General features: G+C 43.0%; 6 protein-coding genes and 1 pseudogene across 10 annotated transcripts; 5 read left to right on the top strand and 2 right to left on the bottom strand.

Annotated features, from left to right (window-relative positions):
* Positions 1 to 3,226: 3,226 nt before the first annotated feature.
* LOC115170923 (cathepsin D) lies at positions 3,227 to 12,109 on the bottom strand. Its single transcript, XM_029727305.1, has 9 exons — positions 11,531 to 12,109; positions 10,909 to 11,089; positions 10,484 to 10,607; positions 6,269 to 6,387; positions 5,823 to 6,022; positions 5,000 to 5,122; positions 4,538 to 4,682; positions 4,225 to 4,323; positions 3,227 to 4,013 (listed from the first exon to the last, which is right to left on the bottom strand). Exons 1-9 carry the CDS (start codon positions 11,620 to 11,622, stop codon positions 3,852 to 3,854), a joined length of 1,245 nt encoding a protein of 414 aa, XP_029583165.1. The 5' UTR covers positions 11,623 to 12,109; the 3' UTR covers positions 3,227 to 3,851.
* A 20,224-nt stretch (positions 12,110 to 32,333) lies between these two features.
* On the top strand, positions 32,334 to 46,199 carry LOC115170921 (uncharacterized). 3 transcript variants are annotated; one of them, XM_029727301.1, is made up of 12 exons: positions 32,334 to 32,546; positions 33,650 to 33,763; positions 33,839 to 33,967; positions 39,354 to 39,527; positions 39,630 to 39,770; positions 39,850 to 39,969; positions 40,068 to 40,205; positions 41,625 to 41,834; positions 41,955 to 42,050; positions 42,638 to 42,677; positions 44,665 to 44,719; positions 44,869 to 46,199. In XM_029727301.1, the coding sequence occupies exons 1-12, from the start codon at positions 32,538 to 32,540 to the stop codon at positions 45,608 to 45,610; spliced, it is 1,968 nt and encodes a 655-aa protein (XP_029583161.1). In that variant the 5' UTR covers positions 32,334 to 32,537; the 3' UTR covers positions 45,611 to 46,199. The 3 variants fall into 3 exon arrangements, with proteins under 3 accessions (XP_029583161.1, XP_029583160.1, XP_029583162.1); XM_029727300.1 differs by having other exon boundaries at positions 42,635 to 42,677; XM_029727302.1 differs by lacking the exon at positions 33,839 to 33,967 and having other exon boundaries at positions 42,635 to 42,677.
* Positions 46,200 to 46,971: 772 nt separating this feature from the next.
* LOC115170922 (cyclic AMP-dependent transcription factor ATF-4) lies at positions 46,972 to 49,950 on the top strand. 2 transcript variants are annotated; one of them, XM_029727304.1, is made up of 3 exons: positions 46,972 to 47,191; positions 47,994 to 48,404; positions 48,604 to 49,950. In XM_029727304.1, the coding sequence occupies exons 2-3, from the start codon at positions 48,101 to 48,103 to the stop codon at positions 49,554 to 49,556; spliced, it is 1,257 nt and encodes a 418-aa protein (XP_029583164.1). In that variant the 5' UTR covers positions 46,972 to 47,191; positions 47,994 to 48,100; the 3' UTR covers positions 49,557 to 49,950. The 2 variants fall into 2 exon arrangements, with proteins under 2 accessions (XP_029583164.1, XP_029583163.1); XM_029727303.1 differs by having other exon boundaries at positions 46,973 to 47,191; positions 48,601 to 49,950.
* A 7,340-nt stretch (positions 49,951 to 57,290) lies between these two features.
* LOC115170920 (GTPase IMAP family member 8) lies at positions 57,291 to 63,502 on the bottom strand. Of its 2 annotated transcripts, XM_029727299.1 has the most exons (4): positions 63,299 to 63,502; positions 62,240 to 63,181; positions 61,309 to 61,893; positions 57,291 to 59,377 (listed from the first exon to the last, which is right to left on the bottom strand). In XM_029727299.1, the coding sequence occupies exons 2-4, from the start codon at positions 63,036 to 63,038 to the stop codon at positions 59,301 to 59,303; spliced, it is 1,461 nt and encodes a 486-aa protein (XP_029583159.1). In that variant the 5' UTR covers positions 63,039 to 63,181; positions 63,299 to 63,502; the 3' UTR covers positions 57,291 to 59,300. The 2 variants fall into 2 exon arrangements, with proteins under 2 accessions (XP_029583159.1, XP_029583157.1); XM_029727297.1 differs by having other exon boundaries at positions 62,240 to 63,502.
* Positions 63,503 to 77,157: 13,655 nt separating this feature from the next.
* Positions 77,158 to 95,162, top strand: LOC115170919 (adenylosuccinate lyase). The gene is made up of 11 exons (XM_029727296.1): positions 77,158 to 77,394; positions 80,258 to 80,461; positions 82,139 to 82,183; positions 82,367 to 82,446; positions 83,906 to 84,124; positions 84,287 to 84,377; positions 84,527 to 84,596; positions 84,962 to 85,200; positions 92,020 to 92,109; positions 94,468 to 94,644; positions 94,917 to 95,162. The coding sequence occupies exons 1-11, from the start codon at positions 77,260 to 77,262 to the stop codon at positions 95,001 to 95,003; spliced, it is 1,437 nt and encodes a 478-aa protein (XP_029583156.1). The 5' UTR covers positions 77,158 to 77,259; the 3' UTR covers positions 95,004 to 95,162.
* A 3,837-nt stretch (positions 95,163 to 98,999) lies between these two features.
* LOC115170917 (modulator of macroautophagy TMEM150B-like) lies at positions 99,000 to 104,769 on the top strand (annotated as a pseudogene).
* Positions 104,770 to 105,447: 678 nt separating this feature from the next.
* LOC115170918 (modulator of macroautophagy TMEM150B) lies at positions 105,448 to 107,986 on the top strand. Its single transcript, XM_029727295.1, has 7 exons — positions 105,448 to 105,938; positions 106,055 to 106,138; positions 106,321 to 106,380; positions 106,641 to 106,708; positions 106,871 to 106,998; positions 107,190 to 107,367; positions 107,658 to 107,986. Exons 2-7 carry the CDS (start codon positions 106,074 to 106,076, stop codon positions 107,870 to 107,872), a joined length of 714 nt encoding a protein of 237 aa, XP_029583155.1. The 5' UTR covers positions 105,448 to 105,938; positions 106,055 to 106,073; the 3' UTR covers positions 107,873 to 107,986.
* The last annotated feature ends 10,379 nt before the right edge of the window (positions 107,987 to 118,365 follow it).

The following is a 118,365-nucleotide window of genomic DNA, read 5'->3' as shown; positions in this document are numbered from 1 at the left end:
ACTAGGCAAGTCAGTTAAGGACAAGTTATTATTTACAATGACAGCCTACCAGGGAGCAGTGGGTTAACTGCCTTGTTCAGGGGCAGAATGACAGATTTTTTTTACCTTGTCAGCTCGGGGATTTGACCCAGTAATCTTTTGGTTACTGGCTCACCGCTCTAACCACTAGGCTACCTGCCACCAAGCTGACATATGACAGAAATATGTCATTGACATAAGTCTTCACACCCCTAAGTCAATATATGTTAGAATCACTTTTGGCAGCGATTACAGCTTTGTCTTTCCAGTTAAGTCTCTAAGAGCTTTGCACACCAGGATTGCACATTATCTGCACATAATTAAAACAATTCTTCAAGCTCTGTCAAGTTGGTTGTTAATCATTGCTAGACAGCCATTTTCAAGTCTTGCCTAGATTTCCCAAGCCAATTTTAAGTCAAAACTGTAACTAGGTCACTCAGGAACATTCAATGTTGTCTTGGTAAGCGCCACCAGTATACATTTCGCCTTGTTTTTTAGGTTATTTTTCTGCTGAAAGGTGAATTTGACTGTCTGTTGGAAAGCAGACTGAACCAGGTTTTCCTCTAGGATTTTGTCTGTTTCTTTTTTTATCCTAAATAAACCTCCCTAGTTCTTGCCGATGACAAGCAGACCCATAACATGATGCAGCCACCACCATGCTTGAAGATATGAAGAGTGGTACTTGGCAATGGGTTGTTGGATATTCCCCAAATATAACGCTGTGTATTGAGGACATAAAGTTGATTTCTTTGCCAAATTTTTGTAGTTTTGCTTTGGTGCATTATTGCAAACAGGATGCATGTTTTGGAATATTTGTATTCTGTACAAGCTTTCTTTTCCCTCTGTCGGTAAGGTTAGTATTGTGGAGTAACTACAATGTTGTTGATCCATACTCAGTTTTCTCCTATCGCAGCCTTTAAACTCTTAACTGTTTTAAATACACCATCCAAAGTGTAAGTAATAACTTCACCATGCTCAAAGGGATATTCAATGTCTGCTTTTTTTTTCTTTACCCATCTACCGATAGGTGCCTTTCTTTGCGAGGCATTGGAAAACCTCCCTGGTCTTTGGTTGAATCTGTGTTTGTAATTCACTGTTCGACTGAGGAACCTTACAGATAATTGTGTGTGTGTGTGTGGATTACAGAGAAGAGGTAGTCGTTCAAAAATCATGTTAAACACTATTATTGTGCACAGTGAGTCCATGCAACTTATGTGACTTGTAGAGAACATTTTACTCATGAAATTATTTAGGGTTGCCATAACTAAGGGGTTGAATACTTATTGACACGAGACATTTCAGCTTTTCATTTTTAATTCTGTCTGTAACACAAAATGTGAAAAAAGGCTAGGGCTGTGAATATTTTCTCAAGGCACTGTATATCGTCTTCTGTGGTATGTTAGTGTGGATATTGGAACAAAGGTATGTTCAGTTTAGAGAGACATTTCCTTTATTTATGGTAGTTCCATTAACTTTACACTTACAGACACGGGTGGGTAGGTATTCATTTTGGTGCTCAGTGTGTGCATTTAAGGGTGCTGGTCAACCCCATTGACATATAAGATCAACCCACATTGAAAGACAGCCAGGGTTAATCTGGTGTTGACTGAGTTGACGTCCAGCAGACAGACAGGGATTTAAACCAGGTCAGGTAGCAGCTATAACCATCCCATGCCAAGATGTCCAGTGTTCAATCACAAGCCTTCTTCAAGAGTGGGCTCCTGAGTGGTGCAGCGGTCTAAGGCACTACATCTCAGTGCGAGGCATCACTACAGACACCCTGGTTCAATTCCAGGCTGTATCACAACTAAACCGTGATTGGGAGTCCCATAGGGCAGCGCACAATTGGCCCAGCATCTTCTGGGTTTGGCCAGTGTAGGCTGTCATTGTAAATAAGATTTTTTTTCTTTACTGACTTGCCTAGTTAAAGGTTAAATAAAAAATACAAAATAAGTGTTGTGCAAATATGATAAAATATAAATCAGCACTTTGCTCATCTGTGATTGAAAAATATATATCTTCCCAATTAACGCAATATTGTCTCACAGGTATTTAGTGTCTATCCTGGTAGGAGTGGAGGGTGTGCTTGGTACAGTAGAGCATTATACAAGAAAATCTTCGACATGTAATGGAGATAGTTTAGTATTTTTGTATTATACGTTTGTAACCAAAAAAGCAGAGTATGTTTGCAATGCTACCACCACAACCACACGTAGTGTTCTGAAGTGCTTAATTCTGGGTGTACTGATATTAACGGCTCAATCCGTGATGGGACTACTTATAAAGGATGTTTTTGTGTGCAGATTTGTCTCTGTAGACCTGACTTAAACTAGAAACATTTCTGTGCTGTTGTTGGGGTCATTTTGCCATGCAAAGTTTGCTACAACTGTTATGAACCACAATGTAGACAACTACATCTACCTTGTGGATTTCAGCCTAGCGACGATATGTTTGCATGTAATGTATGTTTAGTTTTTTTGTTGACGGTTTTTTCGATTTAATTTTAGCTACGGAACTGAATGGTACACAGCACTTTGTATACTCCGATAATAAATGTTGCGGCAGATGTTTCTTGTGGTTATGTTTATGTGTAAATAAAAATTGGTAATTTCAAATGAGGCTTGCAGGGAAAATAATATTTGGGTAGGATACAGCAGCAACAGGTAGCTGGAAGAGATGGAAATTAAGCTAGACAGAGGCTAGTAATTTTCAGCCCTAGCTAGTAGAAAATGTGGTCAACTAGTGAGTTGTAATATGTTGTCTAGTCAAAGTCAAATATCGCACAGCATAGATTTTAAAACTGGCTAGTCAATCTGGTCTACTAGCCCAGTTGCCCAGTGCATAAAATCCTTAAATTCAATCCCTAAATCTGTAAGAGTTAAACATGAAAAGAAAGGGTGGTGTTGAGACGTTTGGTTAGGTCAATTTCCTTCCCTGTACTGAACACACTAGTATAGCTCCTTTGAGGGCACTTACTCTTAAAGGATGTCTGCTGAAGCATACAACTACTACCATAAGCTTTTGAAAAGGAACAAAATGCCAGTTCATCCTGGACAAGAATGACTTGATTTTTATTTAATAAAATACATTTCGGTGTCACATCTTTTGATTGTTAGAATCATCAGATGCTGTAGTGCATGACCATTTTATTTAGGCTATAACGGAAGCATCGTGGTCTTGGGGTCAACATACAATAAGAGTTCAGGTGTACACATCAAAACAAAGAAAGTTTATTTGATAAACCTTGATACCATTACTGTACCCTGGTCCTTGGTACATAGTCAAATTCACTGGACATCAACACTGTTTTTGTTAAATCAACCGGAGAGTTTAATCTACACTGATATGCATTCCGTCTTCTGCTTCATCTACAAAGGAAACGTATTTAGAGTAAAGATATGCATTCAGTAATCTGCTTTCCAAAAACAAAAGTGGTTGCATTGTCAGATAGGAGATACAACAGTACCACTTTGTCTTAATACAAAACACCAAGCTGAACTGCATACAGCAGCTCATACCAGTTTTGATCTGCAACTATTTATTAATCATTCACCAAACTCACACGGGAACACTTTTATTAGTCTTAAAAGAAAATTTTAAAAAACAGCCAGCCCTCCCCCCAAAAAAGAAGCAAAATAGGCAAAGACAAGTTTCTTTTTGGGGTTTTTGTTCATTTTGGTGGTGTGCTTTTCCTCCTATAATTCAGCATGATCTGTGGGGATTTGATTGGTACTAGCTCCACCTTGGTTTGGTAGGACCCCTATATTGCTTATACCCATCAAATCCTTTCAGATCTCCACAAGTGGCTAGGGGTTGTTTGTGCTTTCTCCCCTCTACTTGGCAGGGGCGAACCCCACGCGGTCTGCGTCTCTATCAAACACGCTGTAGTAGCGTCCAATGAACACATCTCCCAGGATCCACAACGGTCCAGCCGGAGGAGGGATGTTCATGGCCATGAAGCCTGACAGACAGATTTTCTGGCCCATCTGGGACTCCTGCAGCATGTAGGGGGAGAAGCTTTGAATGATTCTCAATTGCAGGTATGTCCACAGAATTAAATATTATAATACATTTGAAGATGTAGTAAAATGCATATATGCATGCGAGCTGTGATTAACCGTTTAAGTGATGATTGAAGTTGTCAGATTTCAGACTTTCTACTGGCAGGCAGGCCACATTGAACACTGGCCATGAGGTGCAATTTACCATTATGATATAGTCGTCTCCAGTCAAGTTGAACATCTTCCCTCCCAAGTTGAATGTGATGACGGGGAGAGAGGGAACCTTCTTGCAGTCAATCCAGTACTGAGTGTAAGAAAAAAAATTAAGTGCACGTAAGTTAAAAATAACAGCATGTACTTCACAAATCAAAACGTAACTTCTGTCACTACAATACATGCGTGCATGATTTAAATCTTTTGTTGGCCATTCGGCAGAACTAAAACAGAGGTTGAAACTGATAGAATGTACTTATACGCTACAACAGGTAGACATTTAGTCTACAGACTCCTGTTCCTACCTCTCCCATCAGTAGAGGCAAGGCTCCGATTGCTTTTTGCAGCGCCCGGACCTCCTCCGCAGGCCCGGTGATGAGGGACGTTCCCGTGTCAACAATCGCCTGGCAACCGGCCTTGCACAACGTCAGCTGGTTTCCCACTTCCACACTGCAGAGCACCAATTAGCTGTGATCACTCAAGACTAAATTATCCATAACATCTGTGTGCGATTTCTTAATAAATCGGTTCATGCATCTGGTGTAATAGAAGCAATTATTGGTACAATGATTGTCTTTGATTATTTATTTACACAGAGATAGTTATTTTTTCCATTGACTATAATGGGGGATCCTGCTTTCTGGAAACAGCAGCATGCAGTACCCCATCAGCCTTGAACTTCATGGCTTCAATGATGGGGCAGTTGTTCTCCTCTGGTATAGATATTATAAAAGAGCCTCTGTGTAGATGAGAACCAAGTTGCTTACCTGCTCATCTCAATCTGCCAATAGGCCTTGCGTGTGACATTGACATAGTGCAGGTCTCCAGTGTAGTACAGTGGGTCTGTGCCTCCCAGCATCAGCTCTCCTCCTACAGCAGCAAATGGATCTCTGAGGAGCAGGATATTGAGTTTAGTTCAATCTACTATCAGATATGTAATTGTATTGCCTTAACCCCATTGAAGCTAGTGACAACACAAGAATACAAGGTTGTACAAGTTATGAAAATGAATTTAATTAACCTGTGGTTTATGTTCATAGACTTTACCCACAAAAATAAATACATTTTAAAGCTGCAATATGTAACTTTTTGGGTGACCCAACCAAATTCACATAGAAATGTGCGTTATAGATCTGTCACTCATTGAATGCAAGTCTAAGCAGTAGATGTTCTATTTCTATGCTTCCCATTAAGTTTTGTTTTTGCTCTTTTACTTTCAGTTTTGTACACCAGCTTCAAACAGCTCCAAATACAATATTTTTGGTAAAATGGAAAATATATTTTAGTGGTGTAGATGGCACAATGATTCTCTACACTATAAAGTGCGTGTTGTCACAAACTGAAATTAGGTGAACTATTTCACTTATTTCCAAGGAAATATGACAGCAAGTGTGGTAAAGAATTTCAGGATAACAGGAGCTAAAAATATCCCAGTTCAAATAAAAAGAAACTCCTTTCAGTTGACCTCCAACGGTAAACAGGACTTTAAAAAAATAAAAACAAAATCACAAGTCAACAAACCACACATTGACCTACGGCCCTCAGTAGGAATGTATTAAAAGGAGAAGAAAAGAAATCCCTAAAACCAACCTGCTAATATAGAAGGAAAATATGTTTTGAGGCAACAGCTTGGCAGCCATGGCGGTGTCAAACACAGGGGTTATCTTGTTGACAGATATGGTAGGGTAGCCCATGCCCAGCACCCCGTCAAAGCGTGCCACTGCAAACGTGATGCCAGGTTGCTTCACGGCCTCACCAAACTGTTGACCAGTGACCTGCATGCCAGCCAACTGAGAGAGAGATGGAGTGAAGAACGGGAACTGATATACAAAGCAGATTGTTTGTGAACACAAACAGTGAGGTTTACAGACAATACACAGTAAGAAATGGTATGCAGACTATGCTCCACATTCAATCACTTAAAATAGACAATGGTAAAATTACAGAAAAATGCTGTGGATTTGTCCACTTAAGTGAGAGGAATGCAAATAAACAATGGACAACATGTGTGCGCACACACAGAACAGTCCACTTACATACACAGTGTCCCCACTGATGAACCCAGACAAGCTGCCTCTGCCATACTGGATGGAGAATTTGGTGCCATTCTGAGCATAAGTGCTCGACTTCTTGGAGTTATAACGATGGTGGAGCCCTAAGCAGAGGTGTACATAAAGTTGACAACTCTCTCATTTTCATACAAAACAAACCCGTCCCTCATGCCGCCTTAAAACGATGAATATGACTTCCAGTACAGCATGCTAAAGCATGGATGAGCAACAACAAAAAAAGAAAAGTATTTGCAACTTTAGCTTTTGCACCCATCTCATGATTATATGATAAAAGGGAGATACCTAGTCAGTTGTACAACTGAAATGCATCTTCCGCATTTAACCCAACCCCTCTGAATCAGAGAGGTATGGGGAGCTGCCTTTAAATCGATATCCATAGGAGACTCAGCAGATAGTAAAACCATATAATGTTATGAGTGAAGTGCATAGCCACGGTAAGTAGTTTGGGGCACGGGGTGCTACGCCGACAGGGGGATGCAAAAAAATGCCCGCGCTGAAGACCGCCAATACAGGATTAGTGAAGACCCAGTGCACTAGTGAAACAAAATAATTGTATTTCAGTGTTTACTAGCATTTGTAACTTGAGTCTGATAATTCTCTACATTTGATACATGTTTTCCAGTTTCTTGAAATACTTTGCAAATGCAACTTATTTCTGTGGAAACTGAAATGATCTATTCATTCCTTTTACATGTTAGTAGATGCTCTTATGCAGAGGAACTTACAGTAGTGAGTGCATACATTTACATATTGGTCCCCCGTGGGAATCGAACCCACAACCCAAGCGTTGCAAGAGCCATGCTCAATCAACTCGGCCATGTCACAAACCACTTGATGTCTCAATGTACTCAAATACCGTATTGTGCATTTGTGATGGAAAGTCTACAGGTACAAACCTAGATGACCAGCCAATGTACAATACAGTAATGTTCATTTACATTAAGTTTGTAAGGATGGTAATTAATACTGCACAAAATGTGGTTGTTTTCCATGTTATTTGATCAAGAACATTATTTTTTTTTTTAATTGATGGCTGTTTGCCCATAACTTTGCACCTTTTGATGTAAATGTTTAAGGAGAGGGTTTTGTTTTTTCTGGATTCCATTAGAATGGTCGCAGAGAAAGGGACAGGGCAACAACTCTTACAATTCCAACTATTGAACACCACACAATACTGTTCTTAATTATACAACTACCTTTTTGCAAAGCTGAGATGCTGGAAAAAATGTTTTGCCCGCGCTACAGATGTCTAGATTGGTCCACTAATACAGGACTACTAATGGCCCAGTGCACTATTCATGAAGGGAAAAAAAAACACATTTCCACAAAATATACAGTACCAGTCAAAAACCTGGACACACCTAATCATTCAAGGGTTCTTTATTTTTACTGAAGACATTATTAAAAACTAATGAAATAACATATGGAATCATGTAACCAAAAAATACATATTTTAGATTCCTTAAAGTAGCCACCTTATGCCTTGACAGCTTTGCACACTGTTGGAATTGTCTCAACCAGCTTCACCTGGAATGCTTTTCCAACAGTCTTGAAGGAGTTCCCACATATGCTGAGCACTGGTTGGTTGCTTTTCCTTCACTCTGCAGTCCAACTCATCCCAATCTCAATTGGGTTGAGGTCAGGTGATTGTGGAGGCCAGGTCATCTGATGAACTCCATCACTCTCCTTCTTGGTCAAATAGCCCTTAGACAACCTGGAAGTGTCGGGTCATTGTCCTGTTGAAAAACAAACGAGTCCCACTAAGGGCAAACCAGATGGAATGGCGTATCGCTGCAGAATGCTGTGGTAGCCATGCTAGTTAAGTGTGCCTTGAATTATACATCAATCAATCACTGACAGTGTCACCAGCAAAGCACCCCCACCTCCATGCTTCATGGTGGGAACCACACATGCAGAGATCATCCGTTCACCTACTCTGCATCTCAAAAAGACATGGCAGTTAGAACCAAAAATCTAAAATTTGTACTCAGATCAAAGGACAGATTTCCACCGGACTAATGTCCATTGCTCGTGTTTCTTGGCCCAAGCAAGTCTCTTCTTATTATTGGGGTCCTTAAGTAGTGGTTTCTTTGCAGCAATTCTACCATGAAGGCCTGATTCACACAGTCTCCTCTAAACAGTTGATGTTGAGATGTGTCTGTTACTTGAACTCTTAAGCATTTATTTGGGCTGCAATCTGAGGTGCAGTTAACTCTAATGAATTCGTCCTCTGCAGCAGAGTTAACTCTGGGTCTTCCTTTCCTGTGCCAGTCCTCATGAGAGCCAGTTTCATCATAGCACTCAAAGGTTTTTGCGACTACACTTTTTTTTAACGGATTGACTGACCTTCATGTCTTAAAGTAATGATGGACTGTCATTTCTCTTTGCGTATTTGAGCTGTTCTTGCCATCATACGGACTTGGTCTTTTACCAAATAGGGCTATATTCTGTATACCGCCCCTACCTTGTCACAACAACTGATTGACTCAAACGCATGAAGGAATGAAATTCCACAAATGTACTTTTAACAAGGCACACCTGTTAATTGAAATGCATTTTAGGTGACTACCTCATTAAGCTGGTTGAGAGAATGCCAAGAGTGTGCAAATATGTCATCAAATAAAATATTTTTTGATTTGTTTAACACTTTTTTGGTTACTACATGATTCCATGTGTTTTCATAGTTGATGTCTTCTACAATGTAGAAAATAATAAAAAGAAAAAGAACATTCTGGAATGAGTAGGTGTCCAAACTGATGACTTGTACTGTATATACACTGAACAAAAATATAAATGCAACATGTAAAGTGTTGGTCCCATGTTTTATGAGCTGAAATAAAAAGATCCCAGATGCTGAAAAAGTTAGATTTTGGGCACAAATTTGTTTACATCCCTGTTAGTGAGCATTTCTCCTTCGCCAAGATAATCCATCCACCTGACAAGTGTGTCATATAAAGAAGCTTTATGTGCTGGGGACAATAAATGCCACTAAAATCCGCAGTTGTGTCAAGTTGAGGAAGCGTGCAATTGGCATGCTGACTGCAGGAATGAATGTTAATTTCTCTACCATAAGCCGCCTCCAACGTCCTTTTAAAGAATTTGGCAGTACGTCCAATTGGCTTAAACGCATATCATGTGTAACCACGCCAGCCCAGGACCTCCACATCCAGCTTCTTCACCTGTGGGACCGTCTGAGACCAGCCACCCGGACAACTGATGAAACAGAATTTTCACAAAGAATTTGTGCACAAATTGTCATGAACAGTCGCTGGGAAGATCTGTGTGCTCGCCGTCCTCACAAGGGTCTTGACCTGACTGCAGTTCGGCGTCGTAACCGACTTCAGTGGGCAAATGTTTACCTTCAATGGCCACTGGCATGCTGGAGAAGTGTGCTCTTCACAGACGAATCCCAGTTTCAACTGTACCGGGCAGATGGCAGTGTGTTCGGTATTGTGTGGGTGAGTGGTTTGCGGGTGTCAACGATGTGAACAGAGTGCCCCATGGTGGCGGTGGGGTTATGGTCTGGGCAGGCATAAGCTACGGACAACGAACACAATTGCAATTTATCGAAGGCAGTTTGAATGCACAGTATACTGTGACGAGATCCTGAAGCCCATTGTCGTGCCATTCATCCACCGACATCACTTCATGTTTCAGCATGATAATGCACGACCCCATGTCACAAGGATCTGTTCACAATTCCTGGAAGTTGAAAATATCCCAGTTCTTCCTTGGCCTGCATACTCAGACATGTCACCCATTGAGCATGTTTGGGATGTTCTGGATCGACATGCATGACAGTGTGTTCCAGTTCCCGCCAACATCTTCACACACCCATTGAAGAGGAGTGGGACAACATGCCAAAATCAATAGCCCGATCAACTCGATGCGAAGGAGATGTTTGCACGAGGCAAATTGTGGTCACATCAGATACTGACTGGTTTTCTGATCCACGCCCCTACCTTCAAGGTATGTGACCAACAGATGCATATCTATAATCCCAGTAATGTGAAATCCATAGATTAGAGCCAAATTATTTTATTTAGATTGACTTATTTCCTTATATGAACTGTAACTAAAATCGTAGAAATTGTTGCATCTTTTTTTTTTGCACCCTCTGCACCCCTACTTCCCATGGCTATGGTGAAGTACAGCAAAGGCAATAATAGACTGACTCACAGCATGCAACATCCAGGAAGGAGCAGTGAATGGAGGGCACCCACAGGTTGGAGGAGCCGGTGTCAAACAGCACAGTAAAGTCCTGGGGTGGTGTGCCTATGCTGATCACCCCATAGTACTGAGCCTGTAGAGAGATTTGACAAACACCACATTCATACGATAAATAGGCATAAGTCTATACTACAGTTCTATTTTCCCAACTCCTGGGGAGAGAGATACTGAATGTGCAAGCTATATTAAACCAAATAAATAAATTACACACACATCTCATGATCTTCAATCTGGGCTATGATTAGCAGATTGGGCATGTTATGAAGGGTTGGAACAAAAGCCTGCACATCCAACTCCTGGAGAACCCTGGCTTTTCTTATTGTTGTTTCAGTCAACCTAGAGTTAAACCAGGCCTAGTGACAATATCCACTTACATCCATGAAGTTAGTGAGTCTCTCAACTGGCACTTTCGGGCTCTGAGTGGTTGCTGGTACAGATGTTGGTGTGTCAGCTCCTGCACCACCAACGGTCTTGGCCATGTCCTGGAGTTGTTCAAAACTCATCCCATTGTCGTTCATTAGGCGGCGCATACTGCGCGTCTTGTGGAGGGGAATTCTAAGGGCCCATTGATATGATAACGAAGAGAGAGATACATTAGTTTATCTGTCGTAATTTGTTTAACAAATAATCCAGGACTCGTGCGCTCTAACGTACTTCCTGTATTACACTGATGTTCCCATACATTTACGAGCAGCTTGGTTCTATTTTACAACTTAATTGCTTCGTTATTATGTACAATCTATGTTAACTTCAATTCAAACTTTAGGAGATAGATGTCATGAACATGCCAGCGTTATGGAAACGTTCTGTGGGTGTACCAAAATTCGAACCACATGTGCCTAAACAAACATGCATGTACAATTGGCAATAATTGCCTAACGTCAGGAAATTAAACTACCCCAGAGATAGCCTATTCTGTACTCATCACGAGATGGCGAAAGAATAATTACTTGCGTTATTCAAAAGTTAATCAAGCAACTGACGAAAATATGTTACCTTATAATAGCAGAGCTGTGCGCTATCAACAGCGCGACGCTTATAGACAATATTTTAAGACACCTCATATTCTGTCTTTGATAACTCATCATCCAATTGGTTTTTCTTTCACTTTAGACAATCTTGGCCAAACCGTCCGTCCACAGAAGACTGAGCACTATCAAATCTACGCAGTAAACCCAGTTATATCAGTATGCCTTTCGGTGGTTTCCGTGCACACTCGCTTTTCTTCACTCGGTCCAATCCTGATTGGAGAGAGAGCACATACATTAGACGGTCTTATTGGCTTGAATAATGTCCATCGTTTTAATTTGGTCACTGCAAGCTGGTATCCTTTGGACGTCTAAAGTGCACCTTTTTTTCTTTCTTTAACACTACACAGTTGATTGAAATTATAAAAGATGAGTGATTATTTAAATCAGGTGTGTAGTTCTAGGGCAAAAAACAAAACGTGCACCACTTGGGGTACCGATTGTGGGGAATCGCGGATAGCACGGGTCATTTTAAATCAGACACCCTACTGCGCACTTGACAAGTCGCTGTCGCAGGATCTCGAGAGATGGAGAATGGTCTGATTGTGGCCCGCAATTCGGGGCGTTACTGCATCTGCAGGAATCCCTCTTAAAGAGCGACTGCCTTTAAAAAGCAACGAATCTCTTTGAAAAATGTTTTTATGGGCATCGATATGAGTCGTAAAAAGTTATTCTAGTGTCAACATTTACTACAAAGTGTAAATAGGATAATTCTGGTCATAAAATCAGTCTCTCTAAAACTGAGGTTGGATCATTCGTGTGTCACAACTGGTAAATGAAGGTTGGGTTTTCAAGATGTCCATTTTCCCACTTACATAATAATAATATATTTTTTTACATTTGTAAAGAATAAATTAAATATATATATATTTTTTTATCCAAAACACAGAACACAGACAACAATCAAAGCTATAGTCGTCGCCAGATCCAGAGAACATGAGAACAGAATTAGCAGAGGTTCTTGAAAGCTTTTCTGAACAGCACGGTCTTGAGCTGTGCCTTAAAGGAGGACAGAGATTCTGCAGCCCTAATGGTGTCTGGAAGTGCGTTCCACAGCCGTGGAGTAGCGCAACTGAAAACCGCCACCGATAGTTTTTAGTCTGCTGCGGGGAGACGAACCTGGAGGAGCGAAGGGTGTGTGTGGGGCAGGAGGCTAGAATGAGGTCAGACAGGTATTTCGGTCCAGAGTTGTGGATAGCTTGGTACGTGTGAACCAGGTTGAACAGCACTGGAGTAATCTGCTTGCGGTGTGGATGAGGACATGTGCATCACAGTTCTGGACATATTGTAGCCTGTTTAGGCACTTGGCAGATGCGCCAACAAAAAGGGAATTACAATAGTCCAGACGGGATGAAATAAAGGCGTGGATGAGTTGCTCAAGCTTCCACGTCTACAGTGTCTCATGAGGGACAAATATCATTAACCAAACATGAAATGATCAGGAGACCCAGTCCGTGTGCTTATGGATAATTCCTATTTCCTTTCATCTCAGCGAGGCCAAAACGAGGAAATTAATAGTTTTGTAATTTTTCTAGTTGAAAACCAAATCGAAAATCAGGTATCAACTTATTTTATCTTTTATGGTATCCAAATTGGGCAATGGACATTGAGAAACAGAAAACATTTATCAAATTTGTTTTGTTCATACCTGGAAGTACATGCCCTCTAATAATTTACCTTTATTTAACTAGGCAAGTCAGTTAAGAACACATTCTTATTTTCACTGACAGCCTAGCAACAGTGGGTTAACTGCCTTGTTCAGGGGCAGATGACAGATTTTACCTTGTCAGCTCGGGGATTTGATCTTGCAACCTTTCGGTTACAAGTCCAACCACTAGGCTACCTGCCATCCCGTAATATTCATGGCACATAGCTGGTGTATGTTTACAGTCTGTTTTGCTTATCATGAAGTTAGCATGAAATAGAATGAACTCAACAACAACTTAACCAAGTTGGCTTGCACCACCTGGCTAGCTGGCGTTAGCCGGCAAACATTACTGCTGACAAGCTAGCAAGCTGGCTAACTGACTAGCAGGTTGGCTAGTTAGCCCTACCTGGCTACTGGGTATAGTCATGCTAGCTAGTTGTAGCTAGTGGAAGTAATTTAGTCCATGATGCTAGCTAGTAGTAGCTAGTGGAACTAAGTTAGTCCCTCAACCTGCTTCATGATTAAGCTGCCTGGCCATAGGTACCTGCTGCAGAAATGTTGAGATTTCTTTATCCAGATTTCTTTCTCTAGATCTTCTGTCTGGCTGATGCTGGTGCTTATTGACTGAGTAGGCTAATGATGAACTGAAATGACTACAAATGGTTACCTATCTTTCTCTTTGCATAGCTATTTCTTACACATTAAATACAACAATATCCAATCAGGCAGTACATTGAGGGACCTGATCAGTGATCCTAGATCAACAATGCTAGCCTGAGACACTTTGTGAACAGACTTAGATCTTCCTTGAATAGTATGTGTCTAAGTAAGTGGGGGCGGGGAGAGGAGTGTACTGCAGGTGTGTGTGGTGGCCTGGCTGGTCATTTGTTAGTGGCCTGTAGCCTCAGGCCTTTGCATCTTAAATAGTAAACATATGTCTGTGGCAGTTATTCCCAAAAACATCTCTATTTTATAGCAGAGAGAACAAATGGGAACATCTGTGCAATCAAAAAGGAATGTTAACAAGGTACAGACCACACCTTCAACTTTATATGTTTAAAATATTTAATGAAGTGAGTGACAGACAGGAGTTGGGGCTCAACATTGCCTACCTTGTATGACACTTAAACTTTGCATGTCACATGTGTCTGGATCACAACCAGTCATATCTAGTATCCATTAAAGCAACATTCACAGGGAATTTCATTAATTTGGACATTTGCTCAGTACTTGAAGGGTAGTGGCCAGTAGTCAATGGATGTGTAAAGACAAAGTAATATCATGAAATCAAAATTTGTCTTAGCTTGTAACTTATAAAATATTTAATTTTATTTGATTTTGGATCACAGGTAAAATGCAGAAATTATATATACTTATTACTTAGCAAGAGGAGGTAGGGGGAGAGGGGGTTTCTTCAACTAAACCCATCTATTCACTCTCCCCACATCCCTCCATACATGTGCCATCTGTCAACTGTCAGTAAAAACCACACTGGAAGCAAAACATTGAACATTGAATTAAACCAATTTAATCAAAGGGCAGTTGAATAAGAGTGAGCAAAGTTTAGTATGAGTGGGATAAAGTAGTTGATTGGGCTGCATGGGATTGGTGCCAACAGAAAAACAACTTACCCTAATGAGAGAGAGAGAGCGAGAGAGCGAGAGAGCGAGAGAGAGACAGAGAGCGACTGGGGAAGTTCAGGGATCATTTAAATTCTGTGAGATGGATGCAATTTTAACACACAGGTTAAAAGTAAATAGCATAATGATGTGGACAACCATTCACAGGCAAACAATTTGAAAGTGTTTAGGGGTCAACTATAGGTAATACCACACAACATGAGAGAAATGGAGAGACACCTTTAGAGCATCATGCCTAACAGGAAGTGTAAAGAAGAGGCTTTCATTGAAGGATGGGGAAGGAGAGGAGGTTCTCAGCTGAAATCCAAGAATTATATGTTCTGTCCAATTGTCCCTCAAACAGGCCTGCAGGTGCCATCAACCAGGCTACATACCATCTGTGAATGATGTCATGACTGTCCTGTGAGGATCCAAATAAGTCAGATCAGGTTTGCAATGAATGACTTCAACCAGACCCCCTCTCACCTGCAGGGGGGGGGGGGACTGGTGGGGGTTAACCACTCACGCCCTGTTGTAAATCAGCTCTCCCTCTCCAAATTCACCAAAGGAATGTGCTTTTGTTGTTTCAGGAGATTTTTCCAGCCGAAACTCTAACACGTTCAAAGGCAACTACTGGAACAATGTTTCTAACATAGAATGTGGGGAATGGTCAGAAGCGATCTAGACAACACTAATGTCGTGTTGTTTGTTGTTTTGTGATGTCATTAAAAATGTTAAAGGAAATACTGTAACTTGGAAAGTATTCCCACTACGTGTACGAAGTTTCCATGCTATGCATTATGCATGAAATATGAAAATGTTTTTGTTAACCTCTTACATCTAGACGTTCCGCTAGCGGAACACCTGCTCCAATATCCAATGATAGGTGTGGCGCGAATTACAAATTCCTCAAAAATCCCAAAACTTCCATTTTTCAAACATATGACTATTTTACACCATTTTAAAGACAAGACTCTCCTTTATCTAACCACACTGTCTGATTTCAAAAAGGCTTTACAGCGAAAGCAAAACATTAGATTATGTCAGCAGAGTACCCAGCCAGAAATAATCAGACACCCATTTTTCAAGCTAGCATATAATGTCACAAAAAACAAAACCACAGCTAAATGCAGCACTAACCTTTGATGATCTTCATCAGATGACACGCCTAGGACATTATGTTATACAATACATGCATGTTTTGTTCAATCAAGTTCATATTTATATCAAAAACCAGCTTTTTACATTAGCATGTGACGTTCAGAACTAGCATTCCCACCGAACACTTCCGGTGAATTTACTAAATTACTCACGATAAACGTTCACAAAAAACATAACAATTATTTTAAGAATTATAGATACAGAACTCCTTTATGCAATCGAGGTGTCCGATTTTAAAATAGCTTTTCGGTGAAAGCACATTTTGCAATATTCTGAGTAGATAGCCCAGCCATCATGGCTAGCTATTTTGACACCCACCAAGTTTGACCCTCACCAAACTCCGATTTACTATTAGAAAAGTTTGATTACCTTTCCTGTTCCTTGTCAGAATGCACTCCCAGGACTTCTACTTCAATAACAAATGTTGGTTTGGTTCAAAATAATCCATAGTTATATCCAAATAGCGGCGTTTTGTTCGTGCGTTCAAGACACTATCCAAGGGTGACGAAGGGTTACGCGCCCGCCGCGTTTCGTGACAAAATAATTCTAAATATTCCATTACCGTACTTCGAAGCATGTCAACCGCTGTTTAAAATCAATTTTTTTGCTATTTTTCTCGTAAAAAAAGCGATAATATTCCGACCGGGAGTCGTTGTTTTCGTTCAAAGACGAAAGAATAAAAACATGGGGTCGCCTCGTGCACGCGCCTCCAGTCTCTGTTCTCTGATCGACCACTATCTAAATGCGCTAATGTTTTTCAGCCATGGCCTGCAAAGCCACCATTCAGCATTTTGCCGCCTTCTGAGAGCCTATGGGAGCCGTAGGAAGTGTCACGTTACAGCAGAGATCCCCTGTTTTGGATAGAGATGATCAAGAAGGCCAACAAATGGTCAGAGAGGGCGCTTCCTGTTTGGAATCTTCACAGGTTTTGGTCTGCCAAATGAGTTATGTTATACTCACAGACACCATTCAAACAGTTTTAGAAACTTTGGAGTGTTTTCTATCCAAAGCTAATAATTCTATGCATATTCTAGTTTCTGGGCAGGAGTACAGCTTCACGTTTAAAGTGGTTTGCACTCTGAATCTCAACACAAGGTAGAGATGATAAACTCACCTCCCGATCAATCACTGGTACGGCTGATTAGCTGTCCTAATTAATGTATCTAGAACAGCGAATTTAAGTAGGACCATTCTATTACTCTGCTCAAACCATCGGACTACACTACTCTCATCACACCACTGGGTACCAGCGACACGGCTGGCTAGCCTATCTTCAATGAAGCATCTTCCAGAGCAAATGGAAGTAGAATAAACTCTGTAGTTCTGTTCAGTACTACACGACAAGTCACCGGATACCGGACGACTGCAGAGGAGAACAACAGTAGAAGAATTGTTGGAACCCCTTTTGGACAATCCAAGCCTTACAAGTGTGCCGCAAAAAGGCCCAACCCCCCTTTCCAAGGCGGCCCGGTTCCGAGAGAGACACAGAGAACAGAGGAATTTCACAGAGAAATTACACATAAATACACTCATGATTTCTTACTCCAAGCGGGCAGCGGTTTGTGTGCAAAGTATAGGAGTACTATAAGTGAGAGTAGTTTCAAAAGTACCAACTTTTAAGTGTCTCTGTCTTTCTCTCTCGCCCTCTCCATGTCTTTTGTAACAAGCAGCCATATTGTTGTCAGTCCACTAGGGACCTGATTTTAATGTATTAAGTGTGTATGTTTATCCTGTGTTACCATGTAGTTAGCTAGTAAATAATTAATTAAACCAATTTGTGTAGTATTGAATCATAAGTAAGGCTCGGGTTTTTGCAGATGCAAGGAGGTTATGACTGTTCAGAATGATGATATGATACGAGGTTATGATTAATAATTTGACTGTTTATAAATGTGATAGGTAAACACCTTTAGAGTTTAATTGGTAACTCTTTAAAGAACCACTCTCGTGGTGCCCCAGATTCTAATGAGTTAATTGTTACATGATTAATTTAATCGGGTAACAATTAAACATGTTTAGGAAATTAGATAAATAAGTCTTCAGATTGATGTTAAAGTCAAGTCTTGAAATATTGGAGCCCCGTGCGAGGAATCTAAGACAAAATTAGGCCTTACTGTTGAATTCAGTCTATAGGAATGGTGAAGCAAATTATGTTATACACCAAAGAACAGTAGGCAGGATTGTCATTGAGATTGTGTGCGTTTCCTTTCGACCCAGATAGCAGGGAAAGATTGTCAGGTGTACAACACCGGAGTCAAAGGGTCAGAGTGTGTAGGGTAAATTATTAATTTCCAGAGCTAGGACATAAGAGCAAGCCGATTAAGGAAATTTGTGAACATAATTTCCCTTTTTCACGACCCAGTCTTTCAAAGATAATTCGTAAAAATCCAAATAACTTCACAGATCTTCATTGTAAAGGGTTTAAACACTGTTTCCCATGCTTATTCAATGAACCATAATCAATTAATGAACATGCACCTGTGGAACGGTCGTTAAAACACTAACAGCTTACAGACGGTAGGCAATTAAGGTCACAGTTATGAAAACTTAGGACACTAAAGAGGCCTTTATACTGACTCTGAAAAACACCAAAAGAAAGATGCCCAGGGTCCCTGCACATCTGCGGGAAAGTGCCTTAGGCATGCTGCAAGGAGGCATGAGGACTGCAGATGTGGCCAGGGCAATAAATTGCAATGTCCGTACTGTAAGACGCCTAAGACAGCACTACAGGGAGACAGGACGGACAGCTGATCATTCTCGCAGTGGCAGACCACGTGTAACAAAACTTGCACAGCATCGGTACATCCGAACATCCCACCTGCAGGACAGGTACAGGATGGCAACAACAACTGCCCGAGTTACTCCAGGAATGCACAATCCCTCCATCAGTGCTCAGACTGTCTGCAATAGGCTGAGAGAGGCTGGACTGAGGGCTTGTAGGCCTGTTGTAAGGCAGGTCCTCACCAGACATCACTGGCAACAACGTTGCCTATGGGCACAAACCCACCGTCGCTGGACCAGACAGGACTGGGAAAAAAGTGACGAGTCAAGGTTTTGTCTCACCAGGGGTGATGGTCGGATTCGCGTTTATCGTCGATGGAATGAGCGTTACACCGAGGCCTGTACTCTGGAGCGGGATCGATTTGGAGGTGGAGGGTCTGTCATGATCTGGGGCAGTGTGTCACAGCATCATCTGACTGAGCTTGTTGTCATTGCAGGCAATCTCAGCGCTGTGCGTTACAATGAAGACATCCTCCTCCCTCATGTGGTACCCTTCCTGCAGGCTCATCCTGACATGACCCTCCAGCATGACAATGCCACCAGCCATACTGCTCGTTCTGTGTGTGATTTCCTGCAAGACAGGAATGTCAGTGTTCTGCCATGGCCAGCGAAGAGCCCGAATCTCAATCCCATTGAGCACGTCTGGGACCTGTTGGATTGGAGGGTGAGGGCTAGAGCTATTCCCCCCAGAAATGCCCGGGAACTTGCAGGTGCCTTGGTGGAAGAGTGGGGTAACATCTCACAGCAAGAACTGGCAAATCTGGTGCAGTCCATGAGGAGGAGATCCACTGCAGTACTTAATGCAGCTGGTGGCCACATCAGATACTGACTGTTACTTTTGATTTTGACCCCCAACCCTTTGTTCAGGGACACATTATTCAATTTCTGTTAGTCACATGTCTCTGGAACTTGTTCAGTTTATGTGGCAAAGTAATTTGGCCAAGTGCATCTGTGCTCTCTGTTCAGTGCGCTCTCTGCTTAGCAGCGGTCTCTGCTATCATCAAATGTACTCATGATAGCCACAAGGTCTGTCTGAGCTCAAATGTCATGAAACGCAAATACAGGGATGGGTTTCTCTCTCTTTCATACAAACTTTGAGAAATAACGAGGAGCGCCCACAATGTGTTTTGTGCGGGGAAATGCTTAACGTTAGTAATGAGTCTTTCAAAATGAACAAATTAATAAAACGACACATACTGACCAAACATACAGCATGATGGTAAACCCAGGGAGTTCTTTCAGAACAGGGCAGAATGCTTCAGGAAACAGTGCTTCGACAGTAGACAAGTAAATCAGCTAGCAAGGCATTGTTGTAATTTTATAACAGGCGATGATAAACAGAAATAAGGGAGTACTTACTAACTCTCATGGTAGTAGATGTGAGTTTCGCTTTCAAACAATCCTGTGGCCTTGTAAGTTACACAGCTAATAGCTCAAATTAGCCAAAGCAAGCTAGCTAGCTACTTACTTAGTGCAACTCTAAGTAACAGTACAGATGAAGATGCAAAATGATCAGGCCTACTGCACATCTTACTGTATAAATTATTGTTGAAAACTAGTCTTCGTTGGAACTGTTGCTGTTAAAATACAAGTAATAATTTGTATTCTGAACTGGAATAAAGTGATTGATGCAAGATGCTTTTTGAGGCAAACACACTCACACAGTTCTGGGTTGCTCATCTACAGCAGGAAGCGGCCTCCTGCCTGACTGAGAAAGCAGTAGATGTTCTGATCCAGTTTGGCACCATATATCTATGCGAGTCTCAACTCTGTTTCTGTACTTGGTCTTTAAGTATGTCAGTCTCGTTGCTGAGTATGACCTCAGTGTTGCACTGTCAAAAACTGAGCCCAGAATAGACATGCTTGTTGAAAACTTCAACCAGTCACACACATCTCATTAGGACTGTGTGCGTGTATTCTGGTCTACATCTGTCTGATGTGTTCAATCAGTATTGTATTTATTGTATTGTATGTATTGTATTTTAAACAGCAACAGTTCCAACCTAGATTTACCTTTTAACAATAATTTGTACAGTAAGATGTACAGTAGGCCTGATAGTTTTTTATCTGTACTGTTACTTAGGGTTGCACTATCAAAAAGCCTGTGTGTGCGTTCTGTTACTCATCTGTGTGATGTGATCAATCAGTTCATTCCAGTTCAGAATGAAAATTATTTATTGTGTTTTAACAGCAACAGTTCCAACCTAGACAGATATGTGTGTTTTTAATGGTGGAAAATAAACATGAATATGTATTTATATGAATATTTAATTTAATTGTTATTTGTTTTTGTCTATATTGCATTTGTTTTCGGCATAAGGGAAATGAAATGTACCGATATTTACATATTGTTGCATATTTTCCTAAGCTTGGGTCCCAGGAAAACACAACATTTCTAATTTGGGTCCCAGGCTGAAAAGGTTTAAGAACCCCTGCATTATAAGCTAAGATAGCAAACAGAGAAAAGCCATTCTCCTTTGTTTACAGCGGAAATCCCGCGCTTTGGGTGACGGAAGTACCGCCTTTGTTGGAATCCCGTGTGATTTCAGCTTTCAAGGGTAAATCACCTCTTGTGATAGAATCTGCACTTTTTCTCACATCTGTAACAACTGGTTACACTTTATAGTATCCAACCAATCTCAACTGATTGGATGTCATTGTCTCATTTGATTTAACAAGGAAGTTAAATTGCCAAACAAACATTTTTACCAGGTTGATCATTCAGATAATGACCTCAGTAGCGATGCAAACCAAAACTATGCCATAAGCGAAAAAACTGCAGAAATTGAGATAAACACCCTCCAAAATAAACCATCAGGCGCAGGCCTTGTAAAGGTTATCTCCAGTTTAGCCCTGAAGTATGGGCGACAGCAGAGATTGACATTGGTCCAGTACCGCAGTAGAGACCCAAAAAAAGGATACTGCTAGCCGAGGAACTGCGTTTGAGAACGAAACAATTAAAAGAAATGGCAAAAACGTATGATGACGAACGAGCACAAACTCTTGAACAAAATCGTTTTTTACAGCAACTACTCAATTTAGGCAAAAATAAATAGGACAAAGTCCACACCAAACTAGATAAATCTGCAGACCAAAGACGATCAGTTAATGAACACAATGACCAAGTTGGATGACAAAACTCCTATGCAGCAGAATACCACTCTTAGATACCACCTGGAGGAACTCCAGAACAGTCATGCGCTACAGCGTGACTAACGAACAAAGCAACCAAGCTCGCAACTGGACCTCGGTACACAAAAGAGAGAAGATGACAGAAGGTTTCAGACCTTACCTCTCTCAGGTGTCCCTCAGTCTTTTCCTCTTGGCCATCCAGCACAGAGTAATATGGCACCTCCACGCCAACAAAGCCAAAGCTTGGCTTCTCCTCTTGGCCTTTCGGCCCAAAATTTCCCACAGGATGAAGCCAACCCTTTCCACGCACTTGACACGGAACGCCTTGACAAAATCGTCAAAAACTTCCGCACCTTTGACCCCGTTCCAGGGAAGCCAAACGACACGGATGTTCTTAGCAGACATAGAGGACGCCTTGGATGGCTACCCTAACGCTACGGGTACTGACAGGCTTTACCTGTTAAAGCGAACGTTGAATATTGTGACGCACAAGGTAAACAACAACGCAATAGCCAATTCCACTCAAACTCTGATAAGTTGATCTGTTTTCACCATGAACACAAATGACACATCACGCTGTTCCCAACAATCACTCCACTTTGTGGGGAATATGACCACAGAGTGCAACTCTGAGGGTCGCTGCCTGGAAACAGTCCTGGAGGACTGCTTAAACTGTGATGTGCTAATTGATTTGGGCTCGACAATATCGCTCATCTCTCAAACATTGTTCAATGATCTCAAAAGGGCTTTGAACCCAGCTAAATGTTGGTTAAAAATGGAACGATGCGACACTAAACTTCGAGGCTTCACTGACACTACCTCGCCTCTCACAATGGGGCTCATGCTGAAACTACACTTCCAAGACGTATTGCTTGTTCACCCTGTGTATGTTACCAGCCTCGACACTGAACACCTGCTACTTGGAGCAGACTTGATGGATCGTTTGATCCCACTATTGGATTGGAAAAACATCCAAGTATGGTCACAAGTAACTGTGCCGTCTCCACTTATTACACTCTCTTCTCCTAACGCTGGCTGTAACACAGTCACCCACAAGGAGTATCTGTCGACAGGACCCCTTGGGAAAAAGACGTTTCGACACCTCTTGATAAGAGAATTATCTAATAAGGGTAAATTAATCAATAATCCATCATTAATTAGTAGTTATGGAGCATGGATAATTAATAATGAATGTACTGAATGTTAGTCTCATAAAGGTCTAGTAGAGGCTGGAAAGGGAGAGAAATGTGTGTGTGTATTTAGAAATCCCGGGAGTAGCCTTCAAGGTTCTCCTAACCTATGGGGAAAGGAACAGGCAGTGCTGGAACAGTGGTAGCAGGTCAAGGAAGAGATACTGTTCACCTACTGTCTGTGCGTATGTGTGTGCATAGGTTATCTACTTTTGGGTGTGGATGTGTGTGCGTATTGGAGAGAGAGGATAAAATGAACATCTTTGTTATTCGGACGTCAGAACGTTCTCATGAATAAAGCCGAATGAAACTTTTGCAGAAAGCTGAGTCCTTGCCTAATTATTTAACCCATTGTCTTACAAACCTTGGGAATTAGTCAAGGCTTATTGATTGTTGATTATTATCATTAAGATATAAAATTCCTTTATCACCTCTTGGTGCAGAATTTGACTCAAGCAGATATTACGATATCTCGTCACATTCAATCAGCAAACCAAATAGACTCTTATTTTCATGATTTCGAACCAGCAGTCTCTGTGAGTGAGCCACTTCCCTCCTCCTTGGAGACATGCGATGCTGTGGCTAAGATGAACTTCTCTGGTCCTTCAGGTCACGACAGCCACTGAGCGTTTTGAAGCACAAACACCAGGACATTTGGTTGAAAGGTTACAGCCATTCTACTAACTATGCGGCTACTGACAACTCGTACAAAGGGCACAAACTTTTTGTTTGGGGTGGAGGGGGAGGGGGAGGGGGGGGGGCTTACATGCAACACTGTATGAGGCCGTCCGATCAGGAAACATACCAAGTTGTAAAATTCCCCACGAAAACAGAGAGGAGCGGACAAGCCCCTCAACGAGGATAACCTTAGAATAAATCTCAGATACCACAGTGGTCGTAAAATAAGTCCAGTGGACTTTCCACCTCCCCCCATAAAATGGTAACAATAATCACTTCTTGTCATGTGTATTCTCAACTACAATGCAACTAGTAAAATGCTCTAATCATGTGTTCCGATAGGATAACATTTTGGGATAAATTGGTAGGGTAGCTGGCCCCCTTTAGTACCAGTACCAATGCCAGCAACAGTCAGTCCAGCCACAGTCCGTAAGAAGGTTAGAAACCTAATAATTTGAATTGCCCTTGATAACAGCGACAGATGAGGTAGTAGTCGCTCAGATTGCAACACGTGGAAGAGAATTTCCAAAACACTCTTCTGATGGTTAACACACATGCCACTAATAAATAAAACCTTCCATTCAGGAGGAAAGTTATTAGAAGTCATGAACCATGATCAAACCGCATACGACTGGCTCAGCGCTTATAGCGTACTTCCGTTGTGAGGTTAGCTCCTCCGTGGATAACATAGCTATGAAATAGACTCCTTCATACCTATCGCCACTACAATGGTGTAAGACACATTGACTTTTAGTAAAACCACTACAGGTCCCTTTGGCATATGGCTTGAGGTCGGCACTGATTCTTACTGACACACGGTCATTGACATGGAAATTAAATGATGACATCAGACTCACTCTACCCAGGTTGCAGCCTACCAGGATACTTGGTTTTCTTGCCCTTGGCATGTGTACTTGTGCAAGCAGAAACACACATGCGCAACAAAACATTTAATCAGGATTTATACTAGGATCACTTAAGGGTCTGAGCAAAATACCAGTCTTGGTAAAGTTGAAAATAGACCCTGAAGCCCCTTTGACTCTACAGCTACGTTAATCACCAGTTTCTCTCCAGAGGTTCATAGATCATCCCTGTAGACTGTCTGAAGCTAGCGCCTTATAGCTGTAGACTTATCATGTAGTAATCAATTTAGGATTGTGCCCAAAGCAACACACCACTAAGTAGGATCGCCCTAGATATGACATTGGACAAAATGCCATGATAGAGTCATTTAGTCAAGAACGTGGACGTATATAGAGTCCAATTAGATTATTAAGGTGTGGTAACTATATTTTGTATATCTTTTTGTTCATGTTTTTATTCTTATTTATGAATTTTTTTTACACATAGGAAGTGATACTGTCACAAACAAGTTCCCAATACGACCACCAGTTAGTGCTACAACGCCGCTCATTTGGGGAAGAAATGTAATGATGTATTGCGTGCGTTATTAACGTCTGTCTAAGTTACTGCCCAGATCCACCAACCTGGACAACCGGATGTCGGATCCAGAACAACAATCCAGAACATCCTATGGCCATGCTTGTGGGGGTCTGCAGCTTGCAGAAATCCTACATGTACAAAGTTTCCATCCTATGCATTATGCATGAAATATGAAAAATTATGAAAGTGTTTTTGTTAAGAGAGGGACGTGATTTTAGGAGCCATAAGAGATAATTGTTTTGCATAAACTTTGCACAGTGACAAGTCCCGGCCCTGAGTGAGATCAGAGAGCGTGTCAGCCTGATGGAACCGCCCTTTTGAACAAACTGTACAAAATGATGGGTTAAGAATTAACATATCAGACCAGAGAAATTGGGGCAGGTAACGTTCTCCTGGCATCCGCCAAACCCAGATTAGTCCGTTGGACTGTTTGCTGGTGAAGCCTGATTCATCACTCAAAAGAATGCGTTTCCAGAGTCCAATGGCGGCAAGCTTTACACCACTCCAGCCAACGCTTGGCATTGCACATGGTGATCTTTGGCTTGTGTGCAGCTGCTTGGCCATGGAAAACCATTTCAGCTCCCGATGAGGGATAACTCTAGCCAAGTTATCTACAGAAAGAAATGGAGAAATCAGACTTTTATGATTCTTTTCATAATAAGTTCTGCATCTTAGCTAACATGAGTATTTATATCTTCCTGTCAGACGTGCACAGTCTAATCCTTTTTTTGTGCAGCCAACCTAGTCTGTAAACCCCCCCCCCCCCCCAAAACAGAAGTGGACACAATTACACAAATTCCAATAAAATTCCTTCCCTATAAATTCCATCAATTAAATTAAAATTCCAGTAGGGTTGGGGTCAATTCCAGAAAATCAATTAAATTCCTTCTCCCTATAAATTCCATCAATTTAATTCAAAATTCCATAACAGTTCTTCAATTTGGAGTCATTTTAAAACTACAATACCTAATTCATTATTCTGCTACAACAATTCACTCAATTCAATTGATCTCAAATACCAATTCTAATTCAATTCGATTCAAAACTACAATTCTTAATTCAATATTCTGCCACAACAATTCACATAATTATATTCCCTCTCTAGACCAATTAACTGAATTTAAATTCCTTCACTTCATTCAACTCAAGCCAAACTTAACCCAACCCTACCTCAACTCATTGCAGATTCCAAAGACAAACTTAAAACCTCTTAACTAAGAGAGAATATTCCTGGTGATCCTCGAAATGTCCCCTGAATTCTGAACATTTCAAGGATTTTGGGTGATTTGCTTAACATGTAAAATTTATAAAATAATACGGTAAGATGCTTTTCAAATTATAGCATACAAACATAAAGAAATAGAACATTGTCCTAAATATAACCCATCCAATTAGTGAATATCATAGATAAGTTAAAGCTGTTTAATATGAACAGCATGAAATAATGCAGAAAATGCTAAATAATCTATTCCACTCAGTAGTGGCTACTGTATTATTCCTTATTACGTTATACAGTTTATTCCCCAATTGGTTTTGGGACATTGTGGGGAACAAAGCTCCATGCTCTAAAAACAATTACAATAATCACCAAACCGTTTTTTAATGAGATTGTGAAACACCTAAAACATATTTCCTACACATTTTTAATATTCAAACAAAACCTTTTGTAACATACCCTTTGTATAACATTTGCGTATCATCCTAAATACTAAAGGTAGAGTGGAATTCCACTCTGCATAAAATTAATGAGAATTTTATTAATTCAGGAGTTAAATTCACACTCTGCTGTAAAATATGTAGTAAAACATTCAAACACTCAAAACCACACCCCCATCATTATCATATTCCTAGGCATGCTTTATTGCAGGTAGATGTTTAGAATTGTTTGTTTCAATATCTGTATTTTTTCATGCACATTGATTGATTAATCTAATTCTGATAAATACACTATATACAAAAGTATGTGGACAGCCCTTCAAATTAGTGGATTTGTCTATTTCGGGTGTATTAAATCGAGCACACAGCCATGCAATCTCCGTAGACAAATATTGGTAGTGGAATGACCTTACTGAAGAGCTTAGTGACTTTCACTGTGGCACAGTCATAGGATGCCACCTTTCCAATAAGTCAGTTCGTCAAATTTCTGCCCTGCTAGAGGAGTTGGAGTGGTGTAAAGCTGGCTGGCATTGGACTCTGGAGCAGTGGAAACATGTTTTCTGGAGTGATGAATCACTCTTCACTGTCTGGCATTCCAACAGATGAATCTGGGTTTGGCGGATGCCAGGAGAATGCTACCGGCCCAAATGCATAATGTAAAGTTTGGTGGAGGAGGAATAATGGTTTGGGGCTGTTTCTCATGGATCGGGCTAGGCTCCTTAGTTCCAGTGAAGGGAAATCCTACATTTACAGCATACAATGACATTCTAGACGTTTCTGTGCTTCCAACTTTGTGGCAACAGTTTGGGGAAGGCCCTTTCCTGTTTCAGCATGACAATGATCCCGAGCACAAAGCAAGGTCCATACAGAAATGGTTTGTCGAGATCGGTGTGGAAGAATTTGACTGGCCTGTACAGAGCCCTGACCTCATCCCCATCGAACACCTTTGGGATGAATTGGAACGCCAACTGCGAGCCAGTTTTAATCGCCCAACATCAGTGCCCGACCTCACTAATACTCTTGTGGCTGAATGGAAGCAAGTCCCTGCAGCAATGTTGCAAAATCAAGTGGAAAGCCTTCCCAGAAGAGTGGAGGCTGTTATAGCAGCAAATGGGGGACCAACTCCATATTAATGCCCATGATTTTTGAATGAGATGTTCGACGAGCTGGTGTCCATACTCTTGGTTATGTAGTGTAGATAAATAACATACAGAATACGTAATCTCAGCAGAACTTTTAGCAACTTTGCTTTTAACTTCAAACTCTGATACCCTCTGGTGGCATTTTCTAAATGAGGCATTATATTTTATGCTACCCTCTAAGTAATTTTTGGTTTCAAAACTGTAAGTCCTAAAACACATGCTTAGTACTGTTAGAAAGGTAAGAACTGTGGGATTCTGATAAAGGTATGTGTGTACTACAGAGCCTGAGATACAGCAGGCCAAGATACAACAGGGGAGGGTTCCCCCAATTGTCCCCATGATAGGGAGAGATTTGAAAGGTTTCAAATAAGAAACTATGAAATAACACATATGGAATCATGTAGTAACCAAAAAAGTGTTAAATACATTTTGAGATTCTTCAAAGTAGCCACCCTTTGCCTTGATGACAGCTTTGCACACTCTTGGCATTCTCTCAACCAGCTTCATGAGGTACTGACCTGGAAGGCATTTCAATTAACAGTTGTGCCTTGTTAATTTGTGGAATTTCTTTCCTTAATGCGTTTGAGTCAATCAGTTGTGTTGTGACAAGGTAGGGTGGAATACAGAATATAGCCCTATTTGGTAAAAGGCCTTTAGAACATTTTCCACATTTATTTCAAATAAAAACCTGAAATACGACATTTACATAAGTATTCAGACCCTTTACTCAGTACTTTGTTGAAGCACCTTTGGCAGCGATTACAGCCTCGAGTCTTCTTGGGTATGACGCTACAATCTTGGCACACCTGTATTTGGGGAGTTTCTCCCATTCTCCTCTGCAGATCCTCTCAAGCTCTGTCAGGTTGGAGGGGGAGCGTCGCTGCACAGCTATTTTCAGGTCTCTAGAGATGTTAGATCAGTTTCAAGTCCGGGCTCTGGCTGGGCCTCTCAAGGACATTCAGAGACTTGCCCCGAAGCCAATCCTGTGTGCTTAGGTTCGTTGTCCTGTTGGAAGGTGAACCTTCGCCCCAGTCTGAGGTCCTGAGCACTCTGGAGCAGGTTGTTTTCATCACGGATCTCTCTGTACTTTGCTCCGTTAATTTTTCCCTCGATCCTGACTAGTCTCCCAGTCCCTGCCGCTGAAAAACATCCCCACAGCATGATGCTGCCACCACCATGCTTCACCATGCTCCAGACAGACTTGGCATTCAGGCCAAAGAGTTCAATCTTGGTTTCATCAGACCAGAAAATCTTGTGTCTCATGGTCAGAGAGTCTTTTAGGTGCCTTTTGGCAAACTCCAAGCGGGCTGTCATGTGCCTTTTACTGAGGAGTGGCTTCCGCCTGGCCAATCTACCATAAAGGCCTAATTGGTGGAGTGCTGTAGAGATGGTTGTCCTTCTGAAATGTTCTCCCATCTCCACAGAGGAACTCTAGAGCTCTGTCAGAGTGGCCATCGGGTTCTTGGTCCCCTCCATGACCAAGGCCTATCTCCCCCGATTGCTCAGTTTGGCCGGGCGGCCAGCTCTAGGAAGAGTCTTGGTGTTTCCAAACTTCTTCCATTTAAGAATGATGGAGGCCACTGTGTTCTTGGGGACCTTCAATGCTGCAGGCTTTTGTTGGTACACTTCCCCAGATCTGTGCCTCAACACAATCCTGTCTCGGATATCTACGGACAATTCCTTAGACCTCATGGCTTGGTTTTTGCTCTGATATGCACTGTCAACTGTGGGATCTTGTATTGACAGGTGTGTGCCTTTCCAAATCATGTCCAATCAATTGAATTTACAACAGGTGGACTCCAATCAAGTTGTAGAAACATCTCAAGGATGGTTAATGGCAACAGGATGCACCTGAGCTCAATAATTTTGAGTCTCATAGCAAAGGGTCTGAATACTTATGTAAAGAAAATATTTTGGTTTTTAATTTTTAATACATTTGCAAAAATGTATAAAAACCTGTTTTCACTTTGTCATTATGGGGTATTGTGTGTAGACTGATGAGACATTAAATACAATCTATTTTAGAATGAGGCTGTAACGTAACAAACTGTGGAAAATGTAAAGGTGTCTGAATACTTTCCAAATGCACTGTATCCATTGATGCAAATACATCCGCTGTCTGATTCTCAGTTTGTTCACTAGATAGCAGTAGGAGGTCACATGATGTCTCGGGAAGTTCTTACTTGCAGGTGTCTGAGCAACTGGGCAACTGGGAAAAGGCTGCAGACAATGGGGGAACCACAGGAACTTCTGTCATGAGTGTGGTGATGCACTGACTCTAACTAAGCTGGGGGACACATCCTTCTGTTTTGAATGTGTGGAATGGAAGAGAGAAAAGAAGGTGCTGAAGAGGTTGAGTTTGAATTTGATGAAGATGGGGATAAAAAGAGAGATGGGGTGTCAAAGAAGACTGGTGGCAAGTATAGAGTAAGAAGTACCCCAAACCTAGTCCTGGGAGTGAATGAGGGTGATTTAATGGAGATGGAAAGTGTGGCGAAGAGCTCTGAGTCCGAGCCTTGCATTGATGGACATGATAAAGAAGAATCTGGTCCAATAGGAGTCACATTTTCTTTTTTTATGGATTCTTGCCTTTTGGCAGATCCATTTATGGTTTCAGAATGGGTGAGTAAGGAGTTGAGTGCAGCTGAATCAGTGAGGGTAACTCATAGTGGACTTGTGATATTTGTTTGTGTTTCTTCTGCCCAGAAGGAGCTGGCGCTCCGTGTCACCTAATTTGGGTCAAGATCTGTTTCTTGCTTTGCTTTTAGGAACAGAGCGCCAGTGAAAAGAGTGATCTCTGGGGTAGCGTTAAGTGCAGAGGTGGAGCAATTGAAGTTGAAGATTCCCGGTGTGTGTGTAACGCCCACCATTTGGTGTGACGCAGACCTGGTGGTGAGCATGGTGAAACAGAGAAGTCACTGTCAGGCCTTTTGAGTTTTGAGTCAGTCTTTACCTGACAAAGTCATGATACGATATATCAGTTATCCTGTTAGAGCTTTTGTGTCGAACCCACTGCAGTGTTTCAGGTGCCATGTTTATGGTCATGTTGCAGTAGTGTGTAGGAGGGAGATTCCAAGATGTGGGAAGTGTGCAGGAGGGCATGGGACAGAGGAGTGTGTAGTGTAGTGGTGGCAGTAGCAGAGAAGTGCTTGGGTGTACAAAATTTGACTTCAGAAGAGTTACAGGGTGTTGAGTGGTGGTGTTCTGTCCTCCCAGGCCATAGGGTTAAATAGTGGAATGGGGTAGTGGGTTTTACATGAGTATATGGTTAGTCCCTTTTTCACATTTTGTATCACAAAGTATGATGGATATATACCCCAGTCTAGTTGGTGGCGGTAATGCAACATATATTGGATGCCAACCACCATTAAACCTCACAGAAGAAGACGTATTTTTGCCACTTGAAACCAGTTGCGTCTGGTTTGGATAGTGAGTCACAACGGATTTGCAAGCCTGGCATCTTAAAATGACCTTAGCCATCAAGTTATGGAGTAAAAAAAAAGCCACAGACAGGTAAGGACACTTCAAACTCCCATTCACTTTTCCTATTGTAAATTATGAGCTAGATCAACGGCACCTGTGGAGGATGCATACAAGGGAATGTGGATGGAGAAGGAAATGCTTCATACTCTATGAAAATGACCATAGCACATGATGTATGGACTTTATGGGGGGGGGGGGGGGGCACGCAACGCAACGGAACCTGAACTCTTTATCATCTTTATCATCATCTTTATCAATCAAACTTCATGTTCATACTGTTTATTTAACCTGGGGGTATCTGTTTCTTGTGTTTATCTGTTATGCGTTTCAGACACAAAGAGAGGGCAGCCACAAGCTATTGGGTGCATTCAAAGAGAAGGATTGTATGCAGCCACATTATTTGTGAGGCCCTGCTGATATGGTTGAATTGCAAGGTCAAGCACACTTTCTGCGGATCATTGTGATGCGTTTCTAGGAGGATGGCTAAAAACAGAGGTTAACAAAGGTGCACATGGGTAACAGTGAGTAAGGTCATACAAAGGCAAATGGCAGGTCATTCCCTACATAGTGCACTACTTTTGACCAGAGCCCTATGAGAAATAGGGTGTCATTTGGGACACAGGACACAGCCCATGACTGCGGAGTCATACGAGGGGGAATACACAGGGGAAGGGCTAAAGAGGAACGAGGAAATGATTATCTGAAGAGAAACAGGTTGCATCCCAAATGGCACACTATTCCCTATATGGTGCACTACTTTTGTCCAAAGTAGTGCACCAAATAGGGAATAGGGTGCCATTTGGGTCAAAGAAAGCTGTCTGAGAGAAGTGGTGCAAAGAGATCCATGTGTTTTCCGTTCCCAAGCAGCAGTGAGAGCACACCTATTTGACATCACAAAGGCATAGGTGACAGAGACAGAGGCACAGACATCATTATCATCCATGCCACAACAGGTGTAAGAGCATGAACATGCATGAGAGAGAAGTGTAAGGGGAGAGACTCAAAGAGAGGGAAAGACTGAAGGTGAGACGAGGCTGAAAGCATGACAACGGTAAGGTCCTACATTGACTTTGGGGAAAACATTCTGTTTTGATGGGGCAACATACAAATTAGCATTAAGGATACATCTAATTGAGGGTGCAATCCATAACCTAACCCTAACCAGAGTGACAGTTTTCTCTGGCCTTACAAATAACAGTGGCTTTTAGAGGATAATATGAAATTAAAATCTAATGAAACAATAAAAGGATTGTAAAATCATGTAAAATGGTTTAGATTATGAAGACGTAAGCCACTACAATATGCCAACCTCATGTACAGCCAAAACCTGCAGTGCCAAAATACCTATGACGTACAGAGTTGCATAATCGAAATGCCACAGACACAAAAGAAGAGGATAGTCCCGTAAAGGCGAAAGAAAGAAACCGGTCAAACCAGTGATATATTCATTATCTGAACTTAGCACATCAAATTGCTTTGACATATTTGACAATTTGCACATTAAAAGCAGGCTTTTCAACATAATATGCAGTCAGAGAGTAGTAGTTAGTAATATAAAACAATCAATCTTTCTATCTAAAAGACCAGTCAGTAACATAAATGTTTAGCAAGATATGTTTTGGGTGTCATGTTACTGATAGTCTGACAGTTGCCAAAGTCAAGTGCTTTTGAGAGACAGGAACTCTCAGGGCCGGTTTCCCAGACCCAGAGAACTTGCTTTTAATATCCTTCTTAGTCCAAGAGTAGGCTTAATGTGGGTCAGCCAGGAAAACATCCTTCGGTTACTCTCAACAAACTATCTGCCAACAATAAAAATATATCGCCCTACCATTTCCAAAAAGGAATGTTGTGAAAATGATATGGTCGGATATCCTATTCATTGGCTGGCTGTTGTGTCATCATTAAAACAGTGGCAACTTTCAGTGTGAAACTAAAGCCTTAACCCAACACTATGGCTAAAAGTATTTGTCATTGCTCATAGTTAGATGTATCTTGTATTTATGAGTCTTGGATGTTCCTCACACAGTAGACTTGATATCAGGGGGAAAGTGCAACATTTCAAAACAAAGCTCTCACTGAAGATTTGTCATGTAAAAAGACAAGCGAGAGTTTGCAGTGATTTGATGTTGTGGTTTCCCATCATTCTGCCCCCAGCCTCCTATACCCCCCAGGAAGTCATTCTTGGTGAAGTCGTCCACGGTCATCGGGTCCTATGACCTCCCATCCTTACAGGAGGATTCAGACAACCAAGAGGAAAACGCATCAACGGTAAGGATGATGCCAGAAGGAAAATTTTTGAAATGCTTCTTTGACAGTGTTACATTTTTGAATTGCGTTTGATAGAATTATAGGGACAGTGGAAGCCCATGGAATAGCCAGACACCAGGGGCTGCATGGTCAACAACCCAGTCTCCCTTTCGGCCAAACTTTGTGACTGCTAGTGACCAGCGGCCTCAGATGTCAGAGCCCCAGGTGAGCAGTAGCCAAGTGAGATCAAATACAGGACAGCACTAACCTTTTCCCCAGGCTCAATTGCTATGACAGCATTAAAAAGGTATGATTCAAAGACATGAAGAAATGCACCTTATACTGTCGTATGCAGGAGACCTGGGTTTCAAAACTCTGGTTGGTCACAATAGCTACATTATCATTTCATTAATCCTAATTGGCTGTAACAGTAAAGTACTTATTATTAATATAATTATAATAATTTTGGGGGGTACTAATATTTGTCCTGTTACACAAAAGTACGTAATGGAAATGTTTAAACATTTTTGTTGCATGTCCCAACTTCCTCTGAGACACCCGCAGGGAGTAGGGTCACCATTGTACAAAGCCCCTGCAGCAATTAGAGTTAAGAGCATTGCTCAAGGGCAGTACGACTGAATTTTTTAATTTTTGTTTTACCTTTAGGTATTCAAACCAGCAACATTTCAGTTACTGTCCCAACGCTCTATGACACCACAACAGTCTATATACCGTTTAACTGCACATAATTGTGACTTTGTGATTTGTATCTCAGCCAAGTCTAACAGGAAGAAGCCAATCTGTGTACAAAATCTAGACTCAGATGGCATTACCCCGGTGTATGTCCCACTCAGAGCCCCTGGACAAGAGACAGAACCCAGGCCTCTCCCCCAGCTATGGCAATGTGATGGATACCCAGCTGAGTCAACAACACTCTCTTCAAATCAAATCAAAATCAAATCAAATTTATTTATATAGCCCTTCGTACATCAGCTGAAATCTCAAAGTGCTGTACAGAAACCCAGCCTAAAACCCCAAACAGCAAGCAATGCATGTGAAAGAAGCACGGTGGCTGGGAAAAACTCCCTAGGAAAAACTCCTGAGAAAGGCCAAAAACCTAGGAAGAAACCTAGAGAGGAACCAGGCTATGAGGGGTGGCCAGTCCTCTTCTGGCTGTGCCGGGTGGATATTATAACAGAACATGGTCAAGATGTTAAAATGTTCGTAAATGACCAGCATGGTCAAATAATAATAATCATAGTAATTGTCGAGGGTGCAACAAGCACGTCCGGTGAACAGGTCAGGGTTCCGTAGCCGCAGGCAGAACAGTTGAAACTGGAGCAGCAGCATGGCCAGGTGGACTGGGGACAGCAAGGAGTCATCATGCCAGGTAGTCCTAGGGCTCAGGTCCTCCGAGAGAAAGAAAGAAAGAGAGAATTAGAGAGAGCATATTTACATTCACACAGGACACCGGATAAGACAAGAGAATACTCCAGATGTAACAGACTGACCCTAGCCCCCCGACACATAAACTACTGCAGCATAAATACTGGAGGCTGAGACAGGAGGGATCAGAAGACACTGTGGCCCCATCCGATGATACCCCCGGACAGGGCCAAACAGGCAGGATATAACCCCACCCACTTTGCCAAAGCACAGCCCCCACACCACTAGAGGGATATCTACAACCACCAACTTACCGTCCGAAGACAAGGCCGAGTATAGCCCACAAAGATGTCCGCCACGGCACAACCCAAGGGGGGGGCGCCAACCCAGACAGGAAGACCACGTCAGTGGCTCAACCTACTCAAGTGACGCACCCCTCCCATGGACGGCATGGAAGAACACCAGTAAGTCAGTGACTCAGCCCCTGTAAAAGGGTTAGAGGCAGAGAATCCCAGTGGGAAGAGGGGAACCGACAAGGCAGAGACAGCAAGGGCGGTTCGTTGCTCCAGCCTTTCCGTTCACCTTCACACTCCTGGGCCAGACTATACTTAATCATAGGACCTACTGAAGAGATAAGTCTTCAGTAAAGACTTAAAGGTTGAGACTGAGTCTGCGTCTCTCACATGGGTAGGCAGACCATTCCATAAAAATGGAGCTCTATAGGAGAAAGCCCTACCTCCAGCCGTTTGCTTAGAAATTCTAGGGACAATTAGGAGGCCTGCGTCTTGTGACCGTAGCGTACGTGTAGGTATGTACGGCAGGACCAAATCGGAAAGATAGGTAGGAGCAAGCCCATGTAATGCTTTGTAGGTTAGCAGTAAAACCTTGAAATCAGCCCTTGCCTTAACAGGAAGCCAGTGTAGGGAGGCTAGCACTGGAGTAATATGATCAAATTTTTTGGTTCTAGTCAGGATTCTAGCAGCCGTATTTAGCACTAACTGAAGTTTGTTTAGTGCTTTATCCGGGTAGCCGGAAAGTAGAGCATTGCAGTAGTCGAGCCTAGAAGTAACAAAAGCATGGATTAATTTTTCTGCGTCATTTTTGGACAGAAAGTTTCTGATTTTTGCAATGTTACGTAGATGGAAAAAAGCTGTCCTTGAAGCAGTCTTGATATGTTCTTCAAAAGAGAGATCAGGGTCCAGAGTAACGCCGAGGTCCTTCACAGTTTTATTTGAGACGACTGTACAACCATCCAGATTAATTGTCAGATTCAACAGAAGATCTCTTTGTTTCTTGGGACCTAGGACAAGCATCTCTGTTTTGTCCGAGTTTAAAAGTAGAAAATTTGCAGCCATCCACTTCCTTATGTCTGAAACACAGGCTTCTAGCGAGGGCAATTTTGGGGCTTCACCATGTTTCATTGAAATGTACAGCTGTGTGTCGTCCGCATAGCAGTGAAATTTAACATTATGTTTTCGAATGACATCCCCAAGAGGTAAAATATATAGTGAAAACAATAGTGGTCCTAGAACGGAACCTTGAGGAACACCGAAATTTACAATTGATTTGTCAGAGGACGAACCATTCACAGAGACAAACTGATATCTTTCCGACAGATAAGATCTAAACCAGGCCAGAACTTGTCCATGTAGACCAATTTGGGTTTCCAATCTCTCCAAAAGAATGTGGTGATCGATGGTATCAAAAGCGGCACTAAGATCTAGGAGCATGAGGACAGATGCAGAGCCTCGGTCTGACGTCATTAAAAGGTCATTTACCACCTTCACAAGTGCAGTCTCAGTGCTATGATGGGGTCTAAAACCAGACTGAAGCGTTTCGTATACATTGTTTGTCTTCAGGAAGGCAGTGAGTTGCTGCGCAACAACTTTTTCTAAAATTTTTGAGAGGAATGGAAGATTCGATATAGGCCGATAGTTTTTTATAATTTCTGGGTCAAGATTCGGCTTTTTCAAGAGAGGCTTTATTACTGCCACTTTTAGTGAGCTTGGTACACATCCGGTGGATAGAGAGCCGTTTATTATGTTCAACATAGGAGGGCCAAGCACAGGAAGCAGCTCTTTCAGTAGTTTAGTTGGAATAGGGTCCAGTATGCAGCTTGAGGGTTTGGAGGCCATGATTATTTTCATCATTGTGTCAAGAGATATAGTACTAAAACACTTTAGTATCTCCCTTGAGCCAAGGTCCTGGCAGAGTTGTGCAGACTCTGGACAATGAAGCCCTGGAGGAATACCCAGATTTAAAGAGGAGTCCGTAATTTGCTTTCTAATGATCATGATCTTTTCCTCAAAAAAGTTCATAAATGTATTACTGCTGAAGTGAAAGCCATCCTCCATTTGCGAATGCTGCTTTTTAGTTAGCTTTGCGACAGTGTCAAAAAGAAATTTCGGATTGTTCTTATTTTCCTCAATTAAGTTGGAAAAATAGGATGATCGTGCAGCAGTGAGGGCTCTTCGATACTGCACGGTACTGTCTTTCCAAGCTAGTCGGAAGACTTCCAGTTTAGTGTGGCGCCATTTCCGTTCCAATTTTCTGGAAGCTTGCTTCAGAGCTCGTGTATTTTCTGTATACCAGGGAGCTAGTTTCTTATGACAGATGTTTTTAATTTTTAGGGGTGCAACTGCATCTAGGGTATTGCGCAAGGTTGAATTGAGTTCCTCGGTTAGGTGGTTAACTGATTCTTGTCCTCTGACGTCCTTGGGTAGGCAGAGGGAGTCTGGAAGGGCATCAAGGAATCTTTGGGTTGTCTGAGAATTTATAGCACGACTTTTAATCTTCCTTGGTTGGGGTCTGAGCAGATTATTTGTTGCAATTGTAAACGCAATAAAATGGTGGTCCGATAATCCAGGATTATGAGGAAAAACATTAAGATCCACAACATTTATTCCATGGGACAAAACTAGGTCCAGAGTATGACTGTGGCAGTGAGTAGGTCCAGAGACATGTTGGACAAAACCCACTGAGTCGATGATGGCTCCGAAAGCCTTTTGGAGTGGGTCTGTGGACTTTTCCATGTGAATGTTAAAGTCACCAAAAATTAGAATATTATCTGCTATGACTACAAGATCCGATAGGAATTCAGGGAACTCAGTAAGGAACACTGCATATGGCCCAGGAGGCCTGTAAACAGTAGCTATAAAAAGTGATTGAGTAGGCTGCATAGATTTCATGACTAGAAGCTCAAAAGACGAAAACGTCATTGTTTTTTTTTTTGTAAATTGAAATTTGCTATCGTAAATGTTAGCAACACCTCCGCCTTTGCCGGATGCACGGGGGGTTTGGTCACTAGTGTAACCAGGGGGTGAGGCCTCATTTAACACAGTAAATTCATCAGGCTTAAGCCATGTTTCAGTCAGGCCAATCACATCAAGATTATGATCAGTGATTAGTTCATTGACTATAACTGCCTTGGAAGTGAGGGATCTAACATTAAGTAACCCAATTTTGAGATGTGAAGTATCACAATCTCTTTCAATAATGGCAGGAATGGAGGAGGTCTTTATACTAGTAAGATTACTGAAGCGAACACCGCCATTTTTAATTTTGCCCAACCAAGATCGAGGCACAGACACGGTCTCAATGGGGAAAGCTGAGCTGACTACGCTAACTGTGCTAGTGGCAGACTCCACTAAGCTGGCAGGCTGGCTAACAGCCTGTTGCCTGGCCTGCACCCTATTTCATTGTGGAGCTAGAGGAGTTAGAGCCCTGTCTATGTTCGTAGATAAGATGAGAGCACCCCTCCAGCTAGGATGGAGTCCGTCACTCCTCAGCAGGCCAGGCTTGGTCCTGTTTGTGGGTGAATCCCAGAAAGAGGGCCAGTTATCTACAAATTCTATCTTTTGGGAGGGGCAGAAAACAGTTTTCATCCAGCGATTGAGTTGTGAGACTCTGCTGTAGAGCTCATCACTCCCCCTAACTGGGAGGGGGCCAGAGACAATTACTCGATGCCGACACATCTTTCTAGCTGATTTACACGCTGATTTACACGCTGATTTACACGCTCTTCTCTTGTGTTTCATTATATCTAGGTTCTTCTAATCCGTTTTCCTGTCAGAACCAGCATAGGAGATGCACTCACTGCTGTGCAGAGGCCGGGGCCTCTTCCTATTTTTCCCCTCTCATCCTACCCTTTCTAGTCTGGCTCACTGTGTTTTGCAGTTAATCTTCCAATTATTGTTGCTAAATGATTGATTAAACTTTTTGACAGACCTCCAATCAGACTGGCTCCCTAACGGACTATCAGAGCCCCCGTTTGAGCCCCCGTCCTGTTCGCCGCCCTCCAGTTCCTCCCAAGACCTATGGCACTCTTCTGAGTCCCTCTCCAACTGCAAGCAGGGACTATAACAATGTTGATAGATCTAAACTTGGAATGACTGAGAAGGTAAACCAAGAGAACCACTGAATAAGCCAGTATATAGTGTATACAGTAAGATAGGTTGAATAAAACAAATCAACCCACTAATCTTCTCTTGGTTTAACACAGGCCTTAGACGTGTATGGCAAAAATAAGCCCTCCCCTCCTCCTCTCCCATGGCCTGTGAGACCCCCTCGGTCCCCCATGATGTCCCGCTCCTCTTCAGAGTATGAGAGGACTCTACCTGAAATGCACCTATTACAACCTCAGGTGAGAGAGAGTACTTCATATTCATTGCAAAGAAGAAAACTGTCAATAAGATATCTTTGCTTTCTATGTATTGGTATAGGATTCCATGGAACGAAAGCACAGTCAGTCCCCTCGCCCTGTTCGACCCCCAGCTCGACCCAAATCTGAAACCCTGTCCTTGTATGGGGGCTATGACGTCAATAGATCCCAAAGTCAGATGGTAAGCACCACTCATTATTAGCATCACTCAAGTAACTTTTTAGGCCCTTATATCAATTCACAACTATCATCACCTCTGGGGTTTTTCATGTTCAATAGCCCTCAAACACAGACAATAAGAGGTCGCCTCACCCTTCACGGCCCCCACCACGGCCAGGAGGGCCCCCCTCCCACACCCTGTCCCGTTCCCCCTCAGGGATTGAAACAACGGCCACACAACTCCAACCCCTGCTGCAGGTGAGAGCAGTACATGCCCCTGTCTCCAACTGGTGCTGACAGAAACACAAACACATACACACATGGTGCAGTTCAAAGGATATAGTACAACATTTATTTACTGTGATATGCTTTCATTGCTTTCATCTGAGGTGAAACAGATACTGTACGTGTGTCACAGAGAAGTGTTCACAATGACATGTGTGAAATCTCTATTTATGTTCCTTCCTTCCTGAAACTCAAAAAGTCCCCTTATGGTTATGAAATGTACTTGTGTCTTGTTGATTTGTTGTTATTTTTCACATGTGAAAATATGTTTTTGGAACACTTCACCTGTGACATTTCATAAGTGAAATCATATGCAAGTGAAATTTCAACTGTGAAATCATTTGCAAACATGTTTTTGGAACATTACACGAGACCACGTTTACACATGTTGTCACGTGTTTAGTTTCATGTTATTACATGTTCCTTTACATGTCGTCACATTAACTTAACTTAAACACTTGATCACGTGAAATTCTGGTCGTTTTTCCATAAGGGTGAGGACCATGATAGGATGTTTGTAAGACATTTGTTTTACAAGTCGTCAGGATGTCACGATGGTCCCAGATGGCTCCAAACTGTCCCAAACCATTATAATAAAGTAATGATATGGTGGTTTTAAAGTAAGTGGTACGCTGTTGAGCTGAAACATGACTCCACCTGGGATTTGAACTCACAACCTCTGGATTCGAGGTGCGCTGATCTTTCTGCTGCACCATCATGTCTGTAGCATTGCCCTTCACATTAATTACTTATAATAAGTCTCTGCACTTAGCAAAATAGTGCTATTTGACCGGCTATTTTAGTTAATCTGACTATTGTCTCATTGATTTAATTTATTTCTCTCAACAATTTGAGGTTTTACTGTTGTCTAATGTTCGTGGGGCATATTATGGTGTTTAATGTTACTCCGGAATCACTATGCTAAATATAATAGTTTATATTGAGTGTATTATACAAAGCTGAGATTTACTTTGAAATCCAAAATGAAGTAATGCAGGTGAAATCAGTTATTGACACAGATGTGGTGGAGTAGCATAAAGATCGGAATGCCGTGAACCAAGAGGTGTGAGTTCAAATCCCAGGTGAGGACAGGCTGAATAATAATTACAGAAAAATACGAAAATGGATGCACTCACTACTGTAAGTTGCTCTGCATAAAAGTGACTACTAAATGACTAAAATATAAATCAACATACACAATGTGTGTCAAAGAAGTAAGTTGAAAATCACTGCGTGTGTTTCATAATGACTAATTTTGGGTTTTCACAAAAAGGAGATCTTCCACATGTGAAATCATGTGGTTTTTCCGCAAGGGAAGGCTATGATACTATGATGAAGTTGCAGCAATAGAGTTGCTTGTGTCTGTAAAACAAAACCAAATTCATTCCATAGCCCAACAACGCAAAAGGAGGATCTCTGCCTGCTCGTCCTCAACTCCCGCCTCCACCCTCGTTCACCCCCCCACCACCACCTGTAAATAGACCATCCCTGTCGTATCGACCTACCACCATCTTCCACTCAGAGTCAGTCTACAGCGAGGTCAGCGAGGTTCAGGACCAATTATCTTATCTAGAAGTACTGCCTGATGAGAACACATTCCAGGTGAGAGACACACACACACTCACGTGCCACACCTTACCTGACAATAAGTGGATATAATCCTACCTACATTGTATTCAATAAAAATAATTACCAATGGTTTTTGTGTCTCTATTATTTCAGGTCAACCCATCTAGCAGAGTCTACAAAACACAGGCAGCACCACAGTTCCAACCTGGTCAACGTTATCAGAACTATCAATTCAATAAAGAAGCAGAGGTACAGATTGAAGTCTAAAATTATTGATTTGTATTGTAATGATTGGTGGAATTTTGTATCCTTCTTTTGTACCAATGTATGTAGTACGTCCTATTCTCGGTGTCTAAGCCAGAGCCAGGCTTCACATGAGGTTTTCCCTCTTTCTGTGCTGTTCATCTGCATTATTAGTGTAAGGGGTGCGTACTGGCGGCAGAGAAGTCAGGTGCAGGAGAGCAAAAACTGTGTTACAACGGAGCAGTTTAATAATAAAAACCACCGTAATCAGAACAAACAATCAATGGGTACAAAACCCGTTGCACACCAGATGAACATGCACTTACAATAAACAATTCTGGACAAGGACATGGGGGGAACAGAGGGTTAAATACACAACATGTAATGATGGAATTGAAACCAGGTGTGTGGGAAGACAAGACAAAACAAATGGAAAATGAAAAGTGGATCGATGATGGCTAGAAGACTGGCAACGCTGACCGCCACCCGAGCAAAGTGAGGAACCAACTTCGGTGGAAGTTGTGAGAATTAGATTATCCATCAATTCAATTTCACCTAATAACCTATTTGTACCTATTTTTGTTTTTCAGCAGGAATTTGAAAATCTAATGACATGGATGAAGACAGTGGGATGTGAGTTAAACATTATTACGACAGATGTACAGTACCGGTCAAAAGTTAGGAGACACCTACTCATTCCAGGGCTTTTCTTTAATTTTACTATTTTCTACATTGTAGAAAAATAGTGAAGACAGCAAAACTATGAAATAACACATACGGAATCATGTAGTAACCAAAAAAAGTGTTAAACAAATCAAAATATAATATATTTTAGATTCTTCAAAGTAGCCACCCTTTGACTTTTATTTTTTTTATTTAACTAGGCAAGTCAGTTAAGAACACATTTTTGATGACAGCTTTGCACACTCTTGGCATTCTCTCAACCAGCTTCATGAGGTAGTCACCTGGAATGCATTTCAATTAACAGGTGTGCATTGTAAAAAGTACATTTGTGGAATTTCTTTCCGTCTTAATGCATTTGAGCCAATCACCTGTGTTGTGACAAGGTAGGGGTGGTATACAGAAGATGGCCCTATTTGGTAAAAGACCAAGTCCATATTATGGCAAGAACAGCTCAAATAAATGAAGAGAAACGATAGTCCATCATTACTTTAAGACATGAAGGTCAGTCAATTCGGAAAATGTCAAGAACTTTTAAAGTTTCTTCAAGTGCAGTCACAAAAACCATCAGGAGCTATGATGAAACTGGCTCTCATGAGGACCGCCACAGGAAAGGAAGACCCAGAGTTACCTCTGCTGCAGAGGATAAGTTCATTCGAGTTACCAGCCTCAGAAATTGTAGCCCAAATAAATGCTTTACAGAGTTTAAATAACAGACACATCTCAACATCAACATCTCAACATCAACTCAAAATCAACAGAGGAGAATGCGTGAATCAGGCCTTCATGGTCAAATTTCTGCAAAGAAACCACTACTAACAGACACCAATAAGAAGAAGAGACTTGCTTGGGCTAAGAAACACGAGCAATGGACATTAGACTGTGGACATAAATCTGGACATAAATGGACAATGGACATAAATCTGTCCTTTGGTCTGATGAGTCCCAATTTGAGATTTTTGGTTCCAACAGCCGTGTCTTTGTGAGACGCAGAGTAGGTGAACGGATGATCTCCGTATGTGTGGTTCCCACCATGAAGCATGGAGCAGGAGGTGTGATGGTGTGGGGGTGCTTTGCTGGTGACACTGTCAGTGATTTATTTAAAATTCAAGGCACACTTAATCAGCATGGCTACCACAGCATTCTGCAGCGATATGCCATACCACCTGGTTTGCGCTTAGTGGGACTAGCATTTGTTTTTCAACAGGACAATGACCCAACATACCTCCGCGCTGTGTAAGGGCAATTTGAGCAAGAAGGAGAGTGATGGAGTGAGCCTCCACAATCACCCTGACCTCAACCCAATTGAGGTGGTTTGGAGGAGTGAAGGAAAAGCAGCCAACAAGTGCTCAGCATATATGGGAACACCTTCAATGAATCTAATTTATTTATAAAGCCCTTTTTACAACAGCAGATGTCAAAGTGCTATACAGAAACCCAGCCTAAAACCCGAAACAGAAAGCAATGCAAATGTAGAAGCACAGTGGCTAGGAAAAGACTGTTGGAAAAACATTCCAGGTGAAACTGGTTGAGAGAATGCCAAGAGTGTGCAAAGCTGTCATCAAAGCAAAGGGTGGCTACTTTGAAGAATCTAAAATATATTTTGATTTGTTCAACACTTTTTTTGTTACTACAGTATTCCATATGTGTTATTTCATAGTTTTGATGTCTTCACTATTATTATACAATGAAAAAAATAGTACAAAGAAAGAAAATCCCTGGAATGAGTAGGTGTGTCCTACTTTTGACTGGTACTGTATTTTGTATTATTTTACAATACATTACATTGTATTTAATTCATTTTTAAGGATGAAAGAACATGCAACTGTTCTTCTGTAATTGCTGTATTGTTCTCAGCTGTCTGTGATTCAATAGCTGACCATAGATTACTGAGGGATAATATATTTGGTTTGTAATTGTGTATGTGTTTCTCTTTCAGGCTGGGAAAACATGCCTCCTTCATTTCATGGCCTCAGTCTAGAGGACGAAACCAGGTGAGACCAGACTAACCTCTTACTGTACACATGTGGTTAACACACCATTTCAAGGATAGAGCTTTGATCTTACATCTAACACAGGTAGGCATACCATTTGATCAGCACGTCTTTTATTAAATCCGTCTTTTTTAAATCCATCCCACCAGGGAGTTCAGCCAGAGGTGCCTCTATGTGAAAAATGGCCTCCGTCTGTTCAACTGCCTGCTAATGAAGCGTAACGATACCCTGCGAGGCCACATCACAGAGCTCAACAACCTTGCCGAGAAGCTGGACAAAGTGCAGAAGAAAACCAAAACCATGAGCATCGCAGGGGGCACCACGGGCACAATGGGAGGGGTGGTGGCCATTGTGGGCATTGTCCTCGCCCCCATAACCATGGGTGCCTCCCTCATAGGCACGGCAGTTGGGGCAGGCATGGTGGCTTCGGGAACTGGGATGGGTATCAAAGCGGCCATGGACAACAACAAAATCAACTCTATGGACAGAAAGAGGCTGGAGGAGGTGGTGCAGACGTACAAAGCCGAGATAGCAGACGTGGAGTTGTGTCTTTGCTTCATCCACAGTGGGATGGCTGAGCTGAGGCAGTATAACTTCCACAGGCTCCAGCATGCTGATCCTGAGGCCCTGCGGATAGCCAGGGTGGCAGAGGCAGTGCATCCTGGGTGTAATAAGTCCCAACAGTTGGGCATGAAGTCTGAGATGATCCTGCAAGGGTTTGCCAGAGACATGGACCTGTATTATACCGACAAGGATGGCCAGAGGCTGAAAAAGGGCTCTGAGACTAAGTTTGCCACCAGGATCCGTGGTGTGACCCAAGAGCTTCAGGAGGAGCTCAATGAACTGCACCAAGTGTGGCAGACTTTCTTTCTAGCAGCAAGTAGATTTTGAGGTGTGTGTGTGCCGTCGTTAATGCAGTAAAGGTCTGGCAATGTTTTGGACACATGCAAGATATTGTTTTTTGGGGGGGAGGCCGTAGGGAGGTGTTCATTTTTGAAGTGGGTTGCCCTATGGAAGCCTACATGAAGCCAGTCTTTGCTGACAAGTTGCTGAAATTTCACCCCTTGCGAACAGCCTTGGTTATCAGTGCAAACTTGCAGTGCTAATATTTGGGAGTCTCAGTCATGTACATAGACTGAGAGTACGTGGCTTTCAGATTGCAGGCCTGCATAGGACAAAGGCAAAGCAGCGGTACTGCTCTGTGTCAGCTGTTATGGGCAGCTTTGCTGTATGGAGAAGAAGGTGCTTTCTGTATCCATAAGTCTCCATATATCCATGAACTTTGAAATGTTTTAATCCTCTCGACTGTCATGCGATTTGTGGATTCAAATAAAGTATTTAAAATGTAAGAGTATGAATGTGAAATGTTTTATTATGCAGTGTGTACTGCTGAGAATATCCATGGGACATTTTATCTATATCCTATTTGTGAATTATCTGAATACTAAAAAGGATGTGCAATAAACTTTATTGAAAAGTTGTTGGCTCACATAAATGTGATTAGTATAAGACATCACAGGATGATTTCTAAAACTGTCCCGTTAACCCCCAATGTGCGGAATGATACGGTTCCCACTAGCATCTATAGCCACAAAGTCAGATTCCACAGCCACCAAGTCAAAATTGGCAAACAAAAATGGATTTTGGTCTTAATTCAAATTTAGGGGTTAGGCATAAGGTTAGCAGTGTGGTTAGGGTTAGGTTTAATATCACATTTTAAGAAGATATTTTGTAGAAATGGGTGGGGTTTATGACTGTGCTTACAGAAGCTAGCCAGGACCTGTGGAATTATATCCTAGGTCTACATCTACATCACAGGTCTACATCTACATCCCACTCCCCTTGATAGCTATTTTTATATAGTGGCCATTTAGAGGCTTTGAAGCCACCGGTCGGCCATATTGGTATTCACCAGTAATCTCAGTCCGCCACAGGACTGAATGGAATTCTATTTCAATTAAATGTTTCAAGGACAAAATTACATATATTTAAGTATTTTTTGCTGTAGTTGGGGACAGTAACATTAGTAACCTCTAAAAATGTGACTAAGGAAAATGTTATGTCTTTTTTCACTTTTTATTTGTATGTTTATCTCACATAATATAATTTAAAAGTATGCATTAAGGTGTCAAAAATGAATGTAGATATCAATAAATGCTTTTCTATAAGTTACAAAATATGTTTTACAATGGCGGGGGTACCACGGTGTTGGCCCGCAGGCTTCAACAACACAGCGACTCATATAAGTCATCTAGTGTGTACATATAAATCATTGGTCTTTGGGAGTTGTATATTACACGGCGCTCTAAAAATGCGCCATTTCCTACCAGCACCCAACAATATCAACATTCAAGTGACACCGCTCTCTTGAGCGAAATGGCAGTTTAACGGCTTGCGGCGGTCCTAGCAGCAGCAAATCCAACAGTGCATCAACCCAGTGCACTGCTTCAACTTCATATTTGTGAAAATGACGTAAGTATATATTTAAGGATTTTATTTGTAAGCAATTTGCTAGCTAACGTGAATCTGTGACAGCCCAATGACGTCAATGAGCTCTAACCTCAATTTGTGAAGCTATTATCCTGCTTATGTTGTGTAGCGAAGTATTTTCTAAATACATATAGTATAACATGCCGTAAGGTCGCCATTCGCCAGACAAATCCTTGGAATGACATTGGATACAAACGTCACGAGTCAGATCAGAGAATGTTTCATTATAAATGGTCAGTGAGTTGTTTCATAATTATAGCGCTAGACATTGTCACCAATTGTTAAAACATAAAGGTACGATTTTATGGAATTTTCCAGGAATGCCAACGTGGCAAACAAAATGGTTCGTGATGTTTTTTTTGAACAAAATGGCGATATAATCAGTGTTTAAGGCGGGAGGGTGTACACAAGTGTGGCTGTTGGTTAGGGAGGCGGAAGCAGCCATCTCATTCGCTAGACACACCTCCATTCTGACGATGGTTGCTGTGGAAACTGACCTCATTTGGCGCGTGTACGAGTCACAAGACAAAGGCAGGGAGGGTATTCAGTGCCAGCGTTGTAAAATGGTAGGGCCAGTATTGTGCACAAAACACTACATATATAAACATAAGCTCCGACTTAATGGTTATCCCACCCAACCAAAAATGTGCAGCCAAATATTACATTACACAACGTAATATAATATAAAAATCAACAAAGGAGAAAAAGCTAATTTGCCTACATTATGAGCTACTGTTTACATTATTACATGAACTCACCATGTCTAATCTGGTCTCTTTCCTAGGTCCCTTGTGGAAACCCTCAGCACTGCTGTAGTTGACAGCATAAAAGAATCGCTCAACCTCTTACTGCCATACCTACCGTCTCAGATCCTAGTGACTGAACAGAGCTATGACCATGATGAGCTCACAGTTTGGCCTGGACGATATGGAGGCCCTACTCTGGGGGCCTTCCTCTCTCATGGCTGACCCCATGGGGTCGCTGCGCCACCAAGATGAAGTTACCTCGATAGAGGGGGGGGCTTCACCCCTCTCATCATCTTCCTCTTCTCCACTTCTCCTTCTATCCCCTCCTCCCACTCCGCCGTCACTGCTCCTCCAGGAAGAGAAGGCTGAGGCAGACTTGCTGTCCTTCCCTTGGCTATCTGCTGACCAGCTAGGCCACACCCATCACATTGGTGCAGATGATGAGAAAGGTGAGGACCACAACATCCTAAGTCCTCCACACGTATGTTCATACTGGTCGACAGTGCAGAAATCATAGCGATATATATTTTATTCCCATTGTCTGTTTTTTGCCGTATAGATACAGTAATGACTTATCACAAATTGAAATTCCAGTATATTACTTGAGCTATTGAGCAGCTGATTAACCCTCTTTGTCCTCCACAGAAGATGCCTTTTCTGGCATGGACTGGATGGCCGAGAGGGTAGACCTGAGTGAGTTTGATCTGGACTCCCTTATTGGTTCCTGCAGCCCAGACGGTTCCCCCAGCTCCCCTGAAGACCTCATCACTTCCTTTGAGTGTCCCATGGAGCTGGACTTACTCCCCCTCCCCACTTTCCCTACTCCCACGGACCTCCCCACCACCACTGATCCACTCCTCCCCCCGAACGTGTCACAGCCCCAGGAAGACCCTCAGGAGGTGTTTCATTCACCTCCCCCCTGCGTCCCTGATGCCCAGGAGGAGCTGGAGATCAAGTCGGAGCCCCAGTCCCCAGCTCCCTCTCCTCCTCCATCTCCCACCTTCACCTTAGAGCTGGGCAGTGAGGTGTATGTCTCCGCGAGCGTCAGCAAGAAGCCGCTTCACCTGGAGGTTCCCCAGCCGGTCCCCAGCATTGTGCTGTCTCTCTCCCCGACCCGCATCGTAGTCCTCCTGGCCCCTAAACAGGAGGTCGGCGTGACAACAACCACTATCACCATCCCAGAGATCCTCTCTGACAGTGACAGCAGCTTAAGCTCCTCTGGTCACCTCAACCGGCCCTCCATCGCCACAACTCAGTCAAGGTTTCAAAACGAGAGCAAACCGTACCCAACAACCCCCAAGTCTAGGCCACAACATCCAGACCAGCCATCCACCACCACATCGAGTGGGAAAATGAAGTCCTCCACCGGAGGACCCCCGAAGGAGAAGAAGTTCAAGAAGATGGCACAGAACAAGACGGCGGCCATGCGCTACCGCCAGAAAAAGAAGACTGAGCAGGAGGCCTTGAGCGTGGAGTGCGACGAGCTCGAGCAAAGGAACCACAAGCTTGCGGAGAAAGCAGACTCCATCGCCAATGAGATCCAGTATCTCAAGGACCTCATGGAGGAGGTGCGCCAAGCGAAGAGCAAGAAGGCTTTGTGACCTCTAACTGTATTGTGTAACCCACTATCTAAAATCTATATGCTTTTTAAATGCGTGTATTGTATTGAGACTCCCAAAGCCCAAGTTCTATTGACCTTCCTGCCTGTTTCTTCCTTTAAGAGTGAGACTATTGTTCTTGTAGCTTGAGTTTGACATAGTCCCTGATCTCTTGTATGAAAACCTTAAGTATTTTCCAGACAGAAACAGTATATTGACTTGTGTAATTAGTCTGATCTTTTGTAGTCTTTGTCATCGTTTATTATCAATAGACGTGTCTATATTGTTGTAGATGCATGTCTTAAATAGGCTTTGAAGCCTCTTCATATGTACTTTTACTGTAGTCTGAATCATATCTAATTGTATTCCTTTTTTATCTATTAAAAAGTCAAATCCATTTGGTTTTGTGCTATTCATTTAGCAAACAAACTGGGAATGGGAATATAGTATTCATGATAAAGGTTATTATTGGGACCAATTTTGCCACTTCCATATAGTCATTTAAAAATAGGGCCCTTGGCCTGCCTTGTCATTTGGCTAATACAGGTGTGAATGTTTGTTCGCAAGTGTGGAGGCAAGTTGTTTAAATATAGCCCACATTTGACCCGTTCCAGTGCTCTCCTGAGTCAAGTGAAAACCTGTTCCGTGGAGGAACATTATCAGTGTGTTCTGGCCCAACATAAAGCCCTTTACCCAGATAAGGGTCAGGTTAAACAACCATTGTGTGTGCTCCAACCCTATCAGAAAGGTCTACAGTCCCATGAGACTACAATAAGCAGGTGGTGCTTCTTTCTAGAGAGAACAAGGACTGGGTTCTAAATTGCACCATATCATCTACATAGTTAATTTACTTAGTTCATTGTGGGATACTACAGGAGCCAAGGTAGATCTAAGTTCCAACTCCTTAATTTGTATTTTCTGATCATCCTGTTTTGGACACAGTTTACAGCTACTTCACTGACCTGCTCTGAACAGTGCTGTGTGTTTGTGTGCTGACTTAAGCACTGCTTAAATGGAGGTTGACCACAGTGACACTGCCCTGTATTCAACCTAAAACTGGGACTAGGGTTATAAAACTGTTTTTGCTCAAGGCCTTTTGTCCAGATAGCTTGGGGGGAAATTGTATTTGGGCCTGTACCAAACATTTAGTGCTCAGGCACAATGAATGTCTCTGAAAACACAAGCTCCCCAAAGAAGCTGTGGGCATTGAGAAGCACAACCATTTCCATAGGACAATTAAACCGAATTTACCACAACTTCTAACTCGATGTTACAACTGGTCTGTCTGAAAGCAACCTTTTAATTCCAACCCTTTTGTTGCACAATTTAATAATGGATAATAACCCCCTCCGCAAAGCAGGAAGTCTCCTGGCTCCAGGAGTGTCATGCGATTCAGTCTTTCTTGCGAATCTCATGTGAGATCCATAATGGACATGTGACTGACCAAACTTGGCCTATCTGTTCTTGGCCCGTGACTGAGACAGTAGGCTTTCACAAGTTGTGGGTTCTGTTGATTCCTCAGTTGCGGTTGGTGTCAGCAACACAGTTGAAGTTTATGTTCAGTTCAAAGACATCTTTTAAATATGGGAAGACATGCAATAGACCTACATTGGACATATAGACCTACAAATTATCTTGGGATGATATTGCAAAAAAACAATCACAGTTCAGCGGGATAAGCTCTTCAAAAAAGTAAATAATTCCTTGAATAATTCCTAATAACTTGGTAATTGTTCATTTGACTGGACCTCCAGGACCAAGTCCTCCTCAAAAACAAAGCAGGATCCACAGTAAAGGTCCCCATCAGAGGCCTAGCAGTTACAGGCCCCATGAATATCATCAACACCACACTGTGGTGCCTCCCCAGAGAGACAGAATCATCTCCAAAATGGGAATCTTGTTTCTCATGGTCTGATGATCTTTAGATGCCTTTTGGCAAACTCCAAGTGGGCTGTCGTGCTTTTTACTGAGGAGTGGCTTCCGTCTGGTCACTCTACCATAAAGGCCTAATTGGTGGAGTGCTGCAGAAATGGTTGTCTTTCTGGAAGGTTCTCCCATCTCCACAGAGGAGCTCTGTCAGAGTAACCATTGGGTTCTTAGTCACCTTCCTGACCAAGGCCCTTCTTCCCCGATTTCTCAGTTTTGCCGGGTGGCCAGCTCTAGGAAGAGTCTCGGTGGTTCTAAACTTCTTCCATTTAAGAATGATGGAGGCCACTGTTCTTGGGGACCTTCAGTGCTGCAGAAATGTTTTGGTACCCTTCCCCAGATCTCTGTCTTGACTCAATCCTGTCATGAAGATCTACAGACAGTTCCTTCGACCTCATGGCTTGGTTTTTGCTCTGCATGCACTGTCAACTTATATAGACAGCTGTGTGCCTTTCCAAATCATATCCAATCAATTGAATTTACCACAGCTGGACTCCAATCAAGTTGTAGAAACATCTCAAGGATGATCAATGGAAGCAGGCTGCACAAGATTCTTCAAAGTAGCCACCCTTTGCCTTAATGACAACTTTGCACACTCTTGGCATTCTCTCAACCAGCTTCACCTGGAATGCTTTTCCGACAGTCTTGAAGGAGTTCCCACATATGCTGAACACTTGTTGACTGCTTTTCCTTCACTTTTCAGTCCAACTCATCCCAAGCCATCTCAGTTGGGTTGAGGTCAGGGTATTGTGGAGGCCAGGTCATCTGATGCAGCACTCCATCATCCGTTCACCTACTCTGTGTCTCACAAAAGACAAGGCGGTTGGAACCAAAAATCTAAAATTTGGACTCATCAGACAAAAGGACAGATTTCCACCGGTCTAATGTCCATTGCTCGTGTTTCTTGGCCCAAGCATGTCTCTTCTTATTGGTGTCCTTTAGTAGTGGTTTCTTTGCAGAAATTTGACCATGAAGGCCTGATTCACGGAGTCTCCTCAGAACAGTTGATGTTGAGATGTGTTTGTTACTTGAACTCTGTGAAGCATTTATTTGGGCTGCAATTTCTGAGGCTGGTAACTCTAATGAACTTGATCTCTGCAGCAGCGGTAACTCTGGGTCTTCCTTTCCTGTGGCGGTCCTCATGAGAGACAGTTTCATGATAGCACTTGATGGTTTTTGCGACTGCACTTGAAGAAACTTTAGAAGTTCTTGAAATTTTCCACATTGACTGACCTTCATGTCTTAAAGTAATGATGGACTATCGTTTCTCTTCGCTTATTTGAGCTGTTCTTGCCATAATATGGACTTAGTCTTTTACCAAATAGGGCTATATTCTGTATACACCTCTACCTTTGTCACAACAAAACTGATTGACTCAAATTCATTAAGGAAAGCAATTCCACAAATTAACAATGCAAACCTGTTAACTGAAATGCATTCAAGGTGACTACCTCATGAAGCTGGCTGAGAGAATACCAAGGGTGTGCAAAGCTGTCATCAAGGCAAATGGTGGCTACTTTGAAGAATCTCAAATATATTTTGATTTGTTTAACCATTTTTTGGTTACTACATGATTCCGTATGTGTTATTTCATAGTTAAAAAATAGTTGTTTTTTTTAAATAAAAAAAAACCCTTGAATGAGTAGGTGTGTCCAAAGTTGACTGAGACTCATATTTATTATACTTTTCTTATATCGCCTAGATATAGGACAAACACTACAAAACCTTGTTTCTTATGATAGTAAAAAAAGTATCTTTTTTTGCCATTTATGAGTGTGTTATTCAATGCGTTGCTCTGGGCTATAGTAGTAAAGGCCAAATTCTATATTTTGTAAACAAAAAAAAGTATATATTTTTTTTATATCTAAAAGGGTCTTAAAATTATAAATGAAATAGCAAAATAATCCATAGTGTGACCATCTTAAAACAATTCCATATGTCAGAACTGTCTCTCTCTCCAGCTGCAGTAGGATTCAACAACACATGGATGTTCTGTCGATGTGCCTTTGATCAAGGCCCTTAATCCTCCTATGCTCCAGGAGTGCTGTTCTACTATGGCTGACCCTGTAAAAAAAAAACACATTTCACTGCACCCATCTGGTGTATGTGACAATAAAACATTTTATCATCAATTTATTTATTAAAAATGAAAAGTCTAGTAAAATGATTGCAAAACCAATCTACAAATGAAACAACTACAGCCAGTTGCACTGCAGCAGTGTTTGTCCACAAAGCCAGTGCAGTCGTCCTCTGTTATACACAAAAGAATCCTATCAGGCGGAGCATACTGATGACCTCATGCAAACGTTAGGGTGGTGGTGGGGGAGGTTGAGGTATAGAGACCACATCAACACAAAGACAGAAAGGGTAAGGTATAGTGGGTGTTCGGAACTAAATTTAAACCACAAATGCTGGCAAAAACATTGGATCAGAACAATCCTGTTATCAGCTCAATAGTGCTGAGCCATAGACAAAGGAGAGCAGTTCAGTATCCTCTACTCACCATAATCTCTGTGTACGGGCAAGAAGGCCTCATCACCATTCAGTCCGAATTTCCTTTATTTTGTCCAGCAGATCCAAACTGCGGAACTCAAGCCCTCCCATCTGAATGTGCTCCTCAACGGCTGTGTGGCTCAGCCAAGCCCGGCAGGTGAACAGCACCATGGTGTGGAACCATGCCTCTTGAGGTCAGTGACCAAGGACAGCACCAGGATGATGGTGTGGGTGTAAAGCTGCCTCTATTTGAGGAATTATGCTTGTCATGTGATTTGTATATGCTTTCCTATTGGTCTGTCTGAATGAATTGTTTGAGTGTTCTGATTGGTGGCAGAAGTGGCTCAGCAGAAAGCACCTCCACCTGTTCCTACAAAATGGTGGCACATTTCCTGGAGCAGCAAAAAGGAAAGACAGGGATGGAGCTGTTGCTGTCTCACACTAGACCTATGGTAGCTTGCGAACTTCCATTCACGGAGGACATCTTCTATATACAGTCTCTGTGTTAGCTGTAAGTATCCGGAGTACACTTGTGTTTGGCTGTGTAGACAGCGAGGTCATTCTTGTGTTTGGCATCTATTGTTACATTTAAGGGGCTTGCCTATTTATTGCATGTGCACTTCAGTCTGAAGACCTTAGGATATTTCATCCTTATTGATTACAGTGTGTGCTTTGCTGTGCCGACTAAGATACTTTTAAGACTTGAACATTGCATGTAACCACTAAATTATTGCAGTAGCCATTTTGTGCTTTAGACTGAGACACTAACTTTCCTTTTAGGTGCGATTCCAAGCACAGCCCTGTTTGTACATGATCTTTGTAATAAAACTATTTTTGATAATCCTGTGTTGCGTGTTTTCCATTCCGGTACCCAGTTCAGGTCTCGGACCCTGCCCTATCCTAGAACCTGTCGTGGTTATATGGCGGCTGGGCTGGAGGAGGGTGGCCCTTTGCTTCATTGTGCGCCTCACAGAAACCCAGTTCCAGTTGGGGGTGTCTACTATGGTGACCTTGCCTCCGACCACATCAGCCTGCCTCCTCAGGCTCTGCTCCATCTCTGTCCCCGACTAAAAAGGCCCTCTGACCTAAGATGGTGTTCCCATCAACTTTTTTCCACTCTTTTCCAGCCCGACAAAGCGCAAAGATCATCCGGACCCTCTGCGCCTTCTCCCTCACCCTCCTCAACCACCCTCCTTGCCTGCTCCTACTCCTAGCTGCAAAATATCAGCCTTGGTTGTCTTTAACCAGCTCCTCTGCCTTCTCCAGAAGCTCCTGAACCTGTGTCTTCACCATATTGTCATCCTCACTCTGCCGTGTGTTACTATCCAGGCCATGGTATCTGTTACCACACCTCTCCACCAGCCACTGAAGGGGCTCCCCAGCTGTGATGAACTCATCCACAAATGTTCCTTCAGGTAGCTTGTCCACCCCAGTGAAGAGCACCTCCAGGCCCCTCCTCCTAGATGACCCATCTGCTTCTCTGCAGCCTTCCTGTGGCCCTCTGAAGGGCTGTGACACGAGGACCCCCAGTAGAAGCGTGTGGGGCCCTGAGGGGCAGAGTGTGGCACTGACACACAGTCCCTCCTCTCTTGCCCTCTCTGGTGGGCCCCGGTAGCATTATCTGCTGAGTCACGGGGTGTAATCCAGGGTGGGGTGTCAACTACGGTGATCCGCCTTCCACAGACCTCCCCGTAGCCAACGGTGCTGTGGACAGTCTCTGTCCCAGTCTGGAAGACCTCCTCACCTAGGATGGCATTCCCTGTAGTTCTATTCTCAGCTTCTGGCCCCGCCAGCAACCGGAGCCGGTGCTCCAGGAGATGACAGATGGATTCTCTTGTCGGAAACGACAACAACAACAACCACTGATGGCTGTTTTCACTCTTCATTTGTGCTCTCCACAGCAGGAAGGTAGTCAGGCCTCATCACCAGTCAGTCTGAGTTTCCTCTGTTAAGTTGACAGCAGATGTTGGGATTGTGCAAGAAGGAGTGCGGATGGATACCTGACATTCAGAAACTAAACTCAATTAAGGGTACCAAATTCAAAGCCAGAGAAGACTGTATCCATTTTGACTCTAGCCTGTTGTTTTCTTTCTCACTCCCCACCTCCCTTCTCCTCCCAGTTCTTCAGGGGATGGTCTCAGTGTGTTAGACTGTGTAAACAGAGAGAGCTCCACAAGATGCTGGCAGTCTTCTTCTTGGCTCTCACATTCTATCCCATCTCTCTGACTCCTCCACTCTCCCTTCCTCTTTCTTTCTTCCTCCCTCTCTAATGGTCTTTCCCTCACATTCCCGGAACTCTCTTGTATCTCTTGTCATATTCAGCCTTAAAGAGAACAGATTGTACACAATGCAGACGGGAAGGGAACACAGTGCAGCTCTTCTCTGGAAAGTGACTTGTTATTCAGATGACGCATATTAGGGAGCTGCTCCCACACAGAAAACAAAATGTCGCTGAAGACGGTGGGGGCTGGTTGGAGCAGGACTGGACTGAAGTTACAATGGTTTTCTGTTAGTCCTGGTATATTTGACAGATTCTTCATTGAGCATGCAATAGTCCCAAGTACTAGGCTTAATCTGTGTCCGGGAAACCAGCCCCTAATGTTTTAAGACTACACACTCATTACACATATCACTACACAAGGGATGTTATGATACCAGCTAGCTACCCTACTGATGTTGTTGCGCACGCTATGTCTAGGTGTCCTAGGCCTAGCTACATGGGCTGTAACCTGATTTTTAAATGTGCATTTATGTGAGAAGTTAGAGTATGTGGACCGTGTTGTACACATGTGCCCAGGACACAGCAAACTTACCGGGGTCCAGAGCCAGCTCCGTTTTGACCCCTTAGTTGGCCAGCCCAAGCAGATTATTGACTTGTTCAGTTCATGGTGACAAAATAAATAAATATATACAAAAGTACAAAACTAAAGCTAACACAAAACAAACACTGCCAGGCCGAGAGGCTTGTGGCCACCTTTCTCTGATTGACGATAATCTTAATTGCCCGCACCTGTGTGCTTATCAAGGCTTCCTGGCAGAGCACAGGACCTGACCCGGTTGGGGATTTAGCGTGGTAGTATGCTGTCCACCTACTATGTCAGGGTTAAGCAACCGTGGTCCTGTTTTTTATTTAACCGACCTAGAGGACCAGGTGTGTTGAATTTAGGCAATCACTAAACTGATCAATTAACTAAGTAGCTCAGTGTGGTGCCCAGTTGGGATAAAATCCTGCAGTGCCTGAGGCACTCCAGGAACAGGGTGGCCCAACACTGTACTAACACTAAACAACCACCCCATATCGTAACAAAATACAGTACATACAGTGCAAAATGCTTTAATGTACATGTTTCCATGAATTTCAGTGCAATTGAACATTCACATAACATCATGTGCATGTATTTTTAAATATGTGTACTGCAATGCACTACTAGATAAAACAGTCAGTAAAGCATTTATAAGTGCCAGATTTGCGATATTTAAAATAAAATGATAATGTTAGATTTCAATAATACACGGCAGTGCTGTTACAGAACATCCATTACTACATTCCAGTTTAGTATTGTTCTGACGACACAAACCAAAGCCTGATAAAATGATAAGATTGATGTGATTATTTTAAGAGTGCCGTTTATCTTTAGGATCCTCACCACACATGCATTTATAAGACAATGTATTCATAATGCGTAGTTGCATTTTCAATTACCATAACTCCTTGAGGGAAACAATGACAACTGGGTCGCTCTTGAATTGCAGTGGCATTTGGGGATTTTGGAAACGTCCATTCTCTAGATTTTAAATATTTAAATGTATTTGGGTACATCTTCCCATTTCAAATCAACTAAAAGGGCAGCTTAAAGACTTTAAATAATTTCTACCGTTATGATAGAATTGTGCCACAGTAGGAGTAGTATCACCAATGATGGTAACACCAATGACACATTTTAGGTAAATTAGGATTTTCTTAAATGGAGGCCATAGAAGGTAAAATATTAAGTCTTTAACCCTTTAAAAATAATTTACTAAAGTGATATGATGAATAATTTTGCTCACAATATAATTGCCCTTCATTCCCATTTCAATTGAGGCAACCACATCAGGTGAGGCAACCCCATATCATAGTCATGGTAAGTCTGCCACATTATATGCCAAACGGCCAACATGTATGGAATTATATATGGTTTAGTTGCTAATTGATTACATAAAAATGTATCTTGAATGTTGGCTGTATGGTATATATGAGGGAGGTGTGCCCCTTTCTGTCCAATGAGGTCATTAACGAGAAAGAAAATCAGCAAGTAAAAACATAGTCACACTTCAGAATAGGGAACACGTATTGAGGTGCTATGCCCTTATTAGTCCCAGCTTGAGATAGTTTCTTGTGTAACTTGATATTTATTAACAATAAATATGACTTTATTATAGCAAATAATGAGGTTATTATTACATGCCTTATGTTTGAATAACAAATAACTTAATTAAGGCCTAATATATGGCTAATAACACATAATAAAGGCCTTATAAGCTACTTATATACATACTTATAAACTAGAAATTAGTGGCTCATATGTGTACCTTTTAAATAAACTGTCACCCTTGTTTGAATTGTTGTTATTAATTGGCCCAAGGCTGCATCCTTCGTGGGGGACGACATGTTTACTGTTGCCTTGTATATCTTTGTAATGAGTATTGAGATCAGCTTTAATATTGCATAGAGATTGTGACTTCTATCAATGTAATTATTTGCATCATTTCCAATCCCCCATATATTTTTTGGTAAATATATATTTTTATTATATACATTTTTGTTCTTGGCTGTTGATAGCCTTCATTTGTTTTCATTGAACTATACAATATTTTGTTACTTTCTAGCATTCAAAATAATAGATATCTCTTAATGCCCAAAATATGTCACTACAATGTGCTTGCATTAAGTACTGCATACAGTTTTGCAGTATAAAGGACTTGCATTATGTTTTATCATTGATAAACAGTTCAATATAAACAAAAACATGAATGATGTGCAATTATTTGTCCATTTAAAGCGTTTTTCATGGTTGCAAAGGCGAGGGACGCAAATGCCACAGCAATTCAAGAATGACCCAACTACTTTGAATATATGTACAGTCCCTTCAGAATGTATTCACACCCCTTGAAAAAGTCAAGGGGTGTGAATACTTTCTGAAGGCATTGTATGTGTTATTTCATTTAATTTCCAGTGTAATTCTACACCAGGACACTTTGAAATGTGAATGTTTTGGCTTGGGGTGTGAGAGCGTGTCCACCTTACAGTGTGTAAGCATGTGTTCTTGGCTACTCTCTCCCTTGTCACTACTGGAGCTGGCATCCTCTGCTACAGTCCTCTTCAGGGCTGTTGTTCTCAGATGACTCAGGGCTTTCTTCATCCACTGTCAAACACAAAAGAACCCAATTATCTCTAAACTTATTCTCTAAGGGGGGGGGGGTTTAGAATGTTAAAATAATTTGATAAAATATTGAATTTGGGCTTTACTACTATAGCCCATAGAAACACATTGAATAACACATGAATTAATGGCAAAAAAAAGACTAGCAAAAAACAAATCATAAGGAATAACGTTTTGAAGTGTCTGTCATATATCTAGGATATATAAGAAACCTCAGGAAATATGTTATTTTTTTGGGACATATATTTACCCCTTTATCTTTGTTGGCACAAAGCTGCCTTCATACTTCCCTTCGTTTGTATGGGTTACCTTCAGATGAGTCCCATGACACTTGTGGGGGTTGTAGAGCAAACGGAGAACACCATCTAGTTCGTGAGTTTCCCCCTTCCATACAGTCGTCATAATAGTTAGGCCAAACCGTTCGGATACCACAGACGTTTTCGTGAGAAGAATGATTTTTGGGATGTCTCATGGTGTGACAAACACCGCTGTAGCTCGGCCACCTTCCACCGCAGATGTGGAAGGCCGACATGGGTGTAAGCGGTGAATTGAGACACATCCCATGCAAAAACTGATATTTCTAGCTTAAACTGAAGGATTTTGATGTCCCGAGACAGGATTCTGTTGAGGCACAGATCTGGGTAAGGATACCAAAATATTTCTGCAGCATTGAAGGTCTAAAAGAACACAGTGGCCTCCATCATTCTAAAATGGAAAAAGTTTGGAACCACCAAGACTCTTCCTAGAACTGGCCACCCAGCCAAACTGAGCAATCGGAGGAGAAGGGCCTTGGTCAGGGAGGGGACCAAGAATCCAATAGTCACTCTGACAGAGCTCCAGAGTTCCTCTGTGGAGATGGTTGTCCTTCTGGAAGGTTCTCCCATCTCTGCAGCACTCCATCAATCAGGCCTTCATGATAGAGTGGCCAGACAGAAGCCACTCTTCAGTAAAAGGCACATGACAGCCTGCTTGGAGTTTGCCAAAAGGCACCTAAAAGACTCTCAGTCCATGAGAAACAAGATTCTCTGGTCTGATGAAAACCAAGATTGAACTCTTTGACCTGAATGCCAAGTGTCACGTCTGGAGGAAACCTGGCAACATCCCTACGGTGAAGCATGATGGTGGAAGCATCATGCTGCGCCAGGGACTGGGAGACTAGTCAGGATCAAGGCAAAGATGAACGGAGCATAGTACAGAGAGATTATTCATGACAACCTGCTCCAGAGCGCTCAGGACCTCAGACTGGGGCGATGGTTCACCTTCCAAAAGGACATTGACCCTAAGCACACAGCCAAGACAACGCAGGAATGGCTTCTGAATTTCCTTGAGTGTCTCAGCCAGAGCCCGAACTTGAACCCAATCGAACATCTCTGGCGAGACCTGAAAATAGCTGTGCAACAACGCTCCCCATCTAACCTGACAGAGCTTGAGAGGATCTGCAGAGAAGAATGGGAGAAGCTCCCCAAATACAGGAATGCCAAGCTTGTAGCGTCAAACCCAAGAAGACTTGAGGCTGTAATCACTGCCAAAGGCGCTTCAACAAAGCAATGAGTAAAGGATCTGAATACTTTTGTAAATTTGATATTTCATTTTTTTTTTATACATTTGCTAAAAATGTCTAAAAACCTGTTTTTGCTTTGTCATTATGGGGTATTGTGTGTAGATTTGATGAGGGGAAAAAACTATTTAATCCATTTTAGAATAAAGAAGGAAAATAACTATTTCATAGATTTCAGAATAAGGCTGTAACGTAACAAAATGTGAAAAAAGTCAAGGGGCCTTAAAACTTTACTGTATAACAAAAAATGCTTGACAAAAACAATCATAACAACATATATGAACTTCATCCAGAAGTGAATTAATGACAGCAGGGAAAGAAGAGAGCGGTTCAGTATCATCGGCTGTCTACTCACTCTGTATTGGCAAGAAGGCCTCATCACCGTTCTCTCTGATCATTTCCTCTATTTTGTCCAGCAGATCTGAGATGTTCCTTGTGTCCTTCCCCGGCATCTTGCTGTCCACCACGTGATAATAGTTCCCACAGTATTCCAACAACCTGTGGAGCTCCCGCCCTCCCCTCTGAATGTGCTCCTCGACGGGCGTTCGGCCTAGCCAATCCCCGCAGCTGAACAGCACCATGGTGTGGAGACACGCCCTATCACCAAACAGGCCCTCCAGGTGGGCCTCCAAGGTCCGCCTCTTGCGTGAAGTGAGGGTAGAGATGATGGGCAGCACCAGGAGAAGGGTGTGGGGGCCAGGCCGGAGGAGGGTGGCACCTCGCTTCGACTCCTGTCTGACGTGTTTGGGGGTGCGTCTGACGGAGAACCAGTCCCAGCCAGGGGTGTCAACGATAGTGACCCTGCGTCCGGCCACCTCAGCCTGCCTCCTAAGGCTCTGCTCCGTCTCTGTTCCAGACTCAAAGTCCCGCCGGCCCAGGATGGTGTTCCCTACAGAACTTTTTCCCACTCCTTTCCAGCCCAACAAGAGGACCCTCAGCTCTGGAAGAGACAGGGAGAGATAGAAAGCTTTATAACATGTATGCTATTTATTAAAACCTTTGAACTTTTAGGAACTATTATGCCAAGTATACAAAACTCTTAGAAAATAAGGTTATATTTAAAAAGGTTTTTCAGGTGTCCCCATGGGAGAACCCTGTAACAACGTTAACCGGTGTTATTACATTAAACCCTTTGAAGAACCCTTTTAGGTTCCAGGTAGAACCCTTTCCACCGAGGGTACTACATGGAATCTAAAAGGGTTCTTCAAATGGTTCTCCTGTGGAGACAGCTGAAGAACCCTTTTAAAACCCTTTCTTCTAACAGTGAAGCAATAAGAGCTGGTCACCTCTGGGAGGCCCTCCGACCATCCGCAGTCTCTGCCTCTCCCTTTCCTCCCGCTCCTCTCTCACCCGCCTCTCTTCCACCGCCTTCCTTGCCTGCTCCTCCTCTAGCAGAATCAGTTCGTTTACTGCAAAATACCAGCCATGGTTCTCCTTAACCTGCTCCTCTACCTTCTCCAGCAGCTCCTGAACTTGTGTGTTCACCGTGCTGTCATCCCCACTCTGCTGTGTGTTACTATCCAGACCATGGTATCTGTTACTACACCTCTCCACCAGCCACTGAAGGGGCTCCCCAGCTGCAATAAACTCCTCTACGAACGTCCCCTCAGGTAGCTTGTCGACCCCAGTGAAGAGCACCATGGTGGACCTCCAGGCCCCTCCTCCTAGATGACCCAGCTGCTTCTCTGCTGCCTTCCTGTGGCCCTCTGTGAAGGGCTGTGACACGGGGACCACCAGCAGGAGCGCGTGGGGCCCTGGGGGACAGAGGGTGGCACCAACACAAGGTCCCTCCTTGCTAGCCCGCTCTGGCGGGGCCCCGGTGTTATCATCCTCTGAGTCATGGGGTATAATCCAGCCTGGGGTGTCAACCACAGTGATACGCCTCCTGCAGACCCCCCCGTGGCCAACGGTGCTGTGGACAGTCTCTGTCCCAGTCTGGAAGACCTCCTCACCTAGGATGGCATTCCCTGTGGCGCTCTTCCCAGCTCCTGGTCCCCCCAGCAACAGAAGCCTACGCTCCGGGAGATGACAGATAGGTTCAACTGTCGGTGATGACAACGACTGGCAGATGTTTGGACTCTCCATTTGAGCTCTCCAAGGCAGGAAGGTAGTGAGTGATAGATATTGTCCTGTTTTAATGTCTATGCTGTCAGATGGCGAGAGAAGAGAGAGCTATAACTGACAGTAGCTGCCGTTGGGATTGTCCATGGAAGAGTGCAGATGAATATCTGTAGCGAAACATAGAGGAGCAGAGACTCCAGAAGTAAACTCACCTACCGGTACCAAATTCAGAACCAGTGGAGACTGTAGCCATTTTGTCTGTAGCCTCTTGTTTTCTTACTCACCCCTCCACCTCCATGTTTTTTGCCTCCTGCTCCTTCAGGGGACACCGGTAATCTGTTAGATGGTGTATCCTGACCGGTCCACAAAATACTGGCAGTCAAAAAGGTTTCCTCTTCTAGTCTCTCTCCCTCTCATTCTCACTCTCTTTCAATCGCAGAACATTTCACTCTATCCTACCCTCTCTCTCTCTCTCTCTCTCTCTCGCTCTCTCTCTCTCTCTCTCTGTTCCCCCCTCTCTCGCTCTGTTTCCCCTTTCTCTCTTTGTCACTCCTTCTCTCTCTTCCTCTCATTCTCCCCTTTTCTTTCTCCCTTTCTCTCTGTATGTCTTTCTGTCTTGCCCCCTCTTCCCTGGAACTTAATTTTTTCTCTTTTTTTATTTATCTTCTCAAGAGCGAATATTGTGCAGACAGGAAGTTAACACCATGCAGCTTCAGGGAAATGACTGGTCATATTGAGGGGAAGTAGACAAGGGAGCTGCTCCCACACCGAGCACGACATACTGCTGCAGACAGAGACGAAGTGGGGAGCATCGTTGTAGAGAATTTGCTGTGGTTACAGCTGTGGGAAGTATAACCCCAATGCTGAACACTATTTATTATACAGACATTGGAGGAACAGGTGTGAGAGAGGGAGAATATGAGGGAGGAGGGAAAGAGATGGTGATCATATTGAAATACGGTATTAACAAGAAAAGACAATATTTGAAATGCAGACCAGAAATGTGTGGTTTTGTACATTTTTGGCTAATTATAATTCAAACCAAAGAGTCATGACTCTTATGAATCATTTCAGTTTAGCATGTGAGCATCTTGCGCAAGTCTTACAAACGGAACCACACAAAGCACAGCAAATAAGCTTTGCAACAGCTTTACGAGGAGGAAAAATGCATCTAGGCAGCCTAGCGCGAGAGCAACCACTAGATTGAGAGGCTCCCTCTGCAGGCCGAAACAAGCACAACACCCCTTGACTTTAAATAACAATAAATACAAAAAAATCATCATTACAAAATGCCAAAGATAAGGGTACCATAGCTATAACTCACATTCTCCCACATTTCTAGTTGGCAACACAGGGAACTCAAACATAAGCAAAAAACGGTACTATTAATACAGAAAGTATTACCCCTTTTTCACATCAACTATTTCCCTTTTTCTTTGACGTTAGACAAACCAGGAACAACAATAGTAGCCTAATGCCTCTTGACTTTATCAGAAACTTGTCCATAATGGTATATAAATGCATCATAATACCAACCAACCAACCTCTTTTGACCTTGGTGGGTTTATTTATTTAATGTATTATACTGCTATTGTACCAGGGTAACGCACAATTAATAAAGATTGTACCATTTGTCATAATTATGCGTTACTATGGTAGAATGTGACCCATGGTAGAGTGCAGGTTAAAACCATGGTATTTCCATGATCCACATCTATACCATGGTATAAATGATGCAATATCTTGGTCTTATTTAGGTGCATGACAGTACCATCAGACTTCAAAGCTAAAACCATGGTACATTTCCATGATTCAGATCTATAGCATGGTATAAATGATGCAATAACATGGTAATATTTGAATTGTGCAAATAGTATAGGGCCTACCTATCTGAGATTTGTAAATAGATGTAGAGTCGATGTCCGGAAATGGAATTAGCCTAACAGAAAAATCCCCATAACAATCTGTCTAAGCTACAGATATGTTTTTTTCCCCATGGGCTGCGTCTCAATCCACTACATTGGCCTATGTCGGCCTTCCGCATCTGCGGTTGGAGGTGGCAGAGCTACAGACCTGGAGTCAGAAGACATCCAAAAAATTGGTCTTCTCACGAAAACGTCTGTAGCTTCCCAATGGTTTGGGCTACATCACGGGAAGTCTTGTCTGAAGCTACACACTATGACCCCTCTATGCATATCTGTGGAAGAAGGGGTGCTGAGGGTGTAATTAACAATATCTCCATGTATATGTTTGCTACTTTCTATTTAAGAATGTGCTCTGACATGTTGACTGTGATGTAGCCTACTTGAATAGTCACACAATGGCTGTTTTTGAAGTAATCTAAATGGAATAATTCTACACCATCAGCTACCTACCATTGGCCACACTATATGAGTAAAATATGATTTGCATAACTTAAATTCTACAGAAGTCATAAAGTGTGGAGTTGCTCTTCAATCCATTCAATTGGAGTTGAGACATGTTGGATCTACCATTTTTTTTGCGACATGGGCAATGGAAATATTTAAATAACATTGATTTTAAAAGTAGGTGCTTTAGGGTGGCAAGTAGCCTAGTGGTTAGAGCGTTGGGCCGGTAACCAAAAGGTTGCTAGATCAAATCCCCAAGTTGACAAGGTAAAATTTGTTGTTCTGCCCCTGAACAAGGCAGTTAACCCACTGGTCCTAGGCTGTCATTGTAAATAAGAATTTGTTCTTAACTGACTTGCCTAGTTAAATAATGGTCAAATAAAAAGAATAAGCAGGAAAGGGAAAACAAGCTGAACCAACAAGTATGATGAATGATAAGAGAGAGCTCTTAAGCAGTTTGAAGAACTACAAAAAAATATAGAATATTATCAAAGCTCACGATAGGAATACTATAGAGATTTTGATGAATGATAATACTGTACAAGTATTACTGAGTATTATGCTATCTCTCTCAGAATGACCTTCTTCATCCAAATCAGTCAGGTTTCAAGACTGGTCATTCAACTGAGACTGCTCCTCTCTGTGTCACGGAGGCTCTCCACACTGCTAAAGCTAACTCTCTCTCCTCTGCTCTCATCCTTCTAGACCTATCTGCTTCCTTTGATACTGTGAACCATCAGATCCTCCTCTCCACCCTCTCCGAGTTGGGCATCTCCGGCGCGGCTCACTCTTGGATTGCGTCCTACCTGATAGGTCGCTCCTACCAGGTGGCGTGGCGAGAATCCGTCTCCGCACCACGTGCTCTCACCACTGGTGTCCCCCAGGGCTCAGTTCTAGGCCCTCTCCTATTCTCGCTATACACCAAATCACTTGGCTCTGTCATATCCTCACATGGTCTTTCCTATCATTGCTACGCAGACGACACACAACTAATCTTCTCCTTTCCCCCTTCTGATAACCAGGTGGCAAATCACATCTCTGCATGTCTGGCAGACATATCAGTGTGGATGACGGATCACCATCTCAAGCTGAACCTCGGCAAGACGGAGCTGCTCTTCCTCCCGGGGAAGGACTACCCGTTCCATGATCTCGCCATCACGGTTGACAACTCCATTGTGTAATCCTCCCAGAGTGCTAAGAGCCTTGGCGTGACCCTGGACAACACCCTGTCGTTCTCCGCTAACATCAAGGCGGTGACCCGATCCTGTAGGTTCATGCTCTACAACATTCGCAGAGTACGACCCTGCCTCACACAGGAAGCGGCCCAGGTCCTAATCCAGGCACTTGTCATCTCCCGTCTGGATTACTGCAACTCGCTGTTGGCGGGGCTCCCTGCCTGCGCCATTAAACCCCTACAACTCATCCAGAACGCCGCAGCCCATCTGGTGTTCAACCTTCCCAAGTTCTCTCACGTCACCCTGCTCCTCCGCACACTCCACTGGCTTCCAGTTGAAGCTCGCATCTGCTACAAGACCATGGTGCTTGCCTACGGAGCTGTGAGGGGAACGGCACCTCCGTACCTTCAGGCTCTGATCAGTCCCTACACCCAAAGAAGGGCACTGCGTTCATCCACCTCTGGCCTGCTGGTCCCCCTACCTCTGCGGAAGCACAGTTCCCGCTCAGCCCAGTCAAAACTGTTCGCTGCTCTGGCACCCCAATGGTGGAACAAGCTCCCTCACGACGCCAGGACAGCGGAGTCAATCACCACCTTCCAGAGACACCTGAAACCCCACCTCTTTAAGGAATACCTGGGATAGGATTAAGTAATCCTTCTAACCCCCCCCCCCAAAAGATATAGATGTACTATTGTAAAGTGGTTGTTCCACTGGATATCATAGGTGAATGCACCAATTTGCAAGTCGCTCTGGATAAGAGCGTCTGCTAAATGACGTAAATGTAAATGTAAACGTAAAACATCCTGCAGGAAATCCTATAGGAAACCCTATAACTTTATACCTGTTGAAACAACATGAAACAGGTGGCAGTATGTACCCTTTCAGTTTGTTTGCATACTCATATAAGTAGTAGATTGCCTCAATGGCGTTGCCCATGCGCTCACAGATACCATAATTGGAATGATATAGAGATGCTTTCTCTTTCATTCTCTATGTGCTGCCCATGCTAAAACAGGCTTTGGCCACTAGAGGCCTTTATCATTCTTTATGCGTGAGTCCACTGAGGTATCTCTGGTGAGTCTCATCTTCTACCATACATTGCCCTGAAGTGTCGCAAAAAAACAGTTCTTCTCCATGTGACATTTTTGGACAGCAGCTGCACCATGATATATTTGGTAAATCTTCAAGGACATAAAGTTATATATCCTACAGAAAAGGTGATCGTAGAGTGCTGGGAGCATGAACGAGAAGTTTTGGGTGGATGGGTAATTGCATGGAGAGAGAGATAGGACTGATTGGGAAAGAGTTCAGCCCCTCTGTGGTTCTCTCTGTTATCACACCTTGGTTGCTCCTGCAGCCAAGACCTAGGGTGGCTTGAGAGGGTCAGCGCTGGTGAGGAAGGAGTAGATCCAGTAAGTGAGTGAACATTTAAGAACCCAGTACTCTGCTGTCTTGAATACATTCACTGATAATTGATCTAAGGACCTCTAAATTCTAATCAATAATGAGGAGAGACAAGGTCAATCACCAATCAGGATATTACTTTATTCAAAACTTATTAATAAGGAAAGCATAGAGCAATTGCTTCTATAATGATGAGGCTGGTCGGCTCAACACTTCCAAGTGTTGTGACAAGTAGCTCTGACATACGAAGAATACAAATATCTTTTATAGAAAAGATACACCCTTTTAGTCTTCATGACAAACAACAGATGTATGGAATGGGTCACAAGGTGAAACTTGATATATGAGAAAGGAGTATCCCGCAGCCAGATAGCGTTTGCTATGAAGACTCCGATCCCGTTCCTGGTACTTCATAGCACAGAAACACCAATTGTCAACTCCAGATACTCCCATCTCAATTAAAAACCCCTTCTTGACCACACACCTGGACAAGTTCACTGGGGGGAGTGAGCCTCTAGGTCATACACTAGCCCAGGATAGGTGCAACATCAGAGATTACATACAATGGCTCTACTGTAGACACTACCCCACACATCTTTTCTCAGACCTTATCTCCCCCAAGGCCAAAGGAGGGAGTGACTGGCACACAGACATTGTGGAGACAAGTAATTGGTTCCCCATGAATCACACCATCCCTTCACATGGGTTAGAAAAGCTAAAGACACATTCACATATGAAGACAATGTTCCCTCCTGTCCTCTTCTCTTTCTGATATTCTGCATAGCACCAGATACATGTGAAAAACAAGCCTGACTTCTCCCCTCTCTGGGCCCCAGGTGACTGAGCCCCAGCTGAGGGAAGTATAACCAAATAACTTCACAGATCTTCATTGTAAAAGGTTTAAACACTGTTTCCCATACTTGTTCAATGAACCATCTATAATTAATGAACATGCACCTGTGAAACAGTCGTTAAGACACTAACAGCTTACAGACAGTAGGCAATTATTGTCACAGCTATGAAAACTTAGGACACTAAAGAGGTCTTTCTACTGACTCTGAAAAACACCAAAAGAAAGATGCCCAGGGTCCCTGCTCATCTGCGTGAAAGTACCTTAGGCATGCTGCAAGGAGGCATGAAGACTGCAGATGTGGCCAGGGCAATAAATTGCAATGTCCGTACTGTGAGATGCCTAAGACAGTGCTACAGGGAGACAGGACGGACACCTGATTGTCCTCGCAGTGGCAGACCACATGTAACAACACCTGCACAGGATCGATACAACCGAACATCACACCTGAGGGACAAGTACAGGATGGCAACAACAACTGCCCAAGTTACACCAGGAACACACAATCACCTCCATCAGTGCTCAGACTGTCCGCAATAGGCTGAGAGAGGCTGGACTGAGGGCTTGTAGGCCTGTTGTAAGGCAGGTCCTCACCATATTGTTTTGTATACTTTATTGTCATACCAAAACACTTTACAATGTAAAATACAAAATATCTTATAATCTTCCTTCTGGTGGACATACAACATGTTTATTTAAAAAGCAAGATTGATGCAAGTAAATTTGGTTAAAAAAAAGCATACTTTATAACAAAACAAATATCACAATGAAGTTAATTCAAAAAATTGATCTTCCCCTTATGTAAAAAACACATGATTTCACATGGGAATTTCCACATGCATGAAGTGCCCAGCATCTGACCTCCTGGGTGAATACAGAAAAAGAAGAAAGTCTGTCCTGTTGTTTTTTTATGAAGAGCACCTATCTATGCATATGAAGCTTAGTTATGTAAGATAAGCTGTAAGAGCTTTCATCCCCAAACCACTGCAGTGTAAGAACTGTAAAGGATTTGGCCATGTTTCATGTCTATGCAGATGGATGGAGTATACTGAAGAACGGTGTGTAGAAGGACGACAGTTTCAGTTGTGGTGGGATCATGATCCTGAGTTCCTGGAGTTCTCTGTAAGGGTGAAGGAGATTGAGGTGGCAAAAGTTATGGCGACCAATCGAATGTCCTATGCGGAGGCGATTAAAATAATTGAGAAAATAAGTGATGCTAGTGAAGATATGGTAGTGGATGGAATCCTGTTTCCATCCTGCACAGTAGGAAGAGGATGCACATTCTTCTATGATATAATGGGGGTCCACAAACAAACGTTAAAGGTGCATGCCGCCACCTACTGTGCTGGAGTGTGTGGTCAATCACAGTTTACAACATTAGCTCCACATTTCTAAATCCTCCTACCTAACTCAGTACTGGGATGCACATTAAATTGTGCAATCGCCAATATACCATAGAAGAAGAAGAAGAATCTTTGATGCAGCTGAGATCATGGAACGAGTGGAAAGGTCGAGGGTGGAAGTGTCTATGGCTGGTGGTTGGAAGAGCGCGCTTGTTTGAAATGGAAAAGCTCCTCAATAGCTACTGACAAAGAAGAACATCAAGATGATGCAGCTGCTTTACAAGTGGGATGCACTGTTGAACGTTACATCCCGAGGGGTTTGTGCTGATTGTATGGAGATTGTGACAGCCGGTTAAATGGCGTCCCTTAAGAGGGCAAGAACAGCATGTACGTCAGGAGAAGTGCAGTATTATCATAAGGAGACGTATACTTGGAATATGGAGGACGAATGGAGGGAAAAAGAGAGGCAGAGGATGTCGAAGAGAGAGAGAGGATGAGGGTGAGCTTGAGTTGGTTAAAAACGGCAAAATTAAATGGAGATGATTTGTTAAAGAAGAATGGTAGAAAGTGTAAGCAGAGTGAGCTGTATGCTGGATCGAAGACAGGAGGAGAAATGGAAGTGAATGAGGGCGAAGTATCAGAGGTGGTAGGTGTGTAGAAGTTCTCGGAGCCCGAGGCTTGCACCAAGGGTTAGGATAAAGATGTGACAGTAAAAGTGGAACCTTGCCTTTTGGCTGATCCATTTGTAGTTTCAGGGTGGGTGAAAACAGCATTGGGTGCTGTGGAATCGGTGAAGGTAACCATAAGTAGTCTTGTGATAATTGTTTGTGTTTCTGCTGGTCAGAAGGTGCAGGCACTCCATGTTAAATAAATGGGGACAAGAGACATGAATTGTTTTGCTCTTAAGGAGAGGGCGCCGTTGAGAGGAGTGATTACTGGGGTAGCGGTAAATGTGAAAGTTGACCAACTGAAGGGGAAGAGTCCCGGTGTTTGTGATGCTTGTTTGGTGCGATGCAGACCGGGTGGCGTGAGTGGTGAAACAGAAGAGTTGCTGTCTGTCCTTTTGAGTTTTGATGTTGAATCTTTGCCCAACAAAGTGATGTTAGGATATATATTTTTTAAACATTTATTTAACTAGGCAAGTCATTTAAGAACAAATTCTTATTTTCAGCCTAGCAGTGGGTTAACTGCCTGTTCAGGGGAAGAACAACAGATATGTACATTGTCAGCTCAGGGATTTGAACTTGCAACCTTTCGGTTAGTAGTCCAATGCTCTAACCACTAGGCTACCCTGCCACCCCATATAAATGATGGCTTATGGGCATATGGCAGCAATGTGTAGGAGGGACGTACCTAGGTGTGAGAAGCGTGCAGAAGGGCATGAGAGAAAGGAATGTGTACCGTTGGGGAAAGTAGTGGTATGTGTTAATTGTAGGGGTGCCCATGGAGATCAGAAATGTCTGGTTTGAGAGAGGCAGGTTGAGGTTTCCAGGGTTAGAGTAGTGCAGAAGTTGTCGTATGCTGAGGCAGTGAAGAAATTAGAGGAAGATGAGTCAAGGGGGAAGGATCCTGAGAGGAGTGGTGTGAGTAGTAGAGCTGTACCAGTAGAGAGGGATAGGCCAACAACTGATATACAGTACCAGTCAAAAGATTGGACACATCTACTCATTCAAGGGTTTTTCTTTATTGTCATCAAGGCAAAGGGTGGCTACTTTGAAGAATCTCAAATATAAAATATATTTTGATTTGTTTAACACTTTTTTGGTTACTACATGATTCCATATGTGTTATTTCATAGTTTTAATGTCTTCACTATAATTCTACAATGTAGAAAATAGTAAGATTAGATGTTTTTGTACTTATAACAATGGTTATCAACTGTATTGCAGGGATGGAATGTAAGTCACAGAAAATTGAGGTGGTGGCAGTTGCAGATAGATATTTGGGTGTGCAAGACTTGACTTCAGAAGAGTTACATAGTGTGTTAAGTGGTGGTGTCCCATCCTTGCAGCCTGTTGGCCTGAGGTAGGACTAAATATATTTAAATAGTGGAGTAGGGTGGTGTGGTTTTAGTGAGTATAGTTTTAATTGTAGGGCATTTGTTGATTTCTTTATTTATTAAGTATCGATTTTTTTTTAAAGCAAAGTATAAGGGAGATATACTCCAGTCTAGTAGGTGGCGGTAATGCAACATTTATTGGATGACAACCGCCGTTAAACCTCATTGAATAATAAGAACTGGAAGTACTTTTGAATTGTTGCTGACTAGACGCAGGCAGTGATGCCAACTTAGCAATTTTGTTGCTAGATTTAGCAACTTTTCAGAGTACCCTGGCAACAAATTGAGCTACTTTTAAAAATATATTTGGAACTTATAGCAACTTTTGAAAAGTGACTCAAATGCTAAAATGCCCACATTTTCCCTCTAAATGACACAAAAACGATTTTCTCTGTCACACACTCAGTCATAACACACGTGCCTGGCTGCAACAGTGCATTGTGAGTGACATCAGCAGCAGTCGCTCAGCTCGTGCACAGGCAGCAGCAGGCCAGCAGCAATTTCAGCAAATTGCAAATCATTGTTGGCTGACTGCAGCAGCAGTAGTATGCGTTCGACGAGACAAACCCAATGAATATAGTTAGTCACAAATGTTTGATCTTGAACAGAACTTACAACATCAATCAACATGTCTCAATCAAAATTGTACAGCCAGATGTACAGAAAAGAGTGGGAGTCTGTACCTGAATTTAAAGGGTGGCTGAAGCCAGTAATTGGGAATGATTGTCGGACATACTGTGCGTACTCCAAATCAGATATGCTTGCAAAAATGTATGACATCAAAAAACATTGTGCTACAGCAAAGCATATAAATAAATCAAAACAGTACAACCCCACAACGCAGTCTACATTACCACAGTTGGTTAAAAAAGTGGATAACTGCAAAGCGTAGAAGCTACTATGGCAATGGCCACTGCAGAGCATTGTTCGCTGCTAGCATGCGACCATTTAGGTATGGCTTGCAAAGCTGCCTTTTCAGATTCTATGGAAGCAACAAACTTCCAAATGCACCGCACCAAGTGCACAGAAATGATTAGGGGAGTACTGGCTCCTTATTTTCTCAAAAGGGTAACATCAGATGTGGGGGATGAGAAGTTCAGTCTCCTTTTGGATGAGTCCACTGATGTCAGTGTCTCGAAATACCTGGGTGTGATGATTCGGTATTTCAGTGCTAAAAAATAACTGTTGTGTCCACATTTCTCGGGCTGGTTGAATTGGAGGGGGGCGATGCCAGATCAATAGCAAAGGGCGGTAGTTGAGTTTCTTGAGAAGTGTAACCTTAAAAAAGAGAATCTTCAGGGTGTTGGCACTGATAATGCGTCCGTGATGACTGGGGTGCACAACGGGGTGCACATGATTTTAAAGGAAGAATGTGCATTGCCCAATTTGGTACTCATCCGCTGTGTGTGCCAGTCTTTACAATTGGCTGTCTGTGCAGCATCCAAAGAAACCATCCCTAGGAGTGTTGAATACTTAAACTTAAACTGGTTTTCGAATTCCCCAACACGGCGCGAGGCGTACAAAGCAGTGTATGCCACCATTAATTGTGGCCAGAAACCCCTGCAGATCACCAAAGTGTGTGCCACACGTTGGCTATCAATTGAGCCTGTGGTAACTCGTATATTGAGCCAGTGGGAAGAACTGAAACTCCACTTTGAGTTGACCAAGGCCAGTGAGCGTTGCTACATGGTGGATGTGCTCCACACCATGTACATGGACAAGACCAACTATGTCAACCTGACATTCTTGAAATCAACCCTGTCCGACGTACAAGTTGCAGTGAAGTCATTTGAGGGAGAGCAAACAGATCCTGTCAAGCTTTTGGACAATCTGGCACACCTCTTAACATCAATTTGCAGCAGAGTAGTCAACACTATGGCAAAAATTGATGTCCTGAAGGATGCCATTGAAGGACATCTCAGTCCATCACCATACCTTTGGTACCTTTTCGAGAGCACGGTGTACCAACTCAGTCTTGCGCCAGAGGACAAAAAGGTCATTCGGAGACTACATTGTTGCTTTAAGCAAGGAGCTGCAAGCAAGGCTCCCAGACAACCTTGAAGTCTTGCGAAACATGGCCTTGTTCAGTGTTAAGGAAACACTAAAGCACAATAAAGGCACCACTGAAATTACTAAAGTAGCTGAGCTACTGGGATACCAACCCCAAACAATTGATAAAATTGTTTCCCAATAGAGAAATTCCATCTGTTTAGGTGGGACTCAACTGAAAATACAGTCGAGTTTTGGAGTGAAGTCAATAACTACACGGACTCTTCCGGGTCAAATCCATTTGAAATACTGTGGAAAGCTGCACTCGCTGCCCTCTCCTTGCCACACTCAAATGCGGAGGTTGAACGGCTGTTCAGCCAAATGAGTGTGGTCAAGTCAAAGTTAAGAAATAGAATGTCATTGCACACTCTCAACTCCATACTCCTGGTGCGGTATGGACTGAAGCTGGCTGGTGATACCTGTTACCAGCATAAACTACCAAGTGAAGTTCTGCAGCAGTTTGGCACCACAGCAGCATACAGCTTTAAGGCCACTCCATCCTCTACTGCTGATTCCAGCTCCGTGACAATGCAGTTTGACAGTGAAGATTAAGAGGATTTCCTTGCCAATCTATTATTCATCATATTTACAGTACGTATGCAAGGAGTGGACTTTCTGGAACTGGCGGAGACACACAGCTGATGGTGGCAGTGTGTACTGCAGTGTGTGCGAAAACAGTGGCAATATCTGGAGGAAACCATTGAGCAGCTAGCCAGCCAAGCAGCACAACAACCTGGAGAGAGCTGGAGAGAGATGCCTAGCGCATACATCATTATTTGAGTTAAGTTGCTTGTTCAATAAGATAGCACATATACCTTGTTATTAGCCTGTACCTATCATTGTTGAGCAGTTAGGTAGCATGTTAACTAACTACCAATACACTGCTTAAAACTATAATTGTTCAGAATGTGTAGGTTTAGTAGTTAAAAAGAAAATAAATAAAATGTAATTGTTCATCTCTCTCCAGATGAAATCTCGCGTCTTGTGACGGCCGGCCGCCCAACAACCTGCCCACTTGACCCTATCCCCTCCTCTCTTCTCCAGACCATTTCCGGAGACCTTCTCCCCTACCTCACCTCGCTCATCAACTCATCCTTGACCGCTGGCTACGTCCCTCCCGTCTTCAAGAGAGCGAGAGTTGCACCCCTTCTGAAAAAACCTACACTCGATCCCTCCCATGTCAACAACTACAGACCAGTATCCCTTCTTTCTTTTCTCTCCAAAACTCTTGAACGTGCCGTCCTTGGCCAGCTCTCCTGCTATCTCTCTCAGAATGACCTTCTTGATCCTAATCAGTCAGGTTTCAAGACTGGGCATTCAACTGAGACTGCTCTTCTCTGTGTCACGGAGGCTCTCCGCACTGCTAAAGCTAACTCTCTCTCCTCTGCTCTCATCCTTCTAGACCTATCTGCTGCCTTTGATACTGTGAACCATCAGATCCTCCTCTCCACCCTCTCCGAGTTGGGCATCTCCGGCGCGGCCCACGCTTGGATTGCGTCCTACCTGACAGGTCGCTCCTACCAGGTGGTGTGGCGAGAATCTGTCTCCGCACCACGCGCTCTCACCACTGGTGTCCCCCAGGGCTCTGTTCTAGGCCCTCTCCTATTCTCGCTATACACCAAGTCACTTGGCTCTGTCATATCCTCACATGGTCTCTCCTATCATTGCTATGCAGACGACACACAATTAATCTTCTCCTTTCCCCCTTCTGATAACCAGGCGGCGAATCGCATCTCTGCATGTCTGGCAGACATATCAGTGTGGATGACGGATCACCACCTCAAGCTGAACCTCGGCAAGACGGAGCTGCTCTTCCTCCCGGGGAAGGACTGCCCGTTCCATGATCTCGCCATCACGGTTGACAACTCCCTTGTGTCCTCCTCCCAGAGTGCTAAGAACCTTGGCGTGATCCTGGACAACACCCTGTCGTTCTCCACTAACATCAAGGCGGTGACCCGATCCTGTAGGTTCATGCTCTACAACATTCGCAGAGTACGACCCTGCCTCACACAGGAAGCGACGCAGGTCCTAATCCAGGCACTTGTCATCTCCCGTCTGGATTACTGCAACTCGCTGTTGGCTGGGCTCCCTGCCTGTGCCATTAAACCCCTACAACTCATCCAGAACGCCGCAGCCCAACCTTCCCAAGTTCTCTCACGTCACCCCGCTCCTCCGCTCTCTCCACTGGCTTCCAGTTGAAGCTCGCATCCGCTATAAGACCATGGTGCTTGCCTACGGAGCTGTGAGGGGAACGGCACCTCCATACCTTCAGGCTCTGATCAGGCCCTACACCCAAACAAGGGCACTGCGTTCATCCACCTCTGGCCTGCTGGCCCCCCTACCTCTGAGGAAGCACGGTTCCCGCTCAGCCCAGTCCAAACTGTTCGCTGCTCTGGCACCCCAATGGTGGAACAAGCTCCCTCACGACGCCAGGACAGCGGAGTCAATCACCACCTTCCGGAGACACCTGAAACCCCACCTCTTTAAGGAATACCTGGGATAGGATAAAGTAATCCTTCTAACCCCCCCCCCCTTAAAAGATTTAGATGCACTATTGTAAAGTGGTTGTTCCACTGGATATCATAAGGTGAATGCACCAATTTGTAAGTCGCTCTGGATAAGAGCGTCTGCTAAATGACTTAAATGTCAAATGTGTAATTGTTCAATAATGCAATGTGTTGTGTTTAAAAATAAAAATGTGATCATATAAAATGTGTTGTGTTTATATTACTTTTACAAATAAAAATATATGATAAACAAACAAATCTAAACTAACAAATGTGAAATCATATTTTTTTGTCGAGATTGCCAGTCAATTTGAGTAACGTTATTGTGTATTCTACGTAATGACACAGTTTTACGTTACTACGTCATCACACAACGACGTCACCACGTCATTTAGCTACTTTTAGCAACAAAGCGACCTGCCTCTACCAATTCCCCTTAAAATTTGTTGGCAGCACTGGACGCCTGCTGGTGATAAGCGCGTTTTAGTTATGGACGAATTTAGTAAGTATCGTTCGCCGCTGGTGTCTCGCTATGCCAGCAAGGAAATGTCCTACAACTTCAGTGACAGGAAGAAATTCACAACGTGGAGAAAACTGTGGATCTACCTGGCCAAAGCGGAAAAGGTGTGAGGTATTTTTATTAACTTAGCTAGCCACCATAGATAAAAATGTATGCATGCCCTCGTCTGTATTTCCGTAGCTAACGTTAGCTAGTTATAGTTTTCCAAATATATTTTGCAAGTCTATTGTAAAAGTTGCGACCTTGAGAGACTTCTCAAGTTCCCTGCTCTAAATATGAGGACTTGACAGTAAATGAACAGGTTCATAATATGTTTGCCTTCCAAGAGAGAAGATGCGAACCATAGTAGGCAGCAGCTAAACAAGCTAGCTTAGCTAGTAGGATGCAGTGTCTTGTGATAGTCATTGCATGGTTGTGGATTAGGGCTGTAACAATGCATGTAGTTATTCCTCAACAGTATCCAGTTGTTGGCCTATGTCAGGAAAATGACTGGGCAGGTTGGTAAATAAGTTACACTAGTCCAGTGTTTCCCAATCCTGGTCCTCGAGTACCCCCAACAGTACACATTTTTCTTGTAACCCTGGACAAGCACACGTGATTCAACTAATCATCAAACCGTCAATGAGTTGAATGAGGTGTGTTTGTCAAGGGCTACAACAATACTGTGTACTGTTGGGGCTACTCGAGGACCATGATTGGGAAACACTGCACTAGTCAATCAACCCTGTAGTTGTCCTTCAGATGTAACGTTATCCCCTTCAATTAATCTAGCCTCTCTAACTTAATGTCTGGCTTCCATATATTTTTCAGCCTCCTGACCACACTGCAAATTCCAATATTCCACTGCTGTTGGGCTAAACTATTTGAAAACTGGATATATATGTCTAACTAGTCCACATGAAAGTGCTGACTTTGAAACCTAAATAAGTGTTGCACAACGAAGACCTTTAAGAGGAAAAACACTAGGCAATTTTTTTTAATCTAACCTTTTTTTTTACTAGGCAAGTCAGTTAAATACAGGACGCTAGGCCAATAGTGCGCCACCCTATAGGACTCCCAATCACGGCCGGATGTGAGCATTTTTTGTTGTTGATTAGCTTAAAGACGAAAATGACTTCCACAACCCTTCTAATTTACAGGGAAGCTGTGTGTGTGTAATTAACGTTACTATCAGACCCTCTGTCAAATGCATCAGCTCATCTGATCTGTTAGTGGAGGGGCAGAATACAAATACAAAATATAAAGATCAATGTATCAAAATAAATGACAAAATATGTGTGCAAATAAACACTACATGGCCAAAAGTATGTGGACACTCCTTCCTATTAATGGATTCGCTATTTCAGCCACACATGTTTCTGACAGATGTCTAAAATCGAGCACACAGGGATGCAATCTCCATAGACAAACATTGGCAGTAGAATGGCCCATACTGTAGAGTTCATGGACTTTCAACTTCATAGGTTGCCACCTTTCCAACAAGTCAGTTTGTCAAATTTCTGCCCTGGTCAAGTGTTTTTGGTTACTACGTGATTCCGTATGTGTTATTTCATAGTTTTGATGTCTTCACTATTATTCTACAGTGTAGAAAATAGTAAAAGTAAAGAAAAACCCTTGAATGAGTAGGTGTGTCAACTATTTGACTGGTATTGTACATTTATATTTAATTCATTTAGCAGATGCTTTTATCACACCATAGTGGTATCAGACTTCTGATACCAATGTAGGGTGAAAGGGGAGCCACAATGTCAACCACTATACAAAATGATATAGTAAAGTATTTTGCATTTTGAAAATACAAAGTACATTGGAGTTTAGTTCAGCCCAGTGTAATTCAAAATACTCTGAAGTAATTAAAATACGTATTTTTAATACATATAACAAATTAGGCAGGTAGCATAGTGGTTAGAGCATTGGGCAAGTATTGAATCCCCGAGCTGACAAGGTAGAAATCTGTCGTTCTGCACCTGAGCAAGGCACTGTTCCCCGGGCGCCGAAGATGTGGATGTCGATTTAAGGCAGCCCCCCGCACATCTCTGATTGACATGCGGAAGACACATTTCAGTTGAATACGTTCAGTTGGACAACTGACTAGGTATTCCCCTTTCCCTAAATACTGGTCATCTCTGCCTATGGAGCCTTTTAGCAGCTCAGCTGACACACATGCACGCACAGGGCCATGGGGGTGTTGGAAATCTCTCTTCTCACACTAACTAGTTGCTACTTTAAACTTGTGCCCTCATGAAAAGGAATGTACATAGTGTTCCCATACAAAATGTAGTTTCATCAGATGTCAAGTAGCAAGTTGGGCTACAGTGTCTTTCTGTTGGGGTGGGGTTGTCTAAAATAGCCAGCCCAAAATGTCAGGGTAATAGGACACCCCCTTAGAGTTAGCCTCTTTACTCTCTTCACTCCCTTCTACTTGGCCCTAAGTAACCCTTCTATGTTTGCAGATATGTAAGTTGTATACAATATGGTGGAAACTGCACTGCCTATAGCCTACCTATCCAGAGCCAAGTAAAAAACATTGTTACTTACGGCTAAGGGGAGGGGTAGGGAGGGAGCTGAGACGCTGCCCAGTAATGTCACTCGCTATTCTCATAAACACAGGGCCAACCTCCTGATCTCCTACTCAAACACCACATTCTATTTTTCAATGGTTTTAAATAGACCTACTGTGATGAAGATTGTGCTTGAATAGTTTTCCTAATTTACTGTGTGAGATATGGAGCAAAACAACAACACATCTAGCTATCTGTTGGAAAATGTTGACCCACTTTCTGAACCGTTCCACCTCACGTCCCATTGACCCAATTGGCTTACTTTTTATTACATAGGAGCCTACAATGTGCAACTACTACAAGCTGCAATGTTGCAGCGATGTTTCGGCTTGATAAAAGCCAGACCTCCAGGATCTTGGTCTGCTCCTTCTAACTCTCTCTCCTCCTCTTATCCTCCCTTCTCCAGGCTCTTGGCCTGCCCGTCACCGATGCCCAGGTGACCGAGATGGAAAGCCACGCTGAGGACATTGACTTTGCCATGGCGGCGGTGGAGGAGAGCAAGCTGAGGCACGATGTCATGGCCCACGTGCACACCTTTGCCCACTGCTGCCCCACCGCTGCTCCCATCATCCACCTGGGCGCCACTTCCTGTTACGTGGGAGACAACACGGTAAGAGAAGGCCGAGGACCACGTTATTTTAGGATGAGTGTGCTTAATGGGCATGTTTGTTTCTCACGGGTATATACACTGCTCAAAAAAATAAAGGGAACACTTAAACAACACAATGTAACTCCAAGTCAATCTCACTTCTGTGAAATCAAACTGTCCACTTAGGAAGCAACACTGATTGACAATAAATTTCACATGCTGTTGTGCAAATGGAATAGACAACAGGTGGAAATTATAGGCAATTAGCAAGACACCCCCAATAAAGGAGTGGTTCTGCAGGTGGTGACCACTTCTCAGTTCCTATGCTTCCTGGCTGATGTTTTGGTCACTTTTGAATGCTGGCGGTGCTTTCACTCTAGTGGTAGCATGAGACGGAGTCTACAACCCACACAAGTGGCTCAGGTAGTGCAGCTCATCCAGGATGGCACATCAATGCGAGCTGTGGCAAGAAGGTTTGCTGTGTCTGTCAGCGTAGTGTCCAGAGCATGGAGGCGCTACCAGGAGACAGGCCAGTACATCAGGAGACGTGGAGGAGGGCAACAACCCAGCAGCAGGACCACTACCTCCGCCTTTGTGCAAGGAGGAGCACTGCCAGAGCCCTGCAAAATGACCTCCAGCAGGCTACAAATGTGCATGTGTCTGCTCAAACGGTCAGAAACAGACTCCATGAGGGTGGTATGAGGGCCCGACGTCCACAGGTGGGGGTTGTGCTTACAGCCCAACACCGTGCAGGACGTTTGTCATTTGCCAGAGAACACCAAGATTGGCAAAATCACCACTGGCGCCCTGTGCTCTTCACAGATGAAAGCAGGTTCACACTGAGCACATGTGACAGACGTGACAGAGTCTGGAGATGCCGTGGAGAACGTTCTGCTGCCTGCGAAATCCTCCAGCATGACCGGTTTGGCGGTGGGTCAGTCATGGTGTGGGGTGGCATTTCTTTGGGGGACCGCACAGCCCTCCATGTGCTCGCCAGAGGTAGCTTGACTGCCATTAGGTACCGAGATGAGATCCTCAGACCCCTTGTGAGACCATATGCTGGTGCGGTTGGCCCTGGGTTCCTCCTAATGCAAGACAATGCTAGACCTCATGTGGCTGGAGTATGTCAGCAGTTCCTGCAAGAGGAAGGCATTGATGCTATGGACTGGCCCGCCTGTTCCCCAGATCTGAATCCAATTGAGCACATCTGGGACATCATGTCTCGCTCCATCCACCAACGCCACGTTGCGCCACAGACTGTCCAGGAGTTGGCGGATGCTTTAGTACAGGTCTGGGAGGAGATCATCCGCCACCTCATCAGGAGCATGCCCAGGCGTTGTAGGGAGGTCATACAGGCACGTGGAGGCCACACACACTACTGAGCCTCATTTTGACTTGTTTTAAGGACATTACATCAAAGTTGGATCAGCCTGTAGTGTGGTTTTCCACTTTAATTTTGAGTGTGACTCCAAATCCAGACCTCCATGAGTTGATAAATTGGATTTCCATTGATTATTTTTGTGATTTTTGTTGTCAGCACATTCAACTATGTAAAGAAAAAAGTATTTAATAAGATTATTTCATTCATTCAGATCTAGGATGTGTTATTTTAGTGTTCCCTTTATTTTTTTGAGCAGTGTATATACAACTGAGATTTTTATGCATAATGACTGATATACCTGCTGTTTTTTCTCCCAGGATTTGATCCTGCTTCGTGACGGTTTTGACATTCTCCTGCCGAAGGTAAATTAGTTGTTATAGACCAGGAAGGATTAATACTACTACCCCCAGGGCAGCACTAGATACCGATAGTATGGTGTAAAGTTATGTGTAACTTTGTTGAAAATGTCTGAGAAAGTCAAGCAAGTATGATCCTGTATATCCTCATCACTTCCATAAACTAAAAACAGTATTCTGTCTCTATAGTTGGCAAGAGTGATCGACAGACTATCAAACTTTGCTGAAAAATACGCTGGTCTCCCCACCCTGGGTTTCACACATTACCAGTAAGTATGAACACCTCAGGAGGTTCAAACTTCTATATTAGTCCATGAGCGTGACCCTCAAATTTGGGCTGTCGGGCTCACTTGGGCCGACGATGTCTGTGATGTTCTTCAAGGTTTATGTCTCTAGAGTTGGAAAATGTGTGATAGCAGTGCAGCAATGGTAGCGTTCTCTGTGTTATCACTCTTTATTTCATCCCTCCATCCCATTTATTTTCCCCATAGGGATTTTACCCTATGACAAACAATATCAGTTTTGAACAAGGTATTACTCACGTATAGCCTTTAATCATATACAGTGGTGGGGGGGAGTATTTGATCCCCTGCTGATTTTGTACGTTTGCCCACTGACAAAGAAAGGATCAGTCTATAATTTTAATGGTAGGTTTATTTGAATAGTGAGATTCAGAATAACAACAAAAATATCCAGAAAAACGCATGTCAAAAATGTTATAAATTGATTTGCATTTTAATGAGGGAAATAAGTATTTGACCCCTCTGCAAAACATGACTTAGTACTTGGTGGTAAAACCCTTGTTGGCAATCACAGAGGTCAGACGTTTCTTGTAGTTGGCCACCAGGTTTGCACACATCTCAGAACTTCTGACCCAATGGGAATGTAATGAAAGCTGAAATAAATAATTCTCTCTAGTATTATTCTGTCATTTCACATTCTTAAAGTAAAGTGGGGATCCTAAGACAGGGAATTTTTACAAGGATTACATTTCAGGAACTGAGTTGAAATGTTTTTGGTTAAGGTGTATGTAGACTTCAACTGTATATCCTATTTGTCTATGAACACTCATGTTCCTGTTAGCAGTTGATGTTATTCTTCAATAACACAAACCCCAAAGCAAATCAGGGGGAGAAAAATGTATTTATTTGAAAAGGACAAATCATAGCTGTTATGCCAGGAGGTAGATAATGTTCATTCCCCCTGTCCTGAACTTTTCTCCACATAACAAAGGGACACGATGCCATTTATAACCCCCCACCCTAGCCTGGGGTTGACCAATCAGAAGTCCTTGCAGTACAACTGGGCCAATGGCCAAATAACAAATATCCTGCTCCAGACTCAATGTACAGATCAATGAAAACGTGGCACACGTAGCTCTGAGTCTGACATTCCATAGATTCTGAACAGCTGTTGAACTGAAGACCAATTATTTCCATTGACAATTCCCTATTGACCATTAGTACTCTATTTACTTTTTAGTTCTCCTCTCATCCTCTACGTTGTGTATTTATCTTAAATATTCTTATTCCTCTAGGATTAAAGTGATATATTCTACTTTAATCTCTGGCTTATTTCTGTCTTCATCTTTCTGTTTTATTTTTTATTTCAATCTTTATTTTTTCTCTCTACATTTTATTTTAACTTTTCTTCTCTCACCTTTCTGTATTTTTTTTCTCTTCCACCTCTCTCTCTGTCTCTCGCTCTCTCTCTCTCTCTCTCTACCAGGCCGGCCCAGTTGACCACAGTGGGTAAGAGAGCATGTCTGTGGCTCCAGGACCTGGCCATGGACATGCGGAACCTTAAGCGTGCCCGCGAAGACCTGCGTTTCCGGGGGGTGAAGGGTACTACGGGCACCCAGGCCAGCTTCCTGCAGCTCTTCCAGGGGGACCATGATAAGGTGGAGGATCTGGACAGAATGGTCACAGAGATGGCAGGCTTCAAAAAGTGAGTTCAATGTATACTTTTATGTCAAGTCTCTTGAGTTTCTTATCTATCACAAGTTTTGTAAAATGAGCCTAGTACAAACAGATCCCTCATATCTTCTTTTTTAAATATGTTTTATTTTTTAGGTTTATGTTCTTCAATCCTGTTAATTTTTCCTCCCAGGGCCTACATGGTGACCGGACAGACGTACAGTCGTAAGGTGGACATCGACTCCCTCTCTCACCTGGCCAGCATGGGAGCCACCATCCACAAGGTCGAGATGAGATTTTACTTTAGTGGAAATCAGTTTGTCATCCTTACAGCCCTAAGTCACAAGTCTATATACGGAGAAACAATACCGCCTGGTGATCTTTAACAGTAGTGGAATGACCCACAGGTAATAAATTACACTCTCCTCCTCAGATCTGCACTGACATCCGCCTGCTGGCTAACCTTAAAGAGATTGAGGAGCCTTTTGAAAAGGAGCAGATTGGTGAGTTATTAGAGGGAAATTGGTCCACTTCCTACCCAGGTATAGGAGAATCTTATCCCAAAACTAGGGTGAATCTCGGTTCCTCTCTCCTTGCATCTTTGTCAAAGCGGATTGGAGCAAAAAAATCAGAAGATTCTTCCCCTCTGATCTTCTGCTCCAATGTGCTTTTGACAAGCAGCTGTGGAGGAAGGATGTGAGGAATCAATAATATACAATTGAGTTTCGGCCCTAGATTTCACTTTGATTAAGGCACCAACCAGTAAAACATCCTGATGGCTCAGAGTAAACTGCTAGTTTAAGTTATTTCCTAAATGCCAACCCATTGTTACTTGTCTGGGTCCCACTGACAGTCTCTCCCCCACCAGGCTCCAGTGCCATGGCCTACAAGAGGAACCCAATGCGTTGTGAGCGTTGCTGTAGTCTGGCCCGCCACCTGATAGCGCTGCTCGCTGACCCCCTCCAGACCGCCTCTGTCCAGTGGCTGGAAAGAACGCTAGATGACAGTGCCAACAGGAGAATCTCTCTCCCTGAGTCTTTCCTTACCGCTGACATCATCCTCAGCACCCTGCAGAACATCACTGAAGGCCTGGTGGTCTACCCCAAGGTAGATTCATTGAGTTTATTAGATAATTAAAGTAGTAAGCTTCTCCAGACAGAACTTGAGGATAAAAACACAATAAACCCAGAGGCTTTTTTTCCATTGTCCTCATAAGGTATTATCACCACCATTTTTAAACCTTGTCATTTCATGAGTAATGCACACCTCTGCACACAGAGGAACAACATTCAACGCACACTCTTGCAGGCCATCAGACTGTTAAACAGCCATCACAGAGGCTGCTGCCTACATACAGACATTTACGTCATTTAGCAGACGCTCTTATCCAGAGCGACTTACAAATTGGTGCATTCACCTTATGATATCCAGTGGAACAACCACTTTACAATAGTACATACCTTTTTTTGGTGGGGGGGTTAGAAGGATTACCTTATCCTATCCCAGGTATTCCTTAACCTCTAGAGGATAAAATCCCGTTAACGGGATTGGTTGGACAACAACCAGTGAGAGCATGGCGCGAAATTCAAAAAAATAATAATCTCAAAATTAAAATTTAAAGTATTATATGGCATTTTAAAGATACTCTACTCGTTAATCCAATCACATTGTCCGATTTCAAAAAGGCTTTGCGGTGAAAGCAAAACATTAGATTATTTTAGCATAGCACATTAGCAAAAAAAAAAAACCAATTTTCCAAGCACGGATAGACGTCACAAAACCAGATATACCGCTAAAATTAAGCACTAACCGTTGGCAAATTCATCAGATGACACTCCTAGGACATCATGTTAGACAATACATGCATTTTTTGTTCGATCAAGTTTATATTTATATCCAAAAACCCAATTTTTACATTGGCGCATGACGTTCAGAAAATGTTTTCTCCCCATAACATCTGGTGAATAGGCACATACATTTACAGAAGAACTCATAAACGTTGACATAATTTATAACAATTATTTAAAGAATTAGAGATAATCTACTCCTTTATGCAACCACTTTGTCAGATTTCAAAATAACTTTACGGAAAAAGCACATTGTTCAATATTCTGAGTACAGAACTTGCTAAGTTTTACAGTTAGCCTACAACCACGACGTCGACAAATCTCTAAAAGTATGTTCGAAATATTTTCTTACCTTTGCTGATCTTCGGCGGAATGCACTCGGATGGGCACCCACATCCACAAGAAATGTTCATTTGTTCTGCAAAGTCTATCATTTATGTCCAAATACGTCCGTTTTGTTGACCCATCCAGAACACTTTACAATGCCATGTGGCGTAGACGCAAATCCATAGACGAAATGTTCAAAGTTCCATTACCATTTGTAGAAACACATTAAACGATGTTTTACAATCAATCCTTTAGGGTATTTTTTTACGTAAAATTGCGATAATTTTACAACTGGGCAATAGGTATTCATCCCAGAATAAAAATAAAAAAACAACAAAGTCAAGTGCACGCGCGTCATAAGACACCTGTCCTCAGACTGGCCAGTGATTGACTGAGCCATAATTTTCTGCCCGGTGACGGGTGAAACCAGGTTCTAAAGATTGTAGACAGCCAATGGAAGAGTTAGGAGGTACAACGTACATTTCTAATTTCCCCCACTTCCTGATTAAATTTCTCTCGGGTTTTTTGCCTGCCATATGAGTTCTGTTATACTCCAACACCATTCAAACAGTTTTAGAAACTTCAGTGTTTTCTATCCAAATCTACTAATAATATGCATATTCTATTTTCTGGGCCAGAGTAGTAACCTGTTTAAATTGGGAACGTTTTTCATCCGGCCGTGAAAATACTGCCCCCTAGCCCCAACAGGTTAAAGAGGTGGGTTTTCAGGTATCTCCGGAAGGTGGTGATTGACTCCGCTGTCCTGGCGTCGTGAGGGACCTTGTTCCACCATTGGTGTGCCAGAGCAGCGAACCGTTTTTGACTGGGCTGAGCGGGAACTGTGCTTCCGCAGAGGTAGGGAGACGAGCAGGCCAGAGGTGGATGAACGCAGTGCCCTTCTTTGGGTGTAGGGACTGATCAGAGCCTAAAGGTACGGAGGTGTCGTTCCCCTCACAGCTTTTTAGGCAAGCACCATGGTCTTGTAGCAGATGTGAGCTTCAACTGGAAGCCAGTGGAGTGTGCGGAGGAGCGGGGTGACGTGAGAGAACTTGGGAAGGTTGAGCACCAGACGGGCTGCGGCGTTCTGGATGAGTTGTAGGGGTTTAATGGCACAGGCAGGGAGCCCCGCCAGCAGCGAGTTGCAGTAATCCAGACGGGAGATGACAAGTGCCTGGATTAGGACCTGCGCTGCTTCCTGTGTAAGGCAGGGTCGTACTCTGCGAATGTTGTAGAGCATGAACCTACAGGATCGGGTCACCGCCTTGATGTTAGCGGAGAACGACAGGGTGTTGTCCAGGGTCACGCCAAGGCTCTTAGCACTCTGGGAGGAGGTCTCAATGAAGTTGTCAACCGTGATGGCGAGATCATGGAACGGGCAGTCCTTCCCCGGGAGGAAGAGCAGCTCCGTCTTGCCGAGCTTCAGCTTGAGGTGGTGATCCGTCATCCACACTGATATGTCTGCCAGACATGCAGAGATGCGATTCACCACCTGGTTATCAGAAGAGGGAAAAGGGAAGATTAATTGTGTGTCGTCTGCGTAGCAATGATAGGAGAGACCATGTGAGGATATGACAGAGCCAAGTGACTTGGTGTATAGCGAGAATAGGAGAGGGCCTAGAACTGAGCCCTGGGGGACACCAGTGGTGAGAGCACGTGCTGCGGAGACGGATTCACGCCACGCCACCTGGTAGGAGCGACCTATCAGGTAGGTCGCAATCCAAGAGTGAGCCACGCCGGAGATGCCCAACTCGGAGAGGGTGGAGAGGAGGATCTGATGGTTCACAGTATCAAAGGCAGCAGATAGTTCTAGGAGGATGAGAGCAGAGGAGAGAGGGTTAGCTTTAGCAGTGTGGCGAGCCTCCGTGACACAGAGAAGAGCAGTCTCAGTTGAATGACCAGTCTTAACCTGACTGATTTGGATCAAGAAGGTCATTCTGAGAGAGATAGCAAGAGAACTGGCCGAGGACGGCACGCTCGAGTTTTGGAGAGAAAAGAAAGGATACTGGTCTGTAGTTGTTGACATCGGAGGGATCGAGTGTAGGTTTTTTGAGAAGGGGTGCAACTCTCGCTCTCTTGAAGACAGAAGGGACGTAGCCAGCGGTCAAGGATGAGTTGATGAGCTAGGGGAGAAGGTCTCCGGAAATGGTCTGGAGAAGAGAGGAGGGGATAGGGTCAAGCGGGCAGGTTGTTGGGCGGCCGGCCATCACAAGTCGCAAGATTTAATCTGGAGAGAGAGGGGAGAAAGAGGTCAAAGCATAGGGTAGGGCAATGTGAGCAGGACCAGTGGTGTCGTTTGACTTAACAAACGAGGATTGGATGTCGTCAACCTTCTTTTCAAAATGGTTGACGAAGTCATCCGCAGAGGGGGAGGAGGATTCAGGGGGGAGGAGGATTCAGGGGGGAGGAGGATTCGGGGGGGGGGGGATTCAGGAGGGAGGGAGGAGGATTCAGGAGGGAGGAGGATTCAGGAGGGAGGAGGAGGTGGCAAAGAGCTTCCTAGGGTTAGAGGCAGATGCTTGAAATTTAGAGTGGTAGAAAGTGGCTTTAGCAGCAGAAACAGAGGAAGAAAATGTAGAGATGAGGGAGTGAAAAAATGCCAGGTCCGCAGGGAGGCTAGTTTTCCTCCATTTCCGCTCGGCTGCCTGGAGCCCTGTTCTGTGAGCTCGCAATGAGTCGTCAAGCCACGGAGCAGGAGGGGAGGACCGAGCCGGCCGGGAGGATAGGGGACATAGAGAGTCAAAGGATGCAGAAAGGGAGGAGAGGAGGGTTGAGGAAGCAGAATCAGGAGATTGGTTGGAGAAGGTTTGAGCAGAGGGAAGAGATGATAGGATGGAAGAGGAGAGAGTAGCAGGAGAGAGAGGGCGACGGTTGCGACGGTGCAATACCATCTGAGTAGGGGCAGAGTGAGTAGTGTTGGAGGAGAGCGAGAGGGATAAGGATGCAAGGTAGTGGTTGGAGACTTGGAGGGGAGTTACAGTGAGATTAGTAGAAGAACAGCATCTAGTAAAGATGAGGTCAAGCGTATTGCCTGCCTTGTGAGTAGGGGGGGACGGTGAGAGGGTGAGGTCAAAAGAGGAGAGGAGTGGAAAGGAGGCAGAGAGAAATGAGTCAAAGGTAGATGTGAGAAATGAGTCAAAGGTAGAAATGAGTCAAAGGTGGTCACCCAGAACTGTGAGGGGTGAGCCATCCTCAGGAAAGGAACTTATCAAGGCGTCAAGCTCTGATGAACTCTCCAAGGGAACCTGGAGGGCGATAAATGTTAAGGATGTTAAGCTTGAATGGGCTAGTGACTGTGACAGCATGGAATTGAAAGGAGGAGATAGACAGATGGGTCAGGGGAGAAAGGGAGAATGTCCACTTGGGAGAGATGAGGATTCCAGTGCCACCACCCCGCTGACCAGATGCTCTCGGGGTATGCGAGAACACGTGGTCAGACGAGGAGAGAGCAGTAGGAGTAGCAGTGTTTTCTGTGGTAATCCATGTTTCCGTCAGCGCCAAGAAGTCGAGGGACTGGAGGGTAGCATAGGCTGAGATGAACTCTGCCTTGTTGGCCGCAGACCGGCAGTTCCAGAAGCTGCCGCAGACCTGGAACTCCACGTGGGTCGTGCGCGCTGGGACCACCACGTTAGAGTGGCAGCGGCCACGTGGTGTGTGGCCTGTGCAGAGAGGACAGAACAGGGATAGACAGACACACAGTTGACAGGCTACGCTAATGCAAAGGAGATTGGAATGAAATTTAACTAAACTGGGGAAGCGAGAGAGCAGGGCCTCCCTCACTAACCATTCACTGAAACACTCAAATATAACTTTTCCAACTTCCACTTTAGAAATGATAATTGATGTAAACTACATTGGTTCAATGTTTCCAGGAATAGGCTTAAACTTAGTTTATTCAGTTTATTCAGTATTCTTCCGTGAAACCCACCCAGTGCACCGTATCCTATGACGCCGTAGCTAACTAGCATGCTAGCATCCAGTAACACACGGTTAGCACCAATACTTGGTTACAACAAACTACTAATGGATCATTCGTGTCCGTGTCTAGTTCCTTTCATAACGCAGAAGTAATTAAACGTTGGCTAGCTAACACAAAGTCAGTCCTGCTAGCTACACAAGTGGACTGCACATCTCAAAAGTTCAGAAAGTTAAGCTTACGTTGCAAAAATCTTATTGACTAAAAATGATACAGTACTGCTAGCTGGTAAAGTTGGCTAGCTAGCAATGGCTGCGTTACCTTTATCTTTGATAGCTAGCTACATAGTTGTCTTTAACATTACACTAAACAAAACGTTCCGTTGTAATGTATTTAGTTTCTACAGTACTGCTAGTTGGTAAAGTTGGCTAGCTAGCAATGGCTGCGTTACCTTTATCTTTGATAGCTAGCTACATAGTTGTCTTTGTAACATTACACTAAACAAAACGTTCCGTTGTAATGTATTTAGTTTCTACAGTACTGCTAGTTGGTAAAGTTGGCTAGCTAGCAGTGGTTGTGGTGACGCCGTTTGCTGCGAACGAATACAGCTGGCTAGCTAACCTTGTTAGTTTCTCAAAGCTACACCTTTATCCTTGATACAAAGACAGCAAAGACAACTATGTAGCTAGCTAATCAAATCGTTCCGTTGTAATGAAATGTAATATTACCCGCGGAGCGAAGTACAGCACGACTACTCGCTCCAGCGGTACAGACATTGGGTACTTTAATAAATTGATCACTAGTCACTTTAATAATGTTTACATATATTGCATTACTCATCTCATATGTATATACTGTATTTTATACCATCTATTGCATCTTGCCTATGCCGCTCTGTCATTGCTCATCCATATATTTATATATTCTTATTCCATGCCTTTACTTACATTGTGTGTATTAGGTAGTTATTGGGGAATTGTTAGATATTGCTGCACTGTCGGAACTAGAAGCACAAGCTTTTCGCTACACTCACATTAACGTCTGCTAACCGTGTGTATGTGACCAATAAAATGTGATTTGATGTTATGTTGGGGTGTAACGGTACACGCATTCGTTCCCGACCCATTCGGTACGGGGACCTCTGGTCAGCACTGTGAGTGAATATAGCACACACAGTTTTTTTTGCTTTGTTATTATGGGGTATTCTGTGTAGATTGATGAGAGAGAGAGAAAAAAAAAAAAAAAAAAAAGGTTACAGCCTTATTGTACAACTGATTACATAACAAAATGTGCAAAAAGTCACGGCGTCTGAATACTTTCCGAAGTCACTGTTTACCTGGCAGAATGATCTCATGATTATTTGCATCGATCCAGTGGTGATTTGTTCAGCAAACTCTGCAATCACGTGTGCTACAGAAACACTGTTAACCAAGCAAGGCTCTTGCTGGAGTGCTCCTAAATGAAAGGGTATCTACACCCAAAAATGAAATATTTGGTTTTTGCCAGACCTATGTCTGGTGCGTTTTTTTTCTTTTAAAGTGATTTTGACAGTGGAAAACGGGGGAAAATCAGAAACCTGGAAAAACAAAACCATTTTTATTGGGCCCTACATTGTTTCATGATCTGTTCCTGGGTTAGTTTGACATATTTTGTCAAAACTAAAATTAACTACAGTAGCTGTTGCCTTTTTTTTTATTTTCCTGCTGTACCGAAACTAAACCATGACCCCGAAACCGCAATATGTACCGATCCCTGGGTTTGGTGAACTGTTACACTCCTAATGTTGTATCCCTTTCTCATCATAATTTTCATCTCTTTCCCTCTCGCTCTCTCTGTCAGGTGATAGAGAGACACATCCGTCATGAGCTTCCCTTCATGGCTACAGAGAACATCATCATGGCTATGGTGAAGGCTGGAGGCAACAGACAGGTACACACCCTTCTAGTACAGCATGATGCCACAACTTATTAGAACAGAACATATTTCTCAGACTCCACGTTGCATAATTAGTCCTGGATTGTATACCTTTCCGTTATTCTTTTTCCTAGCTTCACTTGAGCCCAGTGCGTCTATTCCTCCATCAGTTTAGAATATAATTTAGCTGTGATGGTGAGTGGGGAGGCAGAGCCTGATGAGTCTTCTGTTACGTGTACATTTTATATATCGGCGCAGCAAGCAAAGTTGATACGTCATTTTCATCGCCTGGTATAACCAAGAGCACCTGCCAGTCTGAGTATAGGCTTTTCAGTTGCAAGTTTTCTGTCACGCAGCCTCCTGAGTGACATAGAGGAACAATGAAGCACTGTTTTGCGACAGGCATGCTTGCAGCTTTACAGGAAAGAAAATGGCTTGTTTATAGCTTAAAAGGTTAATAAAATATGACCCATATTACTGGAGCTACCCTCTTCTTCAGGCGTGATTTCACGCACGTTTCAGATAATGTCACAATGTTCCGTCCCTTTTTAAACTAATCCCGGGTTGCTAATTATTAGTTTGATGACATGACTGAACAACATTGTTTGTTAACTAGCTAGCTAACAACCTGGTAACTTGACAAAGGTGCCAATCAAATTTGTCTAGACGAGCAGAAAGGAAAAGGGTGTGCTACTTATGATATTTGCTTCAAAGGCAAGATTCATACAGGCCTAATGTGAGCATATACTATACCACAAGTCAATCTCTTTCTGGTGCTCCTTAAATTCTGTTTGGCACCTAAGTTGGGAACTGTGTCTTTGAGAGAACTGAAGAGTAAACCTTCTTACTGCTACAATGACATGCAGATCATTATGCATGTATTTTCCTCCAGCCAAATCACAGGTAGGCCTTTGCAAATATTAGCCATTCTATGCAGTATGCTATTATACAGTGTGAAGTTAATTCAATATGTCTTGTATTGAGTGTGTAAATATTAGTGACATGTTTTTTGTGTAGCACATGCGCAAAACGTTTAGAAAACGGTGAACAAGTGTCCAGAGGGCATACAGTATATTGAACAAAAATATAAACCCAGCAAGTGTTGGTCCCATCTTTCATGAGCTGAAGTAAAATATCCCAGAAATGTTCCATACGGTTATTTCTCTATACTTTTGCGCACAAATTAGTTTACATCCCTATTTAGTGAGCATTTCTCCTTTGCCAAGATAATCCGTCCACCTAACAGGTGAAGCTGATTAAACAGCATGATCCATACACAGCTGCACCTTGTGCTGCAGGACAATAAAAGGCCACTCTAAAATGTGTAGTTTTGTCACACAGCACAATGCAGATCTCTCAAGTTTTGAGGGAGCGTACAATTGGCATGCTGACTGCAGGAATGTCCACCAGAGCTGTTGCCAGAGAACTAAATGTTAATTTCTCTACCATAAGCTACCTCCAACGTCGTTTTAGAGAATTTGGTAGTATGTCCAACAGGACTCGACCACGTGTAACCACGCCAGCCCAGGACCTCCACATCCGGCTTCTTCACTTGCAGGATCGTCTGGATTTGCACAACCAAATAATTTCTGTACAAACTGTCAAATACAGTCTCAGGGAAGCTCATCTGCATGCTTGTCGTCCTCACCAGGGTCTTGACCTGACTGCAGTTCGGCGTCGTAACCAACTTCAGTGGGTAAATGCTCACCTTCAATGGCCACTGGCACGCTGGAGAAGTGCGCAATTTACGGATGAGTCCCGGTTTCAACTGTACCGGACAGATGGCGTGTGGGGGATGTCAACGATGCTGACGTCAACGTTGTGAACAGAGTGCCCCATGGTGGCAGTGTGGTTATGGAATGGGCAGGCATAAGCTCCGGACAACGAACACATCTGCATTTTATCGATGTGAATTTAAATGCACAGAGATACCGTGATGAGATCCTGAGTCCCATTGTCGTGCCATTCATCCGCCGCCATCACCTCATGTTTCAGCATGATAATACATGGCCCCGTGTCGCAAGTATCTATACACAATTCCTGGAAGCTGAAAATGTCAGTTTTTCCATGGCCTGCATACTCACCAGACATGTCACCCATTAAGTGTGTTCGAGTTCCTGCCGATATCCAGCAACTTTGTACAGCCATTGAAGAGGAGTGGAACAACGTTCTATGGCCACAATCAACAGCCTAATCAACTCTATGCGAAGGAGATGTCTGCTGCATGAGGCAACCTTTTTTTAAAGGTATCTGTAACCAGCAGATGCATATCTATATTCCCAGTCAAAACCTTTGAAATTGTGCGTTTTTTAAAATATTTTTGTGTAATCACACAGTAACAGTTTCTCTCGTGTGCCTGTGTTCTTGCTCCAGGACTGCCATGAGAAGATCCGTGTGTTGTCCCAGCAGGCTGCAAACGTGGTGAAACAGGAGGGGGGGGACAATGACCTCTTGGCCAGGGTCCAGGCTGACCCCTACTTCGCCCCTATCCTGGGCCATCTTGACAACATCCTGGACCCCAAGACCTTCATCGGCCGCGCCCCCCAACAGGTACTATACAGAACACCCCACTACCCGTTATCTTTGTTTTTTACAACTTGGCCTCAGAGTATTGTAAAATCATTTTAATATACCTTTAGTTAAACAGAAAATAATCTCCAGCACACTGGGGGTCTTGGTACAGAGTTCATGGTGGCAAAATATCCATTCAATCTGACCATCAATATCACCAGTGTGCTCTTTTGTATTTAGTACAGTATACAGATTTTCTCCACGCACTTATAGTTGACGCACCCTAACTCATCATTCTGTCTCCCTCTCAGGTGGCGCGGTTTCTCTCTGAGGAGGTACGCCCTCTGCTGGAACCTTACAAGGCCGAGATTGACGTCAAGATCGAGCTGGAGCTCTAAAACAGGGGACACTGACCTGTAAAACTACCAATTCTGATATTGTTTTGCAGGTCAGGAGTGGCCTTTTCACTAAAACACATACTGTTACACACCAAAATAAACCTCATGACTGACTAATTGCGTGCTGTATTGTAAGACAATAAAAGACTGAAATCAAAAGTCGGTGAGTTTGTAATGATGTAATGCTAAACTAGCAGGGTTACAACGTATACATACAGTTGAAGTCGGAAGTTTACATACACCTTAGCCAAATACATTAAACTCAGTTTTTCACAATTCCTGACATTTAATCCTAGTAAAAATTCCCTGTCTTAGGTCAGTTAGGATCACCACTTTATTTTAAGAATGTGAAATGTCAGAATAATAGTAGAGTGATTTATTTCAGCTTTTATTTCTTTCATCACATTGCCAGTGGGTCAGAAGTTTGCATACACTCAATTAGTATTTGGTAGCATTGCCTTAAACAATGTAAACTTGGGTCAAACGTTTTGGGTAGCCTTCCACAAGCTTCCCACAATAAGTTGGGTGAATTTTGGCCCATTCCTCCTGACAAGAGCTGGTGTAACTGACTCAGGTTTGTAGGCCTCCTTTCTCGCACAAGCTTTTTCAGTTCTACCCACAAATGTTCTATTGGCTTGAGGTTTACATTTACGTCATTTAGCAGATGCTCTTATCCAGAGCGACTTACAAATTGGTACATTCACCTTATGATATCCAGTGGAACAACCACTTTACAATAGTACATCTATATTGTTGTCCGTAAGCCATTTTGCCACAACTTTGGAAGAATGCTTGGGGTCATTGTCCGTTGGAAGACACATTTGCGACCAACCTTTAACTTACTCATGTCTGGAGATGTTGCTTCAATATATCCACATAATTTTCCTCATGATAACATCTATTTTGTGAAGTGCACCAGTCCCTCCCGCAGCAAAGCACCCACACAACATGATGCTGCCACCCCCGTGCTTCATGTTTGGGATGGTGTTCTTCGGCTTGAAAGCCTCCCCCTTTTTCCTCCAAACATAACGATGGTCATTATGGCCAAACAGTTATATTTTTGTTTCATCAGACCAGAGGACATTTCTCCAGGAAGTACGATCTTTGTCCCCATGTGCAGTTGCAAACCGTAGTTTGGCTTTTTTATGGCGGTTTTGGAGCAGTGGCTTCTTCCTTGCTGAGCGGCCTTTCAGGTTATGTCGATATAGGACTTGTTTGACTGTGGAAATAGATACTTTTGTACCCGTTTCCTCCAGCATCTTCGCATGGTCCTTTGTTGTTCTGGGATTGATTTGCACTTTTCGCACCAAAGTACGTTCATCTCTAGGAGACAGAACGTGTCTCCTTCCTGAGCGGTATGACGGCTGTGTGGTCCTATGGTGTTCATACTTGCGTACTATTGTTTGTACAGATGAATGTGGTACCTTCAGGCGTTTGGAAATTGTTCCCAAGGATGAACCAGACTTGTGGAGGTCTCCAATTTTTGCTTCTTCTGAGGTCTTGGCTGATTTCTTTTGATTTTCCCATGATGTCAAGCAAAGAGGCACTGAGTTTGAAGGTAGGCCTTGAAATACATCCACAGGTACACCTCCAATTGACTCAAATGATGCCAGTTAGCCTATCAGAAGCTTTTAAAGCCATGACATTTTCTGGAATTTTCCAAGCTGTTTAAAGGCACAGTCAACTTAGTGTATGTGAACTGCTGACCCACTGGAATTGTGATACAGTGAATTATAAGTGAAATAATCTCTCTGACAATTGTTGGAAAAATGACTTGTGTCATGCACAAAGTAGATGTCCTAACTGACTTGCCAAAACTATAGTTTGTTAACCCAAAATGTGTGGAATGGTTGAAACACTTAGGTTGGAGTCATGAAAACTAGTTTATGTAAACTTCCGACTTCAACTGTGTGAAATCTAAAATTTCAGGGCCTACATCTGAATTCCATACTGTTCCAACACTACATTTTCCTAAATGAATGTATGATTCACCAAGTAAAACATCATGGTGGTTAATGAAATAACTTGTTAGCTATTTGAGGCACAGTAAACCTATGGAGACTAAAGGACCCAGCTTCCTCTTCAAATGGTTGGGGTCAAAGGTCCTTTGTCCCACCAATCTTTATTACCAAGAGCGTCAACATTGGAAGCTGATAATATTGGTGCAGTTGAACCATTATTACACTCATTTATTACTTTGTGTTTGACTTATCTAATGCTAAACGGTAGACACCCTGTTACAGCTTTCAGTCTAGAGAGAAAGAAGAGTATATCAAGTCCTGATATGTTTTTGGTTTCACTATGTTTGTGGATGTACAATCATTTATGGTGATGTGGTTGTGTGTGTGTGTGAGAGAGCGAGGCGTGCAGAGGAAGCCCACAGCTTGTACAGTATGTTACTGGGAGGAACTAGAGCAAGCAAGTAGTTGTAAATCAAGACATTGTTGGCCAGACTGTTACCGTAATGTCTTGCATTGCAAACCCCTTCAAAAATGTACTTTAAAAAAATGACTGCTTTAAGTAGAATAGTTACACAATCTAAAAAATAATAGATTTATTGTATATAGTGCTTTTCATTACAAAGAGGAATTTCAAATACGCTTTAAAACAATCCATTCCGGGTTCTGGCAGTGGCAAGTGCTGGTGTTCCACAGCTGACCGGGTGTTGAGGCAGTTCAGAAAGGCAGTGGTAGTGGAGGGAGTGTTGCTGGTACAGGAAGGGAGAAGTGTCAATCAGAAACTGTAGATGGGCCCGGAGCTCTTCTTCGGGCACCTTTGCCGTACCCTCCACAATATATATATATATTTTTTTAATCTAGGATATACACTTAACACACATGAACAGAAATAATCCCATTAAGTACAGTATTAACAAGGAAAGTCACGTATGTGTCTTAAGTTCCCCAGTTCCACTCACATGGGCATGAGCCGATGCTCAGACATGAGCTATGTCCTTACCTGTTTCTTCATGGTGATACGTGGCAACTTTATTTGAATAAATGAAATTATAACACTGTCATGGTCAAATTCGCTATCGGGTCACATCTTCACACTTCAATCAATACTGTCATCCTCATACCAATCTTCATCATCACCATTATAATAATATAAAATATCTAAGCCCTGCGGCGTATTATTTCTTAATCCGGCCCTGACCCAATGTAATAATTGTACCATACAACCTTCTCTCTGGTAAAGCGAGTGAAAAACAACTTTCTTCTGGTGTTATTACGGTATATTTGACAGTGATGGCCAAGGGGGAGAGGCATTTCCTCTATTGAGGAGAAAAAGTCAAGAGGTGTCAGTCAGCTTTACCTCCCATCTTTACATACAAGAAAACTGTGAGTTTAAACCACTTTTTACTAAACTTCTCTTTCTCGGACAGTTAAATATTATTTTCTTCTAGGTTACTATGTCATAGAGCTTGCAGGAAAGGCATTTCACTGTACTTGTGCATGTGAAATTAACTTGAAATATGAAACTTGTCAATATATCTTATTTGTGTAAATTGTGTTTTTTATGACATTATTGCTCTTTCTGTATCTTGCTTTCCTCTCTTTCCTTTTAAGTAACGATATTTCTTGGTGTAATTTGATGAGGTTTTAACAGTCTGGAAGAGCAGGGAGCTTATTTAAATTAGACAGGAGGAGAATGGAAGCACAGAAAAATAACTATCACTCAAAATGATTTCTCAATTGAGTAAGCCTATAGCTTCAAATGTTCCTTTTCACCTCATCCGTTTTGATCCTGTAAGATGTGTACGAACAGATAATCAACAGATACTAAACTTACCGGACCTGGGTTCAAATACTATTTCAGTTATTTCAATTACGTTCACATCCATTTCAAATGAAGTATTCAGATATTTTTTTTATTTGAAAGTACCGTAGTTGAATATTTCAATGTATTTGGAAGTATACTTGGAAAGTATTGACATATATTTGAAATTACTCAAATACAACTAAATACTCCGATGCATTTGAAATAATGAATTAGAAAATATTTTCAAAGTATCTTTTTTAGATTTGTTTAGTATATATTTTATATGAAATGATTTGACAATAAATTCAAATACTTCCAATAGAAGTAGTTGATTTTGGCCACTTTTTTTGAAAATACTCAAATACACAGAAAATGTGTATTTCATCGTTTGTTATTTAAATACTTGTGTATTTAAACTCGGGTCAAGATACTACATGGCATTGAAAGCAACTACTGTACACAGGAGTAATTGTGTCTGTCCCAGGTGTCCTGAGTGGACCATTATGTGGCTCTGGGCACTGCTTCCGATCTGCTTGGCACTGTGGGCATATGGGTTGTGTAAGTATTTATCTGACTTCTGTGTGTGCTCTCCTCTTCAGCCACTTCTTTATTAGCAATAGGCAGAAGAATACAGTGGTCACTTATGCTACAACGATATGGCAATGATGAAGATGAAGAAAATGTTAATGTTTACTTTCAGTACAAGTAACAAAAATAGAACACTTGTGCTCTGAGTGCAAAACAAATATCAAATGAATGCCTCCGTCACCCTCCACAGGGTTTGGTCTGGAAGATATACAGTGCCTTTGAAAAGTATTCAGACCCCTTGACTTTTTCCACATTTTGTTATGTTACAGCCTTATTCTAAAATGGAATAAATTAATGTAAAAAAAATAAATAATCAGCAATCTACTCACAATACCCCATAATGACAAAGTGAAAACAGGTTTTTAGAAATGTTTGCAAATGTATTAAAAATTAAAACCAGAAATACCTTATTTACATAAGTATTCAGACCCTTTGCTATGAGACTCGAAGTGGAGGTCAGGTGCATCCTGTTTCCATTGATCATCCATGGGATCTTTCTACAACTTGATTGGAGTTCACCTGTGGTAAATTCAATTGATTGGACACGATTTGGAAAGGCACACACCTGTCTATATAAGGTCCCACAATTGGCAGTGCATGTAATAGCAAAAACCAAGCCATGAGGTCGAAGGAGTTGCCCGTAGAGCTCCAAGACAGGATTGTGTCAAGGCACAGATCAGTGGCTTCCATCATTCTTAAATGGAAGAAGTTTGAAACCACCAAGACTTTTCCTAGAGCTGGCCGTCTGAACAAACTGAGCAATCGGGGGAGAAGGGCCTTGGTCAGGGAGGTGACCAAGAACCCGATGGTCACTCTGTGACAGATCTCTATAGTTCCTCTGTGGAGATGGGAGAACCTTCCAGAAGGACAACCATCTCTGTAGCACTCCACCAATCAGGCCTTTATGGTACAGTGGCCAGACGGAAGCCACTCCTCAGTAAAAGGCACATGACAGCCCGCTTGGAGTTTGCCAAAAGCCACCTAAAGACTTTCAGACCTTGAGAAACAAGATTCTCTGGTCTGATGAAACCAAGATTGAACTCTTTGGCCTGAATGACATATGTCACTTCTGGAGGAAACCTGGCACCATCCGTACGGTGAAGCATGGTGGTGGCAGCATCATGCTGTTGGGATGTTTTTCAGTGGCAGGGACTGGGAGACTAGGCAGGATCGAACGAAAGATGAACGGAGCAAAGTACAGAGAGATCCTTGATGAAAACCTGCTCCAGAGCGCTCAGGACCTCAGACTGGGGTGAAGGTTCACCTTCCAACAGGACAACAAGTCTAAGCACACAGCCAAGACGACACAGGAGTGGCTTTGGGACAAGTCTCACAGGTGTGCCAAGCTTGCTGCGTCATACCCAAGAAGGCTTGAGGCTGAAATCGTTGTCAAAGGTGCTTCAACAAAGTACTGAGTAAAGGGTCTGAATACTTATGTAAATGTACATTTGTATTTTTGATTTTTGATAAATTAGCAAAAATGTCTAAAATCCTGTTTTTGCTTTGTCATTCTGGGGTATTGTGTGTAGATTGATGATGGAAACAAACCATTTAACAATTGAATCAATGTTAGAATAAGGCGTTAACTTCAATGTGGACATAGTCAAGGGGTCTGAATACTTGCCGAAAGCACTGTATGTTGTAATGGAAGTATTAAAATACTAACTACAGTTCTTGTTCTTGCCAGGTTTGGTATCGCTGTATCGAATGAGACTGTTAACATCACAGAGAGATTCCCCTACATCAGGTAAGAGTCACACTGGTCTTGCAATCAAGTCAATGTCTCACAGTACTCCATAAATATTCCCAATGGCATGGATCAAAATGAAAAGTGAATCATTGAGGAATCAACACTATATCACTTTAATGTTAAAGTTATAACATTATTCAAATTGTATTAGTCGTATGTACGGGATACGCACGGTATACATCGTCCAATTAAAAACGTACTTGCAGGTTCCTTCTCGCAATGCAACAATAGTTTACACTGAAGCGAGATGGTGGTCAGTTCAAGTGTTCAGCAGTATGATGGCTTGTGGATAGAAACTGTCTCTGAGCCTGTTGGTATCAGACCGGAAGATAGTATCGGAGCATGAGGTCTGATACCAACAGGCTCAGAGACAGTTTCTATCCTCAAGCTGTCTCTGAACTGGACTGACCACCTGCTCTGATTCTCTACACGTTAGCACACATGCACTCACACACACAGACATACACAGGCCCAGATGCAACCGGTCAGGACGCGCTCAATGGTGCAGCGGTACTATTTGCCGATAGCTAGCATGGAGTATTGAAGTTCACCCAAATTACAAAATGACATTGGTTTCCTTACCCTGTAAGCAGTCTATGGACAAGGTATGACTCCATAGTGGCGCAGCGGTCTCAGGAACTGCATCTCAGTGCAAGCGGCATCACTGCAGTCCCTGGTTCGAATCCAGGCTGCATCACATCCGGCCGTGATTGGGAGTCCCATAGGGCGGCGCACAATTGGCCCAGCGTCATCTGGGTTTGGCCGGGGTAGGCTGTCATTGTAAATAAGAATTTGTTCTTAACTGACTCGCCTAGTTAAAAAAAGGTTAAATTAAAAAAAATGACAACAATCCATGCTTTGGTTGTGTTTACCGGTCTGCAAGTCAATGGTAATTATATTAGCTTTTTTGCGCTTCATGTTCAAATCATCTATAAGCAACTTCATTGAGTTACACACTCATTTTTTAGATACTTTAGGATAATTTGAAGCAAAAACTAAGATACATTTTTTACATAAAGTATGAGAGGGAAACAATAAGGTGTGTATTGTGAAGTCAACTAATACACATTTTGAGGTTCCTACGTCTGATGTTATTTGTTTATAATTGTAGAGAATTGAAATGTGAATGTTTGTGTTCCGTAGTGAATGTGGCACCTATAATCCTCAGAGCTGCATCTTCGCTCAGATCTGCAACGTCTGTGCTGTCCTGGGTAAGTGAATAGATACGCATGCGCGCACGCACACGCACACACACACACACACACTCTCGCTCTCTCTCAATACCCCCTTCTCTCTCTCTGTGTGTCAGCCCTGTGGGTTGTGGTGATCCGGTTTCAGCAGGTCAGGGACTATGGTCAGAACAGCAAGGTGAACATCGCCAGTATCGTACTGGGATTCATCTCCTGTGTGGGCATCTCCATCATCGGAAACTTCCAGGTATCGTTTAGAATCTCGCTTCAGTGTAAACTATTGTGATAAAGGGCAGTTATCGCAATACTATTATATCTTTTTTTTATTGTGATACAAGTCCTATTATAAACCGGTTGGTTCGAGCACTGAATGCTAATTGACTGACAGCCGTGGTATATCAGACCGTGTACCACACCTTCTCGGGCGTTATTGCTTAAATATCCTCCGCCCCTCGCATGTACACATAGCAAGTTGACATATTGTTATACCTTGACAATTGCTGACAATATCGCCTTCGTTCCATCTTCTCTCCCATCCCTCACTCCCTCTCTTCATCCCTCTCCTTCAGCAATCTGTAGGGATTGGGATCCACTTGTTGGGTGCGTTCTTGGCCTTCTTCGTGGGCCTGGCCTACTTCTGGCTGCAGGTGTGGCTCTGCTACAAAGCCCATCCCTTTAAAGACCGCCACTGGGTTGGACCTCTTCGAGCTACCTTCTGTAGCATCTGCACCGTCCTGGTCATCACCAGTATCCTTACAGACCATACCGCTGGGAGGCGCTCGCCGTTCTCAGAGAATGTCTCTTCATGTAGGAAGATAAAACACATCTATTACTCACTGTTGATGCATGCTAAACAGTGTTTATGCAAAATATAGCAACTTGAATACCAGTTAAAATATGACACACAAACAATGGACTGTAGTATATATTCCCTGACCAGACTGGCAGTACAGCGGTACGCTACAGTTAGCTGGGAATGTGACTGTATGCAAAATGTATAGTTTCAACATTGACAGGTTATCTGCTTGTGTTGTTGCTCCTTGCCTGGCCTTTCCCTCCCCAGTGGCTATACTTCATAATACCAGCTACAAATCTGGAGCGGCCGTTTGTGAGTGGGCCTTGGTCATGTCCTTCTTGGCCTCTTTGGGTCTGAGTTCCGTCACATCGACTTCCACCAGCTCACCGTGCAGAAACAAGGTCTGAAGACACAGAGCACCAATGGAGTGGTCAGAATGAATTATGTTTCATAGTACAGCCAATGAGACCGTGACAATGACCATGCATTGATACACTGTTCATCGCTTAGCATCTAAAAACACACACACACACACACACACACACACACACACGCTGGGTTATTTTGACCCAGCTAATTGGGCTGCCTGAATCCCCAAACATGGGTTAATTTAACCATCAGTTTATTTTTTTATCATCAGTTGGGTTGACCCAGCAGCTGGGTCTTTTTTTAATGTAATCCATAGGTTATTTTCATGAGGCGTGGCCTATTAGGGGCATGACTTTCAAATAATGATTTTTGGCCACCTGTAAGAGTAAAGGTCATTTCTGTTAATCATGTTAAGTTCTTACTCTGCAAATTTCAATTTTCTTTGACTATTTTTGCACATTACATATTTGAATATAACATTCATAACATTATTATTTACATATCCCAACATTGAGATATCCCATATTTTGGGATATGTATTAGCATAAGCTCTTGGGGAACTCACATACTTGTGTAAGCCTCTTTAAAGCTTCAAACGTGTCAGTGTTTAACCTTAACATGTGATAACAATACAACAGAACACATGAACCAGAATGTCATTAACGCTCACGGGTGGCCAAAAAAAATAACTATCGGAAAGCCACGCCCCTACGAAGCCATGACTCCAGTCTTCTTAGCTGACCTGCTGGGTCATATCTTAATGACCCAGCATCAATAACCCAGCAGTCTTTTAAAGAAAACAACCCAACTAAGTGGCCCAATGCCTGCAACCCAGCAGTTGGGTCGAACAACCCAGCATTTTGTTATAGACGCACAAACAACTTTTGTATTACTGTTATTTATTTACTTATTGAATATTATGTTATGAAAGTATTGAAAAAATGCATATATTGTCTTAAAGTTATATAAAAATGTTTTTATCACAATTCTAATTGTCTTGTACTGTTATTCAGTCAAGCGGATCTAAGATTTTCCCCCTTTGGTTTTATTTTTGTACCAACAGATATTATTTCAATGGCACATCAAGACATGAACACTGGAAACATATCTACGGTATTTATCTAGAGGAAGATGAATTAACTGATTATTGCCATGAAAATTGAAATCAACTTTAATGTGATGTGATACAGGAATTCATACTTCAACAAAGTTTTTTTTTTTTTAAGTCATGAGGGTTTACATAACTGTAAGTGTTTTTAATTTGACATATGTTTAATAAAATGTAACTTTAAACATACTGTACAGAGAATATAGAGCCTTCCATCAGAGTCTGTCATGTAAAAAAAAAATATGACATTTGTTCTCCCGGTGCAAACGCATGTAATTTAAAAAAATATATTTTTAAATGTTGCATTTTAAAACAGCAGATGTATTTTTTTTTTTTTACAAAAATTTTAAACAATCAATATTTTTGCATCAAAGGTCCATATTGCTGATATATTGTACCAAATCTGTTTTCAGTCCTATTAGTGTTTCTGATTAAATAGGCATATAGCACTGTGTGTCCAAGCCCTTAGGACAAGCAGCCTTGGGTGTGGGTTTCCCAAAAAACTCACCCGTTCCTGATTTGCTCTAGGTGAGTGTTGTGTGCAGGGGGTGGCTGTCATCAGCTGTGCTGCCCTTCATTTTCTTCAGAACTACCCTCTCACACAAACAACCAGAGGTGTATTCAGAGGTAAAAGCATTAAGAACGTTGCAGATAGAAATACAATTTATAGACGTGGCATGACACCTAATTCTATGTGACATATAAGGATAGCTGTTCTACGTAACGCATTTATATCTGAATGTTTTTTTAACGTTGCACCCTCCTGAACACACCCGGTCCTCCGCCGTTACAGAACGCTGCAGTTTCTTCAGGCTCTGTTTTGTCAGTCCGTTTAGCCAGGTTATCGAGCTGAAGGTGAAGACTGACTGTTTCACATTGCATTAGAAAGACAGCATGCTACATGACGTCTCAGTCAACCCTGAGCGTTATTGCAGAAAATACAGGTCAAGATTTTCTTTGGGGTAAGTGGTCTGCAGCATTTATTCACCTAGAGCCTATCTCTTTGTTTCTGTTGAAAGGGGAGAATATGTCCTCAGTGTTTTGACTGCAGCAGTGGTGGATGCTATGTTTCATCCCTCTGTTGGTTGTCACATGGTATTGCTTTTAGTGTTACAGGAATCTCTGTGTGAGGGTGATGCAGAGGTGCTGTACTGCACTAACTCAATTCTACCACATGGTGGCACCATCAAGCCTATACTCACTTCAACATACAATGATTAACCTTAGTTTTGTTTGACTATTCTTGGGTCTCTCCGTTACCAGGTTAAAGGTGCCTCTGACAGTTTCCTGTCTAAAGCTCTGAGGAAGGTGATCATCAAAGATCATTGCAGAAATCTTTTTCTGGGATAGTCACCATGTGAAATGTCCTGGGGTAAGATGTTTTTATGGATTCCTGAGTTCCTTAGTTGAGGGCCTTTGTCCCTTTTTTATTGAAATTGGGTGAAAGTGTATCTGGGTGTCTCAGTTGTGTCGTTTCATATTTCCCAGGTGAAGTAAGTAAACAATAATGTGGCTCTGGGCACTCCTTCCAATCTGCTTGGCGGTGTTTGGCACTGTGGGAATATGGGTGGTGTGAGTATCTAACAGACTGGTCTGCTCTGTCCAGCTACTTGTCTAGATATAATAACAGTGTGGGCTTATGCTACGGTACAATGAGATGGCGTTGATGATAAGAAACTTACTCTCAGTGCAAAAAAACAAACAGAAAACCACTGAAGTATTGATATGCTAACGACAGTTCTTGTTCTTCCCAGGTTTGGTATCGCTGTATCAAATGAGACTGTTAATATCACAGCGAGATTCCCCTACATCAGGTAAGAGTGACGCCGGTCTTTACAACACTGTGAAGGGTTTACCCTGAATTCCACTCTGTATCTGGACTATGTCAATAGAGGCACTACCACAGACCAGTTAAACTGGTATAACCACTAACAAAACATGCTGGGAAATGTTAATGAGCCCACAATGCCACAATACCATTGACACACTGGTGGCTATTTGTTTTAAAGCCAATATTTCATTACCAAGTCATTTCCAAATGTGTAAATAATTCAAATGTGAATTTGTCTTCCAGTGAATGTGGCACCTATGATCCACAGAGCTGTATCTTTTCCCAGGTCTGCAACATATGTGCTGTCTTGAGTAAGTGAATTTTTTCAGCACTTTCACGTTGGTTCATACAACTTTATTAGTCTTTCTTGTCTTTCGTATGTAACCTCAACCTTCTTCTCCCTTCTATCCTCCCCACTCTACCCTCCTCTACACCCCCTCTCTCTCTTTTCTCACTCTCCCTCTCTCTGTCAGTCCTGTGGGTTGTGGTGATCCGGTTTCAGCAGGTCAGGGACTATGGTCTGAACAGCAAGGTGAACATCGCCAGTATCGTACTGGGCTTCATCTCATCTCTGGGCATCTCCATCCTCGGCAGCTTTCGGGTATTGCTTTACGATTGCAATAGGATACTATAACTACAGTATTATCGTCATACGAATCCCAATATCGTCCCAATCCTAGCATGTTCCCTTAAAAAAGATGCCATATTGACATACCCTGATATATGGTTGACAATATCCTGCCTGGCTCTTTCCCTCTCACCACCATTCCTCTCTCCATCCATCTCTTTCAGCAATCTGTGCTGTTTGGCATCCATGTGTTCGGGGCTTTTTTGGCCTTCTTTGTGGGCCTGGGTTACTTCTGGTTGCAGGTGTGGCTCACCTATAAAGTCCAGCCCTCTAAAGACCGTCGCTGGATGGGGCCTCTCAGAGCTGCCCTCTGTAGCATCTGCACCATTTTGATCATCACCAGTATCCTTTAACATCAGATCTATCAGCTGAGATAAATCAGAGAGAGGGAGAGCACAAGGGGAGTGCTCGACGATCCAAGATCAACACAGCTGAATGGTGACCCAGGGTCAACACAGCTAATTGTAAATGATAAAAAATAATCCTAAATCGTGCTTCTTTACCTGAATTTACAGTGAAAACATTGCACATAAAAATAATATCATAAACTGTTTGTCCTCCCTACAAACCGCTATATTTTAAACATTGCCACCTGTTTGGGTTGTGCTCCTTGACTCCCCTTTCCTCCTCAGTGGCCATAGGGCTACTCTTTGATACTGGCTACCGCTCAATGGCGTCCATTTCTGAGTGGGCTCTGGCCATGTGCTTCTTTGTCCTATTTGGTCTCTTTGCATCCGAGTTCCGTCACATCGACTGTCACCGGCTCACCGTGCAGAACCAAGGCCTCAAGCAAGACCCAGAGCATCAACGGTGGTGGGATCATAATGTACAGCCAACAGAACAGTAATCTAATAATTATAGAACATTTGAACATTCAGCTCTGACTGATAAAGCTTACTTAAGTGTACATATTTCAAACCTGTTGTTGAATAAAATCCTACTCTTTTTCTTTGATAAAATACTACTGTCTTGGATGCGGCATCTCCTTAGCTAAACCTCTTTTTGTTTGGTTTCTGTTGAGTTTATTGGAAATAGAGAGTGATTTTTCGGATCTTTGTTCATCTTTTGACTACAGCAGCGGTGGTTGCTATGTTTTCTCTCTCTGTAGGTTGTCTCATGGTATTTCTTTCACTGTTACAGGAAACTGTAGGGTGAGGGTGAGAGAGGCGCTATACTGTAGTTAGTCCATTCTACCACATGGTAGCACCATCAGGCCATGTAAGTCAGCCTGGCCTCAGAGCCATATGAAACATACTTTATGAATTTTTCCCGCACCTCCAAGACGTATGACACCTACTAAGACAGTAACAAAAGGAGGGAGTTCGGTCAGTTGGTCAGTCGGGTGGGGTGTGTAAATCCACGACCATTTAGCAATCCAAAGGTTGCGTGTTTGAGTTGAGTAGAGGACAACTGATACATTTTAGTTAGCCCGTCCCCTAACCCTTATTCAAAACTTTAAGGAAAACTCCACCCAAAAATGATCTTTTGGTATTTGTTTCATTAGTTCATTGTAAACATATTCCCACAATGTTTTGCTTGTCAGCAATCGTATTTTCAAGATCTGTAACTTTCAAAATACAGAAATCATCCCCGTATGATGCATTCATACGGGATGATTTCTGTATTTTGAAAGTTACAGATCTTGAAAACTAACCTGCTGCATAAATTCACCTAACCTTTGTCGTGTTAGTTCTCCTAACCTTTCATGTAAAGTATCCTAACCTTTGTAGTTAGTTTCCATAACCATCAACGTAAATTCTCCCCATAATTCTAATTTGTTGCTACAGCGCAGCAAGCAACCTGGTCTCATCCAATTCGTATGCTATTGTACGACCGGGTAAGATGTATGATATTATGCCTCCTATAATTCGGATGATATTGTACGAGCTTTTTTTCCATTAATAATGTAACCTAAATATATCATACTAAATGGAATTTCACATTTACGTACAGAATCATACCAACTGAGTGGCAAATATCTGTCAGTTTACAATTTTTAACTTTTAAAGTACATTACACTCTATCTCTGTGTTCCAAAACAGAGTAGAGAACATAAGACATATTTAGTCCATAGCTTGTGTCTATATATGATTAGATAATCCTTAGAAGAGCAAAGAGGATCATTTAATGACACCGTGGTGTCTAGTTTCATCTCTCCCAGGTGACCTAAGTGGATCATAAGGTGGTCCTGTGCTCTGCTTCCGATCGGCTTGGCGGTGTTTGGCACTGTGGGCGTATGGGCGGTGCGAGTATCTGACCGGCTGGTTTGCTGTGGTCACTGAGATCTCAAGCTAATGTACAATGAAATGGTGTCTATAATAAATAAGTACTATTGGTGCAAGTAGCAGACACAGAAAACGTATTTTCTGAGAGCGAGAAACAAAACACATTAACTGAATAACTCAATTTTGTTCGTGTCAAACTCCACAGTGTGTTCTGAAAAAGGTTTGAGTTTCACTGAAGTGTTGAAATACTAAACACAGTTCTTGTTCTTGCCAGGTATCGCTGAGACCTTTAATATCACAGAGAGATTCCACTACATCAGGTAGGAGTCACACTGGTCTTTACAACACTGTGAAGGGTTTAACGACTCCAGAGTAACGCAGACCTACAATACGCAAATCATGTAGCCACAAATATATCCAACTTAAGTGGAGATTAAGTTTAGGAATTCTATGATTTAGCATAGAGAGCAAAAGTCCAATAGCAAAACTTATATTTTTTCTCTTGTTACCAAGTAGTGATTCCTCAGATAAACAGCAACAAATGACCGCGAAAGCTTGTTCTGTCATCATGAAATTAAATTACGTCTGGAAAGTTATTCAAATCGGCAGTGCGACGGGTAGCCTAGTGGTTAAAGAGGCGTGCCAGCAACCGGATGGTTGCCAGTTTGAATCCAGGTCTGATGGGAAGTGAGCTGGAAACCGGAGGGTTGCTACCATCCAATCCTAGATACTATTGCCTGCCGTTGTACACTTGAGCAAGGCACTTAACCCCCCACAACAACTGTTCCATAGGCGCCCAGTGTAGCAGCCCCCTGCTCCAACCTGTATATGTATGTGTGTGTTTTGGAGGGGTTGGGATAAAGCAGAAGTTACATTTTGGTTGGACATTGTGGACAATTGGCAAATTAAGTCATCTTGGATCGGCACCACAACAGACCAGTTAAACTGGTGCAGTATTTTCCCTAACAGATGCAACTACTATTTCCTCAGTTTTCCCACTGCAGTGTAAGGTACAGTGAGCTCCTAATGCTTTCTCAGTATCTGTAGAGAATTGAAATTTGAATTTGTCTTCCAGTGAATGTGGCACCTATGATCCACAGAGCTGTATCTTTTCCCAGGTCTGCAACATCTGTGCTGTCTTGGGTGAGTGGATTTATTCAGCACTTTCAAGGTTAGTTCAAACCACTCAGCATTATTTTCTGTCTTTGGCATGCGACAGCCTTCTCTCTTCTATCCTTGTCTGTCTGTCTGTCTCTCTCACACACACACACCCTCTCTCTCACACACCCTCTCTCACACCTTCTCTCACACATCCTCTCTCACAAACACACCCTCCCTCTCTCTCTCTCACACACACACACCCTCTCTCTCTCTCTCTCTCTCTCTCTCTCTCTCTCTCTATGGTCAGAACAGCAACTTTAACATCACCAGTATCATACTGGTTATCTGCTGTGTGGTCATCTCCATCATCAGGAACTTACGGGTATCAAATGACTCAAAGTCTCTGGGTTGGTCTCCTTGTACCTGGTTGCAGAGTTGGGTACTTGAGTCAGGCCATCTAGTTGGAAACCAATTCACAGCAATTCACCAGTTCACCTGACAATTAGAGGGCTGTGAATACTGAACTTCCCCTTTAAGGTGCAAAAATATAGACTTATGACTGGACTCTGTCCCTCTCTTTCAGCAATCAGTGTTGTTTGGCATCCATGTGTTCAGGGATTTTCTGGCCTTCTTTGTGGGCATGAGCTACCCTCTGTAGCATTTGCACCATCCTAATCATCACCAAATTTCCTTAACCAGCTCAGCCTTAAACTATTTCTGCTATATAAAATCACTGTCCTTGGCCGAGTCTGTAATACCTACATGTTTTAAGCAGACCACAAAAGTCCCTTTGCCCAAGAACACCAAAATAACCTGCCTAAATAACTACCGACCTGTAGCACTCATGTCTGTAGCCATGAAGTGCTGTGAAAGGCTGGTCATGGCTCACATCAACACCATCATCCCAGAAACGCAAGACCCACTCCAATTTGCATACTGCCCCAACAGAGCCACAGATTCCACTGACCTTTCCCACCTGGACAAAAAGAATACCTACATGAGAATGCTGTTCATTGACTACAGCTCAGCATTTTACACCATAGTGCCCTGATCACTGACAACGATGAGACAGCCTATAGGGAGAAGGTCAGAGACCTGGCAGTATGGTGCCAGGACTACAACCTCTCCTTCAACGTGATCAAGACAAAGGAGATGATCGTGGACTACAGAAAAAGGAGGGCCGAGCACGCCCCCATTCTCATCGGGCTGTGGTGGAGCAGGTTGAGAGCTTCAAGTTCCTTGGTGTTCACATCAACAACAAAAGATCATGGTCAAAACACACCAACATAGTTGTGAAGAGGGCACGACAATGCCTAATACCCCTCAGGAGACTGAAAAGATTTGTCATGGGTCCTCAGATCCTCAAAAAGTTCTACAGCTGCACCATTGAGAGCATCCTGACTGGTTGCATTACCACCTGGTATGGCAGCTGCTCAGCCTCTGACCGCAAGGCGCTACAGAGGGTAGTGTATATGGCCCAGTACATCACTGGGGCCAAGCTTCCTGCCATCCAGGACCTCTAAACCAGGCGGTGTCAGAGGAAGGCTCTAAAAATTGCCAAAGACTCCAGCCACCCTAGTCATAGAGTGTTCTCTCTGCTACCACACGGCAAGTGGTACCGGAGTGCCAAGTCTAGGTCCAAAAGGCTTCTTATTAACAGCTTTTCCCCCCAAGCCATAAGACTACTGAACAGCTAATCAAATGGCTAACTGGACTATTTGCATTGACCCCTCACTTTACCCCTACCTACATGTACATATTACCTCAATTACCTCGACTAACCTGTGTCCCCGCACATTGACTCAGTACGGGTACCCCCTTGTATATAGTCTCGCTATTGTTATTTTATTGTTGCTCTTTTATTTTATTTTTTTATTTTGTTTATTTAGTAAATATACTGCTCAAAAAAATAAAGGGAACACTAAAATAACACACCCTATATCTGAATGAATGAAATAATCTTATTAAATACGTTTTTCTTTACATAGTTGAATGTGCTGACAACAAAATCACTCAAAAATAATCAATGGAAATCCAATTTATCAACCCATGGAGGTCTAGATTTGGAGTCACACTCAAAATTAAAGTGGAAAACCACACTACAGGCTGATCCAACTTTGATGTCCTTAAAGCAAGTCAAAATGAGGCTCAGTATGGTGTGTGGCCTCCACATGCCTGTATGACCTCCCTACAACGCCTGGGCATGCTCCTGATGAGGTGGCGGATGGTCTCCTGAGGGATCTCCTCCCAGACCTGGACTAAAGCATCCGCCAACTCCTGGACAGTCTGTGGTGCAACGTGGCGTTGGTGGATGGAGGGAGACATGATGTCCCAGATGTGCTCAATTGGATTCAGGTCTGGGGAATGGGCGGGCCAGTCCATAGCATCAATGCCTTCCTCTTGCAGGAACTGCTGACACACTCCAGCCACGAGGTCTAGCATTGTCTTGCATTAGGAGGACCCAGGGCCAACCGCACCAGCATATGGTCTCACAAGGGGTCTGAGGATCTCATCTCGGTACCTAATGGCAGTCAGGCTACCTCTTGCGAGCACATGGAGGGCTGTGCGGCCCCCCAAAGAAATGCCACCCCACACCATGACTGACCCTCCGCCAAACCGGTCATGCTGGAGGATGTTGCAGGCAGCAGAACGTTCTCCACGGCGTCTCCAGACTGTCACGTCTGTCACATGTGCTCAGTGTGAACCTGCTTTCATCTGTGAAGAGCACAGGGCGCCAGTGGCGAATTTGCCAATCTTGGTGTTCTCTGGCAAATACCAAACGTCCTACACGGTGTTGGGCTGTAAGCACAACCCCCACCTGTGGACGTCAGGCCCTCATACCACCCTCATGGAGTCTGTTTCTGACCGTTTGAGCAGACACATGCACATTTGTGACAGTGCTCCTCCTGCTCCTCCTTGCACAAAGGCGGAGGTAGCGTTCCTGCTGCTGGGTTGTTGCCCTCCTACGGCCTCCTCCACGTCTCCTGGTGTACTGGCCTGTCTCCTGGTAGCGCCTCCATGCTCTGGACACTACGCTGACAGACACAGCAAACCTTCTTGCCACAGCTCGCATTGATGTGCCATCCTGGATGAGCTGCACTACCTGAGCCACTTGTGTGGGTTGTAGACTCCATGTCATGCTACCACTAGTGTGAAAGCACCGCCAGCATTCAAAAGTGACCAAAACATCAGCCAGGAAGCATAGGAACTGAGAAGTGGTCTGTGGTTACCACCTGCAGAACCACTCCTTTATTGGGGGTGTCTTGCTAATTGCCTATAATTTCCACCTGTTGTCTATTCCATTTGCACAACAGCACGTGAAATGTATTGTCAATCAGTGTTGCTTCCTAAGTGGACAGTTTGATTGACTTGGAGTTACATTGTGTTGTTTAAGTGTTCCCTTTATTTTTTTTGAGCAGTATATTTTCTTAACTCTTGTTTTTCTTAAAACTGCTTTGTTGGTTAAGGGCTTGTAAGTAAGGGCTTGTAAGTAAGCATTTCACGGTAAGGTTTACACCTGTTGTATTCGGCGCGGACAAATAACATTTGATTTGATTCGATTTTTGACCCCCTTATTTTTGCAGTCTGGCTGAGTGCCATATGGTTCCTCGAATGTTTACTTTGTTGAGTTGAATATGCTGTTGCCTAGCTATGTTGTATGGTGAAGTGTGTTTTGATTCCATGGCAGCACCATCAAATCAGAGTCTGTCTCTACAGAATGAGGAAGATCATGTGGCTATACTGTCAACGTGGAAACCAATGTCTTTTCCTTGACTGTCCTTTCCCTCCTTAGTGTCTATAGGCATACTCTCTCATTTGCACTTCTGCTCTGGAATTGGCCATTTCTGAGGGGGCTCTGGTCACGTCCTTCTTTGGCCTGTTTTGATCTGAGTTCCGTCACATCGACTGTCACCAGCTCATTGTGCAGAAGTAAGGTCTCAGTGAGACCCAGAGCACCAACGGTCTCATCGGAATCGCAGGCGGCCGGTGGCACCTTAATTGGGGAGGACGGGCTCATAGTAATTGCTGGAATGGAATAAATGGAATGTTATCACATTAAACACATGGTTTCCATGTGTTTGATACCATTCTATCCACTCCGTTCCAGCCATTATTATGAGCCGTCCTTCCCTCAGCAACCTCCTGTGAAATGTATGGTATCACAGCTAGCAGGACAGTAATGCAAAAATGACCCCTGATTCATATTCAATATACAACACATCTTGCAGTGTCATGTGTAATTGATATTTATCTAAAAAGAAACGTCCTCTCAGGGTTTTTTCAGCAAACTTAACATGTGTAAATATTTGTATAACAAGATTAAAGAACTGCGACATAAACTGAACAAGTTCCACAGACATGGACTAACATAAATGGAATAATGTGTCCCTGAACCACGGGGGGGTCAAAATCAAAAGTAATAGTCAGTATCCTCGTCATGGGACTGCACCAGATTTGCCAGTTCTTGCTGTGAGATGTTACCCCACTCTTCCACCAAGGCACCTGCAAGTTCCCGGACATTTCTGGGGGGAATGGCCCTAGCCCTCACCCTCCGATCCAACAGGTCCCAGACGTGCTCAATGGGATTGAGATCCGGGCTCTTCGCTGGCCATGGCAGAACACTGACGTTCCTGTCTTGCAGGAACTCACGTACAGAACGAGCAGTATGACTGGTGGCATTGTCATGCTGGAAGGGTCATGTCAGGATGAGCCTGCAGGAAGGGTACCACATGAGGGAGGAGGATGTCTTCACTGTAACACACAGCATTGAGATTGCCTGCAATGACAACAAGCTCAGTCCGATGATGCTGTGACACACCGCCCCAAACCATGACGGACCCTCCACCTCCAGATCGATCCCGCTCCAGAGTACAGGCCTCGGTGTAACGCTCAATCCTTTGACGATAAAGGCAAATCCGACCATTACCTCTGGTGAGGCAACACTGTGACTCGTCAGTGAAGAGCACTTTTTTCCACTCCTGTCTGGTCCAGCGACAGTGGGTTTGTGCCCATAGGCAATGTTGTTGCCGGTGATGTCTGGTGAGGACCTGCCTTACAACAGGCCTACAAGCCCTCAGTCCAGCCTCTCTCAGCCTATTGCGGACAGTCTCAGCACTGAGGGATTGAGGGTTTGTGCATTCCTGGTGTAACTCAGGCAGTTGTTGCCGTCCTGTACTTGTCCCGCAGGTGTGATGTTCGGATATACCGATCCTGTGCAGGTGTTACACGTTGTAACGGTTTTGACTTGAGGTTATTGTTTATAGGGGTGCCAGGTAGGTTGTGCCTACCAGAGAAAATATTGGTTTCTCCTTTTGGTTTGGGAGGGAATGAGTCCCATCTGGTCCGTCAAGTCTACACCAATACAAAGGACTCATGTAAAAGTCAGGATGGACATACACTTTTCATAAACCCTTAAAACATTGGAAAGAACTTCAAAAACAACTATTCTTCTGCGTGGGTTGTATTACCAACATAAATGATCACCCACACATAACAATATAACAAATAATGAGCTCTGGTTCCTCCAGAAATGTCCTGTACCTCGGGCCGAAAAAGAGTCCAACCCGGTAAAGAAGTTCAGGGAACTCAAGTGACCTTAGTCACGCAATGTTTGTCCGTTCATACAAGTGTAGCGTAAACAAACTATCAATCATACAATCAAAATAACAAATATTTTACCTCACAACTATAAAGCGTATCAAATCTTAATACGTCCTCACTTACAACTAACTACATAAATCATCACGTTATACAGCACAACAAAACAAATGAAATACAGTATACAAAAAGGTTGTAGTCAGACAAGCCAATCCGCCGACAGATCTCCAGCGGAGAAAGGCCACGAAGAACAACGGAGAGGTGTAGTCCACGGATGCAAAGAGTGGATCCGATCCTGGGTAAACTTGCTATTAGGCTACAAAGCACACTTTTAAAGGCAACAAAACAAAGGGAAGAGAGACGCTTCGGAACTGAGGGTTGAACACATCTTCGTTCACGTCTCCATCACAACCCCACTTTTGCGCAGCTGATGCTGGCTATTTAATTGGGAATTAAAGGGGAAGTGCCCTATTGGAAGGAGAAGCACTATTTAACTGGGAATTAAAGGGAAAGCGCCCTATTGGAAGGAGAAGCACTGAGACGGTTCAGAAAACTTCAGGGCCGTCACAATGTGGTCTGCTACTGCGAGGATGATCAGCTGTCCGTCCTGTTTCCCTGTAGCGCTGTCATCTGCAGTCCCCATGCCTCCTTGCAGCATGCCTAAGGCAAGTTCATGCAGATGAGCAGGAACCCTGGGCATCTTTCTTTTGGTGTTTTTCAGAGTCAGTAGAAAGGCCTCTTTAGTGTCCTAAGTTTTCATAACTGTGACCTTAATTGCCTACCGTCTGTAAGCTGTTAGAGTCTTAACGACCGTTCCACAGGTGCATGTTCATTAATTGTTTAGGGTTCATTGAACAAGCATGGGAAACAGTGTTCAAACCCTTTACAAGGAAAGTCTGTGAAGTTATTTGGATTTTTACAAGTTATCTTTGAAAGACGGGGTCTATTTAATTATGTTCAGAATGTTGCAGGGTGAGGATGACCTAGAGGTGCTGGACTGTATTTAGTTAATTCTACCACATGGTTGCCCTATCAAGCCATTTCCGTCCACTGACCTATTGTCACGACTTCCGCCGAAGTCGGCTCCTTTCCTTGCTCGGGCGGCGTTCGGCGATCGACGTCACCGGCTTTCTAGCCATCGCCGCTCCATTTTTCTATTATCCATCTGTCTTGTCTTGTTTCCATACACACCTGGTTATCATTTCCCCAATCAATCTACTTGTATTTAACCCTCTGTTTCCCATCATGGTTTGTGTGTAATTGTTTCATGTTTTTCGTGGTGTTTGATTTACGCGCTTTACTTTGGTTCTGTTCCGTGGTTTTGAGAGCATTTTTATGTATGTAGTGCTCTCGTATTTTGGAACTATAATAAAGGGCACTTGGTTACATTTCGCTTCTCTCCTGCACCTGACTTCGCCTCTCATACACCCGATGTTGACACCTATACTCACTTCAGCATACTGAATACTTTTTAGCCTTTACAGTATACAACATATCTTTTAATCACAAAACAAAAGTAAATTCATTAAATATATTACATATGTCTTACAGACTGGGTAGTTTGGCCATGTTTTGCAACCTTATTTATGGAGTAGTAGTGTGTTTATCTAATGGTGTGTTGTGTGTGAATTGAACACTTGGCAGTAGCATTCTGTCACCATATCAGGAAAAGTCTGGCCTTTGTCTATCTCTCCACCTGTCAGCTGGCTAACAATGAATGAGAGAGAGAACGAGAGGATGGAGGGCAACTGGAGGGAGGCTTGAGCCAGCAGGAAAGGAAAAGTTCACAATGATATCATGTGAATATCACTGTTATATAAATGTTAAATCACATTCTATTTTGTCATAATGTAGAAATACAGAATGTTACGTTTAAATCGGGTATTAAAAACAGTCAAAGGTTAATACAACACTGAGTTGTGGTCTTATCTCCCATGTCCTTTATAGCCCGACTATGCCACACAGCTTACTTCTTTGGGTACAATATATTTATTCTGTGAGCTATTTCAAACAGCTAAGAAAACATAACGTTTTTAATTGTCAGAAAGAGTTGCGCCTATCCCCTTCAAATGCTCTCATGATTTTAGGCTCTTCTAATGTTAGTTTAGCGCCTTCTACTCCACTCCATAGATGTTCTCTGGAGCAACACGGAGCCACATCGCATTATCATACTGATGGGAAAATGTTGTTCTGGTGACATGCCAAAACATTTTGGAAGATACCGCTGATCGGGCCAGATATTTTGCATTCACAACAACTTGTTAGGGGTATTTTAAGATGAACTGAGTAACTTGGCTGCTTATAGGGCCAGCCATAGTGATGGGTGGTGGCTCATCTCCACTTTTATCCAATTCAGTCTGTATGGACAAGATGTTGATATTAAATCACCATTGATTCTTCTTCTTTGTGTTTCATA

Source organism: Salmo trutta, chromosome 32 (assembly GCF_901001165.1).
Source record: "Salmo trutta chromosome 32, fSalTru1.1, whole genome shotgun sequence".
NCBI classification, from domain to species: domain Eukaryota; kingdom Metazoa; phylum Chordata; class Actinopteri; order Salmoniformes; family Salmonidae; genus Salmo; species Salmo trutta.
Note: the sequence above shows the minus strand (reverse complement) of the source record. Positions and strands in the feature narration are given on the sequence as shown.

Excerpts from the sequence above, each read along its gene's own strand:
- LOC115170921 (XM_029727300.1), top strand. Across the intron at positions 33,968-39,353 it reads CTCAGATGTCAGAGCCCCAG|ACCTCCAATCAGACTGGCTC; the intron begins GTGAGCAGTAGC and ends ACTTTTTGACAG. Across the intron at positions 42,051-42,634 it reads AATTCAATAAAGAAGCAGAG|CAGGAATTTGAAAATCTAAT; the intron begins GTACAGATTGAA and ends TTTGTTTTTCAG.
- LOC115170919 (XM_029727296.1), top strand. The coding sequence starts at position 77,260 with ATGGACGAATTTAGTAAGTATCGTTCGCCGCTGGTGTCTCGCTATGCC. Across the intron at positions 84,597-84,961 it reads TTTTGAAAAGGAGCAGATTG|GCTCCAGTGCCATGGCCTAC; the intron begins GTGAGTTATTAG and ends CTCCCCCACCAG. Across the intron at positions 92,110-94,467 it reads AGGCTGGAGGCAACAGACAG|GACTGCCATGAGAAGATCCG; the intron begins GTACACACCCTT and ends TTCTTGCTCCAG.
- LOC115170923 (XM_029727305.1), bottom strand. The coding sequence starts at position 11,622 with ATGATGAGTTATCAAAGACAGAATATGAGGTGTCTTAAAATATTGTCT. Across the intron at positions 6,388-10,483 it reads CTTCCTGGATGTTGCATGCT|GGCTCCACCATCGTTATAAC; the intron begins GTGAGTCAGTCT and ends ACCTCTGCTTAG. Across the intron at positions 5,123-5,822 it reads TTTTCCTTCTATATTAGCAG|AGATCCATTTGCTGCTGTAG; the intron begins GTTGGTTTTAGG and ends CCTGCTCCTCAG.
- LOC115170918 (XM_029727295.1), top strand. The coding sequence starts at position 106,074 with ATGTGGCTCTGGGCACTCCTTCCAATCTGCTTGGCGGTGTTTGGCACT. Across the intron at positions 106,709-106,870 it reads CAACATATGTGCTGTCTTGA|TCCTGTGGGTTGTGGTGATC; the intron begins GTAAGTGAATTT and ends TCTCTCTGTCAG. Across the intron at positions 107,368-107,657 it reads CACCATTTTGATCATCACCA|TGGCCATAGGGCTACTCTTT; the intron begins GTATCCTTTAAC and ends TTTCCTCCTCAG.
- LOC115170922 (XM_029727303.1), top strand. The coding sequence starts at position 48,101 with ATGACCATGATGAGCTCACAGTTTGGCCTGGACGATATGGAGGCCCTA. Across the intron at positions 48,405-48,600 it reads TGGTGCAGATGATGAGAAAG|AAGATGCCTTTTCTGGCATG; the intron begins GTGAGGACCACA and ends TGTCCTCCACAG.
- LOC115170920 (XM_029727297.1), bottom strand. The coding sequence starts at position 63,038 with ATGGAGAGTCCAAACATCTGCCAGTCGTTGTCATCACCGACAGTTGAA. Across the intron at positions 61,894-62,239 it reads GGTCGGAGGGCCTCCCAGAG|AGCTGAGGGTCCTCTTGTTG; the intron begins GTGACCAGCTCT and ends TGTCTCTTCCAG. Across the intron at positions 59,378-61,308 it reads GGCCTTCTTGCCAATACAGA|TGGATGAAGAAAGCCCTGAG; the intron begins GTGAGTAGACAG and ends TGTGTTTGACAG.